At 43.9% G+C, this 144179-nt stretch overlaps 1 protein-coding gene across 1 annotated transcript; it reads left to right on the top strand.

Moving 5' to 3' along the window:
- The first annotated feature begins 33853 nt into the window (after positions 1 to 33853).
- LOC124782999 (leucine-rich repeat-containing protein 15) lies at positions 33854 to 143214 on the top strand. The gene is made up of 3 exons (XM_047253988.1): positions 33854 to 33950; positions 127597 to 127845; positions 140748 to 143214. Exons 2-3 carry the CDS (start codon positions 127597 to 127599, stop codon positions 142692 to 142694), a joined length of 2196 nt encoding a protein of 731 aa, XP_047109944.1. The 5' UTR covers positions 33854 to 33950; the 3' UTR covers positions 142695 to 143214.
- Positions 143215 to 144179: the final 965 nt, after the last annotated feature.

Raw genomic sequence — 144179 nt, 5'->3', positions numbered from 1 at the left:
AAAATGTTAAATAGAAATACTTCGTGTTTTGGCATAAGACAGTGTTTAAAAAACGTAAATTTAATTCGCAAATAGGGAAGAAATGTATTCCGAAGGGACTGATTAAGTGTTGAGTGCAGACGAATATAACGAATGTGTGGAAAGTGTAATACTTCGTTGGTGATTACGATTGAAGACAGTTTAGAAGTGGGCCTTTACCATCCAGTTTCGTTGCGTTGTTGATGAGGATTGTGGCAGACAAGGGGAAACTGTTTTGGGGCGTTGGTGCAGAAGCTGCAAAGGGTTACGTACCCTTATTTAGTGTTGTCATCCGACAGGCAGAGGGTTACAACACTCTCAGGATGAGTGTAATGTCCTTAGGTTAGTTAGGTTTAAGTAGTTCTAAGTTCTAGGGGAGATGACCACAGCAGTTCAGTCCCATAGTGCTCAGAGCCATTTGAACCATTTGCTGTTGTTCGGGAGTCAAGGAGTGCGAGGCAGACTTTGCACACACTTTTCTCTTCTTCGAAACATTCTGGAGAATGTCTTCAACACTTGATGTAGGAACGTTGTCCCACTGCGATTTGTGACCCAATGACGTCGATCCACTACAGGTCGCACGTCCAGTAGTGTAGGACAGACGTAGGGCAAAATGCATTCTTGTACTTAAACATACATCTTCAAAAATGATACAGCTAAAATAGTAAAACTTGAGACTACTATGTACAACATAATGCTTCGTATTATGTCTTATTTTTGTTTGAAAATGCGTATCGACGTACATTTTATAAGGATTTGAATTTTTAATTATCATTGTTTCTATAATGTACCTTTTTCTAGTAACCTAACCAAACAATAAAACTGGAATTTCGCAGTTTACATCGGCATAAGAGGGTAATAAAGCGTGTGGAACAGATCTTTGTTTAAGGTCATAGCTGCTTTTAAATTATTTTTTTAGTTTCCTCAGATTTTAAAGGAGATCTTTTCTCGGAGAAAAGATAACGAAAATGTACTGCACAGCATTATTCAGTAAGTAATCCCAAATTTCAGGATGTTAGCTTTCCTGAGAAAAGATACGTAATAGCTCAAAAACTCAGGTTACGGCAATTCTCATTTAAAGTTTTTATTTTCAATTTTTGACAATATCACTATACCTCTAGTGACTAATGCTGTCCACATCCATAATCTTTGATCTCTCTCCCCTCATTTTGGAGCAATCTCTTCCCCTTCCTCTTTTGCCTAGCCAGCTTTTGCATTTTTTTCTTCTGCTGTCTGATTTTTATTTTATTTATTCGTGTGGCTCACATGCAGTTTAAAAATACAGGTATATAAGATCAGTAATACTATGTGTAACAGGAATATGAAAATATAGTACTGCATATAAGACTAAATGTCAATATCTAAGTTCCTAAGCCAGGTAAGAGCCGTATCATCAGGTAGCTTCAACTCGCCTGGTAAGAACGCAAGGGGCAGTCATCTCTAACGTGCATGACTGCCTGGTGCGGAGCCCCAGAGTCACAAACCGGAGACTCTGTAGCACGCCATTTGTAAGGCGAGTCTGCACATCGTCCATGCGCAGTGTAAGCTCTGTTCAATGTGACCCTTAGTTTTCTGTCGAGTTCTGTGCCAGCAGTATCGTAGTTATAATTTATAACGTATAGGCAGCCAGACCAGATATTGCATTTCCTGGCTACAAAGATGCAGACAAATCAAAATCTAAAATTTTCTGCCTGAGCTTTGTCCAGTCGCGCTCCAGCGATGCTTCTGAGTATCTTCAGCGTGATTGCGCCCGGGTGGAAGCCTAATCTCTGCAAGCACTTAATCCTACCTACGTTTCCACCACTGAACACTAAACAGGCATCACATGCAGTTATCTTCGCAACAGTGACACGAATACTGTTTTGATCGACGCATTGTAGCTCTCATTTGTATTCTGTGTTTTCCCACTTACACAGTTTTTAAGCAGTTTGGGAGTGGCCTGGTGTCTGAAAGCTGGTTTCATAACACCTAAAATAGCAAGTGGTAAACCATGTTTGTGGCTTTATGGCTGCCACCACTGGCTTCTGCCTGTAGATGAGGTCAGTGACTTCGTCGAAAATAATTGTTCTTCACACTTAGGAGCAGCATCTGTAACACAGTTCTTTAAATTTCCTGTAGCTTTTACTCGCGGAATTTGAGACTTTCTCACGTTTTTGAATATCCGTCCACTGTTACGACCCAGTTCGAGCAAAACAGGTTGACATGTGCAAAACTAAACACTGAAATAAGTTTATAGCACGTGTCATTCAAACAAACGACGTTGTAAACAAAGGAGCAAGCGAAGGTAATCTTCCTCACAGCCTTCTAGACTCATCTGCAGTATGTTTAGACTGTGTGAACGAAAAATTAAAGCCGCGCGGGATTAGCCGAGCGTCTGAGGCGCTGCAGTCATGGACTGTGCGGCTGGTCCCGGCGGATGTTCGAGTCCTCCTTCGGGCATTGGTGTGTGTGTTTGTCCTTAGGATAATTTAGGGTAAGTAGTGTGTAAGCTTAGGGACTGATGACCGTGGCAGTTAAGTCCCATAAGATTTCGCACACATTCGAACATTTTTTGAAAAATTAAACCACAAAACATTTCTAGCGTAGAGAAGGTGTGGATCACAACGTAGGAAAGGGGGCGTGGCAGGCGCAGACGCCCAAACAGACTGTTTTAAAACATATTTCTAGCCGGAATCCGATTATGAAAGGTTGCGATCTTATTCTTAAACAATCAATCTAATAAATTATGCAAAAAATTCGATTATTTCGCAGTTTTGCCCTTCATCTGACCTTAACACTGCCTGGTCACAACTACCTGGTCGAATGCATTTCTCTTGCTCACTGTTGTTATTCGTAGTTCAACCTGCCACTGTAGTTACTGCGCTGACGTCGCTTGTACGCCAAAAGTAAAATCCACCTCGGAACTTTTTGGACGGACGGTGTAATAACATTGTTTACCCGCCAGGGTAGACGAGAGCGCTAACGCGCCACGTCCTGGACTCGGGTAGGTGCGTCGGCTCCGGATCGAATCCTCCTGGCGGATTAACGACGAGGGCCGGTGTGTTGGCCAGTCTGGATGTGGTTTTTAAGCGGTTTTCCACATCCCACTAGGTGAATACCGGTCTGGTCCCCACGTTCTGCCTCAGTTCCACACGTCGCAGACATTTGAAACAGTCCGCACTATTTCACGATTTACACTAGACGTAGACAGTTGTGGTACAATGATTCCGTCCTGGGGGGGTACGGGGTGGCGGCAGGAAGAGCATCCGGCCATCCCAACGACTAACATTGCCAAATCCGTTGTAACCACGCCGACCCTGCGATCGCAGCGGGACTGTGGCCTAAGTGAAAGAAAGAAAGAAAGGTGTAATAACATGATTTGATAATTAAGGCCGGTACGCTACCTTTTACTGCTCTCGAACACGGAAGCGCCTTTAGTGGAATACTTTTATAGCAGTTGCGTATCCAAAAGAGAGAAGTCAAGCGAATAATATGTCGTTATGTAAGCACAGAGTTGCGTAAGAAACGGTCAGACAATACGCGTTGCTGTAGCTGTCTGCGGTTTAATTTGTGGCCGAGCGTGCTGTGCAGTGTGTGCATGAGAAGAAGTGGCAGGAGGGGGCAAATGTCAACAGAGGCGAAACAAGCGAGGCGTCCCACGGCGACCTTTTGTTCTGCAGAGACGCGCGCGAACGCATTCAGGCCGCGCGGCGGTCGTTGCACGATAAGCGTGTGTGTTTTCGCCAATGGGGCGCTTAGGGAACGAAAAACCGACAGCGACTTGCGCAAGCGGGAACTCCCGCAATGCTAATAACAGTCTGTCACCTTGGCGTGGTTACACCTGCCGGTTACACCTGCACTCGTCCGTATTGCACCGAGAGCGAATCAGGTTGCACAGCAACGGAAGTGTAATGGTAAGAACACACGTGTATACAGAATAGAGCAATTTGCTACAGACATTGTAGAGCGACTGTCTGTAGACATGTAGCCAGACACTGTATAAAGACAGTCTAGAACTCTAGATACTTTGTATCGTGTACACTTTTGAATGCCTTGTTCCTTGATATTTGCGAAATATGGCCCACCTTGTTGGCATCGCGGCTTGTGCAGTGAGAATAGATAGCGAGATAAATCGAAAGAGTAGACGTTGGTGGAAATGTGAAATGTTTTGCGGAAGGGCCTCGTTTCGACAGTAATTTACGTCTACATCTGAGTGATTACTCTGCTATTCACAATAAAGTGCGTGGCAGAGGGTTCAGTGAACCACCTTCATGCTGTCTCTCTACCGTTCCACTCTCGAACGGCACGCGGGAAAGACGAACACTTAAACTTTTCTGTGCTAGTCTTGATTTCTCTTATTTTATCGTGATGTTCATTTCTCCCTATGTAGATGGGTGGGTATTGCTGTGACTTGAGCAATTTTCCAGTCTTTAGGTACGTATCTTTTCTGTGAGCGAGTGGTTGTATATAATTGCTAAATATGGAGCTATTTTATCAGCATACTCTGAGAGGAACCTGACTGGTGTACAATCTGGACCGGGGGCCTTGCCTTTATTAAGTGATTTAAGCTGCTTTGTTACACCGAGGATATATACTTCTATGTCTCTCATCTTGGGAGTTGTTCTTGATTGGAATTGAGGAATATTTATTTCTTCTTTGGTGAAACAGTTTCGGAAAACCGTGTTTAATAACTCTGCTTTAGTGGCACTGTCATCAGTGACTTCATCGTTGTTACGGAGCAGTGAAGGTATTGACTGCGTCTTGCGACTGCTTCATGTATGACCAGAATCTGTTTGGGTTTTCTGTCAGATTTAGAGACAGAAATTCGTTGTGGAAATTATTAAAAGCATCTCGCATTGAAGTACGCGCTATATTTCGAACTTCTGTAAAACTTTGCCAATCTTGGGGACTATCAAAGTAGAAGACATGTTTTTTTTCCAACGTCACTCACTGATACTTAATATTTTTGATCAGCTCTTTGTTTGTGAAAGGGCATCGTTTCGGGAGTAACTTATTTTCGACGCTGAAGACAGAATGTTTTTTGCCACCGGTACTGAACATTTTTTGGTCAGCTCTTTGATAAACAATTTCTTCTTGTTGCGATATTCATATTCGGAATTATTAACTACCCACAAATATGATGCCACATGAAAATCTACAGTCTGGTGCAACACCTTTTCCGTTGGCCACGTCTTGATAAGTGGTCGTTAACAATGACAGCCGGCCAGTGTGGCCGAGCGGTTCTAGGCGCTACAGTCTGGAACCGCGTGACCGCTACGGTCGCAGGTTCGAATCCTGCCTCGGGCATGGAAGTGTGTGATGTCCTTAGGTTAGTTAGGTGTAAGTAGTTCTAAGTTCTAGGGGACTGATGACCAAAGTAGTTAAGTCCCATAGTGCCCAGAGCCATTTGAACCATTTTTGAACAGTGACAAAAATAAAAGTAATAAAAAACAGACGATGCGTTTTACACGGTGCAAAGAGAATAAATAACTGGGGGCTATATATGCCAACATGTCCACACCACGAAATGTTGTGCAACTTAGTATAAGAATTGTCTCGTGTCTCCAATTTCGGACAGGAGTCAGAAGTACTGCGATTTTGTTGCAAAAACAGGAAGCGAATTGGATTCCGCAGAAATCGATCTTATGAAACTTAGTTCGTTCTCTTTTTGCATAAAATCACGACAGCCCGAGGGCAAACGGCAGTGCCAACAGTGGAAACACCCACATCTCCCATGCCAAAGAAATCCAAAGCTACTCAACACATCGTTCCGTCCTCCTTCGACTGCAGGACCCCTCGGGAGTGGAAGCAAAAAATTAATGCACAACGCTATGAACACTATTTGCAGAAACTGCGACGCGCCGTAAAGTGAAAATGCCCAATAATCCAGTGGGATAGAATTATGCTGTTGCACGTTAACGCCCGACCCCGCACAGCAAGTCGCAAGAAGGCTACGCTTCAGCGCTTTGGTTTGCAAACACGGCAGTTTCGTCCGAACAGCCCTGGTCGTTTACCGTGTGGTACTCACAGCTTTGGCGACCTGAAAGAGACATGCGTGGATCTCGGTTTCAGCTGGACGAGGAAGTGCAAGAGTTGGTGGTGTTGTGGATCCGTCAGCGGTCGACCGCGTTCTACGAAACGTGAGTTGGTCGTCTCGTCCCACAGTGGGATAAATGCCATAAGACGTGTGGTGGTTACTTTTGAATGGAACAATTCCACGGTCCCGTTGTGGCAGGTGTTCTGTTTTCATTTGTCTGTCTCTTGTATTTTCAAAGTGTGAGACCGTTTTCTAAATGTTTTCGAAATCCCAGTATTTACCTAGCTGGATGTGGGGAACCGCGTAAAATCCACATCCAATCTGGCTTGCTGGCTGGCTCACCAGTCCTCGTCGTTAATCTGCCAGGCGAATTCCATCCTGCATAGGCTTGGCTCCCCATATCCCAGAAGTGGCGCGTTAACGTCCTCGGCTATCCGGCCGGATGAAACAATGAGACGTGACGCATTGTTGTGATTCTGGACTGGCGGTCGGTAGAATGGCTGCCCCCCCCCCCTCCCCCTCCGGTGCGAACACCTAGACGTAAGTCTCCCGTGATTTCCCTACAACGCCAAAGGCGGATGCGGGACTGGCTCCTTTCAAACGACATGACCAGTTTCCTTCTCCCGTTTCGAGCTGGTACTCAGTCTTATAATGACTTCGTCGTCGATGGGACGTTAAACTCTGTGCACCCCTTTTTTTGGACGATATCCACAAGGCACTAGATAATAGCTTCAGGTTTGATGGTCTGTTCACTGATTTAAGGAGGCCGTCCGATTCAGTTCCGCGTCGTCACGTAGTGACCAGATCACGAACCCTCGAAGTATCGGGCCAGCTTAATGACTGGATTGCAGAGTTCCTCATCAAAAATGGTTCAAATGGCTCTGAGCACTATGGGACTTGACCTCTGAGGTCATCAGTCCCCTAGAACTTAAACCTAACTAACCTAAGGACATCACACACATCCATGACCAAGGCAGGATTCGAACCTGCGACCGTAGTGGTCGAGCGGTTCCCGACTGAAACGCCTAGAACCGCTCGGCCACACCGGCCGGCAGAAATCTGTCTTCTCTCGCACTTCTACCCCCGCCCCACCCTGTTACATCACCAGGACACAATTTTTTCCTTAATGCGGCTCTATTAGACATGGGACACACATTTATTTGTTTTTACGCACATCATTTAAAAGATAAACATTAATTTTATACCGTTAAAACAATATGATTAATAATCTGGGATTTTTCTATCCCTTGCAACGCGGAAACTATTACTCCTAGCGAAAAAAATGAATAGGATCTTCTTTTTTAGGAAATGATACTCCCACGTAGCACATTGCTAAAATTTGCGACTACACGATTATTACCCTTATTGTCCTTCGTTGATAGGACTATTGCTCGTGTAGCGCGATTGTCGTGGTGGTAAAGGTGTAAGTGTGAGAACACAGCAGTTATTATACACGCAAACTAAGTTGACGCTCGGCGCGGTGACTGTAAATATCTTTACGGCCGTTCCCAACAGAAGCCGCGCCGCTTCGTTTGCGCGTATACTACATGCACCAGCAGGTGACGCCATCCGCAGCGGCGAATCTGTATTCCGCCGAGACAACTTGATAGCGCTGGCGTGAAAGCCGCACTCTTTGTGACCGGCACGATACAATGACAAGCATTTCAACGACGCGGCTTGGTCGCCGCGTCACAATCCCACTGGCCTTGGGAGCCACTAATCGTAGACAAGACCACGTGCATTCGGAACTCGAGCGTCTAAATGTGGATAACCGTAAGACAATGCTTATAATAAAGGGAAAGAACGCGATAGTATCTGACTGCAAGATTAGTGGTGAAAATCTGGAGCTCTTCACATCGGTAATACCAAGAAGCTGCGGCCGCCTCAGGAGCTGAGTCGTCAGGGCCGCTTGTTACCATGCGGAAGATCCGCGTTAGATTCCCGGTACAGACAGCGATGTTTCCTTGGTGGGAAGACTGGAAGTAGTGCACCGAGCTTCGCGTTGCCTATTGGAGACCTACTTGACCGAGTAGTAGCGGCTGCACCTCACAAAAATTGACAACGGCCGGAAAAGCGGTGAGCTGACCTCACTGCCCTTCATACCACATCAAATGGCGCTACTTGTCTGCGACTATTTGCAAACAGTGGATGAATCGTAGCATTCATTATCGCGGCAGTTTGGTCGCTCTACGGAATATAATCATCAATGAGTGGCTCCAGTTGGAAGCGTCAAACACGAAGAAACTTGTCGATTTCTTCCTCGCCGATTGGAAGCGATTTTCAAAATAGAAAACAATGTTACACGGCATTAGTGTGATGTCTCGTGAGTGAGACTTATTTTTTTGTTCGGTGTATATTGGCTACATACACTTTAAGGAAGGAATAATCCGAGTGGGTCAGAAATCGGTAGAGGCATGTACACGTACAGACAAGCAAATGATCACAATTTCAGAAATATTGGGTATTTATTCAAGAGAGAGAGAGCTTCACAAACTGAACAAGTCAGTGATACGTTGGTCCACCTTTGGCCCATATACAAGCAGCTTGGCATTGACTGATATAGTTGTTTGATGCCCTTTTGAGGGGTATCATGCCAAAGTCTGCCCAATTGGCGCATTGGATCGTCAAATTCCTGAGCTAGTTGGAAGGCTTTGCCCATAATGCTCCAAACGTTCTCAGTTGGGTTGAGATCCGGTGACCTTGCTGGCCAAAGTAGGGTTCTGCCAGCACTAAGACAAGCGATGGAAACTCTCGCTGTGCGCGGGCGTACATTATCTTGCTGAAACGTAAGCCGAGGCTGGCTCGCCATGAAGGATAACAAAACTGAGCATAGAACGCCGTCGACATGCCGCTGTTCTGTAAGGGTGCCGCGAATGACAACCAGAGGGGGCGAAGATAATATTCAACTCCATCAATGATATCCCAGGCCGAAGACGTATCTGGAAACGCCCCGGACAGCGGTGGGGTACCAACCTCACTGTCCTGCGCCGTACGGCCCGACAAGCAGGGATGATGGTGTGGGGTGCCATTTCATTTCATAGCAGGACCCCTTAGGTTCTCATCCGTGCTACCCGTACAGCTCACCGGTACCTCGACGATATTCTATGCTCCGTTTTGTTAACCTTCATGGCTAGCCATCCTGGGCTAATATTTCAACAAGATAATGCCCGCCCTCACACGGCAAGAGTTTGTACTGCGTGTCTTCGTTCTTACCAAACCATACTTTGGCATCAAGGTCGCCGGACCTCTCCCCAGTAGATAACGTTTTGAGCATTAAGGGCAGGGCTGTCGAACGATCTAATGCGTCGATGGGACAAAATTTCGGAAGATGTCCCTCAGAAGGACATCCAACAGCTGGGGTACAGCCTCCCATTCTTGCACCAGTGCCTGTCGGAGCTCCTGAAGTGTCGTAGGGGTTTGAAGACGTACAGCGATACGTCGACCGAGAGCATCCCAGACGTGCTCGATGGGGTTTAGATCTGGAGAACAGGCAGGCCACTCCATTCGCCTGATATCTTCTGTTTCAAGGTACTCCTCCACGATGGCAGCTCGGTGGGGCCGTGGGTTATCATCCGTCAGGAGGAAGGTAAGACCCACTGCACCCCTGAAAAGGCGGACATACTGGTGCAAAATGACGTCCCGATACACCTGACCTGTTACAGTTCCTCTGTCAAAGGCATCAGGGGTGCACGTGCACCAATCATAATTCCACCCCACACCATCAAACCACGACCTCCATACAGGTCCCTTTCAAGGACATTAAGGGGTTTGGCATCTGGTTCCTAGTTCACGTCAGATGAAAACCCGGCGAGAATCACTGTTCAGACTATACCTGGACTCTTCCGTGAACATAACCTGGGACCACTGTTCCAATGACCATGTATTGTGTTCTTGACACCAGGCTTTACGGGATCTCCTGTGACCAGGGGTCAGTGGTATGCACCTTGCAGGTCTCCGGGCGAATAAACCATGTCTGTTTAGTCGTCTGTAGACTGTGTGTCTGGAGACAACTGTTCCAGCAGCTGCGGTAAGGTCCCGAGCAAGGCTACCTGCAGTACTCCGTAGCTGTCTGCGGGCAATGATGGTGAGACATCGGTCTTGTACACTGTGGACGTCCCGTACTGTAGCGCCTGGACACGTTTCCTGTCTGCTGGAATCTTTGCCATAATCTTGAGATCACACTTTGTGGCACACGGAGGGCCCGTGCTACGACCTGCTGTGTTTGACCTGCCTCCAGTAGCCTTAGTATTCTACCCCTCATAACGTCATCAAAATGTGTTCTTTGAGCTATTTTCAACACACAGTCACCATTAGCATGTCTGGAAACGTCTGCACACTTACTCGCTGCACCGTACTCTGACATGCACCAACACACCTTTGCGTATGTGGACTGGTGCCAGCGCCACCGCGCGACGACCGCAGGTCAAATGCACCGCATGGTCATACCCCGAGGTGATTTAAACCCGCAAACCGCCCATCAGAGCGTTGTTTTACTATGTATCTGCATTATCCTTAATTTATGAGCATAAGTGTACTTAAACCTAACTATCCTAAGGACATCACACACAACCATGCCCGAGCCAGGATTGGAACCTGTGACTGTAGCAGCAGCGCGGTTCCGGACTGAAGCGCCTAGAACCGCTCGGCCATAGCGGCCGGCCCGATTTGTTGTGGCGTAACAAGACAACCACGCCACTCGGAAGTAGCCGAAAGGCACGCGCTAAGCTCACGCAGATGGGCGTGAGGTCTGAAACAGGATACGTAATGAATGCTATAAAGAAAAGTACGTAGCTTCTGGAATACTTAACTTTAATCCATCCTTGTGGTACATCGCTCTTGACGATACAAGTGAGATTCTTTAGATACAAGCTATGTAAGGCTAATGGCGCCTTGCTAGGTCGTAGCCATTGACTTAGCTGAAGGCTATTCTATCTGCTCTGCAAATGAGCGAGGCTTCGTCAGTGTGCATCGCTAGCTACGTCGTCCGTACAAGTGGGGCGAGTGCTAGTACGTCTCTCTAGACCTGCCGTGTGGTGGCGCTCGGTCTGCTATCACTGAAAGTGGCGACACGCGGGTCCGACATGTACTAATGGACCGCGGCCGATTTAAAGCTACCACCTAGCAAGTGTGGTGTCTGGCGGTGACACCACATTCCTCCCCCGCAAATCGGCGAACGGTCGTGTTATAAGGCTTCCGCCCGCCGTGGGGAGGACCCCATGGTGACGTATGCGATGAGGTGGGGAGCCTAACAACAGGCGAGGCTGTGCCACCCGCACCCTGCCATTCGGTCCGAGGGAAGCTAGGAAACGCCTGAAAACCTAGTCCAGGGTGCACGCCAACATGCGGTGTATGCGCCCGTAGAGAGACAGGAGGGGCCGAAGGGTCGACCTCCATCGCGTCGGGGTACCCGACGCGCGAAGACGCCATGTGGTCCGGAGCGAGCAAGAGTTCCATGGCGGAGGACAGCTGGCCACGGGAAGCGATCGGCGGCGCTGACCCAGGGAGGCGCTTTGCGGCTGCAGCGAAGCGTCCACTGCGGTCGTCGCCGGCAGGAGAACAGGCGGCGGCGGCGGCGGCGCCTCGCCATGGGGCAAAATGGAAGGCATCGTCGGTAACACCTGGAGATGAGGCGAGCCAGTAGATGGGTCCCCAGGGCGCTGACCAGACGGCACCGTCGCTGAAAGCAGACGGGGAGCGACAGAACCCAGGCGACGACAGAGGCGCAGCTGATTGAGATGCCGACGCACCTCATCAGAGGCCCCCAAAACCAGATACATAGCGCGGCCGAGGCAGCGAAGAATGCGCCCTTCGAGCCAACGCCGTGAACCTCGATAGTTGCGATAGAATACAACGTCGCCTGGAGCAAAAGCAGGTGGCTGCCGCTGCACAGGAACCTGATGCGGCGGATGCAGCAAAGACATGAAGGTTCGATGAGGACGACCGTGGAGCAACTCAGTCGGCGAGCGACCATCTCGGGGCTAGGAGCGATACGAAGACAAGAAGAACAACAACGCGTCCTCCCGAGAATGCGACTCTTTCAACTTCAACATCTGTGACTTGAAAGTCCGGACCAATCTATCAGCGGCATCGTTTGACGGAGGCGAAAACGGCGCGGATGTCAGATGTTGAATACCATTGGCCTTGCAGAATGACTGAAATTCTGCGGACATGAATTGTGGGCCATTGTCGGAAACAATAGTCTGTGGAAGACCTTGAATGCAAAAAATAGCGGATAACGCTTGGATGGTGGCAGAAGACGTCGTGGAAGACATCCGGACAACAAAAGGAAGATTACTGAAAGAATCGACCACAACCAACCATCGAGCATTCCAGAATGGACCAGCAAAATCGATGTGCAAGCGTTGCCAAGGGGAAGTGGCTTTCGGCCATGCAAAGAATTTCCGCGGCGGTGCGGATTGTTGTTCGGCACACGCCATGCAAGAAGAGCACATATTCGTAATCGCAGCATCGATGCCGAACCAAGTACAGTGCTGACGAGCAAGTTGTTTCGTTCGCACTATACCCCAATGTCCTTGATAGAGAAGCCGTAAGACAGAGGACTGTAACGAACGTGGGACCATGACTCTGGACTGATCATTATCAGAACGTCCGCCCTGGTAGCTGAGTGGTCAGCGTGACAGACTGTCAATCCTAAGGGCCCGGGTTCGATTCCCGGCTGGGTCGGAAATTTTCTCCGCTCAGGGACTGGGTGTTGTGTTGTCCTAATCATCAACATTTCATCCCCATCGACGCGCAGGTCGCCGAAGTGGCGTCAAATCGAAAGACCTGCACCAGGCGAACAGTCTACCCGACGGGAGGCCCTAGCCACACGACATTTCCATTTCCATTATCAGAACGCAACAACAAAACACCACGTCGTACAAAAAGTCTCTCCTTGTGAGCAAAAAATCTGCGAACCAACGGATCCTCGATCCGTGACTTTGACAAGGGCCATTGCGTAGCAACAAAACGCAAAACGGTAGCAAGGACAGGGTCAGCAGCTGTGGCAGCAGCTACACGACGAAAATCAATCGGAATCGATTCGACCACGTCATCGGTTTCCGCATCAAGGAACATGCAAGCAAGTTCGGAAGAATCGAATGCTTTATCCTCAGCAACAGGCAAACGGGACAACGCATCAGCGTTGCCGTGCTTAGCAGTGGACCGATACAAGATATCGTAGCGGTACTGCGAGAGGAAAAGAGACCAGCGAATGAATTTCTGCGCTGTACGTGGAGGTACAGGCTTGTTCGGATGAAAAAGCGATGTCAAAGGTTTGTAGTCCGTGATGGTGGTAAAGTGACGACCATACAAGGAATCATGGAACTTAGTAACACCAAACACGAGAGCCAAAGCTTCTTTCTCTATCTGTGAATAATTTCTTTGCGCAAATGAGAGCAATTTGGACGCAAAGGCAATAGGGCGATCATGCGATCCATCTTTGTGCGCAAGCACAGCACCGATCCCGAAATCCGATGCATCTACCATCAACCAAAGGGGTTTCTGGGGATCGAATGGCGTAAGGCAAGTATTAGAAAGCAACGCCGATTTCAACTGGCGAAAGGCGCGTTCGCATTCCGTCGTCCAGACGAACGGAACACCTGTACGGCGTAAGCGATGAAGCGGAGCTGAAAGAGAAGAGGCATTGCGCACATTCAATCACACCTTGTGATCCCAAAGCGTGTAGTGTTCTTGCTACCTCATCACGCAATGCGAGGGGAACAATGCGCGCTCTGAAAAATTTCGGTTGCGCGTTGAGTTTCAGTTCCAAATATGTTGCAAGAAGGCTGCACTGTCCTAACACAGGGATATGCTGTCCTGAATATGTAGTGAGCTTAACATTTGCGGCACGCAACGGAGGTGTGCCCAGTTGTTTGTACGTGTCGTGATTGATTAGTGAAACGGCAGCTCCCGTATGGAGCTGAAATGGGATCACTTTGCCTTCAAGGTCCAAGTCTACAAAAAGTTTATTGTCCTGCTGACGACAAGAGCGACTGTTGTGTGCAACGTGAACAGACACTGGTACAGAATCACTCGCGACTTGACGTGATTTCCGGCGACGTCGACGCACACTTTTTGTGGGACGAACACAGTCACTGTTAGAGTGGAATTAACTACATGAACGTCCATGGGCGAAGGGTCACGAGCCTGATTATTCTTGGTTCGATTCCGGCGCGAAGCAAAGGGCCTGGAATGGTTGTGATTGTCTGATCTGAGCTTTTTCTGGCAAACACTTTGAACATGTCCTGTCTTATTACAGTAAAAGCAAATAGCTTGGCGTGACGGGCAATGTTCACGCGAATGTCTAGTCGCACACCGCACGCATGATTTCACTGCATTTGCTCGCTTACGCGGCACACGTGGAGAGCTAGGCGGCAGCTGCGTCGACGAGCGCGAGGGCTGTTTATCGGTCCGTGCAGAGCGCCCGGCGGGCCGGTTAATGTGACACACGGCTGGCGAAGTTTCAAATGAGTCCTGTGCAAAGTCAAGTGTGTCTTGCCTATCCAATATGTCTATCACTTGTTGAAGGGAGGGATTAACTAGTTTCAAAATCTGTTCCCGGATACGAACATCTGAAACGTTCTGTGCAATTGCATCACGCACCATAGTATCTGAATAAGGGAGTCCACATTCACACTCAAAAGCACAATCCCTAGTAAGGCCTTGCAATGTTGCAACCCACTCCCTATTAGTCTGACCGGCCATACGTTTTGTACGAAAGAACGTATACCTTTTTGAAACGACATTTACTGTTTCTTTGAAATAGGCATCTAACGCCGACAAAATTTCTTCGTAGGACAGAGGTGCTACGTCGCGGCGAGGAAACAATTTCACTATCACACGGTAGGTGGACACACCTAACAGGTCAATAAAAAAGGCTGCCGCTCGTTACCTTGAATTCTGTAAGCGGCGAGATGGAATCCAAATTGGCGTGACCACTCCGTCCAGCTTTCCACAGCTGGGTCAAATGGCCGGAACTGGGGTGCAACAGCATGTTGTGGCTGCGGTAGCGGTGGAGCGGCGGCTGCCGCATCGTTTTGCATTGCACGTTGACCCTGAACGAGCTGTCCAAGGGCATCCAATAACGCCTGCGTCTGCTGATTCTGCAAGCGATAAAATTCGGACAGTACATCTGGAGATTGTGGCGAAGCCATGACACAAGCAAATTGAAGCAAAGCAAGGATAAAGAAGAAGACCGCTTTTACTCTCGTCGCCAACTGTTGTGGCGTAACAAGACAACCACGCCACTCGGAAGTAGCCGAAAGGCACGCGCTAAGCTCACGCAGATGGGCGTGAGGTCTGAAACAGGATACGTAATGAATGCTATAAAGAAAAGTACGTAGCTTCTGGAATACTTAACTTTAATCCATCCTTGTGGTACATCGCTCTTGACGATACAAGTGAGATTCTTTAGATACAAGCTATGTAAGGCTAATGGCGCCTTGCTAGGTCGTAGCCATTGACTTAGCTGAAGGCTATTCTATCTGCTCTGCAAATGAGCGAGGCTTCGTCAGTGTGCATCGCTAGCTACGTCGTCCGTACAAGTGGGGCGAGTGCTAGTACGTCTCTCTAGACCTGCCGTGTGGTGGCGCTCGGTCTGCTATCACTGAAAGTGGCGACACGCGGGTCCGACATGTACTGATGGACCGCGGCCGATTTAAAGCTACCACCTAGCAAGTGTGGTGTCTGGCGGTGACACCACACGATTTCCGTTCCGTTCGCATTAATTCCCTCGTGTTGTGTTTTTTTTTTCTTAGATTGTATTCTGAGAATTGATATGCACGTTTTTTGTTTATTTTTTTTCTTCGATTGTATTCTGAGAATTGATATGCACGTTAAGAGGTGTTGACGGGTGGTAAGAGGAAGGATGCATACACAACCGTGTTGTCCGTGTTTGGAACTCAAGCGTTCTGCTTGGTTGTACAACGAACATAAGAACTAACTAAAGATGAATCATCCCGCAGCCCACGCGTGGTCTCCATGGCGCATTTGGTGTGGTGAACATTCGAATTTGCCTCCCAAATAGGCGGTGGTTACGGATGCTGTCGCTTTCTGCCCACGTTCTGTGTTAGCTGTCCCATACACGTGTGGTGGTGCCACGTTTTCCTGAGGATGCGCGCCTTGTCAGAGACAGAGCAAGTGGCTCGTGTGTGGCGTGACACAGCTCGGCCGTGATTGTCTGTGATGGGTACGATTCCTCCCGAGCGAAGGCAACTCGCCGTGTGGGCAGCCAAACGAGTTAGCGGCGCGCGCCTAATTGAGTCTAATGGCCGTGGCGAGCGACGTCAACAACAGGGCACGAGGCTGGAGCGACGCGCCGCTTCCAGCTTATGCCACGGGGGTGTTTATAACAACAGTCACCGCGTGGCTCAGTGGCCAGAGTACACAGGCAGCATGGGAGAAGCACGTGGCCGGGCGTGCTCGTTTTTCGAAGTACGACGCCACGTCTCTGGAAATCGTATTAGTACAATCAAAGCCGGTTGTAACGACGTCGAAGGGACCGACGGTTTACGGTCGTTACAGCCGATAGTCGTATATAAAGCGGGTTTTTGCATTGTTTCTTTGATAAAAATTTAGTATCTCCGGATTTTAGGCTGCCATAGGGTTAGCTCTTCAAGAAGTAGAAGAAATGCAGTACACCTGTAGTATTCACAATAGAGTATTTGTGGAGATGGATTGAAGAGGAATCCTCCCATTTCTATCTTCCTAATTAAAATGACATGAACAAGTGGCATCTTCCCTTTTGCATTTTTGGAATTTCCGCACATATTTACAAAAACTTTTGCTTTGCAAAGTCCGTTATTTTGCTGCTTTCACAGGTGTAATTCCTGTTTAGTTGGTCTAAAGCGCCATTTTATCAAACCGCGTAAGGACGGTAGTCAAGTAAGTGTCTTGTTGACATTAGGAAAGAAGATCACGGCGTTTTAACATATCAGTTGTCGTTTCAGCCATCAAAATATGAATGTCTTTTTCACATTCGACAAAGATCCTAAGTATTTTACCTTTTTTTTAAATAAAAAGCAGTCCACATCGCAGTAAGCTTTCATTTTTAATTGTGTTTACCGATTTCGGTCCATAAGACCATCCTCAGACCAGTGCTGCAGATGACTTGAGAAACCGGTGCATGGAGCCGCTGTGTAAATATACTATGAGACTTTGTTTTGGCATTTCGGAATTTGATTTATAAAGCCAAGGTAAATCTGCATGTGCCATTGCATGGAAGCGAACGAGTTCTGTGGAAGCAGCTGTGTTTTTATCGAGGACTATGCGCGTATGTTTGAAGGGCGCACGTGCGACTTTCCCCACTCGGTCTGATAAACTAAATACGTGATGTTACGCTGCAGTTTCTATCGACACTTAAAGAAAGGAGAAACAGCTGTTTTCACAAACACTGTTCTCTTGTATACAAAGAGACATACGTGTTTGAAATAGTTTCCATTCTAAAACGCTTAAAATTAGTATATGTTTAAATTTTAAAAAAATCTAGTCTGCGTCTTTGGAAATCAAAATAGGGCAAAACGTCTGACCGTTTAATGTCATAATTCCTCTCACTGCGATTCCTACTCTAAAGAAGTGAAATTCACGTCGTAAAACGTTTCCAAGTTGCTCGTAAAATAGGTGATAGTGGTGGTATATTGCTTTTCCCTAGGTATCCAGTAACTAAATTTCTACCTGCTATACATTCAAGTGTACTCCGGAAATATAAAATGCACCGAATAAAGACGCGCTCGCCGAGTAACGGACAAGCTTTGTTACTGAAATCAAGACTTCCTAGTAGATGGGAGCTAACTGCGTCCCGTTTAACGTAGCGAAACCGTCTTATGGAAACATAACTACGTATTTTCGGGAGTACGCTGACGGAGTATTGCAGGGGTCATTACTGTTCCTATACATAGTTGTTATGTTGCGGCCGGCCGCGGTGGTCTCGCGGTTCTAGGCGCGCAGTCCGGAACGGTGCGACTGCTACGGTCGCAGGTTCGAATCCTGCCTCGGGCATGGATGTGTGTGATGTCCTTAGGTTCGTTAGGTTTAAGTAGTTCTAAGTTCTAGGGGACTGATGACCACAGCAGTTGAGTCCCATAGCGCTCAGAGCCATTTGAACCATTTTTTGTTATGTTGCGGATAACGTCGCAAGTTCCGCGAGGCTGTTGGTGAATGCTCCAGAAAACCAGCGAAATACAGGATGTGCAGAGCACCGACGATTCGTACAGGGAACGCAGTTGACTCTCGAAGAAATGACCAAAAATTGAATGGCCGTAGAAAACCAGATCTAGGAAAACGAGGTGCCAGATTGAGAAAATCCTAAACGTGCGAAGTAAGTAGGATACCGAACCTTTATTTGACTGATTGTTTTGTTCGACAGTGTGATGCTGCTATCAGGTGGGGTAAATACATGAGACACAAAAGATCCAGAGAAGAAAGACGCATTTCCTGACAGGATCGTTTAGTACGCGTGAAAGTGGCACGGGTAGTATTGTAATTTCGATAGCGTACGTTCTAAGACAGCAGTTCCCAACCCTTCTTAGAACGTTACCCCTGAGTACAATCAAACATAAGCTAGTAATCACACCCTTACCCCCTGCTATCTGATGTCTTCTCCCCCCTCCCCCACATCATTACCAACTTTCGCACCAAACGAAACTATAGAATGAAAAACTTTCCTTGGAACACTTATTTTTAAAATGATGAAAGATGAGTTATATTTAATTTGTGTATCTCTCTCTCTCTCTTTCTGTGTGTGTGTGTGTGTGTGTGTGTGTGTGTGTGTGTGTGTGCGCGTGCGTGCGTGCGTGTTTGAGTGAATAGCGAAGGAATCCGTGGTGCATCGCAAGTGCTACCCACAACTCCTTCCCAGATAAGAAAGCTAAGTATCCACAGCGAGGGCAGACACTTGTTACAGAATATACTTCCCGTGCATTACTTCCCTTCATTGCGGCACTTGCTTGATCTTCAACTGCAACCCCACTTCGAATGAAGCAGGTTGAGATGTGTGCACTATGCTTACAGTTCATGAATAACTTGATTGCTGCATGCCTTATTTCTGAACTGCGAGAAATTTTATGAATTAAGGTTGTTAACGAAAAAATGGTTCAAATGGCTCTAAGCGCTATGGGACTTAACATCTTAGGTCATCATTCCCCTAGACTTAGAACTACTTAAACCTAACTAACCCTAAGGACATTACACACATCCATGCCCGAGGCAGGATTCGAACCTGCGACCGTGGCAGCAGCGCGGTCCCGGACTGAAGCGCCTAGAACCGCTCGGCCACAGCGGCCGTCGGTTGTTAACGCTTTGTGTGTAACCACTCAGTAATAATAATAATAACAATGTGTACAGCAGTATAGTAGCCCTTATGTAGTTACTGCTGTGTCGTGGTGTTAATTAATTCATTTCTCTGTTTCTAAGCGAGTAATGAAGCAATTTCTGGACTATAGCAGGTATTATCTACTACTTGGAGAAGACATTTTCTTGAGATATTTAATATTTGTTACATATATGTCTCACCTTTATCATCAGCGATGTACGGAACAAAGCATAACATATGTGTGCAATGGGTGGACTATGTGAGGAACCTGTAACCTCACCGCATTAATGTTACTAATTCAGAAAAAGTAATAATTGATAACTTACGCAACCATTACTAGAGTCTCACAAAATTTTAATAATAATAATGATCTTTTGAAAATAATTTAGACTCGTGATAAACAGAATCGAATCGTTTGGTTTTTACCACTCAGAAAATTTCATTTTAGTTCTCAGGGGGTAATTACCCCCAGGCTGGAAACCACTGTCCTACGAAGAGTCAGACAACATACTATGTCCTGAGAAATACTTTGTAGTATTTCTGGATCTCTACAGTAATTACAAGGCGACCGGCGTCAGCAGTTACGTGCAGTCATGCTTATCGCAGCAAATCGTCAAGTTGTCAGATCACCACTTAAGGTATGACAAGTGGTGATTAGACAACCATGACGGTTTGCTGTGATAAGCATTGTACGGCCTGAAGATGACCGCATATAATGGCTGAATCTGGCCTGCTTGTAACAGTTGAACAGATCTAGAAATACTAAAACGTTTTATGCATTGCACTGAGATTGCGTGCTCCTCAATTAATTACCATTCGTTATTATTAGTTACTGTCACATACGAGGGTTATTTGGGTGAAAATCTTAAAAGTTTAATAAAATTCCTATAAATTGTACGGTCAACTTGCAGTTCGCTGCGTTATCCTTGACTTTCGACAAATAACCAATAACTGGAAGTATGAATGTAGTCTTTCCCTGTGTATATTGATGATGAAATCTTTTCGGACTGCATCCAGGTGGCTGCGTTGCGATGAAACCCAGCCCCTCGGATGGAAGCGCAAGATTTCGTCAATTGGCAGCCTGTTTTACACACAGAAAAGGAAGCTGTGTCAGAGTAGAGATGGCTGACACATTGTCAATTTGCATCGCACAGGAGTAACCAGCTGTGATACATTTTTCTTTTTTAATAGTGAAGCCGGTAAAGTTGTGGAAACGCATCGCAGGACGAAAGCACAGTATGGTGATTCGTGTGTCTCTGGAGCAAGAGTATGAATGATGCGGAAAGTCTGAAAGAGGCGTAACTTCTTTGTAACAAGCTCCACACCCGCATCAGACACACCGCGTGGTGACGAAGTAAAACAAAGCCGCGGTGAAAGAGCTCGTGAAGGGAAACAAGCGTACTACTGTAAACGAAATAGCCACTATTTTGGATATTAGTGTTGGTTTTGAACTCAATATCCTCCGTGAAGTGCTGCAAGTGCCAATTTACTGTAGAGTTGATAGATCGTCGAATCTCTGCTCCTGAGGAACTTTTTCGTCGGGTCCGGGTCGTTTGTAATGGATTTTGGGACGGAATTTTTACAGAAGATGAAACCTGCACTCCTAGCTACCGCAGACTGACGACATAGCTCTACGATAAAGAGGTTGAAATAAAAGAATCCTTCTCGCGAGGATGCAATGCACCCCTCATACGTCACGGGGACTACGTCGAAAATCGATATATCTGCAAATGCTGTGTATCGTCTCATTAGAATTATAAAAAGTAGTTTTCAGTCAGTCATCCTCGAACATCTCGCGAAATGACTGTTACGGGAAAAATCGTACTAATTAGAGCTCATGTGCAGTTTAACCGACAGCTATTTTCCTCGTGCACAATTCACAAATAGAAGAAGAAAAAATGGAAATGTGTGTGATAACGGAAGTACCATCCACCACACACCGTAAAGAATTTTGCGGAGTAAATACAAATCGTAGCTAAGGATCACTTTCATTTGCTTGCCACGCTCAATAAGGAAAACGTCGCTCGCCTAAAATACGAGGGTTACTCCAAAAGAAATGCACACTGTTTTTTTTTAAAATCCATCTTTTATTCTACATGTTTGAAAGTTGTACAGTGTGTAGATACATCCTTTAGAAACAATATTTTCATTTCTCCACATAATTTCCATCCCTCGAAACTGCCTTACGCCATCTTGGAACCAGCGCCTGTATAGCCGCACGGTAGAATTCTGGACCAACATGTTAGAGCGACTGTTTGGCAGCGTGCACAAACGTTGTTCCACGAAGACAGTCTTTCAGTTTCCCAAAGAGATAATAGTCACATGGAGCCAGGTCAGGACTGTAAGGCGGGTTTTTCGGTGTTGTCCATTCGAATTTTGTGATCACTTCCATGGTTTTTAACTGACATGTGGCCGTGCATTGTCGTGCAACAGCAAAACATCCTGCTTTTGCCGATGTGGTCGAACACGACTCAGTCGAGCTTGAAGTTTCTTCAGTGTCGTCACATATGCATCAGAATTTATGGTGGTTCCACTTGGTATGATGTCCACAAGCAAGAGTCCTTCGGAATCGAAAAACACCGTAGCCATAACTTTTCCAACAGAAGGTGTGGTTCTGAATTTTTTTTTCTTGGGTGAATTTGCATGATGCCACTCCATTGATTGCCTCTTCGTCTCTGGTGAAAAATGATGGAGCCATGTTTCATCACCTGTCACAATTCTTCCAAGAACATCTCCACCATTCTCGTACTGTTCCAAAAGTTCTCTGCATACCGTTTTTCTTGTTTCTTTGTGAGCCTCTGTCAACATACTAGGAACCCACCTGGCACAAACCTTTTTTAACGCCAACACTGTGATGCCTCCGTCAGCAGTCAACAATTCATTAACTCTCTGCACATTGTCTGGAGTGTGTGCAGTACGAGGCCTGTCGCTGCGAGGACAATCCTCAATATTGCCGTGCCCGCTTTCATCACGTAACCTGCTTGCCCACCGACTAAGTCTACCGCGATCGACAGCAGCATCTCCATACACCGTTTTCAACCTCTTGTGGATGTTTCCCACTGTCTCGTTTTCACAGCACAGGAATTCTATGACAGCACGTTGCTTCTGACGAACGTCAAGTGTAGCAGCCATTTTGAAGACATGCTGTGACGGTTCCACTCACGGGAACAGGTTGAACTAAGTTTGAAAACAAGCGGGAAACATGTTTCTACACACTGTAAAACTATCACACGTGTAAAATGAAAACTGTATTTTCACAAAAGTAGTGTGCATTTCTTTTGGAGTGACCCTCGTGTGTTATACTCTATTCCTAAAGCGAAGCCGGCCGCGGTGGTCTAGCGGTTCTAGGCGCTCAGTCTCGAACCGCGCGACTGCTACGGTCGCAGGTTCGAATCCTGCCTCGGGCGTGGATGTTTGTGATGTCCTTCGGTTATTTAGGTTTAAGTAGTTCTAAGTTCTAGGGGACTGATGACCACAGATGTTAAGTCCCATAGTGCTCAGAGCCATTTGAACCTAAAGCGAAACACAAGGTTTACCAGCTACAACGCACCGCAAAACAGTGCACGTAATAACGACAGTGCCTTTTATGTGGACAGGTGACAAAAGCACTAGAGATGTTACGACACGAGGTCACGATGTGGAGTGACTCAGCGACCGAGGTGCGCAGTGGAGCACGCTGCCCTGTAACACACTGGCCGACTCATTCCTCCCGAAGCCCTTCCCCAGCGTTACGCGAGGGCAGCGGCACCGTTGCGTTCCGTTGCACTACGGGAATGCGCAGCGTACGAGCATGACGCACCTCGAAAGTATGTTCTGTGATACCAGACCTGCAACTCACAGAAGACAATGTGTCGTGAACCCGCTGCGGGAGAGCGTGAATAATGAGCCTCGAGGGTCGCGTGGAAGAAAAACTTTACATTCTTGTGCAGTTCCTTTTCTTCCTCTTCTCTCGTCGACAGTGGGCAACTGTGGACAACGTAAAACAGTAACTTAGAGGAACTGTTCTTCTGAACGACGTGCTTATTCCCATCTCCCCAACAAATTTTCATTTCCCTCATTGCTGTTGTTATTCTTCCTGAGTGAACATATATCCACTTCTCTTTTTCTTCAAACGCCTTGAAGTTTGTTGTTTATGTTCATTCCTCCTTCATATTTATTTGTAGAAAGATTATTAATCTTGTCATTAACATATTTAAGAGTAATCCTCCCATCCAAACAGAATTTGTTAAACCAGATTTTCATTGTATCTTTTGTAGTGCGCATATTTATTTTAAGTAACAGTGTTACCTCATTCTTGTCCCTAGTAGGCACAAATTTAAGGTCGTTAAATGAGTCCGCGATCATGTTATGGCACTTTGATTGTAAAGGTCAATCTCGATCACACAAATGTTACAATTCACGGTTATCAGTTTCGGATACTGCCATCTTCAGATCTGTTACAAATAGGAAAACAATGGTGTAACCAACTAAGTTCGGTTAGCTGAAGCAAAATCTATAACAGGTCTGGCTATACATAAGAAATATATAAAAAAAATATTTACGTGATTAACAGCAATACATGCCAGCTATACATACCATTAAGTTTTAAACATGTCTACTACTCAACAACAGTATGGTGTTTCAATATAGGATTAAACGCCAACCGGTTGCACATAACTGGTAGGTACATTGACGTAGATTTCGACATCTACTAGGGTGCCTTCATCAGACTGAAAATTTTGATAAATCGTAAAATTACATTGCTAAAAAAGCAATGGTCAGAATTTAGAGCAGCTATTTCACTTTTGACGTGAGCATAGGTGCTCTAAATTCTGACCATTGCTTTTCAGCAATGTAATTTTACGCTGTATCAAAATTTTCGTTCTGATTAAGACACCCCTAGTAGGTTTCGAAACCTAGGTCAATGACCCTACCAATTACGTGCAACCGGTTAGCTGTTTAATCCTATGTTGATACCATAAAGTATCCTGATTGAGGTATCAACGTTAAAATCTTATCTACGTAGGTACATAGTAAATGCTGGTGAAGGCCTGTATGCGTCCCGTATATACATTAATAACTGAGGCCAGTACAGCGCAGTATAGCCAGCCTATATGAGTAACCGGTATCATAAATTTACTTGTTAAAATGCAGTATGTGTTGTCGATAAGTCTCCTCCGTCTTTTCGAGTCTGATCGATTGACTCCTTTTTTTTCTTTTTTTTTTGTTCCTGAAATATTGCAAGAATTGTTTAGTTAGTCAATTATCCTCCATTATTTTACGTGTCCAAATGAACTGAATCGCCTCCTTCGGATTGTGTGTGAGCGTTTCGGAAGTTTTTTGATGTGCTCTTTGTTACTCCTTAATTTGTAGTTGCCAGTTACGTTTACGGTGGGTCTCACAATCTCTCGAAAGATTCTCTTCCCCTTTTTTCATGCACTCATCCGCATAGAGCGACTGCGGTTTTATAGCAGTTTCATAGAGTGTAATTTTCGCATTCATGAAGATCGATTTTTTACTCCAAATGTCCTTGCAGAGTTTAAACGGTACCTTATTCCCCGAAAGTTAGCTTAAAAATTTGGAACTCAGTGTATGAAGAAAAAAGCTTTTAGTAAAATGCTTTTTGGGAGGGGGCGGTGTCATTACGCTGCCCACCCTTCCCCCGCCCCACTTTTGTCAACAGTGTAGCCGTGCGTAGGAAACACATCGGAAGCGCTTGCGTGGTGTTAGTCGGGCAGCGGCAAGTGGGGAACTTCTGTTCTCTGTCATGGCTGGTTGTTTGTTAGCAAGGACAGTTGAGGCGTACACATCTGTTGTTGGGTGCCAAGACATTGTAGAATCCATGTCGCAACGTATTGCTGCCGTTTTCTTGCCCTTTCACTGGTGCCATGTCCCGGGCTGACGCTGGGTCGGCATTGTTAGGAACGGATTTGGCAAGGTTAGTGTTAAGGGGTGGCCGGATACCCTTCCTGACGCCACCCCGTATCCCGCGGGACGGAATTAGTGTACCCCAGCTGTCTGCGTCTAGTATAATTCATGGAATAGTACGAACGTGTTCAGACATCTGCGAGTCGTGTAACTGAGGCGGAACGTGGGGACCAGCCCGGTATTCACCTAGCGGGATGTGGAAAGCCGCCTAGAAACCACATCCAGGCTGGCCGGCACACCGTCCCACGTCGGTAATCCGCTGGACGGAATCGATCTGGGGCCGGCGCGCCTACCCCAGTCCAGGAAGCAGCGCATTAGCGCTCTCAGCTAACCTGGCGGGTAACGTATTGCTGCCATATATGGTATGAAAAACGTAAAGGTCTGGGTTTGGTGAATCCACGTCGTAACGTGTTGGTGCCGTTTATGGTACGAAGAGTATACAGTTTTGGTAATTCTTCCAAACCATATGTGGCATACAGCAAACCAGTGCTTGACAGTATTAGTGTTCGTATGTGATTCTAATATTCTGAGCCATCACTATAGCTCTGGCACGTGCAAACTAGGTTCGCTCCTGCTGAGGTGGGCTGCAGTTGGGTAGGGCTCTTGCCATGAGTCCCTTGAACCAGGTACGGAGGCTGGTGCACGCTGAGAGCCACAGAACCGGCCCGTGGCCGTGAGGCAGCTGGAGCACTCACTGGCTTCGGCCACGGCATCTAAGGCAATGCCCCGCCCACCTGTTGCCTCCCCCGGTGTGGGCCCCCGCGTCAGCTGTTTGTGTCCGTCACGCGCCACGCAGCAGCTGGCAGCCGAGCGACGCACGCCGGGGTGGAGACGTCCGCTCGTCTCTACCAATCCTCTCCCCCCTCCCCCCCCCCCCGCCCAATCCACACACACCCACATTCAAATGCAAAAATGTAAAGGAAAAAAATCTCGTTTCCTTACAAACTGGACACAAGATCAAAAAAAATGGTTCAAATGGCTCTGAGCACTATGGGACTTAACTTCTAAGGTCATCAGTCCCCTAGAACTTAGAACTACTTAAACCTAACTAACCTAAGGACATCACACACATCCATGCCCGAGGCAGGATTCGAACCTGCGACCGTAGCGGTCGCGCGGTTCCAGACTGTAGCGCCTAAACCGCTCGGCCACTCCGGCCGGCGACACAAGATCGAGACTGAATATCATTAATAATAGAAACTTGTATCTGTTGGGGTGAAACGGGAGAAAACATTACAGTTAAATTTCGCGGGTGGTAAATGTTGGAAATTTTTGTTCCTTAATTGCGTAAAGATGGTATCTGTTGAGTACTCATGTGGCCATTTTATCAGATTTCGTCGCTTTGTCGCAGCTTCTGAAAAAGTGAGTTAATGGCTTTTAATGGGAGGTTTAAGCGACAGTTGGGGTAGAATGGCTGCCCTATAAACCAGAATTCAAGAATTCACACCCGCTCTGCGACATGGGTGTGAATGTTAAATGAGGCATTTTTGTATGTCAATATTGACTTCTAAACAGCATGGCGCCGAGCTGGTATGACATGGGCATACAAAAACTGCCACAGCGTCTACAAAAATGCATCGACAGAAATGGTGAATATGTCGAAAAATAGCTAAATGTTCAAGCTGTAAACTGATGTAAACCATTGTACAAATAAACAGGTCTATGTACTTATAAAAAATAGGAGACCTTACTTTTGGGATTACCCTCGTACATGATTCTACTCGTAGGTAAAGGAGCTGTTCAAAGTGTCGTTCTTGTACCTGGATGCTGGCCTGTACCCTTCGCCGCTGTGAGTTTCTAGCCCTTTCAAACACGCCTGGATCATTTCTAAATTCTTGAAAGACACTGACAAGTCCCTTCAATTCTTAGCCGGAGTAGGGTACACTACACCGTGAAGGTGGCCCTCAAACACAGGAAACCATCCGGTTCAGTTCAGGTGATCTTCACACCACGCAAACAACTGACACGAGTGGCACTCTGGCCGTGTACTGTACTGTCGTGTGAATCGTGTTTCTAATGTAAACAAGGACGGACCACATTAAGGATCGGTAGGATCACGTCAGTGGTGGCTGATAACCACAAAGTCGCAGTCGAGACATGTTTGCTTATAGTACCTCGAACTTTCAACAGCACGCGTTTAAGCCATGAATTATAACACACCCTGTGGAAGTAGAACAGAGACGAATGGGAAATCATTCTGGCGACGATGCGGGCCTCATATGGGGAAATCCAGAGACGTAAGAGGACACACTGTTACAGTTCGGTGCCTGGGAACGAGCATCTCGGAAACGACGAAGCTGATTGGCTGTTCGCTTCCTGGTCTCTGGAAGCGCCTGTGGAAAGCGGTTGAAGGACGGTGAAATCGCCTGCAGGCGGCGAGATGTTGGGCGTCCACGCCTCATTACGGCTCAGGGCTTTGGCCGCTCTGTGAAGTATGATAGGCTCAGATCTGTGGCAGATCTTCATTCTTCGAGTAGAGAAAACAAAAGATTAATGAGAACCTGTCATTCCCTTGAGACATTAAAGCCGGCTGGAGTGGCCGAGCGGTTCTAGGCGCTACAGTCTGGAACCGCGCGACCGCTACGGTCGCAGGTTCGAATCCTGCCTCGGGCATGGATGTGTGTGATGTCCTTAGGTTAGTTAGGTTTAAGTAGTTCTAAGTTCTAGGGGACTGATGACCTCAGCAGTTAAGTCCCATAGTGCTCAGAGCCATTTGAACCATTTTTGAGACATTAAATCAACTACACGTGAGGTACAGTATTTCCCCATTACGTCTAACACTGGGGTGCTATCCAGTGCCGGAGAGCCTCGACAATAGTGACTACTGACTGGTCTGATGCGGCCCGCCACGAATTCCTTTCCTGTGCTAACCTCTTCATCTCAGAGTAGCACTTGCAACCTACGTCCTCAATTATTTGCTTGACGTATTCCAATCTCTGTCTTCCTCTACAGTTTTTGCCCTCTACAGCTCCCTCTAGTACCATGGAAGTCATTCCCTCATGTCTTAGTAGATGTCCTATCATCCTGTCCCTTCTCCTTATCAGTGTTTTCCACATATTCCTTTCCTCTCCGATTCTGCGTAGAACCTCCTCATTCCTTACCTTATCAGTCCACCTAATTTTCAACATTCGTCTATAGCACCACATCTCAAATGCTTCGATTCTCTTCTGTTCCGGTTTTCCCACAGTCCATGTTTCACTACCATACAATGCTGTACTCCAGACGTACATCCTCAGAAATTTCTTCCTCAAATTAAGGCCGGTATTTGATATTAGTAGACTTCTCTTGGCCAGAAATGCCTTTTTTGCCATAGCGAGCCTGCTTATGATGTCCTCCTTGCTCCGTCCGTCATTGGTTATTTTACTGCCTAGGTAGCAGAATTCCTTAACTTCATTGACTTCGTGACCATCAATCCTGATGTTAAGTTTCTCGCTGTTCTCATTTCTACTACTTCTCATTACCTTCGTCTTTCTCCGATTTACTCTCAAACCATACTGTGTACTCATTAGACTGTTCATTCCGTTCAGCAGATCATTTAATTCTTCTTCACTTTCACTCAGGATAGCAATGTCATCAGCGAATCGTATCATTGATATCCTTTCACCTTGTATTTTAATTCCACTCCTGAACCTTTCTTTTATTTCCATCATTGCTTCCTCGATGTACAGATTGAAGAGTAGGGGCGAAAGGCTACAGCCTTCTCTTACACCCTTCTTAATACGAGCACTTCGTTCTTGATCGTCCACTCTTATTATTCCCTCTTGGTTGTTGTACATATTGTATATGAGCCGTCTCTCCCTATAGCTTACCCCTACTTTTTGCAGAATCTCGAACAGCTTGCACCATTTTATATTGTCGAACGCTTTTTCCAGGTCGACAAAACATATGAAAGTGTCTTGATTTTTCTTTAGCCTTGCTTCCATTATTAGCCGTAACGTCAGATTTGCCTCTCTCGTCCCTTTACTTTTCCTAAAGGCAAACTGTTCGTCACCTAGCGCATTCTCAATTTTCTTTTCCATTCTTCTGTATATTATTCTTGTAAGCAGCTTCGATGCATGAGCTGTTAAGCTGATTGTGCGATAATTCTCGCACTTGTCAGCTCTTGCCGTCTTCGGAATTGTGTGGCTGATGCTTTTCCGAAAGTCAGATGGTATATCGCCAGACTCATATATTCTACACACCAACGTGAATAGTCGTTTTGTTGCCACTTCCCCCAATGATTTTAGAGATTCTGATGGAATGTTATCTATCCCTTCTGCCTTTTTTGACCGTAAGTCCTCCAAAGCCCTTTTAAATTCCGATTCCAATACTGGATCCCCTATCTCTTCTAAATCGACTCCTGTTTCTTCTTCTATCGCATCAGACAAATCTTCACCCTCATAGAGGCTTTCAATGTATTCTTTCCACCTATCTGCTCTCTCCTCTGCATTTAACAGTGGAATTCCCGTTGCACTCTTAATGTTACCACCGTTGCTTTTAATGTCACCAAAGGTTGTTTTGACTTTCCTGTATGCTGAGTCTGTCCTTCCGACAATCATATCTTTTTCGATGTCTTCACATTTTTCCTGCAGCCATTTCGTCTTAGCTTCCCTGCACTTCCTGTTTATTTCATTCCTCAGCGACTTGTATTTCTGTATTCCTGATTTTCCCGGAACATGTTTGTACTTCCTCCTTTCATCAATCAACTGAAGTATTTCTTCTGTTACCCATGGTTTCTTAGCAGCTACCTTCTTTGTACCTATGTTTTCCTTCCCAACTTCTGTGATGGCCCTTTTTAGAGATGTCCATTCCTCTTCAACTGTACTGCCTACTGCGCTATTCCTTATTGCTGTATCTATAGCGTTAGAGAACTTCAAACGTATCTCGTCATTCCTTAGTACTTCCGTATCCCACTTCTTTGCGTATTGATTCTTCTTGACTAATGTCTTGAACTTCAGCCTACTCTTCATCACTACTATATTGTGATCTGAGTCTGTATCTGCTCCTGGGTACGCCTTACAGTCCAGTATCTGATTTCGGAATCTCTGTCTGACCATGATGTAATCTAATTGAAATCTTCCTGTATCTCCCGGCCTTTTCCAAGTATACCTCCTCCTCATGTGATTCTTGAACAGGGTATTCGCTATTACTAGCTGAAACTTGTGACAGAACTCAATTAGTCTTTCTCCTCTTTCATTCCTAGTCCCAAGCCCATATTCTCCTGTAACCTTTTCTTCTACTCCTTCCCCTACAACTGCATTCCAGTCGCCCATGACTATTAGATTTTCGTCCCCCTTTACATACTGCATTACCCTTTCAAAATCCTCATACACTTTCTCTATCTGTTCAACTTCAGCTTGCGACGTCGGCATGTATACCTGAGCTATCGTTGTCGGTGTTGGTCTGCTGTTGATTCTGATTGGACGGGTTACAAAGGGGAAAATAAGCTGAAGATGTGAACTGATGTTTGTCTTAGAGAGGGCGTTGGACTTGCGTAGTCCTCGTTGTTTGATTTACTGCTGCAGTGGCGTAATGGCTAGCATTCCTGTCTAGTAAGCATGGAGACCTGGGTTCGAGTCCTGGGAATGGCACAAAATTTAATTTATTTTTTCAGTTTCCATCATTATTGTAGGTTGAACTATATTCAGATTTTACAGTAATGGAATATAGTTCGAAGCTGGATGACATTTAGGAAAAGAACGAAGTACCGACATTGTGGAATACGCACAGGACAGAGCAAAGTGGAGAGAGTCGAATCGACACGTATCGTAAAACGTATAAAGTTAGCTGGAAGTCGTTAAGTGGTCTGATTCTCAAATACTGAGCCAATATAGTCGGGTAATATGCGCGACTTGAGTTACACAGCTTCAAGACGTTACACAATTCCTAGCAATAATACTTTCCTGAGTTTCTTAAAACTGAAACTAAACTCCGGCTGAAGACGCCGTGAAGACCCAAAGGTACCGACCGGCCGCCGTATCATCCTCAGCCCACAGCCGTCATTGGATGCGGATATAGAGGGGCGTGTGGTCAGCACACTGCACTCCCGGCTGTACGTCAGTTTCCGAGACCGGAGCCGCTACTTCTCAATCAAGTAGTTCCTCAGTTTGCCTCACAAGGGCTGAGTGCACCCCGCTTGCCAATAACGCTCGGCGGACCGCATGGTCACCCACCCAAGTGCTAGCCCATCCTGGCAGCGCTTAACTTCGGTGATCTGACGGGAACCGGTATTACCATTGCGGCAAGACAGTTGGCTCTTACTTTCTTAAACTTTAAACATAATACACTGTAGAGCCAGAGAAACGGCCTGCCTAATATCGGTAGGGCCCCCGCGGGCACGCAGAAGCGCCGCAACAGGACGTGACATGGACTCGACTAATGTAGTACGGCTGCCCATAAATCCGTAAGAGTACGAGGGGTTGGCGATGTCTTCTGGACAGCACGTTGCAAGGCATCCCAGATACGCTCAATTTTGTTCATGTGTGGGAATTTTAGTGGCCAGCGGAAGTCTATAAACTCAGAAGAGTGTCCCTGGAGCCACTTTGTAGCAATTATGGACCTGTGGGGTGTCGCACTGTCCTGCTGGATTTGCCCAAGTCCGTAGTAATGCACAATGGACATTAATGGAAGCAGATGATCAGACAGGATGCTTATGTACGTGTCATCTGTCAAAGTCGTATCTAGACGGATTAGGGACCCCATATCACTCCCAACTGCACACGCCCCACATCATCACAGAGCCACCACCATCTTGAACAGCCCCTGCTGACATGCAGGGTTCCTGGGTTCATGAGGTTGTCCCCATACCTATACACGTCCAGTCGCTCGATATTATATGCAAAGAGACTCGTCCGACCAGGCAACATGTTTCCAGTCATCAACAGTCCATTGTTGGTGTCGGTGTTGACGGTCCCAGGCGAGGCGTAAACCTTTGTGTCGTGCAGTCATCAAGGGTACACGAGTGGGCCTTCCGCTCCGAAAGCCCCTATCGATGATGTTTCGTTGAATAGTTCTCACGCTGCCACTTGTTGATGGCCCAGCATCGACATCTGCACCAATTTGTGGAAGGATTGCACTTCTATCACACTGAACGATTCTCTTCAGTCGTCGTTGGTCCCGTTCTTGCAGGATCTTTTTCCGGCCGCAGCGATGTCGGAGATTTGACGTTTTACCGGATTCCTGATATTCACGGTACACTCGTAAAATGGTCGCACGGGAAAAAATCCCCACTTCGTCGCTACCTCGGATATGTTATGTCCCAACGCTCGTGCGCCGACTATGACACCACGCTCAGACTCACTTAAATCTTGATAACCTGCCATTGTACCAGCAGTAACCGATCTAACAACTGCGCCATACACGTTTAGTCTTATATATAGACATTGCCGACCTCAGCGCCGTATTCCGACCCCAGTGCCGTATTCTGCCTGTTTTCATACCTCCGTATTTGGATAAGGAAACCTATACCAGTTTCTTTGGCGCTTCAGTGTGTAATCGCTCGTGCGCGGACTATAACACTACGGTCAAACTCACTTAAATCGTGATAACCTACCATAGTAGCAGCAGTACGCGATCTAACAACTGCGCCAGACACTTTTTGTCGTATACAGTCACTGCCGACCGCAGCGCCGTATTCTACCTGTTTTCATATCTCTGTATTTGAATAAGCATACCTATAACAGTTTCTTTGACGCTTCATGATTAAAGTTGTGTAAGCAACTTTTTAAATAAAATAAAATACAGATTGAAAGTTAATTAACCTTCACATAACGACTGAAAATCTCCTTTCATTATTTCTCAGTTTCAGGAATAATCACTGAAATGCGAAATAAATAGTTCAAACTGATATTCGTGTAAATCGCCGGCTACCAGCTAACGAAAAACGTTGTTCTCAGCCTCAGCGCTGCATTTTCCCAAGCAGAAAACCTAAAATCTCGCTGTGGCCTCCTTCTGAAATTTGCAAACAAGACATTATTGTCTCTCTGTATTTCTCGTACCTCTGTTATGTAGATACTTCTATACCAACATTCGCTTTAGTGTTATCTTTTCCTGCCTCGTTTTCATCCAATAAATACAGCACAAGCTCGTAGGCAAAGACGGAGAACCATAGCAGGCTGCTCGCGCCTTGAGGCAACATGCGGAAACCAGGACGCACATGCGTACAAGCGTTCTTTCCACAATTTTTTGTCCATGCACTTTTATTACCGTGCGTCAGTAGACGTGGGAAGAGGCATCGTGTGGACATAGCTTTACTGTGCCGGAACTTCTGTGGCATGTGAATCCCCGACACTATGCAATAATGCGGCAGACGACTGCTCGAGGTGGAGGAGGAGTTTCTGAGGGGAGCGAGGAAAGCGGCTTCCCGCGTCACCCTTCGCAGCCGACCTGAGCTGCCGATTGCAGGTGTGTACACAGAACAAATGAAGGTTCCTGGGTATATCAGTATATGGGCTTCCTCCTCCGCTCCCTTGCGGACACCTGTTGCGGAGTAGCAGGCTCGCTGAGGACGCGCGGTTGCGCAGAGGCGCCTGGAGTGTTTTGCAAAGCAGCTGGAGGGGCGCCCCAAGGTGACGCGTCCGGACACAGCTGTTGGCGCCGCCATGTTGCCAGCCCTGACCGCCGCAACGCGAGTCCCCAGCCGGGCGGCGAGAGCCGGTTCTGTGCAGTGCAGTTGCCGGTGGGTGCCCGAGTGAGTTGCAGGTCTACCGTCCGCTGTCAGAGGTACGTGACCACGCCGCGTGTCTTTGTACTGCGGAGAACCGAGCCACTGTTCTCGAATCACCTCGAGGAAAACGGTCTCTTAACACATCTTCAGCACGGATTCATAAAATATCGTTCTTGTGAATCGCAACTAGCTCTTTATTCGCACATACTAATGAGTACAATTCCAGTTCCAGAGAAAGCGGGCGCTGACAGGTCTAAATATTACCGAACTTTCCGTTTAATAAGTCATGCTTCTAACATACTAATACAATTCTTTGTAGAAGCCGATCTCGGGGAAGAGCAGCTTGGATTTCGGAGAAATGTAGGACCACGCGAGGCAATACTGTCCCTACGACTTATTTGAGAAGATAGGTTAAGGAAAGGGAAACATCCGTTTATAGCGTTTGTAGACCTAGAGAAAGCTTTTGACAACTTTGACTAGAATACTGGCTTTGAAATTCTGAAGGTACCACGGGTAAAATACAGGGAGCGTAAGGCTATTTACAATTTGTACAGAAACCAGAGGGCAGTTATAAGAGTCGAGGGGCATGAAAGGGAAGCAGTGGTTGAGAAGGGAGTGAGACAGGGTTGTAGTCTACTCTGACATTATTCAGTCTGTACACTGAGCAAGCAGTACAGGAAACCACACAGAAATTTGGAATAGAAAGTAAATAAAGTTCAGGGAGAAGACAAAACTGAATGGTTTGCCGAAGTCAATGTAATTCTGTCAGAGACAGCAAAGTACTTGGAAGAGTAGTTGAACGGAATGGCCATTGTATTGAAAAGAGGGTATAAGATAAACATCAACAGAAACAAAATAAGGATAATGGAATTATGTCGACTTAAATCAGGTAGTATAGAGGGAATTAGATTAGGAAATGAGACACATTAAAGTAGTAGATGAGTTTTGTCATCTGGGCAGCAAAATAACTGCTGGTGGCCTAAGTAGAGAGGATGTAATATGTAAACTAGCTGTAGCAAATAAAGTGTTTGTGAAGAAGGATAACTGGTTAACATCGAATATACATTTAAATTGTTGGTAAGAGTTTTGTGGAAGTATTTATATGGCGTGTAGCCAGTTGTGGTAGTGAAACATTGACGATAAGCATTTTAGACAGGAAGAGAACAGAAGCATTTGAAATGTGGTGCTGCAGTAGAACGCTGAAGATCAGATGGGTAGATCACGTAACTAATGAGGAGGTACTGAATAGAATTGTGGAGAAAAGAAATTTGTGGCACAACCTGACTAAAAAGGGGTCGGTTGGTGGGACATGTGCTGAGACATCAAGGGCTCATCAGTTTGGTATTGGAGGGAATTGGGAGGGGGGGGGGGTCGATAAAAATCATAGAGGGAGACCAAGAGATGGATTGTTGTTGGAGGGTTGTAGGTTGCAGCAGTTATTCGGAGATGAAGAGGTGTGCACACGATAGAGTAGCATGGAGAGCTGCATAAAACCAGTTTTAGGGCTGAAGACCACAACAACAACAACGCAATGAGTGCGATCCACATCTCAAATTGAATCCGCATGTCTATATTTCCAAAAGGCCGTTCCTCACAAGAGACATCTGACTAAGTTGCGTGCCTATGCAACACTCGTATCGCTTCAACTGTGAGACTGTATTCGTGACTTCTGTCAGAGAGGTCAAGTTCGTAGCAGTCGACGGAAAATCATCGAAACGGACGTTCCACAAGGAAGTGTTATACGCCCTCTCCCGTTCGTCATCTATTTAAACGATTTAGGTGACAATGTGAGCAAGTCTCTTAGACTGTTTGCGGATGATCCTGTCATTTACCGTCTTGTCCAGTCGTCAGAAGAGCAAATCCAATTGCACATTGACTTAGACGCTATATCCGCATGGTGCGAAAAGTGGCAATTGTGTCTGAATAAGGAAAAGCATGAAGTCTTCCTCATGAGTACGAAAAGAAATCTTTTAAATTTTGGTCACATGATAATTCACAAATATTTAAAGGCTCTCGAAAAACTAAAGCCAGCCGCTGTGGCCTAACGGTTCTAGGCGCTTCAGTCCGGAACCGCGCTGCTGCTAGGGTCGCAGGTTCGAATCCTGCCTCGGTCATGGATGTGTGTGATGTCCTTAGGTTAGTTAGGATTAACTAGTTCTAAGGCTAGGGGACTGATGACCTTAGATGTAAGTCCCATAGAGCATAGAACCATTTGAACCATTTTTTGATTAAACTAAATACCTAGGAATTACAGTTTCGAACAGCTTAAATTGGAACGATCACATAGGTAATGTGGGGGAGGAAAACCGAAGACTGCGTTTTATTGACGCAATAGTTAGAAGATGCAACAGGTCTACTAAAGAGACTGCTTACACCAAACTTTTCCGTCCTCTGCTAAAGTACTCCTGTGCGCTATAGGATCCTTACCACGTGGGACTGACGGAGGACATAAAAGAAAGTCCAAAGAAGGTCAGCTCGTTTTTTACTATCGTGAAATAGGGAGAGAGTGTCGCGGATATTACACGTGCGTTGGGGTGGAATAATAATTGCAGCTAGATCTTTTCACGAAATTTCAATCACTACCTTTCTCCTCCGAAAGCGAAAATATGTTACTGTCGCCAAGCTACGTAAGGGAAAATGATCATCGTAATAAAATAGCGAAATCGGAGCCCACAAATAAAGATTTAGATGTTCGTTATTCCTACGCGATGTTAGAGAGTGGAGCGGTAGAGAAAAACTCTGAAAAGCTAATTCGAAGAATCCTCTGTCAGGCACTTAAGTGAGAATTGCAGAGTAGTCATACAGGTGTAGATGTTCAAAAATTTTGGAACAATTTTTTACGCTGCTGTGTAATGAAATAGCTTGAGACCGAAAATCTCCTCTGTAGGAATCAAGATGGACTGCGCAAACAACGAGCGTGTGTAACGTAGCTCGCTCTGTTGATCTGCGAGAGACAAAAGGAAGCAAATATGGATGACCACATTGTTGCAGTATTCCTTGACTCTCGAAAGGCGTTCGACACAGATCAGCTCTCTCGTTCGGCGATCAAAATACGTGCACACCGAATATCACACAAGCTTTGTGAATGGATGGAAGGTTTCCTCACAACGAAGAGAAAGCTTCAGAAGTAAAAATAGCTTTGGAGGAACACCAAGGTGGTACTATAAGACTACCTCTGTACCTGACATACGAGGTCTGTTCAAAAGATTTCGTAACATTCGTAATTTTTGCGCCAATAGTGTCCTGGAGCGAAATGCGGTGGGCATCTCTGCACACGCCAGTGTTTAATGTGTAATTGCCGGAAGTTTCATTGTTCTATGTCTGTCAGTTATTGTTCAGTGCTGTATTGAGTAGGTCTCCATTAAGTTTTGCGTGAAACTCGAGAGAATCTTTACAGAGAGGCACCAAACGATCAGGAATCCCACGGTGATTGAGTGCGTAAGCCGTACTCGGTGTTACAGATGGTTCACACTGCCTGAAAATGGCGAGACGGATGTTAGAGATGACCCTCGTTCAGGACGCCTTTTGATGTCTACCGACGACGCTCAAGCCAGGAACGTCAACGAAATAGTGCGCGCCAGTCGAAAACTGACTGTCCGCGAGATTTGCAGAAGAGTGTAACATGACGTGTTGCGACTCCTGCAAGAAAACGTGAGAAGGAAACGCCGTGAAATGTGGCGAGACATTTCATGGCTCTTGTATCACGATAACGCACCCGCACATTCATCCCTTTTGGCGCGTAACTGTTGCACAAATAATGACGTCACTGTGCGGCCTCATCCTCCGCAGTCTCCAGATCTGGCCCCATCGGACGCTTTTTTTTATTTCCAAAGTTGAAAACCCATTTGAAAGGACGAAGATTTGCAACGATAGGCAAGCTAAAAGAAAATTCGCAGACGGCGCTTCGCGCGATCCAGCAAGAGGCGTACCAAGACTGCTTCCGGAAGTGAAAACGGCGTTGGGAGCGTTGTATCAATCGTGGAATAGAGTATTTCAGTATTTAGAAGGAGACCACGCACAATAAGTGGAAGGTAATTGTAGAAAAATTTTTTGGACAAAGTTCCGGAATTTTTTGAACAGATCTCCTATATATAGATGACCTAGTCCTAGTGGATAACGTCGTAACCTCCATCACGTTCTTCGGGTAATACGTCCGTACACAGAGAAGTCACAAGGCAAGAAAACTGTAGCGAAATGTAGGAAGACCTGCAGAGATCGACGCTTCGTGCTAGGATTGACAGTTGACCCTCGACAAATGTAACTCAATGCGCACAAATATTGTTTGATTACATGCATCCCAAAGAATCACTCGAAACAGGAACAACCATTGAATATATGGTTGGCCTTCTATATAAACAGATGCAACGTATTGCCGATTAGCAGGCTGAAAAACTCGACCATTGGCTCGAAAGTCCAACATCTGTTAAATATTTGGGCGTATGCGCAAGGAGCAACTTAAAATCAAAACTGATCGCAGGAAAGGCAGACGCCGCCAGTCTGATATTCATTTGAAGAATCTTCGGGACTGCTAATTGGGCATTGCTCTGGAGTCTGGGACTCTTTCGAGGCAAAATTGACAGAGGAAATGCGTTGTTGTTGTCTTCAGTTCTAAGATTGGTTTGATGCAGCCTTCCATGCTACTCTATCCTGTGTGAGTCTCTTCGTCTCCGAATAACTATTGCAACCTACATCTTTCTGAACCTGCTTACTGTGTTCATCTCTTGGTCTCCCCCCACTCTTCCCTCAAATACTAAATTGGTGATCCCTTGATGTCTCAGAATGTGTCCTATCAAACGATCCCTTCTTTTGATCGTGGCACCAATATCTTGTCTCCGCAATTCTATTCAGTATTTTCTCATTAGTTACGTGATCGACCCATCTAATCTTCAGCATTGTTCTGTAGCAGCACATTTCGAAAGCTTCTATCCTCTTTTCATCGAAACTGTTTATCGTCAATGTTTCCCTTCCATTCATGGCTACACTCAAGACAAATTCCTTAAGGAAAAACTTCGTAACACTTAAATTTATATTGGATGTTAACAGATTTCTCTTCTTCAGAAATGCTTTTCTTGCCATTGCCAGTCTACATTTTATATCCTCTATATTTCAGCCATCATCAGTTATTATCCTGCCCAAATAGCAAAACTCATCTACTACTTTAAGTGTATCGTTCTCTGATGATTCCCTAATTTAATTCTACTACATTTCATTATCTTTGTTTTGCTTTTGTAGACGTTCATGTGTTATCCTCCTTTCAAAATACTTTTCCTTCCGTGCAATTGCTGTTCCAAGTCCTTTGCTGTGTCTGACAGAATTATAACGTCACCGGCAAACCTCACATTTTTTTGTTTCTTTTCCCTCAGTTTTAATTCCTACTCCAACTTTTTGTTTGGTTTCCTTTACTGCTTGTTCAATGTACATGTTGAATAGCATCGGAGATAGGCTGCAACCCTGTCTCACTTTCACCGGCCGCGGTGGACGAGCGGTTCTAGGCGCTTCAGTCCGGAACCACGCGACTGCTACGGTCGCAGGTTCGAATCCTGCCTCGGGCATGGATGTGTGTGATGTCCTTAGGTTAGTTAGGTTTAAGTAATTCCAAGTTCTAGGGGACTGATGACCTCAGATGTTAAGTCCCATAGTGCTCAAAGCCATTTGCTTTTTGTCTCAATCTCTTTTTCAGCCACTGCTAGGCTACAACCCTGCCTCACTCTCTTTTCAACCACTGCTAGGCTACAACCCTGTCTCACTCTCTTTTCAACCAGTGCTTCCCTTTCAAGCCCGACTCTTATAACTGCCGTTTGGTTTCTGTACAAGTTGTAGATAGCCTTTCTCTCCCTGTATTTTACCGCTTCTACCTTAATAATTTCGAAGAGTATTCCAGCCAACATTGTCAAAAGCTGTGTCTATGTCTACAAATGCTATAAATGTAGGTTTGCCTTTCCTTAGCCTATCTTCTAAGATAATTAACAGCGTCCAAACTGATCTTCCTCGGATTCTACAATATACCATAATTTCCAAAGTAGGGGAGCACTTTCGGTCACAGATTCGTTTAGAAGGAGCGGGAGTGTCACGAAGATGCCGATGCAACTCCTTCCAGCGGCGGACGCTAAAGAATGGTGTTGTTTATCACGGTGTGGTTTAGTATTAAAGTTGCGGGAGCGTCATTTGCGAGAAGAGCGCAACAAGTGCTCGACGTGGGGGAGGAAGTCAAAGCTGCTTTTCGGGACAGTTATCCTGTGATGCCCACACTGGAATCAATATTTTATAGTCAAATGCGTACCAAAAAGGGGTTGCTTATCTCATAAATCCGATTGTAAAGTTGTGCAGTGCCTTGATTTGAATTTACGCTGGCTTGTGTACAGCGATGTCATCGTCATTAAGTGGTCGTCCGAGTTCACCAAAACGGAGGGATGTAACAGCAGACGGGGCAGCCCATATTTGCAATCGCGCTGCTGCCTGCTGATAGGCCCCACAATGGCGCATTGTGAGTCATAGGCGACCCGTTCAGCGCCGACGGCCAGTGCATTGTGATCGCTTCGTGACCGTCGCGTGGACACGTGCCGTCTGCGGCCGTATGGCGCCGTTCCACTTCCATTGTTTCCGGCTTCTGAGAAAACCACTCGAAATGTAGTCGCGGCCGAGCAATGGAAAAAAAAGAAAGAAATGCATAGCGTAGACCAGCAATGGCCGAAGTGCTAAAGGACGAACCAAGTAAAACTACAAATTACTAAATAATACACTACTGGCCATTAAAATTGCTACACAGAGAAGAAACGCAGATGATAAACGGGTATTCATTGGACAAATATATTACACCAGAACTGACAAGTCATTACATTTTCACGCAGTTTAGGTGCATAAATCCTGAGAAATCAGTACCCAGAACAACCACCTCTGGCCGTAATAACGGCCTTGATACGCCTGGGCATTGAGTCAAACAGAGCTTGGATGGCGTGTACAGGTACAGCTGCCCATGCAGCTTCAACACTATACCACAGTTCATCAAGAGTAGTGACTGATGTATTGTGACGAGCCAGTTGCTCGGCCACCATTGACCAGACGTTTTCAATTGGTGAGAGATCTGGAGAATGAGCTGGGGAGAGCAGCAGTCGAACATTTTCTGTATCCAGAAAGGCCCGTACAGGACCTGCAACATGCGGTCGTGCATTATCCTGTTGAAGTGTAGGGTTTCGCAGGGATCGGATGAGGGGTAGAGCCACGGTTCGTAACACATCTGAAATGTTCTGTTCAAAGTGCCGACAATGCGAACAAGAGGTGACCGAGACGTGTAAGGAACTGCACCCATACCATCACGCCAGGTGATACGCCAGTATGGCGATGACGAATACACGCTTCCAATGTGCGACCACCGCGATGTCGCCAAACACGGATGCGACCATCATGATGCTGTAAACAGAACCAGGATTCATCCGGAAAAATGACGTTTTGCCATTCGTGCAGCCAGGTTCGTCGTTGAGTACACCATCGCAGGCGCTCGTGTCTGTGATGCAGCGTCGAGGGTAACCGCAGCCATGGTCTCCGAGCTGATAGTCCATGCTGCTGCAAGCATCGTCGAACTGTTCGTGCAGATGGTTGTTGTCTTGCAAACGTCTCCATCTGTTGACTCAGGGATCGAGACGTGGCTGCACGATCCGTTTCAGCCATGCGGATGAGATGCCTGTCATCTCGACTTGTAGTGATACGAGGCCGTTGGGATCCAGCAGGGCGTTCCGTATTATCCTCCTGAACCCACCGATTCGGTATTCTGCCAACAGTCATTGGATCTCGACCAACGCGATCAGCAATGTCGCGATACGATAAACCACAATTGCGATAGGCTACAATCCGACCTTTATCAAAGTCGGAAACGTGATGGTACGCATTTCTCCTCCTTACACGAGGCATCACAACAACGTTTCACCAGGCAACGCCGGTCAACTGCTGTTTGTGTAGGAGAAATCGGTTGGAAACTTTCTTCATGGCAGCACGTTGTAGGTGTCGCCATCGCGGCAACCTTGTGTGAATGCTCTGAAAAGCTAGTCATTTGTATATCATAGCATCTTCTTCCTGTCGATTAAATTTCGCGTGTGTAGCATGTCATCCTCGTGGTGTAGCAATTTTAATGGCCAGTAGTGTATATCCCGGGATGCGAACGCTGTCCCAAGAGTTCTATGCTTCAGGCTTTTAACTTCTTGCCGAACGGTGAGGTTAAGTGATTAAGTTTACAAGGGAAGTATTCTCAAAGGAAATAGTGTTACGAGATGTTATTGCAGTTATCTGGAAAAGAAGGCTGCATTGCTTACATAAGTCTGAGAAATCATGGGGTGAAAATGGCCCAAAAACAATAATTATTGTTCCTCGAGAGGCACCAAGATGTCCACCTGAAGAACGGGTTCTTAGCAATATTGCTCTGCTCACCCAGTACGTAAAACTATTCACAGGTGGAAAATGTTATGAAGGACGTAGGTGCGTCGTCTTCTTACCGACTACAGTACTCTACGCCAGATGCTTCTCACAGGTTGTCTAAAATCCGGTGATAGCAATTCTTCAACCAGTTCTGTTGGAACTGGTTGTTATTTCGTTTCCGCTTTGCACGTCACCAAGACTGACAAGCATAGTAATGCAAGTCCGTAGTACTTCACCGCCGCGGAATGTTCAAACTATAACTGATTACGAGAACAGGCACTCTAAAGAATTACTCAGTGTTATCGAATATCGGTGTTCTGATTCTTTTGCACTTCAAAGTCTAGGCACCTGTGCCTGTTCCGCCTTCATTTCTCACTGCCCCCTCGTTCTGGGTCTTCGTAGGTCCCTTCTCTCTCCGCTGGTGAAGCATGGCGTGACGTGGAACTCTGCACTCATTCTTTGTAGCTGATGTTATCATAATGTTTTATTCTCTTCAATCTTTCCATTAATATTATAAATATCTATTTAAGTCTCCATATCATCGTTTCCTTTACGGTCTTCCTTGGCAGCATCTCTGACTCTCATGAAAAATGTCATTTCTGATGCTTGTAATTTACTTTGATAGCAATACAGATGTAGCCATGGTTTAAGAAAATTTTTAATTTTGCTTATTTCCGTATTTTGTTTTGGAATGCTTTGTTGATTAAACCGCATATTAATTGATATTAACCTTGTCCATGTCATAGCTTATATCGCATCCTAGAAATTTAAAGCTGGAGACCTGCTCAAGTGGAGCATTATCTATTATTATTTTTGAGCAGGTGTGGTATTTCTCACGATTTTACTTTTCTTTATTGAGAAGGCTGAGAAGGTTATATTCTCTTTTCCTAATTGACGTCGTTGATACTCAGCTTTTGTAACTCATCTTCACTTTTTCCAAAATTGTTACATCGTCTACACACATGATGAAATTAACACGTTTATCTCGAGTAATCTATATGCCCAGACTTGCTTCCTGTCTCCAGCTGTAAATAAAATCATTTGTCTTACACATTACACAAGGTTGGTGACAAGCCACAGCCATTTCCATGTCCCTTATTGGATGTTTTGTTATTGTCAACGTTTATTATTTTCTGTGTCCTTGGATAGGCTTTCTATAGACTCAGATTAAATGCCGTAATTTCTTTCCGTTCACACTGTCGACAAATTTTCCGATGTCAGTGAAAGGTATATGTGCCTCTAAACCGGCTGTTTATCGTTTCTCTGAAATTATTATTATGGTACAATGTGACAGCATCACTGCATATCCACATTATATGCAGGGTGTACATAAAGTTGGGGAACGCTTTCAATTATTTATTGCACAAGAACTAAGCATTGTACAAACGTCATACATATTGCATTTTAAAGAGAAACTCTGAAATTTATTTTAACAAATATTCGATATGCGAACCATGAGTGATGCGGCAGACGTCAATACAGTAATCGAATTCTTGCCATACCCGTCCCAACATGGCATCGTCGGCAGTGGCAGTCGCTTCCGGTATTCTCTCCCGGTGCTCTGCTACATAACGTGGTAGAGGCGGTACATACACCAGATCTTTAATGTGTCCCCACAGAAAAAAGTCACACGGAGTGAGATCTGTTGATCGGGGAGGCCATTTAATGAAACAGGTGTCCCCTTCTGTAGCATGGCCGATCCGTCAATGTGGCAGCTCCGTGTTCAGGTACCCACGAACTTCACGATGAAAATGGGGTCCAGTGCATTCGTGTGGATGCTTTGTACCCAAGATTCGACAATTATGCCTGTTCACTTTTCCCATTAGTGTGAAAAGTGGCTTCGACGCTAAAAGTTAAGCGATCAGTTGTTGCAACTGTGAACAAAACTCAAACGCTTGTTTTTGTCGTCGCAGTTGAGCTTCTGCACTACCTCCAGTTTGAATGGTTTCATAGACAGCTTCTGTCGCAGGACTTTCCACACTGTCACTGGAGCCATTTCGAGTTCACTCGATGCACGAAACACCGATTTCTTTGGACTCCTTATGAATGTCTCTCGTACGCGCTCCACATTCCAACACACAGAAAGCTCGCTCCGCACCTGAGCTCATCATGTCTGTGCCTAGCGCTGACTATCGGCAAATTACCAAACTACGCTGTGGCGGGATACATGAAAGAAGAAAAAAAAAAAAACTTTCAGGGTTTCTCTTCTAAATGACATGTGTATGATATATGTACAATTTTTGGTTCTTGTGCAATTAATATATGAAAGTGTTCCCAGACTTTATGTACCCTGTATATTGATTCTTTTTAATGCTATTTGAACCGAAGTACATAAGTGTTTGCCTGTCCAAGGCCTTGATGTATAAGCTGCACTGTGACAACAGCAAAACTTAAGTCGGTGACAGAAACAATATCCTCCTTAAAATTGGGGTGCTAAACCACAAGTGACGAAAACAACAACATTGAAAGTTGGATACTCCGCTGACGAATAGTTCCTCCCGTGTGGCAGAAATACGCCACGCCAAGCAAGCTGAGGCAGCACTCAAAGAAACGTGCAGACTGGCCACCGTCTGTCTGAAACCATGTTCCACACATAAAGTGCAGAACATGGCTAGAACTGTAACCCTACAGTTCGAGGGAAACAACTTCCTACAAAGAGGGAATGAAGCCACTTGACTGCAGACCTATTATTTGGTATTTGGCCAGCTACTCAAAAGGCTGAAATTAAGAACCAACTGAAGACTATGAATACCAAACTCAGCCTCCAGTGGAGATAATGATCAAAAGACTGTGTCCGGATGAAACCGTCACAAGAAGTAGCGTCTTGACAAGTGTCGGCATTGCAGCCGGAGACAAAGAGGACAGGAAAGTTTCCATATTGCACCGAGTAACGCCGTGTACTGTAGCGGCCTACTTGAAAATGCCAGGAAGTCTGTGCTCTGACCAGTGGCGTATGTGTGTGTGTGTGTCACACGAGCCGGCCTTCTAACGTTACGCGAGGTGTCTACCTGGGAACAACTCCGTCTTGGGTTACCATTAGCGAAACACCTGCGTAATCGGTTATCCCGCCCCCACCGCAAGGCTAGCGCCGGCATTTAAATTCACTGTCCGCCTTGTGGCGAGGCGCCAGGACGCGTACCGCCATACTTACAGTGTGTAAACTTTTAGATGGCAGACCTCTCACTAGTCCTGAATCGGTAGAAGTCGGTAAACGTCGGGAGGCTTCGGTAGGGTGCGTGTTTTTATCGTGCAGTTGTGCAAAACATTATCAAAATGAGTGAAGAGGTAGTTGCTGGCCCACCTGCTGTGCGCCCGTGCTTGGCAACGGAAGAAATCTCGGAAAGTTGGTGACCGATTGATTTAAAATTTTGGCACAACGGTTTTTAGGAATACGCCCGTGGTTTTATATACTTTAACACGTTTGCGAACCGTGTTGCGAATAGTGTTAGTAGTGAAGAAATAATAGAACAAAACGCCATGCCTGACGCGGCACTTTTTCACGCATCTCGATGTTTACCGCGTCATATCCCCTGAATTATATGTCGTAAAGAGACATAAATTTGCCGGCGCATTTACTGATATATGGGGATACTGTATGCAAAATATGTTGGGATTAGAGTTAATGGTAACGAAATAATACATTAAAACGTCATGCATACTGCGGCAGATTTACGGTATGTACTGAGAAAATGTAGTAAGCGACAACCTTTTTTCCTTTCATTATTTTGTGGGGGGTGTCAGCGAGAAAAATGTTCTTAAAGGTTTTAAACTGTATGTAACGTTGGTTGCTAGTCGCTAAGTGCTCTCATTCTCAAATAGTGGATGCATAAATCTGGGTATTTTCCCGCGGTGGCATCTCATTGTTTATGACGTCATATCTCCTCAAGAATGTCTCTTATTTCTTTTTTTTCGGCTAGGAACCTTCGTGGGCGTACAGAGAACAAATCACCAAAATTTCATCGCAATCGGATGAATGGTTTGGGAACGCCCAGAGGGCAGACATACATACATTCATTTTTATACGTAGAGATTGACAGTTAACGTTATACTATACGACCTGTTGAAGTATATTTAAATTTTATAATTAATAGTTTAACATTGCGGGGAATGATATAAAAAAAAAGGTTACGAACAGTGGTAATCGAACCCAGGTCCACTGCATGACAAGCCTGTGCCTAATCAATTGCGCTACGCATGCTACAGTAACCCAACTGTTGAAACATTGTCCATTACTCTTTTCGGGCGTTCAGAGAACAACTCACTAAAGTTTCATTGCAATTAGATGAATGGTTTGTGAGCGCATAGTAGACAAACATACATACATTCATTTATATATAGATTTTAATGTACATAACGATTTCAGTTTCGTTTACGAACAACATTTACAGCGAGTTTTACTTCCAAGCATTTCGTCTTCTTTCGTGTAAGCATGACGCGCAATTTGCAGTGCCAGCACTGCAACTGGTAGGCGTGCCTTGTCTCCCTCCAACGGCTTCTCTCCCTTCGCCAGCCAATGCATGCTTCCTCCTCTCCCCGCACTCCCCTCACAACTCTGTCTTACAGTTAACACACTGTACTGACGTCAGAATGCGACTGCGTTGCCCTCATTGCCGCACCACCATCAGTCGATTGTACTTTCTTCCTGTCACGTGGTCCAACAGGCAGAGAAAAGAGCAGATTCTGAAATAAGGCAAATCGATTACTGCGCACTTCTCCAAATGATCAACTACACGGAAGTAACGTTTCGTTTGAGTATGATCGTTTTCCGATTATAGTATTTAGCAGTATCCGTATGAAACAAATGTGATTCATGTCACTATCTGGGAAATTCAAGCAGACCACAGGGAGCGGATAAAAATATACAAACACCACAAACACAACACATTATCAAGCCTAACACTGTGTACGAAAACCGTTTGCATTCAAAACAACTTCTAGTTGTCTACATCTACGTCTGCGTGATTACTCTACTATTCACAATAAGGTGCCTGCCAGAGGGTTCAATGAACCACCTTCAAGCTGTCTCACTAACGTTCCATTCTCGAATTGCGCGCGGTATAAATTAGCACTTCAATTTTTCTGTGCGAGCCCTGATTTCTATTATTTTATCGTGATATTCATTCCTCCCTATGTAAGTGGGTGCCAACAGAATGTTTTCGCAATCGGAGGAGGAAATTGGCGATTGAAATTTCATGAAAAAATGCCGTCGCAACGAAAAACGCCTTTGTTTTAATGGTTGACACTTCAATTCACGTATCATGTCCTTGGCACTATCTCCCCTATTTCGCGATAATACAAAACGAACTGCCCTTCTTTGAACTATTTCGATGTCATCCGTCAGTCCCACGTGATGCGAATCCCACACCGCAGAACAGTACTTCAGAATTGGGCGAACAAGCGTGGTGTAAGCACTCTCTTTAGTAGACCTGTTGCACCTTCTATGTGTTGTGCCAGTGAATCGCAGTCTTTGGTTTGCTCTACCCGCAACATCATGACTGCTCCAATTTAGGTTATTTGTAATTGTAATCCCGAAGTATTTAGTTGAATTTACAGCCTTCAGATTTGTCTGACTTATCGTGTGATCGAAATTTAGCGGTTTTCTATTATACTCATGTGAATAACTTCACACCTTTCTTTATTCAGTGTCGATTTCGACTTTTCGCACCATACAGATATCTTATTTAAGGGGCTCCGGAACGCCCTATACTTGCAATGTTAAAATAACGCTTATAAATTACATCTTTCCTCACAAAGTATTTGAGGTAGGAAGTTGAACTTTTTACAGATTATTTATTGGAATATGGGCTACAACTTAACACAAAGTTTGAAACAAATATGTTTGGAAGATACTTAGAAAACATGTAATTAGTATGAGAAAATAAAAGTTTTGGGAATCGAGCGACAAAGATTGGATTAACTTTTTAGTGCATTCCAGGTCCATAGGATGGATTATCTTCATCCTTTGCAAACTCCTCCTCCAGCTTCCTCTTGTTCCTCCTCCTGTTTACTCTTGCTTGTATTTCTAGACTCTTTACAGCCCTGTCTGCAGCCCGAAGGCGTTCCTTGTCTAAAGCAAGCATCGCTCGTTGTTGTGTTCGTAGATTTTGCTACCATTTTCTTCAGTTGCAGTTACTGCAACACTGTTCCAAAAGGTGGTCATGTATGAACACTTATCACATTTCAGTTGTATTTCACGAGCAAGTCCTACGTGCTTTATTATGGAGAGTTCCAGACCAACTTCACTACAATGAATACATCTTACACAGTTTGAAAAAATTCCTTTGAGAACCGACATATCAAATATTTCATTCACATCCGATTCGCCCATAAAACATTCATAGTTTTCACTCATTGAACCAAGCTTCTTCTGTGAAGTATTTTCTTTCCCACTTTGACTGCTATGGGCAAGTGTACTTGAGAGGTTAGGTTCACTCACTTGGTTATCGTCTTTATTGTTTACAGTAAGAACACATACCTTTGGCTTTCCAACATTTCTCCTTTTCTTAAAGGCCTTCAGAGGATTTCTAATAACTTTACTTTTACTCATTATTATACTTCAACAAAACAGAGACTCAAGAAACAGAATTAATTACGAATATTTTCGAGATAACGACAGAGTAAATAAACATGAAACAATCGACAATCACACCAGCGATATATATTGAACCATCACAGGTTAGCCACAACACATACTTTATCTCACATCACTAAAATGTACCTGATGAACACGGACGTTAATAATAACACCATTTGACAGCAGTTTAACAGCGCCACAGTGGGTCACGCCCATGTAGAACACATTTCAAAAAAAATTTAAAAATAGTTGTAGTCTTCGGAATTGAATAAATTATATATCTATTAAAAGGTAATAGTCTGCAGATTCAGAAAACGCAAAAAAGTAAAAATTGATCTTTTCATGATTTTGAGCCTTTCCGGAGCCCCTTAAATCCTTTTGCGATTCCTTTCGGTCATCTGATGACTTTACAAGACGGTAAATGACAGTATCATCTGCAAACAATCTAAGAGGGCTACTCAGATTGTCTCCTATGTCGTTAATATAGATCAGGAACAATAGAGGGCCTGTAACACTTCCTTGGGGAACGCCGGATATTACTTCTGGCCGGCCGGTGTGGCCGTGCGGTCTAGGCGCTTCAGTCTGGAACCGCGTGACCGCTACGGTCGCAGGTTCGAATCCTACCTCGGGAATGGATGTGTGTGATTTCCTCAGGTTAGTTAGGTTTAAGTAGTTCTAAGTTCTAGAGGACTGATGACCACAGATGTTAAGTCCCATAGTGCTCAGAGCCACTTGAACCATATTACTTCTGTTTTACTCGATGACTTCCCGTCTATTACTACGACCTTTTTGACAGGAAATCACGAATCCAGTCGCACAACTAAGGCGATATCCTGTAGGCACACAGTTTGGTTAGAAGACGCTTGTGAGGAACGGTGTCGAAAACCTTCTGGAAATCTAAAAATATGGAATCAATTTGACATCCCCTGTCGATAGCACTCTTTACTTCATGAGTATAAAGAGCTAGTTGTGTTTCACAAGAACGACATTTTCTGAATCAGTGCTGACTATGTGTGAGTAAATTGTTTTCTTCGAGGTAATTGATAATGTTCGAACACAGTACATGTTCCAAAACCCTAGTGCAAATCGACGTTAGTGATTTGGGCCTGTAATTCAGCAGATTACCCTTATTTCCCTTTTTGGGTATTTGTGTGACATGAGCAATTTTCCAGTACTTAGGTACAGATCTTTCTGTGAGCGAGCGGTTGTATATAATTGGTAAATATGGAACTATTGTATCAGCATACTCTGAAAGGAACCTGACTGGTATACAATCTGGACCGGAGGCTTTGCCTTTATTAAGTGATTTAAGCTGCTTTGATATGCCGAGGATATCTACTTCTATGTTTCTCATCTTGGCAGTTTTTCTTGATTGGAATTCAGGAATATTTACTTCGTCTTCTTTGGTGAAGGAGTTTCGGAAAACTATGTTTTATAACTCTGATTTAGTGGGACTGTGATCAGTGACTTCACTGTTGTTATCGCGCGGAATGGATAAACTCAAGTTCTGTACGGTTTTCAAGGGGATCGTGTACCATTCTTTCTTCAAAATAGTGGCAAGTTCAAGTTAAGATGATGGAGGTTGTCTTCAAAGTAGAACACAAAGACTCGATAATATTGAGACCTGTAGACTGTGATGCTCAAGAGAGACGTGACAGTTCACCCTCGTTCACCAATCCTAGACGATGCGAGCTTGGTGACCGGAGGCACTGTCGTCTTGGAAAAAACCCGTCACCATTGGGGAACAAATACTATACAGCGGAATCGACCTGCTAAGCCAGAATGGTCGAATAATCATCGGCAGTAATGCGACGTTGCAGAGTAGCCATTGGGGGCCGAGGAATACCACGATATGGCTGCCAAAATCATTACCGAATATCCGCCACTTTTCAGTCTTAGGGAGTTGGAAACACTGTGCAGCAAGACTTTCTTCCTTTGCCCCAAAGTCCAGGTTTTATGGCTGCGGCACAGCCTTTTTCCTGTTACGAGTACTTGCATCACTAACGAGTGGTTTTGGATGTCCAACACGACCTGCAATTCCGTGCTTATGAAGCCCCCTTTGTGTTGTTTAGATGCTCATAGGGTTCGCGAGTGCGACTTTTACTTCTGCAATGACTTTTGTAGGTGTCGTCCCCTATTTTTTGTCACAATTCTGTTCAGTGACGGACGGTCGCTCAACACACACTTTGGTCCGCGTTGTGGCTTAGCGGATGATGTTTCGGCTTTCCGTGCATGCGGCATAAATCTTCAATACAGTGCCTCTTTGAAACAGCAAACGTTTTGCCTTCCTTGGCTACGGAAGCAGCCGCAGCATGAGCGCAATCAATTATCCCACTTTCAACTTCACTTGGTTCTGAAGTAATGCTCTCAACTATATAAAACATAGTTGCGCCCACCGTCAGCAGGTACTTGTTGCGCTGTGAGTATATTGGACAGGTGCTGTTCGTGGTCAAATACAACAGCGCAATCTGAAGATTTGGCTAGCACCTGCATTTATGTTAAAGTATGCATTTATGGCGGTGTTTCCATATTTTTATCGAGTCCCCGTGTGATTAACACCGACAGTTTTGGGATCAAACAGTAAAAGTACTGCCGTTATAGCGACGCAGTTTCGATTTGGTCGTACACAAATGAGTAGAAACGCAGGATAACTTGGAACTTCGTGCTGATCAGGGAAACAGGATAACTTGACATTGTGACCAGTAGGTGGCCACATAAGAGAATGCTAAGTAACCTTGCCATAAGCCCTTCAGCTGTCTCGAGACAACACGACTTGGCTTAATACTATATGCGGGTCAGCAAGAAGCAACACCTGCCTGGAAATGATAGTTTGACCAAAATAGGATAAATGTGGCCTTAAAAAACCTTCCACAAAAATTCTTTTACATGCGAAAAGTAGCGGTTCAAGATGGTTCAAATGGCTCTGAGCACTATGGGACTTAACATCTGAGGTCAACAGTCCCCTAGACTTAGAACTACTTAAGCCTAACTAACGTAAGCGCAATACACACATCCATGCCCGAGGCAGGATTCGAACCTGCGACTGTAGCAGCAGCGCGGTTCCGGACTGAAGCGCCTCGAACTGGTCGGCCACAGCGGCTGGCTCGAAAAGTAGTCAACACCATATGTTGAACATTGTGCTAATACAGAAAGGAAAATACTTTAAATTCCACTGCTTGTTGAATTTCTTGAACATAATGAGGTGACAGGCTCCTGCGAAATTGTGGAGTACTTGGGCACATATGAGAATAACCACGTATTATTGAAACTGTTTAAAGTGATCAACACACGGTCTACGTATGGATAGAAGCAGTGGCGGATACAGAAAAACCTCGGGGAGGGAGGGGGGGGAGGGGGGAGGGCGCTAAACATTACGGTGACTCTGCACCTTCGATTAGAACAGTTCATAAGTGGTTTCAAAATATTCTGAGTGGGCACAAGTTATGCTGAACGTCCTGGACGCCCTGTGGAAATCATTGATAAAATCCATCATATGGTGATGGATGACAGAAGAGTTAAGGTGCGTGAGATTGCTAGTGCTGTGGACATCTCCAGTCAAAGGGTACGTAATATTTTGCATAAACATTTGGACAGCAGAAAGCTATCCGCAAGATGGGTTCCGCGATTGCTCACGCTTGACCGAAAACGGAATCGTGTGAAGTGTTGCAAGGATGGTTTGCATCTGTTCAGGAAGAATCCGCAGGACTTTAAGCGTCGTTTCGTCACTGTGGATGAAACATGGATACATTACTATACTGCTGAGACCAAAGAACAATCTAAACATTGGGTTACCAAGGGAGAATCTGCACCAAAAAAGGCGAAGACCATTCCTTCGGCCGGAAAGGTTACGGCGACTGTCTTTTGGGATTCCCAAGGGATAATCCTTATCGACTATCTGGAAAGGGGCAAAACTGTTACAGGTGCATATTATTCATCGTTATCGGACCGTTTGAAAACCGAGCTGCAAGAAAAACGCCGGCGATTGAACCGCAAAGAAGTCGTTTTCCATCATGACAATGCACCAGCACACACCTCAGCAGTTGTGATCGCAAAATTGATGGAAATAGGTTTCCAACTCATTTCACATCCCGCCTATCCTCCAGACATGGCTCCCTCGGACTACTATTTGTTCCCCAATTCGAAGAAATGGCTGACGGGACAAAGATTTTATTCAAAAGAGGAGGTGATTGCAGCAACTAATAGCTATTTTGCAGACTTGGACAGTTCCTATTATTCGGAAGAGATCAACAAATTGGAACAACGTTGGACAAAGTGTATAAATCTAAAAGGAGACTATGTCGAAAAATAAAAAAAGGTTCACCCCCAAACACGTAAGTAGTTTTTATTTTTGCACGGACTTTTCAAACGCCCCTCGTATTCTCTTCTTGTTGAGGCCGCTCCTGCCGTGGTGCGGTCCTAGTCAGCGGACTATTGACTGACGTCGTCTCACTGCCTTCTCTGCTGTTGCGTTCTTCGTCTTCGTGCCGGCGGTTTCATTACGCTGGAACAAAGTCTTAATTATCATCTCGAATAAATCTAACTGCGATCACTTGGTGATGGAGCTAGTAATCCTCTACACATTCTCTTGGCAGAGACCTTGGTTGTAGAAGTCTGCATTTTGGTCGGTCAGGAAACGTTCCACCTGGAAAGCATTCTGGAAATGCCTACAACACAATGGTTTCTTCATCCGAGGAACGATTGTAACTCTCTAGGTTTATACTTCTTTTATTGCTGTGTAGACGGTGCACCATAACGTTTGTGTAACCTCTCTTAAACTTGTAATTGTGTAATATTACAGAGTAATATTGTCCGCCTCCGTAGACGAGTGGTCAGCACGGGTGACTGCCAAGTGGAGGATCAGGTCTCGGTTCCCGCTAGTACCAGAGATTTTTCCTTGATGCCAGGGGTGGTTGGTAGCGGTTTCAAATCCAAGAAATTCATCAACGACCGAGAGAGCGGTGTGCTGACCAAATGCCTCTCCATACCAAATCGGATGACGCCAGTGGCAGAGGTTAACACGGCAGTCGATCGGGCCAGATTGGTCCGTGTAGGGTGAGAACTCGGAATTTTGTCTTACCCTTTACAGCGTAATATTCCGATGTAAAAGGAAGGTTCTAACTGTGAATGCTGTGCAGCCTGCATACTGTGACGTGAACACGATATGACTGTGGAGCTCTCTTAATATGATGATGAAGTTTTTTTGGTGGGCGCTCAACTGCGCGGTCATCAGTGCCCGTAGAAATTTTCTTTTCACAATCCAACCTAGTCACTCCGACAAATCATGAGGACAAAACAAACACCCAGTCCCAGGGCAGAGAAAATTCCGAACCAGGCCGGGAATCGAACCCGGACCCCGTGATCCAGAGGCAGCAGCGCTAGCCCCTAGATCACGAGCTACGGACTCTCTCTTAATATGAGACGCGTCTCTGCGACAGTTTGAATGTGACTTAGTACAGAATTTTCTAGACGCAATATTTTAATTGTTGTTACAGAGTAATATTAATATCTGTTTAGTATAATGTGTAATGCACATGACTTAATATCTGTGACAACTTATCAACAATAAATATTTTGGTACTGACTGATATATAGAACAACCATGTACAGTTACCGATATTAATCTGAATCTGTATAGATATATGTAACTGATTACTGTTTCCTAAGCTCACAGAACAATGTTTTTGTCCTGGCCCTGATAATATCTGCTACCTGTGCAACAAGAGTAACGAACCTCATCTCTGCTGTTCCGCCCTACCTGACCTAAAGTAAATCACACCGCTTTTGCTAGAACGGTGTTAATCAATCCTTATTAAATAAATCACGCAAGGCGCAATGCGTGTGACCGTCCCAGTATTTGTTGGTTTTCAGTCATCAGACGAAAATGTGAATGTCCAGAATTAAGTATATCAAAAGGCTATTTCAGTTCGTACCCTGTATTTTAATTGAGAATCCATGGACGGTTAAAACATTAGCCTTTGATAGTATAAACATATCTCGATTAAACCCTCTTGAACTAACAATCACTTGGACACAAGCGCTCTAACATAAAACTGTGTTTGTACATCAAGCAATTTTAACTAGATATAGTTTCTGCATAAAGTGCATTTTAAAGGGCGAAGAGTTGTGTAATGTTTTCCTGAGTACGTGCATGTAAATCATGAGATAGGTACCCAGACAATGTACTGCTCACCAACAATTTCTACATTATGACTCGCAAAGTAAAAAATCTACCCCAGATGCATTGGCGGATATTACCTCGTTTAGCGTACCCCGAGTTGGAGTAAACGGCAACGAGAGTAAAAACCTTCACACTATTACTGATAACAGTACAAACCAAAGTAAGGTGCGCGCGGGCACGGCAAGAAAGTAGACAGACAGTCAGCCAGCAGAAGACAGCCATTAAGTGACGTCATCTACCCGTAACATTAACACTATTAGCCCGGAGAGATCTCTTCCATCCATGTGCTGAGGAACAAAGCTCCCTGTGACAGATTGCAAAAACTACTGCCAATTCTCCTCAGGCACCTTACAAGACGAACAAGACACTGGGTGCCATTTTCACGAAACTTCGTAAGGAGTGGTGGGGGAGGGGGGGGGGCGTTAGGAGGGGACGACGAGACATAGCCCAAAGAAGCAGCATGTTGCTTGTGTATTGTGTAGAATGAGCTAAGTCGTTGTCAAGGACACCTTTCCGCAACGCTTCGTCTTGACCGTCTCCTAGCATCGTCAGGAGATTTCGGAAGCACGATTAAATGGTTCAAATCGCTCTAAGCACTATGGGACTTTACATTTGAGGTCATCAGTCCCCTAGACTTAGAACGACTTAAACCTAACTGACCTAAGGACATCACACACATCCATGCCAGAGGCTAGATTCGAACCTGCACCCGCAGCAGAAGCGCGGTTCCGGAGTGAAGCGCCTGGAACTGCTCGGCCAGACGGGCCGGCCTGAAACCATGATCCTCTATTTCTACGTTCCTCCAGAACCAAAACTGATCTTCCCCGACGTCGACTTCTGCCAGGTTTTCCATTCTCCTGTATATAATCCTTATCAATATTTCGCAACCACGACTTCTCACTGATATTCTAGTAATATTCACACCTATCAGCACCTGCCCTTTTTGAAATTGTAGTTACCACACTATGTTTGATGTCTGAGGTTATTTAACCATTGTTTGTTACTGTTTGTTTTTACTTTGTTTGTTACTATTTTCTAATGCATTACTATACGAAGGCCTTGTTGGCCGATAGCTCACTTTCTGACAGTCTTTCCGTTGTGCCTATCTGCGACACAGCTTCTCCGCTATATGATGATTAGCTACTATCCTTTTCATAATATTGCTACATTCCATCCTGGATTTTTCATTGTTTGATTTTGGAATTCAACCATTTTCAATTATCTTTTATACCACGTCAAATAGTTTTGTCTTCGCTGGCTCTCCGAAGTACCTTAATAATTATGATGTGACATCGTCTTCTCCGGGGACATTTATTGTTTCCACTTACGGCTGTCAGTGCTCCGTCAGAGTCTTCTCTCAGTATGATAGCTCCTGTCTATCTTCTCCTTCTATACCATTATCTTGAAGTTCATTTCCTTCACGTAGCACATGCCTTATGTTTTTATGGTTCCGTATCTCAATTGGTAAAAACGGAACCGTTATGGGACCACTTTGCCCGTTAAGGGGCTTTTTTTCTCAGGAACAGGTAGACACATAAAAGTGAAATTTAGCTCTACTGTCCCTTCACGGTGAAAAAATTTAAGCTTCTAAGTCAGTACAATCAAAAGATATGACCATGAATTTCACATACTTTGATACCCGCAAACTGACTCATCAAAACCTGATGAAATATCTATATGCGTAATTAAGTTTGTACGGAACCTACAGAAGGAGAGATCTACTCGCACTTGTCCAGTGTTTTTTATTATTTTTAATCAGTTGTAGATGCGCCTTCGATCAGCACAAAATATTGAATGATTCTGAAATGTTTCTGTGGCAAATGGCTTTCAATTCCGAGGCCGCTGTGAAGATCGTTTAGGTGTGGCGTCAGTAGGAGCTGTCACAATCTTTCTGCAGAGGTGCCCAAGCATACGCGGAAAGAGTTTCTCTTCACGAATCCGACTGTGGCTTGTAGCATGGCTGGGTGGTCCGGGGTGAGTGGTTGGGGGTAGAGGGGGGGGGGGGGGGGTACTTGGGAAGGGGGGAAGCGAGGCGGGGTCCAGCGTTGCACAAAGCTGACCTTGTTGGATGCAGAGGCCCGCGTCTTCTGCACAGTCGCAACACGCCTGCGGGCGCGGTACGCTATGATTTTTAATATTGATGTTGCAGTAGTGTGAAGTTCGTCTCGCGAGACAAAATCGAGCGATATTTTACATCAGCAGCATTGTACGCTACTGGCCGTTAAAATTGCTACACCACGAAGATGGCGTGCTACAGGCGCGAAATTTAACCGACAGGAAGAAGATCCTGTGATATGCAAAGGATTAGCATTTCAGAGCAATCACACAAGGCTGGCGCCGGTGGCGGCACCTACAACGTGCTGACATGAGGAAAGTTTCCAACCGATTTCTCATACGCAAACAGCAGTTGATTGGCGTCGCCTGATGAAACGTGATTATGATGCCCCGTGTAAGGAGGAGAAATGCGTGCCATCACGTTTCCAACTTTGATAAAGGTCGGATTATAGCCTTTCGCGATTGCGGTTCATCTTATCGCGACATTGCTGCTCGCATTGGTCGAGATCCAATGACTGTTAGCAGAATACCGAATCGGTGGGTTCGAGAGGGTAATACGGAACGTCGTGCTGGATCCCAACGGCCTCGTATCACTAGTAGTCGAGATGACAGGCATCTTATCCGCATGGCTATAACGGATCGTGCAGCCACGTCTCGATCCCTGAGTCAACAGATGGGGACATTTGCAAGACAACAACCATCTGCACTAACAGTTCGACGATGTTTGCAGCAGCATGGACTATCAGCTCGGAGACCATGGCTGCGGTTACCCTTGACGCTGCATCACAGACAGGAGCGCATGCGATGGTGTACTCGACGACGAACATGGGTGCACGAATGGCAAAACGTCATTTTTTCGGATGAATCCAGGTTCTGTTTACAGCATCATGATGGTCGCATCCGTGTTTGGCGACATCGCGTTGAACGCACATTGGAAGCGTGTATTCGTCATCAGCATACTGGCGTATCACCCAGCATGATGGTATGGCGTGTCATTGGTTACACGTCTTGATCACCTCATGTTCGCATTGACGGCACTTTGAACAGTGGACGTTAAATTTCAGATGTTTTAAGACCCGTGGTTCTACCCTTCATTCGATCCCTGCGAAACCCTACATCTCAACAGGATAATGCGCGATCGCATATTGCAGGTCCTATACGGGCCTTTCTGGATACAGAAAATATTCGACCGCTGCCCTGGCCAGCACATTCTCCAGATCTCTCACCAATTGAAAACGTGTGGTCAATGGTGGCCGATCAACTGGCTCGTCACAATACGCCAGTCACTACTCTTGATGAGCTGTGGTATCGTGTTGAAGCTGCATGGGCAGCTGTACCTGTACACGGCATCCAAGCTCTGTAGTGTAGTGGCCAGTAGTGTAGTTTATCCAGGACTGCCAATACATGATCCAGTCTGATCGCTCCCTCACGCCGCACGTGGTGGGTGCTGGAATTCTCGACACGGGCGCGACGCCGCGGGAACTTCAAGGACGGACGAAAGGAGTTTTTCGGTGTGGGTGATGATATATGTGCTGAGTTACCGAACTGCTTGGTAACAAAGTCCCTGTACGAGGCTTGTTAAAAAATATCCGGAACTTTCTTCACAAAATTTTTCTACGCTCACCTTTTACTTATTGTGCATGGTCTCCTTCGAAATGCTCTTCTCCACGATTGATACACCGCTCCCAACGCCGTTTCCACTTCCGGAAGCTGTCTCAGTACGCTTCTTGCTGGATCGCGCGTAGCGATCTTTTATTTCGTCAATCGTTGCAAATTTTCGTCTTTTCAACGGGGTTTTCAAGTTTGTAAATAAAAAGTGTTTTGTATAAGACCTGTTGTGAGTGCAGTTAAATATCAACATAGAAATGCGAGTACAATCTTTTTTATCATCCCATTTTTAAAGATATATTTTGTCTTTTAACATTTACTCTGTTCTCTTCCACGCGCTACATCCCTCCTTGCTTTACATTCTGTTGCCATCTTAGCTTCTCTTTTCTTTAGTTATACCCCTCCCCCCTAATGTAAAATAAAACGGGCTGTTCTTCCTGAATATACTACTTTGTATGTGTGTTTAGCATCTCCACAGTGTTAAGTTTTGTATTTATTTCTGTCGTATGACATGTAATTTATGTTTAACTGATCCTAGATACGTCTCACCAATAACTGTTATGTTCAACGTTAACAAAAGTGTAGTTGAAGGATATATTTCGTTTAAAAAAAAAACAGTGTACGACAGCATTATTGGGCAGATGAAAATTCAATAAAAAATACTTCTAGACCGGGAATCGAACTCTAATATTATAATGTAAAAATCTACACACTGCACCACCTTCTTTTTATGGGTGGCGGGGTTGGGGGTGGGGGAGGTACTACTTCCTTCTCTTGAGCCCTTCCATTCACTCGACCATGACGCCTTCTTTGGGCTGGCTTCATCGTTGTTTACGTTAGATGTGGAACGTGCATAGAAAATCCTCCTAACTGAAGATCCTCTGCTGATACTTCGTTGAAACGTGACAAGAAACGATATGCACAGTGTAATGTAATGCACATAAAAGCATCTTTTTGGAATACAATTGGGTATCTACTGAAGAAAAGTAAAATATAATGAATTTCCAGAATGAGATTTTCACTCTGCAGCGGAGTGTGCGCTGATATGAAACTTCCTGGCAGATTAAAACTGTGTGCCCGACCGAGACTCGAACTCGGGACCTTTGCCTTTCGCGGGCAATTGCTCTACCATCTGAGCTACCGAAGTACGACTCACGGCCGGTACTCACAGCTTTACTTCTGCCAGTATCTCGTCTCCTACCTTCCAAAGGAGACAAGATACTGGCAGAAGTAAAGCTGTGAGTACCGGGCGTGAGTCGTGCTTCGGTAGCTCTGATGGTAGAGCACTTGCCCGCAAAAGGCAAAGCTCCCGAGTTCGAGTCTCGGTCGGGCACACAGTTTTAATCTGCCAGGAAGTTTCATAATGAATTTAGTTTAAGTCTGCCGGTGCCTAAAACCAGCGCCTTAAAAGTTTTTGTTCTGTTTTATTGATGAAAGAGATGAACAAAGCCAGGTTCGTGAAATACAGTGTTCCCATCTTCCGCAGATGTAAACAGCTTCCCTCGCTTTTCTTAGCCGTAACCTACAGTGAAATTAAACAGATCAGTAAAGGAAATCCACTTGAAATGAGAGTCATCGTCTCGTCACACTTGCATTCTCGTCATGACTGTAGAATAAGTATAAACTTCCTTTTGTACATCAATTCAAAATCCCGTTTCCTTTCATGCATGTCAGAGGACCGTTGTTTTTCAGAGGTCCACTGAAACACAGTGCTCTAAATAAATTTTGCCTATCGCTGAACCTTTTAATATTGAAAGTTGTGGTCTAGAAATAAGTTATGATATGGATACACCGGTTTGTTTGTAATGTAATTCTAGCGCGAAACAGTCCATATCTGTACCGCGAGGGGGCAGTATTTGTAGTCTGTGGTAAAAGTGTGACCTGGGGTATAGGGGATGTGTGTGATGACGAGCGTTGTGTTGCTTCAGGATGGTTCAGACAACGGTAACGTGTGATCGGAGGCTCTGTATAGTCAATCATAGCAGGGAGTGAGACAAGTGGACGTCGCGGCGAATGTCACCACGAGTTAAAGTGATATCTCTAGAATCTGGAACAAGTTTCCAGCTACGGGATCAGTTGAGAATCGTCACAAAAGTGGCCGCGGAAGAAAAACAATACGTATGCGGAACAGATATCAGCGTGTAACAGAAATCAGAAACCCTCAATACAGTGCCACACGTCTACGGCGGCAGTTCCAAACAACTGTAGGAGTGGAGATGTCAACAAATGGCTCTGAGCACTATACGACTTAACTTCTGAGGTCATCAGTCCCCTAGAACTTAGAACTAATTAAACCTAACTAACCTAAGGACATCACACACATCCATGCCCGAGGCAGGATTCGAACCTGCGACCGTAGCGGTCACGCGGTTCCAGACTGAAGCGCCTTCAACCGCACGGCCAGGAGATGTCAACAGAAACGACGCGAAAAAGGCTGCATGAGCTGGGATTACATGCCGGAAGACTTCTCAAGGATCCTCCTCTAAATCGGGTTCGCAGAGGGGCTCGTGTCGCATTTGCACGAACCCGCTCTTTGTGGACTACGCAGCAGTGGGACACAACGCTCTTTTTTAATGAGACCCGAATTAGTCTGCACCCTGACAATACTGATGTATGTGAAGGCACCGAGGACGACGTTTACACACTGTTTTCGTAGACCGCCAACCTTATCAAGGTGGTTCAGTCATGTTTTGGACCGGAATTATGTACGGCCGCAGGACACATTTTGTGCCAATACATGGGAGGATGGCTGTTGTAAAATATAGGGACAACATCCTTGCACACATTCTGGCTCCGTTTGGTGAACACTGGACCGGGATTCATGCTGATAGACGACAATGAACGCTTTTGTGATCACAAACTTATGAATAACTTCCTAGTGGGGCGTGGAATCAGTCAGATCGAATGGTCTGCGTATCTCCAGATCCCACCTGCACTGAGAGTGTTAAAACGAGGGATTTTCAATCGTCCTTCGGAGGAACGGAACAGTATCCCACAGGAATATCCGAACGATTTGGTAAAGACTATGCCTAACCGCATTCAAGAGTGTCTCCAATTACGAGGAGGTGGTGGTGGTGGTTAGTGTTTAACGTCCCGTCGACAACGAGGTCATTAGAGACGGAGCGCAAGCTCGGGTTAGGGAAGGATGGGGAAGGAAATCGGCCGTGCCCTTTCAAAGGAACCATCCCGGCAGTTGCCTGAAACGATTTAGGGCGATGTACTTGAGGACAATATTATGGAAATGGAAGAGGATGTAGATGAAGATGAAATGGGAGATAAGATACTGCGTGAAGAGTTTGACAGAGCACTGAAAGACCTGAGTCGAAACAAGGCCCCGGGAGTAGACAACATTCCATTAGAACTACTGATGGCCTTGGGAGAGCCAGTCATGACAAAACTCTACCATCTGGTGAGCACGATGTATGAGACAGGCGAAATACCCACAGACTTCAAGAAGAATATAATAATTCCAATCCCAAAGAAAGCAGGTGTTGACAGATGTGAAAATTACCGAACAATCAGTTTAATAAGTCGCAGCTGCAAAATACTAACGCGAATTCTTTACAGATGAATGGAAAAATTGGTAGAAGCGGACGTCGGGGAGGATCAGTTTGGATTCCGTAGAAATGTTGAAACACGTGAGGCAATACTAACCTTACGACTTATCTTAGAAGAAAGATTAAGAAAAGGCAAACCTACGTTTCTAGCATTTGTAGACTTAGAGAAAGCTTTTGACAACGTTAACTGGAATACTCTCTTTCAAATTCTGAAGGTGGCAGGGGTAAAATACAGGGAGCGAAAGGCTATTTACAATTTGTACAGAAACCAGATGGCAGTTATAAGAGTCGAGGGGCATGAAAGGGAAGCAGTGGTTGGGAAAGGAGTGAGACAGTGTTGTAGCCTCTCCCCGATGTTATTCAATCTGTATATTGAGCAAGCAGTAAAGGAAACAAAAGAAAAATTCGGAGTAGGTATTAAAATTCATGGAGAAGAAATAAAAACTTTGAGGTTCGCCGATGACATTGTAATTCTGTCAGAGACAGCAAAGGACTTGGAAGAGCAGTTGAACGGAATGGACAGTGTCTTGAAAGGAGGATATAAGATGAACATCAACAAGAGCAAAACGAGGATAATGGAATGTAGTCAAATTAAATCGGGTGATGCTGAGGGGATTAGATTAGGAAATGAGACACTTAAAGTAGTAAAGGAGTTTTGCTATTTAGGGAGTAAAATAACTGATGATGGTCGAAGTAGAGATGATATAAAATGTAGACTGGCAATGGCAAGGAAAGCGTTTCTGAAGAAGAGAAATTTGTTAACATCGAGTATAGATTTAAGTGTCAGGAAGTCGCTTCTGAAAGTATTTGTATGGAGTGTAGCCATGTATGGAAGTGAAACATGGACGATAACCAGTTTGGACAAGAAGAGAATAGAAGCTTTCGAAATGTGGTGCTACAGAAGAATGCTGAAGATGAGGTGGGTAGATCACGTAACTAATGAGGAGGTATTGAATAGGATTGGGGAGAAGAGAAGTTTGTGGCGCAACTTGACTAGAAGAAGGGATCGGTTGGTAGGACATGTTTTGAGGCATCAAGGGATCACAAATTTAGCATTGGAGGGCAGCGTGGAGGGTAAAAATCGTAGAGGGAGACCGAGAGATGAATACACTAAGCAGATTCAGAAGGATGTAGGTTGCAGTAGGTACTGGGAGATGAAGATGCTTGCACAGGATAGAGTAGCATGGAGAGCTGCATCAAACCAGTCTCAGGACTGAAGACAACAACAACGGAAAACCTAAATCAGGATGGCTGAAGACGGGATTGAACCGTCGTCCTCCCGAATGCGAGTCCAGTGTGCTAACCACTGCGCCACCTCGCTCGGTTTACGAGGAGGTTCAAGTGATTTTGTAAACAGTGTTATGCACGATGGTAGTGAGAGGGAACAGTAGTGTGTGCTGTGGATTCTTTTGTGAGGTTTTATTTTTGTCTTTTGTTTCTGTTTATTTTCGTTTTCTTGTGAATATACCCGACAGAACAAAATCAGTCTCATCTCTTTGTCCAGTATGTCCAATTATGTCCAGTATTTATAGCGAAGCAGTGCGGCATTTATTTTTACTAGTGTTGTAATAGTCGGTTTTCTGCTGCTTTTCCGTAATATGAGTTACGCATTCCTGTAGAGTGGCTGCTTTGTTTGCTGTGACGAAGGGCACAAAATGTTCCGTTAGGCAACTTTTTTGTGTTTTGCATGTGGTTTATAGGGATGAAGGGCGTCATTCCCTGATACGTGGCTCTCAGCGCTTTCGTTCAGCAAGTGGGCACCACACTAATGGAGTATTAAATGATGATACTTGCGGAAGGTACTTGACAGGCATCTGATTACGGTTTCACCAAGTTTTCTCACTGTTGTGTAAATTTTCTAACGAAAATATGCACAGTACGAAATTTTCTTTGAGGCGTTTTTGTCCTGTTGGTGTGCATGAAATCCAGTTGTGCCGTCAGAGTGTTTTGTTCACTCTGTATGTCGCCGACCGACCGATAGATTAGTGGTAAGTTCCTATGGGACCAAACTGCTGAAGTCATCGGTCCCTAGGCTTACACACTACTTAATCTAACTTACGTGAAGGACAGTACACGCACCCATGCGCGAGGGAGGACTCGAATCTCCGACGGGGGGAGCCGCGCGAATCGTGACAAGGCGCCCCAGACGGCGCGGCTAGACCGATAGATTTCGAGTTCAGTCAGAGCATTACCAACAGTCGTTCCTCCCGCATAACAACCGCTACCGCAACCGGAAAAGGAAGGGGGGGGGGGAAGGTTACATAGCAGTACACGAAGTGGCCTATTCCACACACGGTTAAGGTGGCTTTCGGAGTGTAGGTGCAGGTGCAGGTGCCCGCACTCGGGAGGAGCCAGTGTGTGTGTCGCTGCCGACAAGGTACCTGGCGGCCGTTAGCAGGTGGACAGGACGCGGGCCTGGCTAATGGCAGCCGGCAGGTGTGGTCCGGCCAGTGACTCGGCATCCCCGGGCACAAAGGACAGGAAGCGGCGGCGCCCGGCGCTGCCCACAGGCCTGTGTTGTGTGATCCTAGCCGTGCTGCCGCGTCGCGCGCTACAACTAGCAGACACAAGGAACGGCATGCCGGGATCAAAACGCTGCGTGCACAGTCTGACATCGACAAACATTATCTGAATTCTACATCGAAATAATCACTTTTCAGTATACTCTCTAGTGTTCCGGCACAGGGTTCATCAAACCACCTACAAACTAATTCTCGACCTTACCTCTCTCGAATAGCGCGCAGGAAAGATGAACACCTTAATTTTTGCGTACGAACTGTGATGTCACCTATTTTATCATGATGGTTATTTCTCCCTTAGAAGGTGGGCTCCGCAAAATACATTCTTAAAACTAAAAAAAAAGAACGCTGCACCACGAAGAAATTAGCCGAATGAGACGGAAATTGGTAGGTGTGATGCACATGTACAGACAGACAAATCATTACAATTTCAGAAAATTTCATGATTTAATCAAGAGAAAGAAATTCACTGGTTGAGCAAGTCAAAAACGTCATGCTTCCCCTCTGGCCCTTATGCAAGCATTTATTCGACTTGGTACTGATTGATGGGTTGTTGGATGTCCTCCTGAGGGATATCGTGTCACATTCTGTACAATTGGAGCGTTAGATCGCGAAAATTACGAGCTGGTTGGAGGCCCCACGCCATAATGCTCCAGAAGTTCTCAATTGGGCACAAGTCTGGCGGCGTTGCTGGCCAGGACAGGGTTTGGTAAGCACAAAGGCAAGCAGTTGAAACTCTCGCCGTGTGCAGGCGGGCAGTATCTTGCCGAAATGAAATGTAAGCCTAGAACGGCTTGTCATAAATGACAACAAAGTGGGGCGCACAATACTGTCCACGTGCTGCTGTGATGTAACGCTGTGCAGATGACAACCAACGGGGTCCTGATATGAAATTAAATGGCACCCCAGATCATCGCTTCTGCTTGTAGGGCCTTTTGGCGGGGTACAGTTACGTAGGTATCCAAGGTCCGGGCGTTTCCAGACATGTCTTCGGCCTGGGATCTCACAAGGGGCGGCCACGACGTTTGGAACGCGGATTTACTACAAACTTCGTGCACTCGTAGTACTCCATGAGGACAACAAAACGTGTAAGCAGTAGCGCGTACTTCTCAAGCGTTATTGAGAAAATCGCAAGATAATTTCGGCCGTCAAATATATACCTGTGCGTGGCCATTTTTACCATGAAGTGGCGGCAGCCAAGTGGTTAGCGTTCAAGCCCCGTAATCACTGGATCGAGTCCCGTTCGTCTGTTTTTTCTTTTTGTTTTAATTTCAACACAGCCATTTTCATTACTGTTTGTATTACATTTGATATAATGGGGAAAATACGTGTAATCGGATGAACTTTTATTAAATTTACGATGTTATTTGGCAGTCTATTAATTTTTGTTATCACAAATAATGTAATATTCATAACTATCGACTAGTAAACGACCAAACGCATAAAGTGATACTGAAAATGTATGCTTGTCCGTGATTTGAGAAATCCCTTATATCTGGAAGGAGCCCGAAACGACTTGTTACCTCCAAGTTTTGACCGGTACAGACGGCTTTCGAAAGATGTACAATTAATCGTCGCTTTCGCCGTTACGAGTACAAGTTGCAGGATGGTATTTTTCGTAAAAACATGGAAACATGGAAACGGCACCAGCTGCATTGAATAAATGCTATGTTTTCGCAAACGCAAGGTCTTTTGACGTTTTCCGTGGAAAAACAAATCTCGTTAACATTTGCAAAAACCTCTCTTTCAGACGATAATTTGGAAGCAAACCATGCATAACGCAGTATTTCCTTAAAAATCGGCGCTGATATTTGGTTATTCAGTATCGAGTGTATTTTAATAGCGTCTTCCGAGAAGCAATTTCTCGTTCTCTTTCGATTAAACAAGAACAGTTTTGAAGACACGGACAAGTATACATTTTCAGTATCACTTCATGCGTTTGGTCGTTTACTAGTCGATAGTTATGAATATTATATTATTTGTGATAATAAAAATTAGTAGACTGCCAAATAACATTGTAAATTTAATAAAGTCAACCCGATTACACGTATTTTTCCCATTATATCAATTGTTATATATATAGCAAAGAAAACGACTGTGTTGAAAATAAAAAGAAACTGACGAACGGAACTCGATCCAGCGGCTTGAACGCCAACCACTTTTTTTTATTTAAAAAAAAAATTGTGCTAGATTGTTCGTTGAATTTGTTCAGGGCGGACGTCCAATGACACCCGTTCAGTTTGTTTGTTAATCCGCATTTTATTTTATTAGGAAAGGCAGCAAACGCTATGGCCGAACACGCTGAGCTACTGTGCCGGCACTACTCGGCTGCAGCCTCTTCATGGTAAAAATGACCACGCACAGATATATATTTGACGACGAAATTATCTTGCGATTTTCTCAGTAACGCTTGAGAAGTACGTGCTACTGCTTACACATTTTGTTGTCCTCATTGAGTATTACGAGTGTACGAACTTTACAGTAAATCCGCGTTCCAAACATTGTGGCCTCCCCTTGTCAGTGACTGGAGTGGAATTTTCTTCAGTGATGAGTCCCGCTTCGAACTGAGCCCCGATGAGTAGCGAAGACATGTCTGGAGACGTCCCGGAGAGTGCCTGCCATGTGGTCCGACGACCAGGAGTGTTGGTATCAGGTGTCATTTCATTTCACATTAGAACCCCTTTAGTTGTCATCCACACCACCCTTACAACACAGCGGTAATTCGGCGATATTCTACGCCCCGTTTCGTCGCATTTCATGGCGAACCATCCTGGGCTTAAGTTTCAGCAGGATAACGCCTACCCGCACACGACGAGATTTTGTACTGCTTGTCCTCTTGCTTGCCGGGCCCTACCTTTGCCAGCATGGTCGCCAGATCTCTCGTCAATTGAGAACATTTAGAGCATTATGGACAGGTCCCTCCAACCACCTCGGGATTTTGACAATCTAGCTCCCCAATTAGACAGAATTTAGCACGAAGGAAGGACGTCCAACAACTCTGTCAATCAGTGAAAAGCCGAATAACTGCTTGCATAAGAGCCAGATGTGGACCGACGGGTTACTGGCTTGCTCATTTTGTGAAGCTCTTTGTCTCGAATAAATAATCGAATTTCTCTGAACTTGTGATCATATGCATTTTTTCTCTTAAGGTACAGTTTACCATTCGGAGAAGAAAGCTGATGATTGTAATTTCGGGAAAAGATCTCACCGCAGTGAAAAGCGTCTTTGTTTTAGTGATTGCCACCCAACTCGCGTATCACGACAGTGACTCTGTCTTTCCTGTTTTGCGATAATACTAAACGAATGCCCTTCTTTGAACTTTTTCGAAGTCCCCCGTCAATTCTATCTGGTAAGGGTCCCGTACCATTTAGCAGTACTCCAGAACAGGATGGACAACCGTAGTGCAGACTGCCACTTTCGTAGATTTCGTCCACGTAGTTGGAGATGCTAAATTGTTTTGATAGTCTACACCAGAAAATTACATTTACAGTGGAACACGAACAAAACAACAGCATCAGTTTACTTAGACCGCCGGCCGGTGTGGCCAAGATTTCACACAAATTTGAACATTTTTTTATAGATACTGTGATCATTGGTAGCTTAATGTTTACCAAAGTCAGTGCCTTAAGTTCTTTTTTCTCTGTGTCTAGCAGTCTTCCTGCCAACACATCGCTTAATGTACTACCTGATGTTTTCTGCACGGTCATAACCGCTTGTCAGTATAGACTATCAGTGTCGTAGATCTTTCGGAGATCCATCAAACCAATGTTCTGACTGAAAACTACTTTACTTTATTAAAGTAGATGGTTTAGTCATCGGTGGCAGGTACGGAACAATGCTAGTTACAGTCGCCGATGCAAAACCGTGATATTCAGGTAGGATGACTTTGGATGGAGATCTCGCTTTTGGAGATGAAGCAAGTCAAAGCAATGTAGCTTGCCTTTTGGGCAAGCGTGAAAGGCATGGCGGTAATGAAACTTATCACGGAAATGCAGCTCACTCATTTACCCTTATTCCAAAACATTGCACAGTAGACAATATTTCCTGCTTTGTCACTGCAACTGAGGAGAGAATCGCAAAGCAGAACTGATGACAACAACAGAATTACTCGTCGGCAGTCTTTCTGACATGGTTGATGAGTCCTGCTGAGATGTCTTTTGCGGCGACCTCTTCATTTCCTCTCCGCGCTCACGATTATTTGTTGGACGTATTCTAATCTATATCTTTCTCTGCAATCGGTTTTGTTCTGTGGCTCATTTTTGTACCATGGAAGTTACTCCCTGATGTCTAACATGCTGTTCCTTCTTGTAGTCAATGTTCTTAATATAATCCTTTCTTCGCTTATTCTGCAGAGGACCTCGCTCATTTCTTACACTTTACCAGTTCACCAAATTTTCAGGATCCTTCCGTGATTCACTTATTGTTCTGTTTTCGAGCAATATCAGCTGAAAAACGAAGCTAGTATCTGCGACCCCGTTCGAAGCAACTGCACGGAGCTATACTAGTCTTCAGTAGGCATACTTGTTTCGCACTTGACCTACTGCCACCCTGGTGTTTTTGCCTTGTAATTTCCTAGAATTGCGCACTATTTTCGAGACATGTAAAAAAAATGTTCAAATGTGTATGAAATCTTATGGGCCTTAACTGCTGAGGTCATCAGTCCCTAAATTTACACACTACTTAACCTAAATTATCCTAAGGACAAACACACACACACACACATGCCCGAGGGAGGACTCGAACCTCCGCCGGGACCAGCCGCACAGACTATGACTGCAGGGCCTGAGACCGCTCGGCTAATCCCGCGCGGCTCGAGACATGTAGTTTTCATCATCATTTATTCTTCGAAAACGAGCTCTGAAATTCGGAAGTTTAAATATGTAAAAATATAAACCCTTCGCCTATTTTGGAGGGGTGGGGGGGGGGAGGAGGGCACGACATGACCCCACCTTGTTGGACCGGCGCCTGGTGTCTTGCGTGAAGAGAACGAGTGATGTTTCACACGACGGATGATTCCCGAATTCGTGCAGCCACTGAGAGAGAATGTTCCACTTGGATAAGGAACTCCAGCCATTAAAAAAAAAAAAAAAAAATCGATGGTTCTGCAGTAGGCAGACTTTCTGACTACACCGGCGGTTGAGTTAACGTTGCCTGTAGGCGAGAGAGGGAGCTGTCGCTGGCGACGCCTGTGCGGTGTACGCACGTACGCGGCACGCATATGGGGCGCGGTGAACGACCCTAGCATACAGGGGCCCGCTGCATACTCAGCAGAGGTCTGCCCGCCACTCGCAAGTCAGCAACGCGCGATCGCTCAGCATTCAGGTACCGCAGTGGAAAGGCGCGTTTCCGCAGGCGTGAAACAACTTTTACGTGCATCCCTCCACCCCGACTCGCGTTAAGTCAACTTACATGTTGAAACGCCCTACTTGCACGCTGTCCTGTCAACTTACGCTTAAGTTGCTTTTTTTTTTTTTTTTTTTTTTTTTTTCCATCAGTCTACTGACTGGTTTGATGCGGCCCGCCACGAATTCCTTTCCTGTGCTAACCTCTTCATCTCAGAGTAGCACTTGCAACCTACGTCCTCAATTATTTGCTTGACGTATTCCAATCTCTGTCTTCCTCTACATTTTTTGCCCTCTACAGCTCCCTCTAGTACCATGGAAGTCATTCCCTCATGTCTTAGCAGATGTCCTATCATCCTGTCCCTTCTCCTTATCAGTGTTTTCCACATATTCCTTACCTCTCCGATTCTGCGTAGAACCTCCTCATTCCTTACCTTATCAGTCCACCAAATTTTCTACATTCGTCTGTAGCACCACATCTCAAATGCTTCGATTCTCTTCTGTTCCGGTTTTCCCACAGTCCATGTTTCACTACCATACAATGCTGCACTCCAGACGTTCATCCTCAGAAATTTCTTCCTCAAATTAAGGCCGATATTTGATATTAGTAGACTTCTCTTGGCCAGAAATGCCTTTTTTGACATAACGAGTCTGCTTTTGATGCCCTTCTTGCTCCGTCCGTCATTGGTTATTTTACTGCCTAGGTAGCAGAATTCCTTAACTTCATTGACTTCGTGACCATCAATCCTGATGTTAAGTTTCTCGCTGTTCTCATTTCTACTACTTCTCATTACCTTTGTCTTTCTCCGATTTACTCTCAAACCATACTGTGTACTCATTAGACTGTTCATTCCGTTCAGCAGATCATTTAATTCTTCTTCACTTTCACTCAGAATAGCAATGTCATCAGCGAATCCTATCATTGATATCCTTTCACCTTGTATTTTAATTCCACTCCTGAACCTTTCTTTTATTTCCATCATTGCTTCCTCGATGTACAGATTGAAGAGTAGGGGAGAAAGGCTACAGCCTTGTCTTACACCCTTCTTAATACGAGCACTTCGTTCTTGACCGTCCACTCTTATTATCCCTCTTGGTTGTTGTACATATTGTATATGACCCGTCTCTCCCTATAGCTTACCCCTACTTTTTTCAGAATCTCGAACAGCTTGCACCATTTTATATTGTCGAACGCTTTTTCGAGGTCAACAAATCCTACGAAAGTGTCTTGATTTTTCTTTAGCCTTGCTTCCATTATTTGCCGTAACGTCAGAATTGCCTCTCTCGTCCCTTTACTTTTCCTAAAGCCAAACTGATCGTCACCTAGCGCATTCTCAATTTTCTTTTCCATTCTTAAGTTACGAAAATGAAAAGGTGTTGAACTTTCTTGCAAGAAGTAGTGCCTCCCGCCCCCACCACCACCACCACCACACCACCACCACCAATCGCCTATGAGGTTCAGTAAATGCTTCTAGGTGGATCCGCCCTCATTCTGCTTTCTTTCATTCGACAGCAAAGGTCTTGGATTGTTTATTTATGCACGTGAATACACAGAGGTGACAAAAGTCATGGGATACTTTCTTTTGTCCGGCATAGTGCGGCAACTCGACGTGGTATGGACTCAACAAGTCGTTGGAAGTCCCCTGCACAAATATTGAGCCATGCTGCCTTAATAGCCGTCCATTATTGCGACAGGGTTCCCGGTGCAGGATTATGTGCCACGTCCGGCGATCTGCGTGGCCAAATCATTCATTCCAACTGTTCAGAATACTTTTCAAACTATTCGCGAATAATTGTGGCCCAGTGACAAGGCGCATTGCCATCCGTAAAAATTTCGACATAGTTCAGTAACTTGGGAGTCCATGAATGGCTGCAGATGGTCTCCAAGTAGCCGAACAGTTTAGTTGGACCAGAGGACCCCATCCATTGCATGTAAATGCAGCCCACACTATAAGGGACCCATCACCAGCTTGCACAGCGCCTCGTTGACAACCTGGTTCAATGACTTCGTCGAGTCTGCGCAACACTCGAAGCCTGCCGTCAGCTCTTGCCAACTGAAATCGGGACTCATCTGACCAGCCTATGGTTTTCCAGTCGTATAGGGCCGAGCAGATACGGTGACGAGCCCAGGAGAGGCGCTGCAGGCGTTCTCGCGCTTTTGGCAAAGACACATCGGTTGTCTGCTGCCATAACGCGTTATTGCCATCCGCACTGTCCTAACTGATATATTCGTCATACGTCCCTCATTGATTTCAGTGATTACTTCAAGCAGTGTTGCACTGTTGTTTACATTGACAACTGTGCCCAAACGCCGCTGCTCTCTTTCGGTAGCTGACGGCCGTCGGCCAGCCTGTTGTCCGTGGCGAGAGGTAAAGCCTCAAATCTGGTATTCTCGGCACACTCTTGACACTGTCGACCTCGGAATACCGAATTCCTTGACGATTTCCGAAATGGAATGTGCCATGCGTCAGATAATTCCCGTCGTGCGGCTATGATCACGTCGGAAACCTCTTCACGTGAAACACCTGAATACAAATGACAGCTCCGCCATGCACCGCCTTTATATACCTTACGTAAGGTGATACCACCGCCATCAGTATATGTGCATATCGCTATCCCATGATTTTTGTTACCTCAAAGTAGTTAGCATTATGCCAAATGACGAGATTAGTCGTCAACTAAGTAAACAAATGCTTTGTAAAGTGGCAAAGTATTCTTTCTGGAACGCAGAAATTCCTTTTAGTCATTTATTTGTGATAAAGTAAAACAGCATTGTTTGAAGTGATAAAACGTATTCGAAAATTATTGTCGGTGAGGCTATGGCCTTGTGGGGTTCGTATTACTCCAATACAGACGATTTCTACATTTACATCTATACTCCGCAAGCCATCTGACGGTGTGTGGCGGAGGGTACCTTGAGTACCTCTATCGGTTCTCCCTTCTATTCCAGTCTCATATTGTTCGTGGAAAGAAGGATTGTCGGTATGCTTCTGTGTAGGCTCTAATCTCTGATTTTATCCTCATGGTCTCTTCGCGAGATATACGTAGGAGGGAGCAGTATACTGCTTGACTCTTCGGTGAAGGTATGTTCTCGAAACTTCAACAAAAGGCCGTACCGAGCTACTGAGCGTCTCTCCTGCAGACTCTTCCACTGGAGTTTATCTATCATCTCCGTAACGCTTTCGCGATTACTAAATGATCCCGTAACGAAGCGCGCTGCTCTCCGTTGGATCTTCTCTATCTCTTCTATCAACCCTATCTGGTACGGATCCCACACTGCTGAGCAGTATTCAAGCAGTGGGCGAACAAGCGTACTGTAACCTACTGCCTTTGTTTTCGAATTGAATTTCCTTAGGATTCTTCCAATGAATCTCAGTCTAGCATCTGCTTTACCGACGATTAACTTTATATGACCATTCCATTTTAAATCACTCCTAATGCGTACTCCCAGATAATTTATGGAATTAACTGCTTCCAGTTGCTGACCTGCTATTTTGTAGCTAAATGATAAGGGATCTATCTTTCTATGTATTCGCAGCACATTACACTTGACTACATTGAGATTCAATTGCCATTCCCTGCACCATGCGTCAATTCGCTGCAGATCCTCCTGCATTTCAGTACAATTTTCCATTGTTACAACCTCTCGATATACCACAGCATCATCCGCGAAAAGCCTCAGTGAACTTTCGATGTCATCCACAAGGTCATTTATGTATATTGTGAATAGCAACGGTCCTACGACACTCCCCTGCGGCACACCTGAAATCACTCTTACTTCGGAAGACTACTCTCCATTGAGAATGACATGCTGCGTTCTGTTATGTAGGAACTCTTCAATCCAATCACACAGCGTTACGAAGTTATTTTTTTATTTTATTATAATGATAATAATTTTTTGCTTTAAAGATTTAATGTAAATATTTCGGTAAAGTGGAAAAGCAAAATGTACCTTTAGAGATTGAAAGCTACTCTGGACCCTAATTAAAACACTATGCAATTACAACAGTGATTGTCTTGGCACAGTTACTCACAGTAATGACTGTTCTGCACGGTAGTTCGGTTACAAAACTATGTACTGTACCGTTAAAGGAAACATTACATAGGGTGCCTCAAGAGGAATGGTCAGTATTCAGGGATATGACAGGAACGACCAGTCGAAGCAAAAAATTGCAGTAAACATCGGCTCTAAAATACATACCTCAAGAGCTATGAGCACTTCTTCATCTTTCACAGTGTGAAACAAATCTCTTCTCTGTAAGCTCTTTGCTTTCTATATATTTGTGAGAAGGTAGTATTGACCAAAAGGAGAAAAAACCGTCTTGTAAAGATGGGTTCTAAAATGCATACCTTAAAAGCTATGAGCCCTTCTTCAGTAGAAGAGATGTGTTTCGCAGCAGTTAAGAGAAGCAAGTCCTAATCTCTTACGGTATGCGTTTTGGAGCCCATGTTTACTAGAAGTTTTTACTTCTAATGGTCCATCCTGTCATATCCTTCAGTGTCCTGAGACACCCTTTATTTACTATTCCTGTGACTCATCGAACCTTGACGAACTGTTAAAATAAAACCAAACCAGAACTCCTAACACGAACTCTTATTTACCGGTGTACCTTCAGTGTATTGTAGGTAGCATCCATTTCTTCACATAAAAATTTAGAAATAGTGCTCTTGCCAATGTGATACGTATATCGCAGTGATGAGAAAGCGCCTCCACTTGCCAGATATCGCGATGTTACTCGCAATTTAATGCGCGCTGGCTGGCTCGGCATCTCTCATTTGTGTACTATACTTAGATTGCGCTATTGGATGTGACGTTGCTATTGTTTTAAAATTTAAAACAGAACGGTATTGTGGGAAAGAATTGAATTTACGGATGAACTATTTTGCTGGATGAGTTTTTGATACTTTCGTAAAGCCTTTACTTTACAATAATGCCTCAAATTGCTTCTTTCAACTTTAGGTAATCAGCCACTGCTTAAAACTGAAAAACGTCATGATCGCCGCCAAGATCTGCTGATAAAAACTTCTTTATTATACAGTACAATAAGTTTCGGTCCTCGAACCGTCATCAGATATCATAAAATATTTACAACAGTTTACAATGCTATATAAATCAACGGTGTCGAATAACACAAAATTCAAGATTTCTTCCTGCTGTCAGATGGTAATATAAATTAAATCGTCAGTCGTAAAAGTGTGCCAGATACTGGCTCTTCCCTGTTAAACAGTCGGCTTACCCCGTTACGAGAGGAGGCACTTCACGTACTTTCGTAATGCGGTGTATGCTGGTGTAAATACTCGTATTTTCTGTTTCCTGATGATGGTGTGTGGACGGAAACTGGCTGTAGAGTAAATATTTATCCGCAACTCGTGGCAGTGAGTCGTTACGTTTTTCAAATATTTACAAGCTGTGGGACATCACGTACTTAAAATTTATTACTTGCGATTGGTTTGCAGAATTTCGCATTGGTAGTGATTCAGTAGACGATGATCTAGCTGAAGGTCGACCAAAACCGGCTGCTGTTCCATAAAACATTCAGTAGGCGATGATCTAGGTGAAGGTCGACCAAAACCGGCTGCTGTTCCATGAAACATAAGCTCTGTACGCAATGTGAGTGAAAAGAACGAGTGTGTGCCTCGCCGTGAGATAGCGCCATCTTTGGGCTTTCCGAAGGCTGCTGTACACCGATCTTGCACAAACATGTAGCTACGAAAAGATCTGTACCCGATAGATTGCGCAGAATCTGACCGAAGCTCAAAAACAGGCGCGCTTCAATAGCTGTGCGGAAGTGCTCAAAAATTTCGACCGATAATGCAAAATCCGTTTACAGCATCGTAACAGCAGGTGAAGGCGAAGCACTTACAAGGAAAATGGTCGCTTGTTTCTCTGGTTACATTGTACATGTCGTGACTATTGTCACCCACCACCCACTTTTGTATCTCTGGTAGTTTTAAATTTTATAACCGCCCGCCAGTTCAACAGTACTGGTGATATATAAAGGGCGTTACAAAATTTATAAAACAGAGTTGCAGCAGTTTAAAGCATAATAATAATAATTACTTACCAAATACTTTATGTCAAAACTTTACAAAAACCTAATGAAAATATCTTTTACCGCCCACTGCCTGAAATGATAACTGTAAATACCCACTAATGATCTACAGGGACCAGGTTGACTACCATTGCTTTAGATGGTGGAACAACTGTTAATTTGATTGATATATAGAGATTTATTTCACAAAGGTCGCCGATGAAATCAGTAAAAATACCCTAAACGTCGCATCATTCATCATCATGTCAGTGCCCAGTGTCACACTGCACGTGAAACAGTTGACTCTTCGAACGATGGAAATGGGAAGGGTTTTAAGTGCCAATCCCACAATCGCCAGCAGAATAAAAAAAAAAGAACGTATCTATTTTCGTGCGTAATTTATTTGTATCCGAAAAACTGAAGGTATTATGGTACCACAGAATTATGCCGCCGACATCATCACTGCAGAAAATATTGAGACAGATCAGAAAATAAATACTGTATTAAGAAGATTCTAAGCACCGATAAGGAAATTTTTGTTTAAAGTGCCATTAATATAGGAGCACTTCGTTTTATTTGTGATGATACAGCAGCAATTTTATCTAGTAGTCAACAAAAAACATCAGTCCTTCCCTTTAGTTTTTTAAAATGACAATTACAAAGCTAAATTCAGGAAAAGAAGTTCCCACTTCTGGCTTCTTCCACAACTGCATTCTTGAAGTCAGATGTTACCACGTTTACTGTGAAACTCATTGTGCTTTTGAGAAAGAAGTAGTAACATCGTCAACTGGTTTTTCTGTTTTGTAACTGCTAATCACGGCTTGTCTTTCAGATGAAGGACGGCACGCCATACACCCGCTAACGTCTTTCCTGCTTTGAATACAGTGACATTTTTCCTATCTCCTCTTTCAGAGTGAGAATTTTTAATAGCTATTTGAGATGGCCGAGTACGAGACACTTCGATCATACTGCATTTGAAGAGCCTACACGCCGGCATTCACAAGTGTTTGAGAAGCATCCTTAAAATGAAAGAAGTCCGTTGTATACATTGGAATTACAGGAATATGTTCACAGCTCTAATTGAGTCGACAGTCTTGTGTGAATCTTACAGAAAAAGCGACTTGTTTACCTTTTTACGTTTTTCTGTAATTGCAAAATCTTTGTCGGTGCTCAAACAGCTGTGCCCACCACCAAAAAATTGTCTCTTGTCCCAAGGGAAATGGAGGAGGCATTGACGTATGGCGCTTGGAACTCCAAAGTGAAGCACCGCTAATCACAAAGAGCATGCAAAACAATCTAGTAATGAATATTTGATACTTTTTCTCCGTGATTTGATACTACGTACACCTCTGGGCACATGAAACAGAGTACTGAGGTTGGTTGGTTGTTTTGGGGGAACAGACCAAACTGCGAGGTCATCGGTCTCGTCGGTTTACGTACGGATAGGGAATGAGGTCGGCCGTGCCCTTTCAAAGGAACCCTCCCAGCATTTACCTGGAGCGATTTAGGGAAATCACGGAAAACCTAAATCAGGGCCGGCCGAAGTGGCCGTGCGGTTCTAGGCGCTACAGTCTGGAACCGCAAGACCGCTACGGTCGCAGGTTCGAATCCTGCTTCGGGCATGGATGTTTGTGATGCCCTTAGGTTAGTTAGGTTTAACTAGTTCTAAGTTCTAGGGGACTAATGACCTCAGCAGTTGAGTCCCATAGTGCTCAGAGCCATTTGAACCAACCTAAATCAGGATGGCTGCACGCGGGATTGAACCGTCGTCCTCCCGAATGCGAGTACTGAGAACGCAACAGCACTGAAAACGTGGCACTTGGATCGTTTTCCATTCCACTCTTCATTTGACAGAGGAAGGCGTCGAATTAGTGTCTCCTTTCCCCTGTTCACCTGACTTGTTGGTTTTTGTTGCTGTGTGTCGAAACAAAACATTCGCGGACAGCGATTTTCCTTATCTCACGAAGTTGTTAAATCGTCCCAAAACCGTTTTTTGAGGTACCAATATGAGAGTGGTAAAAATTTTTCCAGAACTGGTTCGATCTCATGCAAAAGTGTGTAAATATTGAAGACCAATATTTTATGACGCAAGAAAACGTTTCGTACCATTAAATACAGGGTTATTACAAATGATTGAAGCGATTTCACAGCTCTACAATAACTTTATTGTTTGAGATATTTTCACAGTGGTTTGCACACACATACAAAAACTCAAAAAGTTTTTTTAGGCATTCACAAATGTTCGATATGTGCCCCTTTAGTGATTCGGCAGACATCAAGCCGATAATCAAGTTCCTCCCACTCTCGGCGCAGCATGTCCCCATCAATGAGTTCGAAAGCATCGTTGATGCGAGCTCGCAGTTCTGGCACGTTTCTTGGTAGAGGAGGTTTAAACACTGAGTCTTTCACACAACCCCACAGAAAGAAATCGCATGGGGTTAAGTCGGGAGAGCGTGGAGGCCATGACATGAATTGCTGATCATGATCTCCACCACGACCGATCCATCGGTTTTCCAATCTCCTGTTTGAGAAATACCGAACATCATGATGGAAGTGCGGTGGAGCACCATCCTGTTGAAAGATGAAGTCGGCGCTGTCGGTCTCCAGTTGTGGCATGAGCCAATTTTCCAGCATGTCCAGATACACGTGTCCTATAACGTTTTTTTCGCAGAAGAAAAAGGGACCGTAAACTTTAAACCGTGAGATTGCACAAAACACGGTAACTTTTGGTGAATTGCGAATTTGCTGCACGAATGCGTGAGGATTCTCTACCGCCCAGATTCGCACATTGTGTCTGTTCACTTCACCATTAAGAAAAAATGTTGCTTCATCACTGAAAACAAGTTTCGCACTGAACGCATCCTCTTCCATGAGCTGTTGCAACCGCGCCGAAAATTCAAAGCGTTTGACTTTGTCATCGTGTGTCAGGGCTTGTAGAAATTGTAAATGGTAAGGCTTCTGCTTTAGCCTTTTCCGTAAGATTTTCCAAACTGTCGGCTGTGGTACGTTTAGCTCCCTGCTTTCTTTATTCGTCGACTTCCGCGGGCTACGCGTGAAACTTGCCCGCACGCGTTCAACCGTTTCTTCGCTCACTGCAGGCCGACCCGTTGATTTCCCCTTACAGAGGCATCCAGAAGCTTTAAACTGCGCATACCATCGCCGAATGGAGTTAGCAGTTGGTGGATCTTTGTTGAACTTCGTCCTAAAGTGTCGTTGCACTGTTATGACTGACTGATGTGAGTGCATTTCAAGCACGACATACGCTTTCTCGGCTCCTGTCGCCATTTTGTCTCACTGCGCTCTCGAGCACTCTGGCGGCAGAAACCTGAAGTGCGGCTTCAGCCGAACAAAACTTTATGAGTTTTTCTACGTATCTGCAGTGTGTCGTGACCATATGTCAATGAATGGAGCTACAGTGAATTTATGAAATCGCTTCAATCATTTGTAATAGCCCTGTATTTGTTACTGTTTTTGTAAAAACCTACAAGATGTCCATTGTACGCACTAGCGTTTGTAAAAACTGCAACATGGCAGACGATTAAGTTGGTTTGAAATGAACTTAAAACCACGGTTAGGTACATGTCTTCACACAAATCACTAGGATTACAGAATTGTACATGATCTCCAACTTTGAGAGTTCACCGTGCTTTGAAACCCCCCCACCCCCATATGTTCAAATCTGCCACCACTGTATGGAATCACAAAGGACCTTCATAGGAGCCTAGGGGTGGAAGATCTTCCTCCACTGGTTTGTCAGAGTGTTCACGCGGTGTCAGCTGTGGCTGCCGCAGGTCTGTGACGAATAAGAGGCCGACCAACTGGATCTTGCACATCTTCTATGGACAACGTGCCGCCGATGCCGATGCGTGCGGGTCATAACGAAAAGGAACGAAGTGGAGTAGTACGCCAAATCGTCCCACAGTGAAACTCCCTGTGGGTTAAAACTGTGTGCCACTAGGGACTTGGAGCTGGGACCTTTCGCAACCAACTCCTATACCGACTGAGGTGTTCACGCAGCTTTACTTCCACCAGTACATCATCTTATAGGTCTGGAAATTGAACAGAAATTCTCCTCCATATCTTGCGGAGCCTAATACTGCCGGAAGAAAGGATACAGTGCAGGAAATGGCTTTGTAACAGCCCAGGGAGTGTGTCGGAAGTGAGCCTGTGAGAGTGGATTGTGAGTAGTGCTTCGATAGCTCAGAGTAGAGCACCAGCTCGCGAAAAGGGAAGGTCACAGATGCAAGTCTCGGTCCGGCACACAGTTGTAATCTACCAGGAAATTTTAGATCAGCGTACGCATCGCTGCAGAGTGTAAATTAATTCTGGCATCTCACAATGCAATACAAATGCCGAAATTTGCACAAACCGTCAATGCAAGGGAATCGAATGTTCGAAAGTGACTCTCGGGAAGAAAGTTTTGACGGCGATGGCATCTGCTAGCATCGGAAGTAAGGTAGTCATACTGCACTGTCACTCGTGTTCGAGTGGCCATTATAGGAGTCGGATTTGTGTTCCTGTGTCTGATTTTTTGCTTTGTTTTCGTGACGTATTACCAACGTTTCGTGGAGGCTTGATACTTTTCCTTTAAGTGTTAACAGAGACCCAATATGTGACAACTAAAAATAATTCATATTTTGCTATTCCTGGACAAGTCGACTGTTCAAAATAAGAAGGTAAAATCTTTTTTTAAAAAGTAGAAATGGCGTCAACAGTGAAACAGCTCCATCGAGGTAGAAAAATACAGTTGTTGGGACATTCGAAAGAAAAAACGACTACTCCAAAGAATAAAGCAAAAAATATGATGTTTTGTGAAGAATACACTTATCAGCCGGGAGATTATGACCACCTACGTAATAGCCGGTATGTCTACTTTGGCACTGATAGCAGCGGCTACGCGTCGTGGCATGAAAGCAGCGAGGCCTTGGCAGGTCGCTGAAGGGAGTTGGCACCACATCTGCACACACAAGTTACCAAATTCCCGTAAATTTTGGGGAGGGGGCGATGAGCTCTGACGCCACATCGAATCACAGCCCAGATGTGTTCAATACGGTTCAGATCTGGCGGGTCGGGCGGCCAGCACATCAGTTGGAACTTGCCGCTGTGTCCCTCGAACCATTCCATCACACTCCTGGCCTTTTAACGTGGCGCATTGTCTTGCTGAAAAATACCACGGCATCGGGAAACAGGGATCATCATGAAGGGTTCTACATGGTCTACAACCATTGTACGAAACTAGTTTGGAAGGTAGGAGACGAGGTACTGGCGGAAGTAAAATTGTGAGGACGGGTCGTGAGTCGTGCTTGGGTAGCTCAGTTGGTGGAGCACTTTCCCGCGAAAGGCAAAGCTCCCGAGTTCGTGTCTCGATCCAGCACACAGTTTTAATCTGCCAGGAAGTTTCAGTGTACGAATCTCCTTGGCCAGTCTTGGTGCTTTGCACTAACTCCACTGGACCCATGCATGCCCAGGAGAACGTTCCTCAGAGCATAATGGAAGCGCCACCAGCTTGCCTCCGTCCCGCATTACGGGTGTCGAGGAGCTGTTCCCCTGGAAGACGATGGATTCGCGCCCTCCCATGAGCATGGTGACTAAGGTATCGGGATTCATCAGGCCATGCAACACTCTGCCACTGCCCCAACGTCCAGTGTCGATGGTCATGTGCCCATTTCAGTCGTAGTTGCCGATGTGGTATTAACATTGGCACGTGCACGGGTCGTCAGGTGCGGAGGCGCGTCTTTGGGAGTGTTCAGTGGACTGTGTGTTCAGACACAGTGGCACCTTGCCTAGCATTAAAGTCTGATCTTAGTTCCGCCACAATTCGCCGCCTGTCCTGTTTCACCAGCCTGCCCAGCCTTCGACATCCGACATCTGTAATGAGGGGTGACCGCCCAACGCCACGACGTCTCGACGCGGTTTCACCTTGGTTTCTCCACGTTTTGAAGACACTCACCACAGCACTCGTCGAACACCCGGCAAGTCGACCCGGCCGGAGTGGCCGAGCGGTTCTAGGGACTCCAGTCTGGAACCGCGCGACCGCTACGGTCGCAGGTTCGAATCCGGCCTCGGGCATGGATGTGTGTGATGTCCTTAGGTTAGTTAGGTTTAAGTAGTTCTAAGTTCTAGAGGACTGATGACCTCATATGTTAAGTCCCATAGTGCTCAGAGCCATTTTTGAAAAGTCGTCCAGTTTCCGAAATGCTCGTGCCGAGCGTCTGGGCCGTCACAATCTGCCCTCGCTCAAACTCAGATAGATGAGGCGCCTTCCCCATTCTACACACGCACAGCGCGCTCACCGATATTACATGCACCATGCGTGTCTGGCTAGCAGTCATTCCTCACCAGGTGACGCTGTGAATGCGTGGAAAGGTTTATATTGATAGTAGGTCAGTGATTATAATGTTCTGGCTGATCAATGTATGCAGCGTAAGTTTCGATTCGCCACGGATAAACTCTACTACCATTACTAGTCCCTTAATGCTGGTGCTGTATTACCAACTCCCGTACTGTGGACTTATCCTCATAACTTCACTGTTAATTACCTAATGTTCTGTTAACATTCCCCTCTGATCATGCAGTTTCTTTTCGTTGGCGTCCAGTCAGTATCAAGACTAGGTTTCCACATGAAGTGAAACCTGCACATACAGGCGCCCGTAGCCGTTGCCGTTCGTATTAGTCAGTTTGCGCGTCTAAGAGCCATACTGGCACAATGGTACGCAAGAGGGAAGTCGGCCATTGACTGGCGGACACGTCGGCCCGAGCTGTCGGCCATTCGCATCCCACCCTATTGTGTGTGGGAGTGACTCACTGCTCGGGTTTTCCTCTACCTGCTGCAGACCTTGTTATTATACCTGCGCTCCCACTTTGTAGAGTATCTGGGCAGACCGGTCCACGTCTAAATGGAGACCTTTTTGTGTGTAAGCAAGCAAACCACAGCTGTGTCATGACGCTCGCCGAAACTGACGAAATTTACCTCTTAAAAGATAGTTTTCGACCACTTTTAGAGAGAAGCCTGCGCGGGCAAGACAAATACTGTCCGCAAGCCCCTTATTTTCTTCTGCTAGTCTTTTTTGCCGGCATCCGAGGATATTAACATTTTCTAAACCACTTAAATCCGTTCGATACACAGTAGGCTTGCGCCTGACTTGAATTTTCGTCTGCTGTAACTGGACCTCGTAATTTACGTTCCATTGATTTAAGTAAGTAGAATCTGAGCATGAACACATTTTAATACACTATAGCTTTTCATATTCTTCATACTTACAGTTTATTGAAATAAATTTTGTGTGTATTTCAGTCGAACGTTTTCCCGATACTGGGAAGTAAAATAAAGTCGCTACAAGTTCCCTTCACCTTTAATATATAATTAACAGAAATGTCGAGAGATTCACTAAGGATAGTACCACAGCTGGTTCAAATGGCTCTGAGCACTATGGGACTTAACTGCTGAGGTCATCAGTCCCATAGAACTTAGAACTACTTAAACCTAACTAACCTAAGGACAACACACATCCATGCCCGAGGCAGGATTCGAACCTGCGACCGTAGCGGTCGCGCGGCTCCAGACTGTAGCGCCTAGAACCGCTCGGCCACTCCGGCCGGCCCCCACAGCTGTATTTACTGGTTTTGTTCATACGCAGCTATTGTCGGTATTATAGTGTTCAGGCCCCTCTGACCCGCGGTGATCATGTTGATATCGGGAATCATTATCAAACTTTGTATAGCTGAAGCTTTTTGCCGCCTGTGGTATGAATGGTGGTAGTACGCGCCTGAAGATGGTCTACTGTAACACGGAAACCGGTTGCGTATGAATGTAACCAGTAAATACACTTAATGGTGTCTTCCTTGCTACGTATAAGACACAATAACAGTTGTTTCCCAATATTCACCCAAGGATGGATGCACGGAGATATCGGTGACTTTATGTTGTTGCTGTCTTCAGTCCGCAAACTGGTGTGATGTAACTTTCCAAGCCTCATTCCGCAACCCACCTTATGGTGTGTGCTAAAGAGTCCTTTGGGTACGCGTGCCACTTTCCCCTTTTCCTGTTCCAGCCGCTTATGATTCACGGGAAGGGCGATTCCTTGTAAGCCCGCATCTCTCTTATTTTATCTTCATGGACATTTTGCGATATATACGTAACAGGAAGCAATATATTGGTTCACTCTTCTAGGAACATACGTTCTCGGAACTTAAACAGTAATCTCACCTTGATGTATAACGTCTCTTATACCGTCTGCCACTGGAGGTGACAGAGCATCTCCCTGGCGCTTTCGTGCTTACTAAGTGAACCAGTAACGAAACCTGCTGCTCTTCTTCGGTTCGTCTCTATTTCCTCTATCAATCCTATCTAGTACTGATCCCAGACTGACGAGCAATATTCAAGTATTAGTCGAACGAGTGTCTTGTAAGCTACTTCTTTTATTAATTTAATTTTAATGGGTCTGAGCACTATGGGACTGAACATCTGAGGTCAGTCCCTAGAACTCAGAACTACTAAAACCTAACTAACCTAAGGACATCACACACATCCATGCCCGAGGCAGGATTCGAACCTGCGACCGTAGCAGTCGCGCGGTTCCGGACTGAAGCGCCGAGAAGCGCTTGGCCACTTCTTTTATTGATGGGCGATATCTCCTGAGGATTCTACAATGAACCTCAATGTGGCATCAGCCTTACCAGCGATTAATTTTATGTGATCATTCCACACCCACGTCCCGTACGCATACTCCTAGATATTTTAGGAAGTAACTGCAATCATGCAGTCATACAATAATGTGTCTTTTTTTGTCTGCGTAGGCTGTACGGAATACTTTACATTTGTATACGCTGAGGGTCGATTGCCATCAAGAGTCGATCCTCAGCAGGTCCTCTTGCATTTCGCTACAATTTTATAGCACCGCGGCCGGCCGTTGTGGTCGAGCGGTTCTAGGCGCTTCAGTCCGGAACCGCGCTGCTGCTACGGTCGCAGGTTCGAATCCTGCCTCGGGCATGGATGTGTGTAATGTCCTTAGGTCGGTTAGGTTTAAGTAGTTCTAAGTCTATGGGACTGATGACGTCAGATGTTAAGTCCCATAGTGCTTAGAGCCATTTGAACCATTTTTCTAGCACCGCGTCTGCTCTGTATACAATAACATCGTCCGCGAAAAGCCTTATGGAAGTTCGACGCTATCTACCAAGTCATTACTATATGCGTATTGTGAAAAGTTATGGTGGTGTAAAATAGTCGCCGGCCGCGGTGCCCGAGCGGTTCTAGGCGCTACAGTCTGGAACCGCGCGACCGCTACGGTCGCAGGTTCGAATCCTGCCTCGGGCATGGATGTGTGTGATGTCCTTAGGTCAGTTAGGTTTAAGTAGTTCTGAGTCTATGGGACTGATGACCTTAGAAGTTAAGTCCCATAGTGCTCAGAGCCATTTGACCCTTTTTTTTTTTTTTTTTTTTTTTTTTTTTTTTTTTTTTTTTTTTTTTTTTGTAAAATAGTCATGTAATACTCCCTTAAATCACGCCCGAAAGTACTCTTACGTCTGAAGGTTTCTCCCCGTTGAAAACATGTTCTGTTTGCTAGAAACTTTTCAGTCCAATCTCACACATGGTCTGATATTCTGCACGCTTGTATTTCGTTCATTAGGCGGCGAAGCGGGACTGTACCGAATGCCTCTCGGAAGTCAAGGAACACGGCAGAAACCTGGACCCCTGTATCTGCTGATTTCTGGGTCTCGTCACGAAGAGAGCAAGCTGGGTTTCACACGATAGCTGTTTGTGAAACTCATGTTGATTCCTAAAAAGGAGATCTTCTGTCTACAGGAATGTTTTAAATCGTGAGCCTAATAGATGTTCCAAAATTCTACAACAGACCGACGTCAGAAATATAGGTCTACAGTTTTGTGCGCCTGTTCGACGCCCCTTCTTGAAAACGAAAATAACCTGGCTTTTTTTTCCAATCATTAGGGACGCTTCGCTCTTCCAGAGACCTACGGTACGCAGCTGCTAAAAGACGGCCGAGTTCTTTCACATTCTCTGTGTAGAATCGAATTTGGTGTTCCGTCAGGACCAGTGGCTTTTCCTCTGAAGAGCGATTTCAGTTGCTTTTGTATATCTTGGTCACTTATTTAGATATCTGTCATTTTGTCGTTCATGCGACGTTTTAAAGGAGAAACTATAATGCAGTCTTCCTCTGTGAAACAATTTTAGAAAAAGGCGTTCAGTATTTCATCCTTTTCTGCGACAACCTCTGTTTTAAAGTCATTATGGTCGCAGTGTGTCTGGGCAGATGGTCTTGGTCCGGTTTTAAATGACAAAAGTTTTTTCCAGCATAACGATGAAATTAATGTCAGCATCTACTCTTTGGCAATAGAAATAACAACATATCCTCAATATTGTGTGTTTCTAAGTCTACCTTGAGTTATGGCTTGGTTAATATTCACACCAATGAACCAGGAGCGAAAAAATTATACATGGTAACTCCAATGGTACTTAGTGGGTTAACGTAAGCAAAATTTCTTAGGATTTTGTGTAGACTCTGTAAACAAAATTGTACTTTCGAACCAAACTCACCATTCCTTGATGCATCAGTATGTATCCTTTTAACAGGTCACTTATTTTAATCAATTTCGGCAATAAATATCTTTTTTTCCGCATTTCTATTCAATACCTCTAGATACCTGGTGTATTCGTTCTAATGTTCAACATTCTTTCGCAGCTCCACAGTTCAGAAGCTCACACAGTATTTTCTTCTTGTTTATACTACTCGTCGCCCACGTTTTAATCCCGTACAAGGTCATCATCAGTTATTTTCTCGGCAAGAAGCAGAACTCGTCGAATACTTTAGCGTGTCATTTCCTAATCCCATTCCCTAAACACCGCCCGATTTGATTTGACTACTTGTCATTGTTATAGTTACCGGTATACTTTCTTTGCTGTTCGTCTTGTAACCCCTTTTCGAGACACTATCTATTCCGTTGAACTGCACTAAACTGTTACAAAATTATGATGTCATCGACAAACCTGATTTCATCTCCCATTCCCTTTCCAAATTTCTCCTTTGTTTCCATTGCTGCTTTCGCAACATACACGATGAATAACATGTTTTCCTTTCATGTCCTTCCACTCACACAACTGCTGTCTCGTTCTTAATTGCAAAGAATGAAATCCACAGAACACAGCCAAAACCGTTCACGAGATCTGCAAATGCTATTAGTGTAACTTTGCCTCTCTTTAACCTGTCGTCTAAAAGGAGTTGTTGGGTCAGTGTAACCTCGCGTGTTCCATCATTTGTCCATCTTACTCGAGGTCGGCTTCCACCAATTTTTTCATTCTTCTGTAAATAATCTGTAACATTATATTGCAACCATGAGTTAAAGTGGGGGTTCGGTAGTGTTCACACCAGTCAGCACCTGCCTTGTTTGATTGTATACCGTGCATTATTTATTCCGCGTGTGAAACACAGAAAGGTGTCAGAACATGGAGTGAGAGTTACAAACGATGGAGTGTCCTGTAGTAACCTTTATGTCGCTTTGTAGCACGTTGCGGTAGTTCCACCAATGACAACTGTTAATGCAAGCGCAGCGGGAATGACTCCGACGTAAGGCAGCTGCTTTTAGACGAAAATAGGGTTTACAGTCGCCAGCTGAGGAGTAAGCTTATGAGGGTGAGCTAGGGTAGCGGGAAAAACGACCTACCCTTGGCTCCTCCCACCCCATCTGCACCTGTGTCACAGTTACTGTGTTGGCGTAATTGCATTCAGGGATATGTTAACAGAATGGCGCGCGTACTCTTCCGCTATAGAAGACGTCACAAATGCACTTCCACGACTCGCTGCCGCGTTGCAGCCGCGCGCTTTCTCCTCTGCTGCGCACAGTGGGTGTAGTCGTGCGGAAAACCAGCAAGAGATGCAGGTCACCATCTCCAGTCTTTGCAGGTATCAACAACCACTCTACGCCCTCGAGAACACTGCGCATTTAAGCCAATGTGGTACCACTCCAGTATAATAGTAGTGACTTCAAACAATAATAATTATAGCTATTGATCGTATATAAGCCAGATAGACTTTTTAACCGCAAAGTACGAGGATGTGCTGAAGAGTAATGCCTCCGATTACTTTTGTGTGTGAAAATTCTTGAAGCTTTTTTAAGTAACCCAAACTTCGTTGACATTCTACCTCTTTATTCTTCATGTCTACACATTTCTCAACATAGTCACCCTGGCGTCGAACACATGTCTCCCAACGAGAGATCAGTTTGTTGATACCGTCACTATGGACCGTTTGATTTCGTTGACAGAGGCATAACCTCACCTCTGCTTGTACCACTTCGTAACTACGAAAGTGAAGTTTTGCAAACAGATGAAGACCGGATGGGGTCAAGTCGGCAATGTATGGAAGATGATCGACAGCGAACCGAAGGCGTGGGATTACTGCAGATTGCACACGCTCGTGTGTAGTCTGGCACTTGTCATGCTGAAGGTGAGGTTGCTCCATGTGTTGTCGATGGTTGCTCCATGTGTTGTCGATATCTTCGAAATTAGATTAGAGCACGCTCTTTCTCACGCACCGACACACCGTCACGTTACAGTAGAGTGTTGCAACTTGTGTCAGAGAAGTTCGAGACAGAGTAAAAAAATTCGGAGACATTACTTTTCAGCACGCCCTCGAAGTTATCATTACGGCTATCCAAAAATATAAACGCGAATATCGGAAACAGGGTGGGCTTTTATCAGCAACCGCGTAAGCCTCTAATTGGAGTGTTTTGCCGGTATTTGATGATATTGTTCGAGACATTGTAGTATCAAAAATTATCGCGACATAAGAGGGGGTACCCAAAAAAGACCGGAATTATTTTTTTAAAAGCTATGTATTTTCAAATTGTTTACAAAACAACATTACCCCCTTCAAAATACTCTCCATTACAACTAATATATTTGCTCCACATACTTCCACTGTTCGAAACATTTTTTGTAGTCATCTTTAGAAATGGTTGACTGCTTCTCCCTAGTTTTGCTCTTGACTTCTTCAGTGTTGTCATATCAGTGTCCTGTCATGCCCATTTTCAAGAGTGGAAATAGAAAAAAATCGCATGGAGGCAGGTCAGAAGAGTAAGACGCGCGAGCAGCGGAACCATGACACTTTCAGCCAAAAGTGTCTGTCTAACAGGTATGGCTGTGCGTGCTGGTGCGTTGTCGTGGTGGAAGAACCAGTCTCCTGTCTGTCACAATCTTCTGTTAAAACTCGCTCACTCGAAATTCAAGATGAGCCGCTAATCTCTGACAGTTGATCAATTGTCTATCAAAGGTCCGTGGGCACAAGCTCTCGAATTTCTTCAGTATTTTCTTCGGTTCGGGCTGGTGGTGGACGTCTAGAACGGGGTTTGTCATCAATCGACATGTCACCGTTTTTAAATCGAGCAAACCACTCGTACACTTGTTTTTCCCATTGCGTCATCTTTGTAAGCTGTTTTCAACATAAAAATCGTTACTGTAGTATTTTTAACGAGTAGAAAACAAAATTTCGCAGCTGTTCGTTGTTCACTTAAACTTGCCATCATAAAAAAAATTTAACAAGAACAACACAGCGCTAGCAAATACAATCACTGCAGATCAACGGAACAAGCCAGGTGGACAACACAGGTGACACAGAACTGCCAATGAGTTGTGTCATGCACGCCTAGCGGCAGAAATACGTACTACTCAAGCTCCGCCCACGCGAATGTTATTTTAAGATTATCGTTATGGCTTTTTATTATTTTTTCGTTCATATATTCTGCAAATCGATTAGGTGCTTTGAGCAAAATATTTCTCTACTGCTAACTCTTTTTCACTTATATCTGACGAAAATTGAAAATAAATAAAAAGATTACTCTCTCTCTCTCTCTCTCTCTCTCTCTTTCTCTTTCCCTTTCTCTTGTTGAGAAGCACATCAAGCGGTCGCAAACTGAAAATGTGCTCGCATTATCAATTGATATATTGTATTAAACGGCGAGTGACAAAAATACTTGTATTCTCCACATTACGTCAAGTATCATCTGATATTCAATGATGTTATATATTATAGCATATTAGCAGCAACCAGTCCAGTAGCCCAGAAGCAATAAAAGGGAAGAAGGAAAGAGATTTTATGTTTTAAGATCCTTGACGAGAACTCTGCGAAAAACTGGACTTCCTCCCACAACACCGAGGGTTGCTCACACACGTGACACCACTCACATTAATTGGTTTCAGACGCCTGAGGGGAGATTATAAGGTATTAAAAGTTGCTGGGAGCCGAGAAAAGAAACTTTATCGCTACTTTGTGAGCACAATAGTTGCAATTCAGAGATATCAGTCAAGTATTGGCAGCGTGGAAAACGCCTCTCGATACGGTACTTTTAACTTTGTAAAGACCGAGTTTCGCAAGTAATGAGTCGTTATCAGTCTCTAAAAGGACTTTCAAGAAAAAGTTTCCCACTTAGCACAGTCAGGAGAGGTTTCGCGTATCTGCGTTGCGACGAGAGACCTCTTGAACAGCACATATTGTGTGACAGTCGCTGGAATTCTGCTGCGGTTGGCGTGTTACACGAAAATGTACCAGCCTGCAGAATTCACAAGAAAATGCGCGTAGCGTATCGAATACTTCCTCACGCGCCTGTACGCAGATACTAGCAGGCCATTGTAGCCTTTAGTTCCATCTTTCAAACAGTGGATTTTTTTTATCCTTAAAACGGTGTCCTGTTCACTGCGGCCATTGAAATTTGCGCCCAGAAAAGGTTGACCACGTCCGATTACGCAACTATCTGCTGATTTAATTTTTTTTTTAATAAATACTCTGTGGATTGTTAGTTTTCGATAAGATACCACATAATTAAGAAGACTGTAGCGTAGCAGGACAGTTTTGTGCAGCTGTTAGCAGCAGGAAAAAAGTGGTTGTTTCCTGTTGACATGAGTATTATGAGTTCTGGGTAAAAGTGTGCGATTTTCAGTGTATTCTCGTGTCATCATAAAGGTGCATAATACACTACTGGCCATTAAAATTACTACACCACGAAGATGACGTGCTACAGACGCGAAATTTAACCGACAGGAAGAAGATGCTGTGATATGCAAGTGACTAGCTTTTCAGAGCATTCACACAAGGTGCTGACATGAGTAAAGTTTCCAAGCGATTTCTCATACATAAACAGTAATTGACCGGCATTGCGTGGTAAAACGTTGTTGTGATGCCTCGTTTAAAAAGGAGAAATGCGTACCATCGCCTTTCCGACTTTGGCCACGTCTCGATCCCTGAGTCAACAGATGGGGACGTTCGCAAGGCAACAACCATCTGCACGAACAGTTCGACGACGACGACGATGACATTTCCAGCAGCATGGACTGTCAGCTCGGGGACCATGGCTGCGGTTACCCTTGACGCTGCATCACAGACACGAGCGCCTGCGATGGTCTACTCAACGACGAACCTAGGTGCATGAATGGCAAAACGTCATTTTTGCGGATGAATCCAGGTTCTGTTTACAGCATCACGAGGGTCGCATCCGTGTTTGGCGACATCGCGGTGAACGCACATTGGAAGCGTATATTCGTCATTGCCATACTGGCATATCACCCGGCGTGATGGTGTGGGGTGCCATTGGTTACACGTCTCGGTCACCTCTTGTTCGCATTAACGGCACTTTGAACAGTGGATGTTACATTTCAGATGTGTTACGACCCGTGGCTCTACCCTTCATTCGATTCCTGCGAAACCCTACATTTCAGCAGGATAATGCACGACCGCATGTTGCAGGTCCTGTACGGGCCTTTCTGGATACAGAAAATGTTCGACTGCTGCCCTGGCCAGCACATTCTCCAGATCTCTCACCAATTGGAAACGTGTGGTCAATGGTGGCCGAGCAACTGACTCGTCACAATACGCCAGTCACTACTCTTGATGAACTGTGGTATCGTGTTGAAGCTGCATGGGCAGCTGTACCTGTACACGCCATCCAAGCTCTGTTTGACTGAATGCCCAGGCGTATCAAGGCCGTTATTACGGCCAGATGTGGTTGTTCTGGGTACTGATTTCTCCGGATCTATGCACCCAAATTGCGTGAAAACGTAATGACACGTCAGTTGTAGTATAATATATTTGTCCAATGAATACACGTTTATCATGTGCATTTCTTCTTGGTGTAGCAATTTTAATTGTCAGTAGTGTACTTAATTTTTTTCTTCTATAATGGAAACTAATGCCACCTTCAACAAATCAGAGCTATGTCCAAGCTATTAGGAACGATAAAAAAATAAAATTGATGTAATCAGAAAAGCCAATACAGTCAACATATCATTACAAAACTTATACGTATCATCATCCTCTTCACATCTTGAAAAACTGACAGCATATACTCAAAATGTCAGCGGTTATAAGGGCAGGTATTTGTATCTGTGGTGTCGTAATATGTACACACGTAAGTGGTTTTCTTTTTTCTAACAGTCTTCCAAAACACACGTCACAAACTTCACGACCTGATTTTTTGTGCGCAGTCGTAACTGCACCACTAAGTGGACTACGCCTGTTAATGTGGACTAACCATTTTGCATTCACACTTCAGCACCTAACTTTTCGCTCAAGGGAAAATTAGGCATCAATGGCTTGCTGTTGTTACACATGACTCATAAAAGCATTAATGGCTTGCTGTTGTTACACATGACTCAAAAGCTACAATTACTAGTCTGCAAATAAAGAAAATACTGACGTAATGTAGTTCATTACGCTGTCCTCAGCCACCAATAAAAATACGTGCTCTTATATCCATTAGGGCCTACACCCTGTATATTGTAAATCAATCTACATTAGTCAAGCCTGGGATAGATGATGCTATTGTCAAGTTAACTGATGGAAGCTATGTGTGAAGGCTGGCTGTAATACAGTAAAATTTTGCTTGAGGACTGAGACAATCACTGAATAACAAGAACAGAGCTACAAACTAAAAATGTGACTTACGAGGCATTATACCGAGTAGGCTAGAAAAGTAAATTTGGACAGCACAGAAGGTGAGAAGAATTGTGCTGTGTTTGTGGTCGTTGTAACAACATTTTTTATTCACTTCTTGCGGTTGCTGCTTGTGGAAAAATCTTTATTTTTGTGATAAATTACTGGTTTTCTAGAGAGCTGTTTGCGCTAGACACTTGAACTTTTTAGTGTATGTTCATAACATTATTGCGATACTGTAGGCGTAGAATACTAATTATATTTGATATGCCTGTAGGCCTTGTTCTTCTCCCTTCAGCTGTAATTTGTCTATTTATAAATCTTTTTTGTTACCCTGCGGATAAGGGTCAATTTTTCTAATAGTGTTTAACGTGGCGAATCTGTGCGCCAGCAACAACAACGCTCAGTTACAGGCAACGACACACTGCTCTGATGTGGCAGCCACACCTAGTCTCTGACTTGCTTCATCTACTTGCAGTTAGCGCACTAAGAGCTTGGTGCTAACGCAGTTTCTGTTAGCATGCGTTTGGCGACATCACTGGCTGGCACAGCTTCCTGCCACCGCATGACGAATGCTTTTATCGTGCACTGTTGTTAATAGCCAAGTATAAACAAGCAACAAGGTGATGCGATGATTAGTCATGCATTTCTTACGTCAGTATGAATGTGTATTTTAGAGACCCCTAATGAGCGAAATAGTGCACAAGGCAGAAAGTAATTCAGCTCAAAATACGTACATTCATACATGTTATAAAAATGTATGGACGTACGAGGGTTGCCCAGAAACTAATGCACCGCATTTTTTTCCTTAACAATTCTTCATTGAACATAATGAGAATTACACACACGAAAGAATGGTGTTTTATCTACACATCCTGTTTTTCCACGTAATCTCCGTCCCGTTTTATGGCCTCCCTCCACATACAAGTGTATGTATGTCCTGGGGGTACCAATCCTTGTCCTGGTGGAGGAGCCATTGCTTCACTGTGTGAAGCCGCGTGGTCTCAGGCGCCTTGTCACGGTTCTCGCGGCCTCCTCCATTGGAGGTTCAAGTCCTTCCTCGGGCATGGGTGTGTGTCCTTAGCGTAAGTTAATTTAAGTCAGATTACGTAGTGTGTAAGCCTAGGGACCGATGACCTCAGCCGTTTGGTCCCATAGGAATTTGCTACCACCACTGTGTGAATCACCTTCTCATCGTCCTCAACATGTCTTCCACGAATGGCATCCTTTAATGGCCCAAACAAGTGGATGTCGAGGGGGATAGACCAGGTGTGAAAGCCGTGGATGGTCTCCCCGGTCGCTGTAAATCGTGAAGCTCCGCGGAACCGCCTTCTGATGACCTCACCCTCCGTGTACAGCGACTAACTGTACTTCTGTCGACAGCAGATGCTCCGTAGACTTTACACAAACGTTTGTGAATATTCCCCTCAGTTTTTTTCTCTGCAGTGAGAAATTCAATGACGGCACGTTACTTGCAACGTACATCACCTACAGACGCCATTTTGAAACTCTCCTGCAGCTACGCTATCTGTCGGAAGTGACGGAAACTTGGCGCGTTCACTGAGGAGACTTCAAATAATACATACGTAACATTTCGGATTCGTAGCATAGTTTTCGGTTGAGAAAAAAATGCCGTGCATTACTTTCCGGGCAACCCTCGTATGTATGTATGTACGTATGTATGGTTCACATCTCCTAAATCACTGGATCGATTTCAGCCAAACTTGGTACACATATCCCTTACTGTCAGCAAGTCAGGCAACAATCGCTGTGTACGTAAGAACTACTACATATCGTAGTTCAGGAGCAATGACATTATAAACAATGAGACGCTTGGAAATGTGCCGCATTGTGCATGACGTTTAAATTTATTGCTTATTTGCTACTAACCATATTCGCAGCACATTTTGCAGACCATATGCACATATGTACCTACAAAATTAGATCATTGTATGACACAGAGATCACGAGAGATGACGTCACAAAAACTGAGATTCCAGAAAAACTGCCGCGTCAAGAATGCGTTTAAATTTATTACTTCTTCGCTGCTCACTCTATTCGCAACTTATTTCGCAGGTAGCATCCACATATGTCACTGAATGTACCTACACAAATACATCATTGACACATAGTTCAAGAGATATGATGTTATAAACACTGACACGGGTGAAAAAATGCCGCATCGTGTATGAAGTTGTAATACATTTTTACTCTCTACTACTAAGACACGCCTACAGTCGAGTCAACTTACGGAATTTCCTCATGCCTGACAGCGCTAACCGAACATAATAGCCGCCTATAGAGCTACTTATACATTCATATATTATGCACTTTTCTTTGTACGATTGTTCTACAATGTCAAATGTTATTTCACAAATACACGGAAATGATTTTTTTTCTCGATATTAAACTATAAACACAGTTCATTTTTTTTTTGCTCTCGTTTCTAATGGAAAATTGACAAAATGAATGCCCGGGCAGTGCCAGGTTCTTAAATAATTAATTAACAAAAATTGCGGAGGGATGTCCCAATGCTTTTGATCAGATAGTGTAATACCACAGTCAGAGGACTCACAACCAGAAGGAAATCAACAGTGAACGTCAAGAGGAAGACAGCCTACTACACCAGTGAGTACTGACGATTCTCCACACGAGTAAAATGGCCCACATCTCAAGCAGTATTTGTTACCGATCATTTGTTTGTATACCTTTCTTTCTAATTTTAATCAGTACTAACCTCTTGTAAGAATACGAAGTTTTTGAAATAGGTTGTATAGGATGGAGTTGGGTTTTCCTCGTGGAGAATCTATTTCTTTTCTGCTATTTTCGCACATTCGTTCAAAATGTCCATGATGAACCGGGTTATTATTATTGTGTGGTATTTGTGTTGACATTATGCCAGGCAGCGACATCCAATAATGTTCAAATGTATATCAAAACTAGACATGATTGTCTTAATGGGAATTCCGCGATCGTTCATTAAATAAAATATGGCGTTTCAGTCTTCGATCGCTATTCTTTATTTTCAGTTACCGGTTTCGGGCTATCTGCCCATCTTCAGATCTGTTAGACAAAGTTAAAAATATAATTAATAAGAGAGATACAGTTAGTGATAGAAATATCTTAGTTTACAAAAAGAAATTTTGGAACGTATTAAATGCCAACATACCATATATTGCAGTTACAGAGTAACTTGTCCGTACAGAACAATCGGTTCGCTGTCATAAGTAAAGTAAATTTTAATATGTTAAAACCTTATATCGGAGTTTTTAAGAGTAACCTGATTGGTAACAGTAAAAAGTGCCGTCTCTTATTAATTATATTTTTAACTTTGTCTAACAGATCTGAAGATGGGCAGCTAGCCCGAAACCGGCAATTGAAAATAAAGAATAGCGATCGAAGACTGAAACGCCATATTTTATTTAATGTTCAAATGTGTGCGAATTCCTAAGGGACCAAACTGCTGAGGTCATCGGTCCCTAGACGTAGACACTGCTTAACCTTACTCATGCTAAGAACAACACACGCACCCATGCCCGAGGGAGGACTCGAACCTCCGGTGGGAGGGGCCGCGCAGTACGTGACATAGCGCCTCATACCGCGCGGCAGCGACAGTCATTAACGTGTTCACACACGAAGAAATGTTGTGGTATCGTGTTTATCACGCAACAAGGTCGTGCTCCGTCTATGCAGTGCTTCACGCAGAGGGTGTTCTGGGCGCTGTTCCTGCTTCCCAGACGAATACGTTTATCGTGCAGACAATCTTCAAACTGTCCAATACTGTGAGTACACAAAGGAGTACGGTTACTTTGAATGAAAGGCGAAGTCTGCGAGACGTATAGCTACTTTCGGCTCGTCCTACGTATAGCGAGGGAGGAAAGAGTGGTATTTTGGACTTCACATCCAAGAGTCCTCTCCTGGCCGTGGGAGTGCGTCTTATACCACGCATCCGGCCGTGTGGCATTCTTAGGGTGCCACAGCCGTTTGCCCGTCCTCCATTTCCTGTCGACGATAGGGTTAGCGTCGTAAACCGCAGCACCATAAAGATAACCATGATTACACACCGCGGGCCTGCGTAGTGTGCGGTCGGGGCGGTGGGGGGGGGGGGGGGGGGAGGCGGCGGGAAGACCTTGGCTCACAGCTGGTCTGCGCCGTTTTGATGTATACACACTCGGCTGCAGCCGGACGCCTAATTATGGCAGGCATGAATCTACTACAATTGCAAAATGGGTCAAATGGCTTTGAGCACTATAGGACTTAACATCTGTGGTCATCAGTCGCCTAGAACTTAGTACTACTTAAACCTAACCAACCTAAGGACATCACACACATCCATGCCCGAGGCAGGATTCGAACCTGCGACCGTAGCGGTCACGCGGCTCCAGACTGAAGCGCCTAGAACCGCACGGCCACACCGGCCGGCTACTAAAATTGCAGCAAAACTCTGCAAACCACTGTGTGAAGTGCATGGCAAGGGGTAATTCACTCTGGCGGTATTAAGTCCCCTTTACTCCGAATCGAGCGCAAGCGAAATTGCAACAGTGAACGACAATTGTCTCTGCTGTAATCGCTAGTTGCAAGTGAGCAAACAGCTTTCGCACGAGTTCGGTTCGCACTGACTTGTGTTCGCTCGCGTTCCTCTGGTTGTCGGTCTTTTAGCAGACAACCTAAGGAAACCGGCGCTAGCAGGAGAGGTAACTTTAGTCTGCTTTTGTTGTTTTTCATGTGAGTTGTGTTAGCCGTGGAGTGATCCAAAGAGAATGTAATGTTTATGATTGAAGATATAGATATCATACGTGCTTTTAGGATTCAAAATAGCCACAGCACAATGCGGAAAGAAAGGAAGTACGATTGGTAGAAAATAGCCGAAGTACTCAACGATGCATCTGGGAAGATGAGAAGGACAATAGTGTCATTAGATCCTTTCATCTGGCGGGAACAGAGTGAATGGCAAATGAATCTCAGTGTAGACAAGTATAATGTGCTGCGAATACATAGAAAGAAAGATCCTTTATCATTTAGCTACAATATAGCAGGTCAGCAACTGGAAGCAGTTAATTCCATAAATTATCTGGCAGTAGGCATTCGGAGTGATTTAAAATGGAATGACCATATAAAATTAATTGTCGGTAAAGCAGATGCCAGACTGGGATTCATTGGAAGAATCCTAAGGAAATGCAGTCCGAAAACAAAGGAAGTAGCTTACAGTACACTTGTTCACCCACTGCTTGAATACTACTCACCTGTGTGGGATCAGTACCGGATAGGGTTGATAGAAGAGATGGAGAAGATCCAACGGAGAGCACCGCGCTTCGTTACAGGATCATTTAGTAATCGCGAAAGCGTTACGGAGATGATAGATAAACTCCAGTGGAAGACTCTGCAGGAGAGACGCTCAGTAGCTCAGTATGGGCTTTTGTTAAAGTTTCGAGATCATGCCTTCACCGAAAAGTCAAGAAGTATATTGCTCCCTCCTACGTATATCTCGCGAAGAGACCATGAGTATGAAATCAGAGAGATTAGAGCCCACACAGAGGCATACCGAGAATCTTTCTTTCCCCAATACGAGACTGGAATAGAAGGGAGAACCGATAGAGGTACTCAAGGTACCCTCCGCCACCCACCGTCAGGTGTCTTGCGGGGTATGGATGTAGATGTAGATGCAGAACGAGCACAAGCTTTGTATCAATTTTTATGGAAATGCAAAACCACAATGAAATTCCTTGAAACTAAGAAAGTGCGAATATGTACTTATTATGCTAATTAGAATTAAATGCAAAGGACGTGATCATTCCTATTCCTTACGTTCATGGTAACTAAAATTACACAACTGATGTCTCACTGTTGTGGAGGTTTTTGACGATAAATAAAAATAGTTTACCCGGGAGCACGCTATCTGCCCCCTTACAAACTATCTGATTTTTATCAGGTATCCTATCTAATAGGTCATATGTATATATTTCACAGTTCATTAATCATATTTTATTGGTATTTCTTACCTGCATGTATTTCAATCAAATCTTTGCAGTACTTCGCATATGTCACAGCAGACATGAGAAACTATCTGATATATAGGAGGTATTGAAATTTGAAATTGTTACTAAAGTAAAAGTCCTCGGTTGCTAAAAGCTAGACTGTAAATGTTAGCCTTTCATCAGCGTATGTTAGTCGTCGGTAACTAATGTTCTGCTTTTTATTTTCCTACTCAGTTGTAATAAGAAGTCAGCGAAAGGCGTTACCGGACATACGCGCAAAGTTGTGGAGTATTGCTAAGAAAAGCTGGAGCTTGGGAAAAAGGAACGATAAGGTGGCAATAAAATATCTTTACCTAGTAACCGGCGACTTTTATACCATTTTGAACTATTTATTTCGCAGTAACCAAAAAAAAGGCCTTTCACTCATTTTTCCTGAAACTGAGAAATACTTAAATGACGTTCTTACTCGTTACGAGAAAGTTCATTAACTTTCAATGCATCATATGTATTTAATTTTACAAAAAAGTTGTTTACACAAATTTAATCATTAAAGATTATATGTGCCTTAACATCCCTGGAGTCGGCGAATATGTGAGTTTCATAGATGCCAGAATCCACTAGAACGGGGGTTGTGTTTTCGAATATTTTTTTTTTTTTTTTTTTTTTTTTTTTTTTTTTTTTAAAAGCATCATCGCTGTCCGTCATTTCTACGTCTAGTAGTTTGTCGAGGAGCCACACATACCCCACCATTTCTTTTGTTGAGATGTCAGACACCTCAGCTGCTGTGTTATTAAGTCGTCATAGCATGAATCTTCGTCCACAGTTTTCATGTTCACTTTTTATTAATTTCTGGCTTATTCTCATCGGCACTTATTCTTTACAGTAATGTGACCAGAGACTTTTTTTACTAATGTTTGATGCTCAGAGCAACATATCTGACATTTTTATGCGAATGATCTTCAGAAGCAGGATTCCATACGACTTTTCTTCGTCTGTAATCCATACGTTCTAATCAGTGCGATGCGTGAAAATCCGCTGCATCATGCGTGGCGTTTAAATTTATTACTTCGGTGCTATTAACTCTATTCGCAGTGAGTTTCGCAGACAATATACACATATACCGCTAAATGGACTTACAAAATTGTATCATGGTACCACAGGACCACAAGAGATATGACGTCATAAATACTGAGATGCGTGAATAACTGCTGCATTGTGCACGACGTGTAAATTTCTTACTTCTTTGCTGCAAACTCTTACTCGCAGTAAATTTCGCAGGCGGTATCCACGTACGCTGGTGATTGTATCTACACAAATATTATCATTGTACGACACATAGTTCAAGAGATGACGTCATAAACATTGAACTGCGTGAAAAATGCCGCGTTCTTTATTAATAAGACACTCCTACAACTGGGTCAACTTAAGAAATCCCCTGACAGCTGGCTCGCTTTTGAAAGCTTTCAACTGTGAGGCGCAAATCGCTGTAGGCGAAAACAAACAGCCGACTGTAGAGCTATGACGATGCGTTGCCAGGGAAACGTTTACAAAATAGCGTTTTAGACAAACGAAGCGGCTGCGTCCAGCGTACAAAAACTGTCGGGGATACTGTACTTCTGCATTCGCGTCCGCAGCTCGTGATGTTAGCGGCTAGCGTTGCTGCCTCTGCATCACGAGGTCCCGGGTTCGATTCCCAGCCGGGTTGGGGATTTTCTCGGCCCGGAGTCTGGCTGTTTGCATTGTCCTCATCATTCATCGAAATGGCGACATTGGACTGAGTAAAGATTGGGAATTCGTACGGGCGCTGATAACCGCATAGTTGAACGCCCCACAAACCAAACATCATCATCTACATTCGTAGATTATGCATGTTTCTTTGTTCGACTGTTTCATAATTTAAAAGGTGTTTTCACTTACACATGGAAATGTAATTTCTTCGCACAGTTCATTTTTCATGCTATGAGCAACACACACACACACACACACACACACACACACACACACACACACACCCATGCCCGAGGGAGGACTTGTACCTCATGTGGGAATTTAATTAGAGTCAATTGCACATGAATCGCTTCACAGCATAACATCAGCACACTACACAATGAAACATTGACCCTAGCTGCTTGAAGTGTACTACATAGGACAAGCAATGCGCTTTACGCGCGTTCTCAATTTCAAGGACAAATGCTCATGCGTAGTTACGCTATTGGAAATTTATGCGCATGCTCGAAGTTGATCAGAAAAAGGCATTGAGTGGACGCACCTCTATTTTGTTTCCGCCCCAGGCGATGTTCTACATTCGTTGGTTCCTCACTTGCTACTGGTTCTTGAATCTTTGATAGCGGGCTTTCGCGGGGTGGTGACATCTGCTTTCGAGAGTCCGCCAGTTCAAGTCTTCCAGCATTGCGTGACGAGCTTTGCCGTGAGTGAAATAAATCTGTGACTATTTGTGCTGCCCTTCTTTCTATACGTTCAATATCTCCTATTAGACCGTCCTGATACCGGTCCTGCACACTTGATTAATATTCTAGGATGGGTCGCATGAATGTTTTGTAAGCAATGCCCTTTGTACAGCAACTACGTTTTCCCCTGTGTTCTACCACTGAACTCAAGTGCGCCACCTGCTTTACATATGAAAAAAGTAAGTTATCATTTTATTTTACACAAAAGCATTCTACCTGCACTGTTTGGTTTTAATACAGCTGTTTTATTTCTGTCTTTTGGCTTTTGACTTCCTTTCAGTCCAATTTGAAAAACTCTCCAGATGTAGCTTGTGAGAAGGGAAGATTGGAAACGGACTAAACATAGCAAGATATATTCCCAGCATTTTGTGGAAGATGGTATAGTCATCAGTCGGCATTAATGAAAACATTACGAAAGCACTCTTTTGTATGACGTACTTCACTTCTTCGTTACTCGAAAATTATAACAAAAACAAGGTTACGTTAACGAGTCGTAATGCGTTGTATTGCTGCTTCAAACATGCATTAAAGACACATAAATGTCTGGAAGTGCCATCTTGACGCTGTGTTAGTTAAGAACTAGAAGCAATCATGAACAATAGTCTGCTAATCTTTTGGGGCATCTAACATGGCCGCGCCATCTTCAGGAGTAATGTATAGCCTAAGTCCGTAGCGCCATCTTCCCTTATTATACATTCATACTTTCAGGTCATTAAAATACAATATGAACAGTAAGACTCCAAACACATTTCTCTGTGGCACACTGGAAATCACATAAAAATAAAACAGAATGATAATAAGATAATTAAGCTGAACCTCTTATATGGATCATGTTGGAAGTGGTGGAGGACGAGTCGAAGGAGCGTTTCACGTTGATGCTCCCCGTTATTTTGTAGTGTACGTCATGCCTGATTCTGGTTATCAATTATTAATTCTGTAGTGAAACGCAACTACAGTTTTCCTTTTTGCGAAGTGCCCGGTTTTACATTCCCCTATATTGTAAAGTGCTTGGTTAGTCTGCACGGTGTTACTGTTTTGTGCAGAACGTCCTAAAAATCATATCGGGCAAATGCCGAGATAGTGCTCTGAATACGATGCAGTCTGTTTCCGTCTCTCAGAGACTCTCAGTCTGTGACACCCACGCCGTCGACGGGACGTCTCTGAAGCGTCACTGAGACCGAGGGTGACGTCACAGGATGCCACGCGTTTGCACCATTACAAAGGTTGTAGGCAACTTAGAGCCATATTTTAAACTTCTGCGTCGCATTAGGAGACAGTGACCGGGATCATCCTATTTTGGTTGTGACTGGGCTTAGGACAGGAAAGACAGTCGGCATAAAAACCCTGTAACAAGTCTATGTTGTTGGCTTTGAGGGTAGGCTGTGTGCAACTCAGTAAATGCTACGTACTTATGACTGTCACAGGCATTTCACTTCTATTCATTGAAACTTTTCTGTGGCATGAAATACGTACACATTCTTACTTGAACGCAACACTTTCAATTTATGTTTTAAATTACATTAATTTAGTTGCACACAGACGTAATCGAGAAATAATTATGCTCTTACCTTGTAAGCTATCCAGACATGACTCGCGGACCCGATCTCACAAATTCTCGTCTGAAAGTTCCTGGCAGATTAAAACTGTGTGCCAGACCGAGACTCGAACTCGGGACCTTTGCCTTTCGCGGAGAAATGCTCTGCTTGTCCGCCAAAAGGCAAAGGTCCCGAGGTCGAGTCTCGGTCCGGCACACAGTTTTAATCTGCCGGGAAGTTTCATATCAGTGCACACTCCACTGCAGAGTGAAAATCTCATTCTAGATTCCCTTCTGTCAGTACCAAGCTGAATCATTTCTCCGCGATATCCCCTCTTCCAGGAGTGCAAGTAGCACCCGACATGGACGAGTTCGGAAATCTGGGGACAGATACCGCCAGAAGCAAAGCTGTGAAGTCGCGTCGTGAATCGCACCAGGATAGCTCACAAGGTAGGAGCACTGCAAGGCTCCTGGTTGGGCTCCCGGCCCAGGACACAGTTTTAGACTGCTAGGAAGTTTCGAAGTGTGTAGACCCCATCGCAGAGCGAAAGATCAATTATGTAACACTGAAAACTGAACCAAGTCGTGGGAGGAGGAATGGCGTAATAAAAACTTATGAGCCCGTAATAAACTGATGACGCCGAGGACGAAACAGAAGAACAAACACGAGGTAAAAAAAAGAGGCAGTTTGCTTTGTAAAGTGAAAATAAAAGCTGGGTTATGACGGTGGAATGTCGTGTTAGGAGATAGGACGGAGAGAGGCTAGGTGTTCAATGTCAGGCAGGTGAACGACGAAGCTGGCAACCGCGCGCGGTCGCCATTGAGAATGCATTTCGGCTTCCGTCGTGAATCACTTAATAAAGACAATGGAAGCTACACCTGCTGTTTGACGTGACACTCGTTCACTCCGTGCGGTTGGAGAGTCGAAGCACGGCAGCACGAGAGTTACGCGAAAGGCATCAAGTACCGTATACAACACACGGAGGAAACAGTCGAAGCAGAACTTGAAGGTTGGGTTTTTTTCTGCGGATGGCCATTCATAGTGCGAAACGAAAGGCGTGGCGTGTTTTCGGTCGTGCAGTTTCATCACGCAATGCACGCTGCCTGTTTCTGTCGCTCTTTTCTATTTGCTTTCATGCGGCCCCTCACGACTTCCTCTCATATGCCAGTCCCTTCGTTTCAAAGTAGCACTTACACCCAACAACGCCCTGAATTATTTATTTTGTACATTACCATCTCTGTCTTCCCCTACAATTTTTGGCCCTACGCTCACCCTACTACCACTCAAGTTATTCAAATGGTTCAAAGCACTATGGCACTTAACATCTGAGGTCATCAGTCCCCTAGAACTTCTACATCTACTTCAACATTTATACTCCGCAAGCCACCCAACGGTGTGTGGCGGAGGGCACTTTACGTGCCACTGTCATTACCTCCCTTTCCTGTTCCAGTCGCGTATGGTTCGCCGGAAGAACGACTGTCGGAAAGCCTCCGTGCGCGCTCGAATCTCTCTAATTTTACATTCGTGATCTCCTCGGGAGGTATAAGTAGGGGGAAGCAATATATGCGATACCTCATCCAGAAACGCACCCTCTCGAAACCTGGACAGCAAGCTACACCGCGATGCAGAGCGCCTCTCTTGCAGAGTCCGCCACTTGAATTTGCTAAACATCTCCGTTACGCTATCACGCTTCCCAAATAACTCTGTGACGAAACGCGCCGCTCTTCTTTGGATCTTCTCTATCTCCTCCGTCAACCCGACCTAGTACAGATCCGACACTGATGAGCAAGACTCAAGTATAGGTCGAACGAGTGTTTTGTTAGCCACCTCCTTTGTTGATGGACTACATTTTCTAAGGACTCTCCCAATGAATCTCAACCTATTACCCGCCTTACCAACAATTAATTTTATATGATCATTCCACTTCAAATCGTTCTGCACGCATACTCCCAGATATTTTACAGAAGTAACTGCTACCAGTGTTAGTTCCGCTATCATATAATCATACAGTAAAGGATCCTTCTTTCTATGTATTCGCAATACATTACATTTGTCTATGTCAAGGGTCACTTGACACTCCCTGCACCAAGTGCCTATCCTCTGCAGATCTTCCTGCATTTCGCTGCAATTTTCTAATGCTGCAACTTCTCTGTATACTACAGCATCATCCTCGAAAAGCCGCATGGAACTTCCGACTACTTAAACCTAACTAACCTAAGGACATCACACACATCCATGCCCGAGGCAGGATTAGAAGCTGCGACCGTAGCAGCAGGGCGGTTCCGGACTGAAGCGCCTAGAACCGCTTGGCCACAGCGGCCGGGACTCAAGTTATTCCACGTTGTCTTATCTTAACACACGCTGTCGCTTCCTCTAGTTAGCGATTTCTCGCTTATTCCTTTCCTTGCTGATTTTTCGGGGAAATCTCCTCATTTCTTATCTTATCATTCAGTCTATTTGATTTTTAGCACCTTCCTGAAACGATTCGGTTTTCTGTCAGCCCATGATTCACTTTTGTACAATTCTGTGTTCCAGGCGTTAGTTCTCAGAAGTTTCTCAGAGGATGGGCTGTGTTTGATAGTAGATTTCTTTCGGCGAGGAGTGCCCTCTTTGCCAGAGCTAACCTGTTTTGCATCTCCTGCTTGCCTCGCCCCTCATGCATTACTTTACTTCCAAGGTGGCAGAATTATTTCACTTCATCTACGGCTCATTCCCCATCTGTGATGTTAAGTTTATCGCTAATATCGTTTCTGCTACTGCTCTGGTTTACTCTCTGTCCATATTCTGTGCTCATTGAACAGGTCATGTAATTCTTCCTCCCTTCTCCACCGGACAGCTACGTCATCAAAAAATATGCTATTCGTATCCTTTCACCCTGGATTTTAAACGCACTTCATTACTTCTTCGGCTTATATGATGAACAGTAGAGGAGGAAGCCTGCATCCGCGCCTTGTGCTAATTTTGATACGTCAGAACTTTTCTGTTCCACTCCTGTGGTTCCCTCCACCATCTATGCCAAAGCAAACAAAACCTGATCAAGGATAGGTGGAAAGTTTGATTTCATACGTCTTCCACAGTTGTCATACGCAGGTAATTCTAACGTGAACTTGTATTGCGCAGCAAGTTTCCCATATCAGTAATATCTTTCCGTTTTGTCCGGTTTGTAAGTTCACGAATGTAACTATTTCTTTTTTGTTTAGTTTTTTTTCTGTTAATAAATGTTTCAACTCCTATGAAGCATTGTGTTAGTGAAATATTCCAAATCTTCCCAATCTTGCTATGCTTCACATACCATTAAATTGTGGAATCCCATGTTACTGTCGGAAAGCCACCATCCTGCAAATGGCCCACGCCCCTTTTTTTCTGGTTTGATGCGGTACGCCACGAGTTCCTCCACGGATCCATCCTTTTCATGTCAGAGTAGCACGTGCGACTTGGCTCCTCGATTATTTGCTGGATATATTCCAATCTCTGTCTTCCTCTAGAGTTTTACCGTGCCTGAAGGACTATAATGATCAAATAACCATAATTAATAAATTATGCCATTGTTTAGTTTTACCAGTCTTTCGGGGCAGTGGTACATCCTCAGCGTAGCCTGAGGGTTGATTATGAGCAGATTATTGCTGCAGGTAATGAATAATCTCCTCAAGAAAGCACTTGAGTGTTTGAGTTTGTTTGCTGCTGTTCTGGACTCGTGACGCTGTCATCCCTCACTGTGTAATTATCATTTTTATCCTAATTTCCCATCTCTCTCTCTCTCTCTCTCTCACACACACACACACACTCACTCTCTCTTTCTCTCTCTCTCTCTCTCTCTCTCTCACACACACACACACACACACACACACACTCACTCTCTCTCTCTCTCTCTCTCTCTCTCTCTCTCTCTCTCACACACACACACACACACACACACACTCTCTCTCTCCCTCTCTCTCTCTCTCTCTCTCTCTCTCACACACACACACACACACACACACACACACACACACACACACACACACACACACACACGGAGACAGAGGCGTGTTGCGAGCTTTATTACAGGCAGAGTCGATCAACGTGTGACTGAACTGAAATGGCAATCCCTGCAGAAAAGACGACGTTCTTTTCGCGAAAAAAATATTGAGAAAGTTTGGAGAAACGACATTTGTGACAGATTGCAGAGTGATTCTACCAGCACAAACTTACACCCCGCGTAATGACCGCGAAGACAAGATAAATTCAGATGTCGCACGGAAGCATATGGTGGACAGACGATTTTCCTTCGCTCTGTTTGCAAGGGGAACGGGAAAGGGAATGTCAAGTAATGGTACAAGGTACCCTACGCCATGCACCATATGGTGGCTTGTGGAGTATGAATGTGTGAATGTGATCAGAGAACATAAAGAATCGCGTGGCAGTGTTGGCTGGAAGTCAAGTTCAGCCTCCAAATCGAAAATGTTTTTCTCCCTCCGCACACAGTGTTTCCTTTCCACATGGTGTCTGAGAATTTTGTCTGTAGAGTATGTTTTGAAGAAAGGAATGAAGAGTGGGGTTTAGCGTTACGTCGACGAAGAGGTCGTTATAGATGGAGCTCAGGTTCGGTTTGTGGAAGAACAGAGAAGGAAATGGGCCGTCCTCTTTCAAAGAAACCATCTCGGAACTCTGCTTAAGCGACTGAGAGAAGTCGCGGAAAACCTAAATTTTGATGTCGGGACGGAGAGTTGAACCACCATCCACCGAACTGCACCATTTCGCTCGGTGTGTAAACTGGATGGCGGCAAGACGCAGCAAGGGTTTTCCCAGCTGAAGATGTGCCGTATACGACGGAAGAGTGTTGCGGCGAGATGTTACGTATGGAGCGAGTGTAAACACGATGCCTGAGCAGTCCGTCGCTGATAGGTGTGTAGTCAACACGGCATCACGTCGTGGCTGAACCAGAGGTGTATAAATTCACATTCCAACCTACCTGTCCCTTTCTCCGCCACAACCATTGAAGCAGCTCAGCCTGCAGCAACGGAGACACGAAACTACATGTGTACTGAGGCGCGGCAGTTAAAGCAGGCCACTTGGGTTTCCACAAGCCTGACAAGTTTTCACCGGACCCGTTCAGCCTGATGCGCCAGACAACGCTTTGCGCTGTAAATTCAACGTGACTAGCCAGATATGTTTGCGTAGATAGTTTCTCTGCAGCTCGATGGGAGCAGTAAAATGAACAAATTAAAGGAGACTGAGCAGAAATTAAAAACTGGGAAATATACAGTAGTCACGAAACAGAGCTCAAGTCAATCAGGGGAAAGTTGTCGTGTGTTTATGAGGCAGCTTCAAATAAACCGGTAAGTGTCTCGAAATTCAAACTGTTTAAAAGGTTACTAAACACTCATTTGAGAACCTCGAGTACGCTATAACATGCCTGCAAGTTTGACCAGCAATTTCTCCACTGCAGAAATATGTTGAAAGAGTACAAAGACAAGTGTGTAGAAATGTGTGCTAAGGAAGTGAGGCCATTTAGCAGTATATAACCTTTCTAAATTTAGGGCATAAAGTGGTCAAAATAGGGAAAAAATATGACTTCGTGGATGTTCAAAACCACAGTCTTGTGGTATACAACGTAGTATGAAGGAAGCTTAGTATGAAAGACACGTACTTTTCAGACTAACGTAATATGAAAAACGATCTACGTGTTTGCGAAAATGAGTTTAGGCAATTTAGAATCAACTACTTTGGCCACTGAATGAATTCAGTGAACCTGCAATATATATCCCGGAAAATGTAATTAAAACTGGTATAACTGGGTTCATATACGGCTTGAAGACGCTGAGGCTACAGAAACTAGACTTTCAAAAATTACTTCAGTTGGCGTTGCATTGTAATAGGCAACTTCAGGTTCTGAGAGGCAAAGGATCTAGACTTTCAGAGATGAGTGTATACCAATTTGTGTGTGTGTGTGTGTGTGTGTGTGTGTTTTGACGTATCACAACCAACACTTGTGCTCCGTACGTGTGACAGTCCTGAGAGGTTTCAAATTTATCGACGACATTGGCGCAAAACCTAAGTCAGAAACTTTACGCGTCCACCTCTCCTCCCCTTGCCGATGAAATACTGGTTGTGAAAATTTTATCCACTGCCAAGATTCGAACCAGCTACCTCCGTGTCGAGCACCAGCGCAGACTGGTTTGACGCAACTCTTCAACTACAAGTATTTGAACTGTTTTCATCCCTCGGTCTCCTCCCACAATTTTTAGTCTGCACATTTCACTCCATTACCAAACTGACGATTTCTGGATGCCTCAGATCCAATCGCTTCTTTTAGTCAAGTTGTCCCATAGAATTCTTTTTCCCCCACTTAGTTCAGTAAGCCTACCTCCTCGTTAAATCTTCGCTGTATCCATCGAGTCTTCATCATTCGTCTGTAGCAACACATTTCAGAAATTTGTATTCTGTTCTTGTCGGAACTGCTTGCCGTCCAGGTTTCACTTCCGTACAAGACTGCATTTCAGATACCTTCAGAAAAGAGTTCCTAAAATTTAAATGTATATTAGATGTGCTATAGCTAATCTACATTTTATATGCTCTGTCATTAGGCCACCGTCTGTTATTTTGCTGGTCAGATTACTTTTAGTGCCTCATTTGCCGATCTGATTTCCTCAGCTTCGCCTGATTTAATACGACTATATTCCATTACCCTTGCTTTACTTTTGTTGATATTCATCTTATAACCTCCTTACAAGAGACTATCCATTCCGTTCAACTGCTCTTCAAATTCTTTCAGTCACTGATACAATTACAGCGTCATCGACAAACTTAGAAATTTTTGTTTCTTCTCGCTGAACTTGAATTCCCTTTCCAAATATAGCCACAGACTCCTTTACTGCTTGGTCAGTATACACATAGAATAACGCCAGAGAGAGACTATAACCCTTAATCACTTCCTTGTCAATCACAGCTACAGTTTCATGTCCTTCGACTCTTTACATCTGCAGTCTGATTTCTGTGCTTGTTGCAAATAACTTTTCGCTCCCCTTATTTTATCCCTGATAGCTTCAAAATGTCAATACATTGTCAAAAGCTTTCTCTGAACTTAGCAGTGTATAAACGTTGATCTGCCTTTCTTCAACATACAGGGTGACAATTATTCAACCATATGAAAAAAAATGTAAATTAGCTACAAATTATGGAGTGCACACACTTTATGCAACATGTAAACGTCACTACAGATATTCTGAATTAGGTTATGATATGTTCGATATGCCTGCCATCATTGGCGATGATGGGGCGCAGACGAATAGCGAAATTCTGCATGACCCGCTGAAGTGTCGGAACATCGATGCTGTCGATGACCTCCCAGTGGCTGTCTTCAGCTCAGCAATGGTTTTTGGGTTATTCCTGTACATCTTGTCTTTATTATAACCCCACAAAAGAAGTCGCATGTGTTCAGATCCGGAGAATAGGGCGGTCAATCGAGGTCCATGCCAGTGACCTTGGGTTCCTCAGAGCCAGAATGTGGTCCCCAGCGTGCTCCTCAAGGACACCAAACACTCGTACTTCGATGGCATCGAACTCCGTCTTGCGTGAAACACGTCTTGCCGAAATCAGGGTCACTTTGGATAATTGGGATGAAATTATGTTGCAAAACCTTCACGTACCGTTCGGTAGTGACCGTGCCATCAAGAAATGTCGCACCGATTATTCCGTGACTGGATGTTGTACACTATTGAGGGCGAAGAGACTTCTCGATCGTGAAATGCGGATTCTCAGTCCCCCCAAATGCGCCAGTTTTGCTTATTGACCAACTCATCCAAATGAAAGTGGTCTTCGTCGCTAACCGAAACCATATTCACATCAAAGTCCTGTTCGTTAATTCTGTGGACAATAGTGATGGCGAAACGCAACCGCTACTCCCTGGCCCTGGGGTTTAATGGCTGATGGGTTTGAATTTTGTATGGGAGGAGATGCAGGTCTTTGTGGCAGTGTCTCCCAATTGATTTACACCGGTTGTGCACCTCGTCTGATCGATTTCCTGGAGCGCGTGTCTTCTCGGTGTTTTCAGGTGTTTTCACCCTTTTTGGGCGACCGACGTTGCCAACAAAAAAATGGTTCAAATGGCTCTGAGCACTATGGGACTTAACATCTATGGTCATCAGTCCCCTAGAACTTAGAACTACTTAAACCTAACTAACCTAAGGACAGCACACAACACCCAGCCATCACGAGGCAGAGAAAATCCCTGACCCCGCCGGGAATCGAACCCGGGAACCCGGGCGTGGGAAGCGAGAACGCTACCGCACGACCACGAGATGCGGGCTGACGTTGCCAACACCATCATCACGAACACTACCCATTCTTTCAAACTTGGGAATCAAATTCTTGATTGTTTGCACACTTGGACCCGTTGTCTTCAGCTAGAACTCGGTATCAGTCTTCTTTTGAGCCGCAGTCAGCCGGCCCTGGTGGCCGAGCGGTTCTAGGCGCTTCAGGCCGGAACCGCGCGACTGCTACGGTTGCAGGTTCGAATCCTGCCTCGGGCACGGAAGTGTGTGACGTCCTTAGGTTAGTTAGGTTGAAGTAGGGGACTGATAACCTCAGATGTTAAGTCCCATAGTGCTCAGAGCCATTTGAAGCCGCAGTTGGGCTGTTATTACGCACATAGTAGGCCTTCGCAAGTGACATTTTCACGTGAAATGGCTGACAACAACAAGGCGCGTGCGCATATGCATATTGATTCCCATCATGGCACGCGGCCAACTGTCCAGTTTGAACGTCCTAACGCAAACCGTTCACAATCTATTTCACATAGTTCAGTAATTGTCACCCTGTATCTTCTAAAATAAATGGTGTGGTGAATGTTGCCTCGCGTGTTCCTGCATTTCTGCAGAACCCAAAGTGATCCTCGCCGAGGTCGGCTTGTACCAGTTTCCCCAGTCTTGTGTAATTTCGTGTCAGAGTTTCGCTGTTCTTCGTATACCGGTGCAGAGCCTGCACTTCTCTCTGACGTTCGTGCCGTGCGAGTTCGTGGTGTCGGTGCTCACGGTTCCTCCACAGTAGTCGGACGGCTTGGGAGCGGCAGGAGGCGGACAGGCGGCCCTGCCTGTGCCACTGCAGGCTTTCCCAAAACCACGCGGTTAGCCACTTGTCGCTCCCGCCGCTCTTCCCGAGAACGCGGTCACTTCACGAGTTTGGTGCCGCGCCCACCTCTGCTGCGAAATCGAGGCTCCGATAAGATAGGCGGTGTATAGCGGCGGACCTTTGCGCCGCCAGATGACTCAGACCGCGTCGCGATACCGTTACCAGGTGCGCCCGCCCTGGCGTCCTTCTGTTTCACACGCATTTCGTGTACGTACCATCTGGCACTGTTGCTATTTTTCAAAATATCGGGAATCCGATGTATCGATATTAAATATCAATACTGCATCATGCATATCGAGGAAAGGTATCGATATATCGAAAGACACTATCGACACACCTGCCTATAAAAACATCGGCTACACAGTATAAATGTACTGCTGGTTTTAGAGCTGCCTATGTAAGTACTGATTATTATTAGATATTCGGGTACATCAACAAGCTTGCAGCCTGGCTATCCACCTTACAGGAAGAATTGAAAGGAAAACGATGCACGTTCACGCTTGGCGATAACCACTTTGCTAACAATAGTAACTGTGTGTAAGTGGCACAATAAAATGTTTCCGATGGGTCCGTCGTTCGGCTCCGTCATATATCGCATTTGTCCGAAACACTTCATGTCGACTGACCTATTTTCTCATTTCTGACAACACCAGAGAACTAGCAGTTGGAGTGTTAGAATTACGTAGTGAAGCTAAACTTTGCAGTTTCTGCTGGTAGCGCGAGCACCGATTACGTCAGCATTACCCCTTTTCAAAAAGTGATTCAAATGGCTCTGAGCACCATGGGACTTAACATCTGTGGTCATCAGTCCCCTAGAACTTAGAACTAATTAAACCTAACTAACCTAAGGACATCACACACATCCATGCCCAAGGCAGGATTCGAACCTGCGACCGTAACGGTCGCGCGGCTCCAGACTGAAGCGCCTAGAACCGCTCGGCCACATCGGCCGGCTACCCCTTTTCTCTCGTACGTCTCCGCACACAGGAAAGACCAGTGTTTTCATTCAGATTTTTGTTCCTCTTTTTCAGCGACTGTTTTCGAAGACGCCGATGTGAATAAACTGTTTTTCAACGCAAGTGGTGTGCTATTTCTTCACGTCGGAAATCTTGTTATTCCATTCACATTGACACGAGCCCCCCCCCCCCCTCTCCCCCCTCCAGTGCAATCGGACTACTTCTTTTGTACCACACTTGCTTGCTTCACACAGTCGAAGAGAAAGATTGGACGTGATGAAAGCTCAAAAAGCTAATACGACTCGTTCACACAGTGAAAGTAAAATTATGTTCTAATACAATTTCAAAAGAACAACTTCAAATATTTACCGAAAATTGTGGAAAAAATATTATCTAAAAAGGTTTGGTAGTCGGTATTACCATTTCCTTGTCGATTCATCTTTGTGAGTTGACATATATCGATATTCTTCTGAATGATATCGATATGCCTGTATACCGGTATTTTATCAACAGACCTACTACCATCCAATCAGTTGCCTATTTAATATTTTAAAAACAACGCTGGACGGCGCTGCAGGGATCTGCGTGTACATTATGAAGCGCAAGCCATCTAACGGTATGTGGCAGAGGGTACCACTAACTGATTGCCTTTCTCTGTTCCATCGCGAATGGCGGCTGGGAAAAGCCCCTGTATAGGCTCTAATATCTCGAATTTTCTCGTCGTTGTCATTTCGCAAGATGTGTGTTGGAGGAAGTAATATTGTGTCCGACTATTCCCGGAAAGTGTGCACTCTCCAGATTTCAAAAAAATGGTTCAAATGGCTCTGAGCACTATGGGACTTAACATCTATGGTCATCAGTCCCCTAGAACTTAGAACTACTTAAACCTAACTAACCTAAGGACATCACACATATCCATGCCCGAGGCAGGATTCGAATCTGCGACCGTAGCAGTTGTGCGGCTCCGGACTGAGCGCCTCGAACCGCTAGACCACCGCGGCCGGCTCCAGATTTCAGTAGTAAGCCTCTACGTGGTACGCAACGCCTCCCTTGCAACGTCTGTCACTGTAACGCTATCGCGCCGACTAAATCATCCCGCGACGAAACGCGCCGCTCTTCTTTGAATCTTCATCTCTTCTATCAGTCCTGCCTGGTAGGGATCCGAAATTGACGAATAATACTCAAGAAGCGGTCGAACGCTTCCTTTGTGGATGTATTACATTTGCTTAACATTTTTCCCATGAATCTTAGTCTAGCATCTGCTTTTCCTACCATTTGCCTATTTCGTCATTCTACCTAATGTCGCTCTGGATAGTTACTCCTAGATATTTTACGGGAGATACTGTTTCCAGCAATTTGTCATCAATAGTGTAGTTGTACAGTAGTGGATTTCTTTTTCTGTATATGCGCAATACGTTATATCTATTTACATTCGAGGTCGACTGCATCAGCTTGCACAATTCTTCAGTCCGCTGTAAATGGATACTGTTTTCTGGCATTGCTACCTTCTTATAGAGGACTGCATCATCTGCGAACAGTCTTAAAGATCTTCCGACGCGTTGTACTGGATAAAAGTATGTCCAGACATGAGCTATGTATAACAAGAAACATTAATTCGACCAGACGACATTTCTCTTGTCGCCATGTTACAGTTCGCTTCTTTTACCAAAACAGTGGAGCTACGGACGCAACTGAGAGAGAAATCTGAGACAGTGGTTTATTAAGTGAGTAACTGATGACAAGTGAGGCCAATAGCTTCTGAAAAAGCACATCCTCATCACAAAAATAAACGTTAATCTCTTCACTTTTGTTGTTCCAAAATCTACAGCATTTCTCATTTCACCAGCTATCAATGGCTCTTTAAATCTAGTCTTTCATCGTTAAAGTCTGTAGTTAGAGGAACAAGACAGTAGGTAATGAAATTTTGTGTAATAATCATGTAGCAAAATACTCTCCTCTTTTTGTACTATCATTTGCCAAAATTTGATTTCGATATCTCAAATCGTTTATGAAATATGAGGAATATTTCATTCTGGCTTTATCACTGTCACCCGCGATCACAAATGTGTATGCTACATCAGATCAATTTTCTCGAGAGTGGTGACAGATAGAGATCTCCACCAAAGTCTAAAGAAAAGTTTCAGTATGTTAGCTAAATTTCATACGCAGCAAACAATGAACACGTCCAGGGCTCTGGACGGAAATTGGTCACTGCGCATCAGGCAAGGAATTGCTGTGACATTCGTGTATTTCCGACGTGTATGCTGAAAATTCGGAAGCGTGATCTATGGCGATGTTATTACCAAATGCATCCAAACAGGACCAACATGTTGTTACTACTTTCTTGGCAGCCGAAGCACAAACATCGGAAAATATCCGTCGGAGAATGGAGAATGTCTGTAGGGCCGTACGCCTGCCGAAAACCACCGTTGTGGTAAGATGCACCAACTCCCGTGCTGGTCGGTATTCGCCACAAGATCTGAAAGGGCAGCATCACCTGGCAGACTGTAGTGGGACGCACTCGAGCACCCGCCCTTATAGTCCTGACCTCTCTCCATGCGAATATCACACCTTCGGTCCCTTGAAAAAGGCATTGAAGGTTTTGTGGCGGTGTTCGTAGCGACAAGCAATTCGCTGTAGGAACGGCTTACGAAGTCACCGCCACACTTTTAATAGCGGGCCGACCGGTCCGCTGGAACAGTGAACAGAAAGATGAAAACCCAAACACTCTGATTAAATGAAAGTCGGTACTTATCTTTATTAACGAAGATACAGAACACAGTAGTGAACGCCGTGTCTACAGAGATCTGTCTAGTTCGAGTCGGAGCGGCTAGGTCAGCGTCGGCTGACGACAAACAACAACTCTGCTGCGATGAACACACAACTGACTAGCAAGTACACAATTCGGTGGCGAGTATACAACTGAGCGGCGAATACAGAACTGTCCTAGCGCTCGCGACTCCAGCGCCAAGAAGCCAGAAGCCAGCTGTGGCGCGCGCAGACTTGCGGCGATTTCCTGTCTCGCTGGCGCTGCTTATGCGGACGGCGTCCGGACTTTGATGCTGCCAACCTTTTGGCAGCGGGCTCGGGTGGCATTACTGGCTAGGATATAACAGAAGGGTCGACGATTCCTGTCGGACGAGGATGTGCAACAGGCAGTTAAGGACTTGTTGCCGCGGCAGGACGAGGTGTTCTACCAGGTCTTCAGCCTGGTGCGTCAGCGGTATGATTGTCTCAGTGCTTATGTCGTTTTTTCCTGACTGAAATATCGATCCTGGACAGCGCGGTCTTCAAACGCAAACTTTCTGATCGCCCATTATAGTTAGTTTATTTTTGCGATGCGCATAATGAAGCAATTTCCCGTCTATCGCGGGAACTACTTAGAACTCGAGAAAGTATTTAAACGATACATTCAGCATATGTGACGGATATGTTTCAGTTGTACTGTCATAGATGCATCGTACAAAGTATAGTAGTGTAGTGAATGGACAGTGTTCACGCATTCCTTTCACAAGCTTCAGCCTCCAACACATTGTGGCCGAGCGGTTCTAGGCACTTCAGTCTGGATCCGCGCGACCGCTACGGTCGCAGGTTCAACTCCTGCCTCGAGTATGGATGTGTGTGGTGTTTTTAGGTTAGTTAGGTTAAAGTAGCTCTAAGTTCTAGGGGACTGATGACCTCAGATGTTAAGTCCCATAGTGCTCAGAGCCATTTCCAACACATTGTGTCGCATGTTAGTGTAAGTATCTGAAAAAAAATTAAAATTATTGGTAACCTTTGTAATCAATAACGCAATCGTACGAAGTAATGGTAATGGTAATGATCTCTCAAAAATAATTTTGTTTCGAGGTGTAAATAATTACCCCCCTGACCGGGAACCACTGCCATAGATACGGCAGTAACACTTGAGCAGCCGAGTACATTAGCTCTTCTTTCGAGATGCTCTGTCCAAGGCCGCAAGAGTCTTGTCATTTGCCAGAGGCGATTATCCCAGTGGATTCTCCTGTTTCTGTACCACCATCACTAGAATGATTCCCCATTTTCGACCTTTACGGTCAGTGGAATGATTCCCCATTCGTCCGTGCTCCGCCCTATATACGGTACTTTCTTACCGCGTCTCGTTCCCGCAGCCCAAGCAGTGGGCATCCAAACTCACGGTGGGCAATCTGGAAAGTAGAGAGAGGAGTGCAGCATATCAGAATATGACGATACGGGTCGGGGGTAGCTGCTCACTTGATTAATGGATCCTCCTCAATTTCTGTGATAAAAGGTAAGTAGCTCCGACCTCGGTTTCGGTCTATTCTTCTAACGAAAGGGGACACTGGCATTGCTGCTTCATGCAGATCCCCTTGTCCAGTACTTCCGCATGTACTCGCAAGCCGATGGTGACGTAAATACAGCTGTTGTTCCCCCTTCCGCTGACGCAAGCGCAGCACCGATAGCGAACGCAGTACGTGTGAGGCGTCCAAATGCAGCTCCTAGTGCCCATTTGCAAGCAAACGGACACCACTCCGAAAAGCAAAGAGCCCGTCACACAACGCAGTGGCTGCCGCGCAGGGCTGAATTAATTTTCCGAAAATAAATCGTAAAACACACAGACTCAGACCAAGTAACAAAATTCAAAAGTATACAAACAATTCATCGAATGTATAAAACAAAACACAGAATACTAAACCAGTTGTTGTTGTTCTGGTCTTCAGTCCTGAGACTGGTTTGATGCAGCTCTCCATGCTACTCTATCCTGTGCAAGCTTCTTCATCTCCCAGTACCTACTGCAACCTACATCCTTCTGAATCTGCTTAGTGTATTCATCTCTTGGTCTCCCTCTACGATTCTTACCCTCCACGCTGCCCTCCAATGCTAAATTTGTAATCCCTTGATGCCTCAAAACATGTCCTACCAACCGATCCCTTCTTCTAGTCAAGTTGTGCCACAAACTTCTCTTCTCCCCAATCCTATTCAATACCTCCTCATTAGTTACGTGATCTACCCACCTTATTTTCAGCATTCTTCTGTAGCACCACATTTCGAAAGCTTCTACTCTCTTCTTGTCCAAACTATTTATCGTCCATGTTTCACTTCCATACACGGCTACACTCCATACAAATACTTTCAGAAACGACTTCCTGACACTTAAATCTATACTCGATGTTAACAAATTTCTCTTCTTCAGAAACGATTTCCTTGCCATTGCCAGTCTACATTTTATATCCTCTCTACTTCGACCATCATCAGTTATTTTACTCCCTAAATAGCAAAACTCCTTTACTACTATAAGTGTCTCATTTCCTAATCTAATCCCCTCAGCATCACCCGATTTAATTTGTCTACATTCCATTATCCTCGTTTTGCTTTTGTTGATGTTCATCTTATATCCTCCTTTCAAGACACTGTCCATTCCGTTCAACTGCTCTTCCAAGTCCTTTGCTGTCTCTGACAGAATTACAATGTCATCGGCGAACCTCAAAGTTTTTACTTCTTCTCCATGAATTTTAATACCTACTCAGAATTTTTCTTTTGTTTCCTTTACTGCTTGCTCAATATACAGATTGAATAACATCGGGGAGAGGCTACAACCCTGTCTCACTCCTTTCCCAACCACTGCTTCCCTTTCATGCCCCTCGTCTCTTATAACTGCCATCTGGTTTCTGTACAAATTGTAAATAGTCTTTCGCTCCTTGTATAAACCAGGGAAACAGCAAATTTAACTGGACATATTGTGGACGTTTACTAAATTTTCAGAAAAACTAATACTGAAACAGTAAAACAGATCACAGTTCTAAAAGGACATCTGTAAGAAATACTACGGTTACACTTAACAGAAAGTACAAGATAGTGTAGGTAGTGGGGAGCAGGCGTGGTAATTACGACGATAAATAATTACTCGCACTACCGTCACTTCCTATGAATACCTTTATTCTCACAGCGGAAACACAATGCGTTTAGCATAGGGCGCCTACAGTGATCTACAACCAGGATGTAGAAGTCTGGTTTCTGAGTATAGAACTGCAGCGTGTCTGCAGATACACGTCGTCCGCCATATTGTAATTTGGCAAACAAATTTCCATCGTTCTGCATGCGACAAAGAATTGCAGGCTGATTTCTTGTTTTCAACTTTATGTCAACATATGATGTAATAGGCTGATTAGGAAGCGGAATTGAAAAGTATTTTCTTTGCGTGTTCTAGTGACATTTCCTAGCAGCCATGTTGTAGTTTGGCAAGAAACGAAATATTTACATATATGGCTGGCACGTTTAGATAGATGAAGTTCAACATCCAGGTAGTATAGAGATCACTGGGCGCGTACTACAGAGAACTGATCTGCCAAAGATACAGTTGTTCTGTGATTTATTGAGGGGTAGAGCCAGTGGTTCTGCGTCCTCACAATAGAAAAAAGTTTTGACAGAAAATTAACGACTTGAAGGTTGACCAGGTAGAAAAATCAAGAAACTTGGTACTTCTTGGTTGGATCATAGGGAAAGAATCAGTTCTGGAGAATGAAAGTAATATGGGCGCCAAAGAAGAGTAAAAGGAAATTCTGAAATGCAATTCGTTGTATGTTTCGTAGTTCAGAAAGGCAGAACAACAACAATTATAATACAACTTAAGAATAAGTTTGTTCATTAGAATTTGCGTGGTAGGATAGAAGAGGTGGTGATGGCCAAATTGCATGTCATTGTTTCATTCTGAATCTGCAGTGTCTTTACATTACAAAAGCAAACTATTCATGTTTCGTCTGGAGGTTGAGGACGATAAATATAGGCAACATTTTTGGTCTTAGCACAAGTGGGTTACATATTCCCACTATAAACTATACAGCACTCACAGCTCTCCAAGGGGATATACTTATAACAAAAACTTTCATTTTGACTCCAAGAAATATATCCTCAAGCGACCTTTGTCAAAACATCATTAAGGTGTTCTTTGAAATTTTCAGTTTTTTTGATTCATCTGATGTGAATCACAGACAGAAAAACAGTGCTGATACTTGAGAGTGGGGAACATAAGCAGTTCGTTAAGCTTAAGCTTTCTCAGAGTCTCTCAGATGAATCACAGTTCACAGATAGCTGCTGGTGATGCACGATTTGTGTTTTCCCATTATCTATGAGGGGTGATCAAAGAGTCCAGAATCGGTATGTCAGTCTCACAAAATGACCATGAGCAGTGAGGTAATCATCCCACCAGTGCACCAGGTTGAAGGTACCTTTTTGGTAAAACATCGTGTCATACTTGTAAAGAAGTCCATAAATGCCTCCTGCATGTCCTCATCCAACAGAAATCGCTGACCCTTCAAGGCTCTTTTTAAGGGACTGAAGGTATAATGTCACATGGGGAGAGGTCAGGACCATAGGGCAGGTTCATGAGTGTCTTCCGCTTGAGGCTGGCCTCCCGAATAGACCAGCATCTTGTGTTGAATTGCAACCAACACATAACTTGGCATACCATTCCACAGTGGTAGTTTTTGACGCTCATGCTGCCCCACACACATTCTTCATTCTCCAATGGATGTTCATTTCTACTTCAGCAGCCAAGAAAAGGATAACAGTACATTGGTCCTGTTGAGATGCATTTGATAATAATATCACCAAAGTTCACTTTCCCACTTGTACCACATACACGTCGGAAAGACTTCAATGCCCAACTAATCCATTGCATACATGTGGGTATTTACATATATGCACATCAGAGTCATACTACGTTGCATGTATGCGGCAGCAATGAGCTCAAACGGAAACTTTTTGATCACCCCTTACACTATTCTAAATAAGTACAAAAGACAAAAGATTTGTCTCCACCATGAAACATCACACTGTTGCTATGTAAAACACCTGTAGCCTTGGTAATGGCATCAGTCTGGCGAGGAGAGTTCACAAGTGTTTCTCCAGGTTTGTATGTCCAGTTGAACATGCTCATTGATGATTAGATCCTGTAGGACTACTAAACTGTAGGGATGTTCATTGCTACTTTCCACATACTTTCCACATACATGTTCCAGATACTCCTTGAAATGTTCTGTAGGATTAAGATTGGGCATTTAGCGAGCTGTTTGTGGTGTGATAGGGAGCTTAGGTGTTCATGGAAACCAGGAACGTATGTCTACAGCTTATCAGAAGACAGGAGTGTCTGCAGCATAGTCATCATGAAGAAGGAGAACAAATGGAAACACTTGATTACTAAGTACATTACCTTCATTAATATTCACAGTAAGTTGAATGAGGGGCTCAAGGCATATTAGTACAAAAAAAAAGACACCCACAAAACATCATAGATCTACCACCAGGCTGAACTACACCGTCCTCACACTTCAGATTAAATGGCTAATGGGGCTGTGGTTCACTTGAAGTTTTATTTTATTTGTTTATTTACGCGTCAAGTTCCATAGAACCAAATTGAGGAGCAAATATCTAAAGTTATAGAATGTGTCAGTACATGAAATTACAAGGTAAAAGTAATAACAGATTAAAATAAAATGTTTATGAACCCAAAAAATTCAAGCCATAAGTTTAAGTAAACACAATCAACAATACAGCATAAGAATCAGCTTAATTTTTCAAGGAACTTATTGACAGAATAGAAGGAGTGACCCATGAGGAAACTCTTCAGTTTCAATTTGAAAGTGCATGGATTATTGCTAAGATTTTTTGAATTCTTGTGGTAGCTTATTGAAAATGGATGCAACAGTATACTGCACACCTTTCTGCACAAGAGTTAAGGAAGTCCGATCCAAATGTAGGTTTGATTTCTGCCGAGTATTAACTGAATGAAAGCTGCTTATTCTTGGGAATGAGCTGATATGTGTTAACAAGAAATGACAGTAAAGAATATATATATTGAGATGCCAATGTCAAAATACCCAGACCCTTGAACAGGGATCGACTAGAGGTTTGCGAACTTACACCACTTACTGCCCGAACCACCCATATCTGAGCCAAAAATTTCCTTTTAGAGTGGGAAGAGTTACCCCAAAATATAATACCATATGATATAAGTGAATGAAAATAATCAAAGGGGTTGACTAGAGGTTCACGAACTTACACCGCTTATTGCCTGAACCACCCATATCTGAGCCAAAAATTTCCTTTTAGAATGGGAAGAGTTACCCCAAAATATAATACCATGTGATATAAGCGAATGAAAATAATCAGACTAATTTTCATGTTGAACGATCACTTACTTCAGACACCATTTGAATAGTAAAAATGGGAGCATTAACTCTTTGAACTAGATCCTGAACTTGCGCTTCCCACAACAGTTTACTATCTATCTGAACACCTAGAAATTTGAACTGTTCAGTTTCACTAATCATATGCCCATTCTGTGAAATTAAAATGTCAGATTTTGTTGAATTGTGTGTTAGAAACTCTAAAAATTGAGTATTTTTGTGGTTTAGCAGTAGTTTATTTTGTACAAGCCATGAACTTCTGTCATGAACTGCACTATTTGAAACCGAGCCAATGTAACTCACAACATCCTTTACTACCAAGCTAATGTCATCAGTAAACAGAAATATTTTAGCGTTACCCGTAATACTAGAGGTGTGCCCCGCTCAGACCCCACAATGCAGCCATTTCCAACACTGTGAATAATGACCTTTTGCTTTATGTTGCTAAAGTAAGAGGTGAACCAATTGTGAGCTACTCCCCATATTCCATAATGGTCCAACTTCTGGAGCAATATTTTGTGATCAACATAAATGAATGCCTTAGTTTAATAAAAAAATATGCCTAGCATTCGAAACCTTATGTTTAACCCATCCAGTACCTCACAGAGAAAAGAAAATGTAGCATTTTCAGTTGTTAAACGACTTCTAAAGTCAAACTGTACATTTGACAGCAAATTGTATGATACAAAATCATCACTTATCCTTTTCGCTTTTAGCAAACACTGATGGAATAGAAATAGGTCTATAATTGTCTACATTAGTTTACTACTGAGTACTTTAATCATTCAGGGGACTGAACAGGGCCAACATGTGCAGCACAGTACTTTAATATTCAGCTAGGCACTCCATCACATCCATGAGAGTCCTTAGTCTTTAGTTATTTAATTATTGACTCAGTCTCCCCCTTGTCTGTATCACAGAGGAGTATTTCAGATATCGGTCTTCGAAAGGCATTTGCTAAGGGAGTTATATGATTCCCTGCAGAAACTAAAATTTTATTTAACCCACCAACAATGCTCAGAAAATGATTGTTAAATATTGTACATATATCTGATTTTTCAGTAACAGAAATATTTTTAATATGAGCTGATTTTATGTTGTTGACCTTGTGCTGCTGACCACACACTTCCTTCACAAATCACCATATGTTTTTAACTTTATCCTGTGAATTAGCTATTCTATTTGCTTACCACATACTCTTTGCCTTCCTAATAACATTTTTAAGCACCTTACAATACTATTTGTAATGGGCAACTGTAGCTTGATTGTGACTACTTCTAATATTTTGATTTAATTCCTGCTTCGTTTTTCATGATATCCTTATCCCACTAGTCAGCCACCAAGGCTGCCTTTTACTGCTAGTACCCCGTTTAGAATGTTCTAATGGAAAGTAACTCCCAAAGAGAATGAGAAATGTGTTAAGGAAAGAATTATATTTGTCATCTATGTTATTGGCACTATAAACATCCTGCCACTCTTGTTCCTTGATGAGGTTTTAAAAACTCTCTATTTCCAATGGATTAATTTTCTTACATAGTTTGTAATTATATGTGACATTTGTTTGAGTACAAAAACCTTTCATTGTTAAAATTTGTGCATCATGGACTGAAAGGCCATTCACCCTTTTACTAACAGAATGCCCATATAGTAATGAAAAATGAATAAAAATATTGTCTATGGCTGTGCTACATTCCCCTGCACCCTAGTTGGAAAAAACACAGTCATATGAATTTAGGAGATCTACCAACATCCTTTTTCTTGCACAGTCATATACGAAGTTAATATTGAAGTCACCACATATATCTAATTTCTGGTACTTTCTATAAAGTGAATCAAGAACCCTCTCTTGTTAGAGCAGAAATGCTCCGAAGTCAGAGGTATGGGACCTATAAACAACAAAAATTAGTTTAGTTTCACTAAATTCAACTTCCCCTCCACAACTTTCAAGTATCTGTTCAGTGCAGTAAATGAAATGTCGTGTGGCTAGGGCCTCCCGTTGGGTAGACCGTTCGCCTGGTGCAAGTCTTTCGATTTGACGCCACTTCGGCAACTTGCGTGTCGATGGGGATGATTAGGACAACAGAACACCCAGTCCCTGAGCGGAGAAAATCTCCGACCCAGCCGGGAATCGAACCCGGGCCCTTAGGATTGATAGTCCGTCGCGCTGACCACTCAGCTACCGGGGGCGGACTTCAGCGCAGTGCCATGATATATCTATGGACTCAAATGGAATACTGTTTTTTACATACATGGCCACTCCCCCACTCCTCAAGGAACTCCTTGAAAAACATCCAGCTGATCCGTATCCTGATAAAGGAAGCCTCTGAATTGTCAAATTATTTAAGTGGTCCTCTGATATACCAATAATTTCAGAGTCAACATCTATAAGCAGTTCACTAATCTTATCTCTAATACCTCTTATATTTTGATGAAATGTGCTAATTCCTTCTCTACTTGAAAACATAAATTGCACCACTGCAATGTGACCCTTGCCCTCTGCCATCAGTGTCTTCTCCAGCTCCATGTTAACATGCCTAACAGCTGCATTAAGATGAGGCCGATCATGACACTGAAACAGCTACATGAAATGCACATGAGTGCCACCAGTTTGAGTAGCTATCTTTACCAAGCCACCACCTATATTATATTCTCCATCCCTATCAAGACTGTTCCCAGCTCCACCCACTATCACTACCTGATCCTTCTTCATAAAATTCTTACATATCTCCCCAATGTTGTCAGTCACCTGAGCCAACCCTGCACTAGGCTTCACTATGCTGGTGACCTGGTACTCACTCCTAACACTTCCTGCAACTGCTGGCCTACACCTCGACCATGCGAACTTACCTAACAGAGGCCTTCTAACTGCTGAGAACTGCTGCATGTTTCTGACACCTACAGCTGCAAGAAGCTCCTCTCCACTCAGCTCTGACAATAGGTCAAATCTATTGCACATACACAAAGTACAACTGTCTGAACACCTCTATCTCCTACCTGCTTTCTTGTCAATTGCCAGTTCCCATTCCCCAGCACTCTTCACCCTCCTCAACCTATCTAGTTCCTTGTTTGCGTATTGTAACTGCACCTGAAGGGCACAGATCTTAGGCTCCTGCTCCTTCATCAACTTAATTCTACTACAAATTCTGAATTCTCAGGAGGGGATCTCGCTAGAATGCCCACTGGCTTCCCCACTGCATCCCCCCAATGAAAATACTTTGAACAAATCCCACACCATAACCCACTACTCACAAACCTATGACAGAGCCCACACTTCTCACTCATGGTAAAATGTTACAGTTACTGAAAAAAAACTAAACATCTACGTTACCTAAGTTCAGTTACAACAGTAGTCTTGCATCATTTGAAAAGAGGCGAACTTGTGACTGGTTGGACCACACTAAGTACCCATTTAAGATGTGCAGTCATATGTACAGCTGTGATCAGTGGCCTTTTGAAAGGTACCAGACTCCAGTCCCTGTCAGGTAAGATATTTTTATTATCACTTTCTTACGATATGTTACATGTTTGCAAATGGCACACCATTTCTTGTAGACAAGTTCAACATTCCATATTTGTACATCAATAAATTGGACAACTACATTCACAGTGTGTTCATGGACATGTCCAAACACATTAGCTCCATTTTGCCATTCCGTCTCATCTCCATGTTGACCCAACTCACTGTTGCTGATTGGCACTTAACTTCACTACCATGAAATATGTCAAAAGTGGAGGGTCTCATCATGGCATGCTACTAGTTGTACACCACATAGTATTCCAAACTAATAAACTTATCTACAAAAATAATTAATTTTTGATAATGCAGGATAATTGGATAGATAAAAGAATCCACTCACCAGGCAGCAGTAGGAGAAATGGAAATGTGCAAGCTTTCAGAACCAATGGTCCCCTTCTTCTGGCAAAAGGGTTGAAAGGAAAGAAAGAGGGATCAAGGAAAGTGACTAATGCAGTTTCAGCAGTTTTATTCCAAATTATTTACTAAATGCAAATTTTATGACATCAGCTGCAATACGTATAGATGTTTTACACAGTTGCGACACATGAAAATTTGTGCCGGACTGGGACTTGAACCTATATTTCTCATTTACCATGACCTGTCTTAACCATTTCGGCTATCCATGCACACTCCTGGCTCGATCCAAACCTCCTTATGTTGCTGTCCACGGCTGTTATTGTAATCTTATGTACTTCTCCCTTTAAGGTCATAAAGTTCATAACAATACTTGATTCCCGCTCGGGGAGAATGACACTCCCACAAGGAACTGTGACCATTTTTATCATTCAAGTGTATGAAATATTATTCCAAATTATTCACTGAATGTGAATTTTATTATATCATTGGGTAACACATCTATATCTATTGCAGTTAATGTCATGAAATTTGTATTCAGCAAATAATCTGGAATAATATTATTCACCTGCTGATCATCAAATCATATGAGGGTGTGCCAAATTTTTATGTGAAAACTCTTAAAGCTTTTAAATGAAACAAATGTTATTAACATTCTAAATATTTATTCTTTATGTCTACATATTTATTTATGAGAGGGTGTTCTGTATGGACAAATTCATTGAATTCAAAACTTAATGAAAGCACTCTATTCCTCATGCACTGACATAGTTAGGCTACATACCTCCATGTTAAATGCTACAATATGGAGCCCTCTGGTGACAGAGTGCTGCAAATATGTAGACATGTGGAATGTTGATAAAGTTTGTTGTATTTAATAAGCTTTAAGAGCTTTTCTATAAAAATTTGGAACCATTATTTTCTAGCATGCCCATGTGTCAAAGCTCAGAAGTTTATTGAGCTTGCTTTTGCTACAAGTCATAACTTTCTTCTGTTTGTTGTTATCACTTGTTCTGCATATCATAACTTTTTTCTCATGTTAAGAAAGTGTCTTAATTAGGTCATTCGCATGGGTTGTTTGTGTAACTGGTATTAGGTCTGAAATGGCATCAAAAGATGATCCAGTAAAATGTAGTTTAGATTACAAATCTGGAGTATTTTTCTAATCTAGTTTTTTTACTGATATTCATGATTCATAGCACTGTTTTGTTCCTACAAAATGGCTGTACAGCTTCAGCAACATTATCAGTGGAACAGATGTTTAAAATATTAAAAACATCAGCTGTTATCACTATGTATTTTTAAGTGAAGTGTTTTAGTTTCCTGTTGATGAAGGTGAATTACTATTACATAGCATTACTATATTGGTAGCATTTCCTCTGTTGCAAAACTTAATTGTACTCGGTATTTTCCTTTGCAGATGCGGCAGTTGTATCTGCTGCTGTTGGTAGGGTTGGCGCTGGCGGCAGACCCACTGTCGTCATGCCCAGAGGATTGTGTGTGCACGCGGCGAGCTGGACTCTCCGAGATGGTGGCACGCTGCACCAAGTTAGACCCAGCAAGGCAAGTGTTTGCTGCTGAGGTGCGCCATCTTCACGTCAGTGGCGTCCCCAAGGAACATGGCATAGTGCTCGACCATGACACCTTCAAGAGGATGGGACTGCAGCAGGTGACTGAATTTTCTCATGTTGAGACTACTGAAGGGTGATCTGTTTTAATTGATAAAAATGATTCAATAGCCAATACTGCATAAAATATTTCTTTATTTAAGACAACCAGTTTCAACAGACTTTGATGTAATCTTCAGGTCTGTAAGAAAGTGTATACACATGTAATATGCCTCATAAGTTAAGATGTAACATTTGATATAACAGTTTTAGTTTGGCATTACAAAAGCAGGAAGTGGACCTGTACATTTACATACCTTAAAAATCATTTGTTGTAAAATGTGTTTATTTTATGCTGAACCTCACACCAAAATGCCAAGTTAATAAAAGTCAGCACATCATAAAAGGTTTATTTAAACCTTAAATATTTAAAAACGTAATGCATCTTGGCAAAAGTCCATGTCCATATACATATTGCTCACAGATGTTTGTTACATCACATGAAGATGGTTCACAATTGCACATCTGTTTACAAATGTTGGACATATTCTAAACAGTGCAGATCCACTTTAAATGGCATATAAGGTACAACTGACAAGCATTATAGCAAGGATAACATTTGTATAATATGTTGCAGCCACTAGATGGCTCTTAGATCCAAACCATGTAACAGAGCATAAATAAGTCACTTTTCATATTTAAAATCAACTGCTTTTGTGAGTGGCCTTTAAGAACAGTAAAGATTACAAAACTGTACTTTCTTAAAAACTAAAACATGTATTTAATTCTCACAATCCTCTTTATACATGCTTATTATTGCATGCATAATAGGAAAATTAAGATAGTTATTACTTTGTTGTTGTTGTGGCACTTCGCACTACAGGTTGGATCCCCGAAAGTGTGTTTCTGTGTCGTATCATTGTACTTTTCACCGTATATCACCATTGTTTACCTGCCTTTTCAGCATTGGTAGTTCATAGTTTTTTGCCCCAGATTAGTTGGGAAGTTTGTGGTGTGCATAGTTCTCCCTTGCTGGACCCCTGGCTACATCAGGCTGATCCCTGTCTACCATGGATGAGCCTGAAGAGCATCCTTTGTGGCTCTCCAACACTTCCACTGCCACCCCTTGTGGTGAATCATTTTGGAAATGCTGCTCACCCTGGCTTCCAGTCACGCCTGATGTTCCGCCCAACTCGCAGTAGGCAAAGGATCGTTTGAATCACGCCAACTGCCACAAATTGTCTGCGGATATCACCGGCACTGAAACCTATCACCATGATGACTGTCCACCATCCCATCACAGGGACCGTTCATCCATGACATCATTGTCTGACTACTCACCTGACTGCTTAGTAATTGATCTTTCTCATAGTGAGGCGGCGACTGCCTCAGCTGTGTCTGGCAACCACCTGGCTGTACCTATGAGTGCACCTCTTCCTACATTGTCCCACCACTGTGGCGAGTCTTCTGGGCACCCTGACCCACTTGGAAAGTTGTCTGGCCGTCGCTCAAGATGCTCCTCTGCCCACGCGGGCCATGGTGACAGCGGATCAAGGTCCAATATCTCCCTCCCAGGGGACGTTGCACTGGATGGTCCTGTGGGTCAGGAAATGGCTCCTGCTCCCAACCCTGCTTTTCAAGAGACCCCGTCAAGCCCTCTGAAAAAAGATACCCCTATTGTGGTGTATAAAGTCACTATTTATACAAAACTGAACACTGAGCTCCAGCGGCTCATCTTCGGCCAATTGTGGGCTGTTTACCAAAAAGATCATGTGAAATACCTGCACAAAAGTAGGGACGACTATCTTATCATTCTTAAATTTGTCAAATCGAGGTCAATGCCTTACTTTACCCATCAGACATTGGGAAATTGCCAAACCAAAATCGTCACCAAGTAGTTGCCACCACAGGTTACTGCAGAGGAGGCCAAGTAGGAACTGCTTCGGCTCCGTTTCAAGGACCCTTTGGTCCACTAGTATAGCTAGAGAGATCCTGAGACCCGGGTGTTGATCCCCTGCAGTACCCATGTCGTCTCCCTTTCCTGGAGGGAGGACATAGAGCGGCTTTATCAAACCCGGTACCTTCTGTACTCAAAGGTCTGGATTGTATCAAATGAGTGTCAAAACAGGCTCGTCATCTGTGGCAAATGCCAACATCTATGACATATTGGAAATTACTGCTCCCTGCCATTGCGGTGTGTTAAGTGGGCCAGCCCACATTTCGGGGAGAACTGCATGCTCCCCTCCTCGGAGAAGCCTACATGTGCCCTGTGTTTGGGCATGACCCATGATCCCCATCACATAGCATCCTGGAGGGGGTGCCCTGTTTACCAGAAGGCACTGAAGTCTTCATATCATCCCAAAAGGAAGCCAAGGACAAATCAACCTCCCCCACCGCAACGGGACACCATCAACTTTCCTGTTTTGCGGGGTCAGCTTGGTGCACCTTCTCAGCAGCTACTGTGGTACCAGGCTCTCAGGCACCAGTCGTTTTGAGGCATATGTGCCCCCTTCTGCCCAGACTCCCACGACATCCTTTGCTGCTGCAGCCCAGTCTCCTTCTCATTGTCCATCTTCCATGATGGCTTCCACTGCTCACCGACTACAGGAGCCAGCTGCAGCCCCTTCCAGTCCACCTGTGGCTGTATCCCAGCTGTCTCACCCCACCCCCACTCTGCCTCCTACTACACTGGCCCCCCTCCAGATCATCTCCTCCTTCATGAAACCCCACATCCAGGCTGTTATTCGTGACACTGCACACAAAATCAGTCAGAGTACGGTCTCTCCAACGTTGTTGCCCTAGTGGAAGGGCTTAGTCACATATTGTTGTAATGGTGAATCAACCACGACAACCCCGCCAGCCCCCTCAGAATCTTGTCACTCGCATTTTTAATGCCAGTGGCATTAAACGGATGAAGATGGAACTGAACGCCTTCCTCGATGACCGTTGTGTGGATATTTTACTGGTCACAGAAACACACCTCAAACTGGTAGACAATTTTTGCCTTCGCAGCATGGTGTATTACCACTCTGACTGCCTTGACTGCCGTGGTGGAGGCACAGCTGTGTTCCTCAACAAAGTTCTTGTCCATACCTAAGAGACTCTCCAACCAATGGAACACATAGACGCCACAGCAGTTACTATCTCCATATGCCTTGGTGCCATTACCTTTCCAGCAGTGTACTTGAGCCCAAACAAGCCACTGCTTGAAGTGGACCTTTGCACATTGACAAGGCCGACTCCTCCTTGACCTGGAGGATGCTTTAGCATTGTCAGTCTATGGCCCCTGTGAACCTACCCATATACCAGTATATTCCAACTGCCAGCCAGATGTTCTGGATGTGGCCCTGTTCAAGAACATCACCACTCAGTTTTTTCACTGTCAGATCTCCATGAACTGGCCTCTGACTGTGACCCAGTACTCCTGCACCTTACCGATGCTGCTCTTTCATTTGATGTTCATTCCACTGTGACCCTCACTGATTGGGACAGTTTGCCATGGTACTTAATAACACCACTTGGCATGACGTCGACTTACCAACACCGGCCAACATAGTCCATGCTGTGGATTACCTTCCCGCCAAAATACAGAAAGCAGTGAAGCTCTCCACCTTCACTGTCCCTTGGGCCTTAACCCCCCTGAATGATTTTCCTCCCCTGCTACGGGAGCTGAAGGTGGAAAACAACTGCTACCACCGGCAGTGGAAGCAGTTCCATGATCCTTGGGACAAATGTGAAATGAGGCGCCTCCAGAGCGAATTCTGCCACCGGCTCACCGACTGGAGGTCCAAACAATGGGAGGATAGGATGTCCACTTTCCTCCTGCACCATAAGTCTGGCTGGGCTATCATTCGCACCCTGTGATGTTCTGTGCCACCAACTGCCCATCCTATTCGTACAGCAGCAGGCTTGTCGTATGATAACCTCCAAATTGTGGAAATGCTGGCAGATGCGTTCAAGGCCCAAAACCACCCCCTTGTTCAGGAAATTTCTCCAGACGAACTACAAGATGAACACAATGTCCTGACAGCTGTTGCCACTTTTCACAACCATCCACCTCTGTCTGCCTCCCCACCTGATGTCCACGGCAGAAGTTCAGAAACGTGGCCAGTCAGCCACTGTTTTGGACAGAATTTTAAATGAACTTCTTTGCCACCTACCATGCATGTCTCTAATCTTGTTCACTGAGATTTTAAATAGTTGTCTTATGTCTGGCCTTTTCCCCCCTCAGTGGAAGCAAGTGAAGCTCATTGCGATCCCCAAGCGGTTCAAGGGCCCTACTGTTCCCACCAACAGGCCCATCAGCCTGTTAAATACCATGGCGAAGGTCCTTGAATCTGTGACCCTCCAATGACTTTCTCAACCTCTGGCTGCAACGATCTGACCTGAACAGTTTGGATTTACTTCGCATGTCTCTGCCGAACTTCAGGTTCTTCAAATCACTGAATACTTCAGCAAAGGCTTCAACACCGCCAAGTTGACAGCTGCCATTTTTCTGGACTTGCAGAATGCCTATGATAAGATCTGGCATAACAACCTAGTGCACAAGATGCTGACACAGGCCCCTATACCAGATATCTATGTCAAGAATGTGGATGACTTCCACTGTGGTAGGACTTTCCTAGTGGCTCAGTGGGGAATGCGTTCCGGCATTTGCCCATTGTCAGCGGGCTCTCCACAAGGATCGGTGCTGTCTCCAAATGGTTCAAATGGCTCTAAGCACTATGGGACTTAACATCTGAGGTCATCAGTCCCCTAGAACTTATTACTACTTAAACCTAACTAACCTAAGGACATCACACACATCCGTGCCCGAGGCAGGATTCGAAGCTGTGACTGTAATGGTCGCGCGGTTCCAGACTGAAGTGCATAGAACCACTCAGCCACACCGGCCGGCGGTGCTGTCTCCCATTCTTTTTAATATCTATGTGACCAATATTCTCAACATCCCCGAGTGCCACCTGGCACAATATGCTGATGACACAGCACTGTATACCACTGGTCATATCACGGGTGCTATTGTCATCCACCTCCTGCGATAGGTGGACGCCAACATCACTTGTCACTAGACAAACAAAATAGCTCTTAATGCCACCGAAACTTTGGCTGTCTATTTCATGAAACAGCACCTAATCCTCTGCCGCAATATTTTGATTGCAAGCATGCAGGTGCCATGGCCCCGGACGACCACCTATTTCAGGGTCCGGATGGACCACAAGCTGCTATTCCACTGTCATATGGAGTATGTCACCAACAAGGGGCAAAAGCTGACCAGGGCTTTGTATCCCCTCTTCCGCGGTAGGTAACTTAACCTGCATACCAAGCTTCGCATCTACTGAGCAATTATCCTGCCTGCTCTCACATATGGCTCCACTGCATGGGTCACAATTAGTGTCACCAGGATGCGGACATTGCAGCGCCTGCAGAACAAGGTTCTCAGGTGGAATCTGCACGTCCCGCCACTCACAAGCATTGTGACTCTCTGTGAGTAAGCAGATATCATCTCCCTCAAGATGACCATACGCAAGAATGCGCGGCGGCTCTATGAGAAAGTGGCTGCCCTGCGCGACACTGTCCATGGGCTATACTTCCACGCTGCTGGCATCAACATCCGGTTCCTCTAACCATCCTAGAGGAATTGGATTCCAACCATGGCTAACGATAGGCCTGGTACACCAACCGCGGATGCATCCTTTGGCAGCACCAGTCCCCCATTCTACGTCCATTACTTTCCCACCCTACCTGCCCATGTCAGACTAAGTTTTTATGCTTGACTGATGTAGTACTGTCACTGTTGGAGGGTGGTATGGGACTCCCAAGTATATTGCAGTGACGCAGCATCACTGCCTCACCAACACAGTTAGAGACAATGAAAGACCAGTAATGCTGTATTGTACCGTATCACATGAAAAAAAAGATAAATAAATAAATAGAAATGTGGCACTTACCTGCTGCAAACATGACAGGGGCACAAGCACACTGCTGCAGGTAGGACGGAGACACTGGGAACATGCCCCCCAGACACTGAAAAAGCAAAATTCACATGTAATCAGTCACACCTAATCAATTACTTGCAGAAGTGGTCACAAAAATTGTATATTTCTGGACATAGGTTCCATTTCAAAATATTATCTACTCACTTCTCTCTACAGGTCCTTGAAGTTTATGATAGGAATTTCTAAACCCCTTATATATTCATAGACAATAATTACACTGATTACATTATGTTGATTGCCTGAACATTACAAAAGATGGGCCATGGTTCTTAGTAGAGAGTGTGATCCTCATTGATAGCAATACGTGTTGTACAACATTACTGTCCTCAAGACTGGTAAGAAGTTGTTGTTGTAGGGCATTCCATTCCTCCACCAGAGTGGTTGACAGATGCTGAATGGTTGTTGGTGCATGTGTATGGTCTACAGCATGTCTCCCCAATGCATTCCACATGTGCTCAGTCCAGTTTAATTGATGGGAATGGGCAGGTCAGTCCATTCACAAAATAGCCTCTTGTTCCAAGAGCTCAAATGGCTCTGAGCACTATGGGATTTAACTTCTGTGGTCATCAGTCCCCTAGAACTTAGAACTACTTAAACCTAACTAACCTAAGGACATCACACACATCCATGCCCGAAGCAGGATTTGAACCTGCGACCGTAGCGGTCACGCGGTTCCAGACTGAAGCGCCTTTAACGGCACGCCCACACCGGCCGGCTCCAAGAGCTCCTCAATCTGCACTGTTCCGTGCAGTCCTGCACTGACATCCATAAAAATGAATTCAGGACCAAATGAGCCCCTGAAAAGGTGCACACCACTATTCAACTTAATGAGCAATTATCTGAGAAGAGCACCTGACTCCACTATTAGCTGGTCCAGTCCCCATGCTTTGGACACCACTGCATATCTTTGAACATGGTACGCTCACCTGTTAGTATTATTGTGGAGCTGTACTCCTTCCCCGTGTGTGTCTTTCCAGGTATGCAGTCCACCCTAGCGTAATTTTTATAGATGACAATGTGTGACCGCATCAAACAGAGCAGGTGGAGCAGCACTTAGAATGAGAGGATATTTGGCAAATGGATTGGCATGCCTGTTCCCCTGACTTAAATCCCATGCATTGAGGAGACATATTGCAGCATGGCCACATGCACTAATGACTACCAAATGCACCAATGGACTGTCCTGCATTAGTCAGCCACAATGGTGGAGGAATGGAATGCCCTACCACAAGAACTCCTTACCGACCTTGCAGCCAGCATGGGAGCAAGTTGCACAGCATGCATTGCTGTCAGTGAGGTTCACACACCTTATTAAGGTCCATGCCCCACCTTTTATAAAGACCAGGGGACCATCATAACTTGTGGTGACCTCAGTGTAATTACTATCTTTGAATAAAAGTGTCATTTCTGTTAATTTCATTGTATATTTCTTTCAGCTATCTTCTGCACTGTACTGTGATAGTTCTTTCTATGCATGGCACACGTTTCATCACTCTGTTGCCTCGCAGTGACACGTGATGTGAAAGTTACTTTCATCCTTAAGTTTTGCGCACCAGTGTATTTACTTATGTCTGTAAATACTGAGTCCTATTTACAGTACTTCACTACTTATTGTGCAGCTTTACAGTGAATACTGCTATTTGCCATGTAGCTGATAGAACTTTTCAGTCCCTGAATCCAGCTATTCACATATTTTGTGAAATGAGTGGCTAATGAGGCATGTTTTTAATTTTCTTCTGAACTGATAGGAACTCCCATTTTCTTGCTTTTTGTTGGACAGGAGTCTGTTGAATACTTTTCCTTCAGAGTATGTAAACTCCATTTTGAATCATAGACAAGGAGACAAAATTTACATGAAAATTATTTTTTGTATTGTCTTATTATGTGAAGGCAAAGTCTTTACTAATTTAAGTATAAGAGATAGTGTGCACATTGATTTTTGGATCATGATCTGAGAAATATAATCAACATTACTCAAGGTACAAATCATTCTTGACTCTCATCAACCTCACTCGCACAGTAAGAAAAAAGTTACCAGTTACAAATAACATGTCCCTCTGCCATAAAACTGAAATATGGTATTTCATCCACCAAGTACTTTGGTAGCATATACACTCAAACTGGCAAAGTTACTAGGGAGTTCTTACTCTTGTTTTCACTAAGATGTTTACCATTACTCGAATTAGTGGCAACAGAACTTGCATTTGCCTGCCAATGCAGGTTTTCATTTGTCTTGAAACCATATTCTTTATTGCACCTCACATTAAAAAATAATGTGTATGTTGTGAAGAAAACGATTCCCAGGGGTTGTGTTTTGTGAGATTACAGACCGTGTGTTTATACAAAGTCTTGTGAAAATAACGCTATTGAGAATGTATCTAATTATATCACCCCAAAAGAACCCATTTTACTTCTGAATTGTGTGGAACAAAACATCCCTCAATGAACTAGTCTCCTAAATGTGTAAATCCCACACAACTCTATTAATAATCCCATAAATGCTGAAGGTTTAGGCTTTACATCTCTACACTTATCCCTTATGATCATCAAAAATTGATGTTTCTACTCATGATAGTATGGTAACATGACTGAGTATGAAGCAAACATAGCCTGTGTTGTCTGACAGCTGTCACATTCAAATTTACCCTCAGCGCTAAGCTTGCACCAATAGTGAAGAAGTAGCTTTAATCCTATTGGTCGGTGCCCACAAATTCATGGCGGACACTGCGATTTATGTGCGTGAACGTATCACACAATGAACTTTGCCTACTCACTTTGGATTAATACTACACTCTCTTTTATAACACTTCCCTCCAAAAGGCACACAAACATACATCCAAATGCAGCAGCATTAACTAAAAATGAAATGCAGTTTCAGTGAAAGAAAACTGCTTATAAATAATGGCAGGTCAACAGTACCTACAATGAAAGCTAACAGTTCAATGAAAGTTGTTTTACTACCATAAGCAAAGTTAAACAAATTTATGGTTTTGAATGGAAACAAATGAATTTACAAGTTCATCTGCTGAACTACTGTTTAGTTTTTCAATAGGGAGAGCGCAAAGCATTGCATCTTATCTTTTCATTGCTGATATGTTGAGATGATGGTAGTATGTTATGATGCTGAAGATGATGTTACAGCAGCTCGTCAGTAGAGGCAGCGTGTTGGATCAGCTCTGTTGATTGAATGAAGACTGCTGATAATCTTCTCATGTGGCAAATGAACTCCATGCAGCCGAGTTGATGTCAGTGGTGTATTATAGGCCACTGGCAAACTGTATGTCATTGTTGTTGTTACCTACACTCAGACTGGCGTGTGCACGTGATTTCACGATATTTGCAGTAACACTGTCCATTACACAGTTTTAAAGTTTTCTGATCATGTAATTATAGTTCATTAGTTACATGAAATCACCACGCTCAGCAGGAATCAGCACGTTCATGATACACAGTTTCTAACATACCTGTGGCACAGTTAATAATTATTTACTCTGTTCTCAGCCACAATGCGAACACACATTGAAGTTCTGAAACTTGCAAAGTGCATGCGATACAGTCAAAGCGAACACAGTTCACCTCAAAACCTGTAACTACAATGTCATCCATACTCGGTTGTATTGTCATCGTTACACGACCCAGTTCAGTTGGCAGTTTTACACAGACCAACTTCTCTATCCACAATAAAGATTTTCAGAATCCAGTACAGAAAGAACAGCAACATATATCATCATTAACGAGTTCTGTTTGCACCATTTTGCAAGAAAACAAACACAGACATCAAATCATACGTGTTCACACCACCTCCTTCTAACACAGACTCTCTCTACACACTGTTCGACCATCACTGTCGGTACTCCCAGATCACTCTCACTCTATGTATATAGTATCTCAACATATTTTTCATTGTACAAACTATTTTAATCACAATAAACATTTTCAGCGAAGGATGGGCAAAGAACCAAAACATTTTATCTGCTCAATAAACAAGAGAAATGTATTTACTCATGAAAAAAAAAACATTAATTTCAAAAACATATTATCTCTAACAAACAAAGGACAAATATACATATACATATACATATGAAATAGAAAGAAAGAAAGAAAGGAGGGAAAAAAAATTTTTATGTCCTGCAAATAGTCTAATGTTTAGAGATTTGGATATGACAGACTTCAGCACCGTACTACATAGTTCCACATGAAGCAGTAAAATTTCAGCATTTGATGTGATGGTCTATCAATAAATGATTTTAGGTGAGCTTTCTGAATAATATATAGCAAATAATTGCTGTTGACAGTACTGTGGCACAAGTTTGGAATAATGCACAGCAGGGTACAGGGGAACAGAACATGCAAATAAATCTCTCATGCTGATTGTTAGTATGCAAAATTTGGTTTAATAAGATTGAATTGTGTTGAATGTATCTTTCAGTCATTTAGTAACACGCCCAAATTTATGGCAGTGAGCTGTTATTTTGAGTGTTTTGTAATTACTGGAGTATCATTCACACGCAATATCAAACAGTGTTACTACTTTCAGTCGAAAATTATTAATGGTTCATTCCCTCCCAAAGATAATAGGCAGTATGATGTGGGATTCCTGATAGCACAGGGCCCATAGCATTTTATATATATATATATATATATATATATATATATATATATAAAACACACATCCTTTCGTCTTTCCCTCTCCTTCTTTCTTTCCTGATGAGGCAACAGTTTGTTGCGAAAACTTGAATTTTGTGTGTATGTTTGTGTTTGTTTGTGTGTCTGTCGACCTGCCAGCACTTTCATTTGGTGAGTCACATCATCTTTGTTTTTATATATATATATATATATATATATATATATATATATATAAAAAGAAAGATGATGAAACTTACCAAACAAAAGCGCTGGCAGGTCGATAGACACACAAACAAACACAAACATACACACAAAATTCTAGCTTTCGCAACCAATGGTTGCCTCGTCAGGAAAGAGGGAAGGAGAAGGAAAGACAAAAGGATATGGGTTTTAAGGGAGAGGGTAAGGAGTCATTCCAATCCCGGGAGCGGAAAGACTTACCTTAGGGGGAAAAAAGGACAGGTATACACTCGCACACACACACATATCCATCCACACATACACAGACACAAGCAGACATTCGTAAAGGCCTTTACAAATGTCTGCTTGTGTCTGTGTATGTGTGGATGGATATGTGTGTGTGTGCGAGTGTATACCTGTCCTTTTTTCCCCCTAAGGTAAGTCTTTCCGCTCCCGGGATTGGAATGACTCCTTACCCTCTCCCTTAAAACCCATATCCTTTTGTCTTTCCTTCTCCTTCCCTCTTTCCTGACGAGGCAACCATTGGTTGCGAAAGCTAGAATTTTGTGTGTATGTTTGTGTTTGTTTGTGTGTCTATCGACCTGCCAACGCTTTTGTTTGGTAAGTTTCATCATATTTCTTTTTAGATATATTTTTCCCACGTGGAATGTTTCCCTCTATTATATATATATATATATATATATATATATATATATATATATATATAAAAACAAAGATGAGGTGACTTACCGAACGAAAGCGCTGGCAGGTCGATAGACACACAAACAAACACAAACATACACACAAAATTCAAGCTTTCGCAACAAACTGTTGCCTCATCAGGAAAGAGGGAAAGAGAGGGAAAGACGAAAGGAAGTGGGTTTTAAGGGAGAGGGTAAGGAGTCATTCCAATCCCGGGAGCGGAAAGACTTACCTTAGGGGGGAAAAAGGACAGCTATACACTCGCACACACACACATATCCATCCACACATCGGGTAAGCCACCTATGACTGTAGCATGACGTCCTAAACTACTCTGAGAAGGACAAACTTGCTATATGAGCGAAACACTGTGCTATATATTTAAATAAAGTGGACATTAAAATCATGAAGGAGGGTTGGACTAGTCTATAGCATGGTCTTATTGCTCTAGTAGTTTTTTCATCATAACTTGGTAACAAAAATCTTGTGTGCCTGACTTTACTTTTATAATATTTTCAAAAAATGTGTGCAGTTAGTACAACATGTGAGTCTAAAACTGCAATTACCTCACCATTAAGGAGGAAGGTCAGATATGAATCTGAAATGGGCGAGGTGGCGAGATGGAAATAGAAAATATTGATCTATGGTAGATGAAATCAATGATGTAGTCAGTCACTGAGGTAGGACGAAATACCATTACGCAGGCTTTGCATTGGAGGCGTCCCTATGACACATGATTTCTTCTGGTGAGAAGACTTCATAGTGTGTTTTAATTGTAATAGCTACTTACTGGTGCTACACATTTAATTAGACCATGGTCTGTACACTGAGAAGAAAATATTGCTAGAATTTTCTAATCCTCTGCTTCTGAAGTTTGGTAACAATGAAAAAGAGGGAAAGACTCAATTATTGACAGGTCTTAGATTTTAATGTCTAAATTATTGAAAAGTCTTAGATTTTAATCTGTATCAAAGTGATTGATCCATACATCATTTACTTAACAGTCAGCCAGATATTGGTTGTCATTTATTGTTTCAGTCCTTATATTAAAGTAAATAATTACATAAAACTTAACTGTTTGCCAAAAACTGAAATTACACTTACTTTTATCTGCCTTTATTGTATTGGAAAATGTCACAGAAGTGTGAATAAATATTCACCAACCACAAACTGTGGCAAAACAAGAAATAAGTGTGTTGTAGGCAAACACTGCCTTAAATTCCAATTTATGGATTATTTAAAGCTGAAACTGAATAGTTGCATCATGCTGTAAATGTGGACACCTGCATGCTTGGTGTCTATTTTCTTTATTCTCCATAGCTGATGCTTTTGTTTTCAATACAATTATTACATTAGCCAGTTCACATATCTATTATTTTTATTCCTTACATTAATAAAGTAGTTCATAAGTGAGGATGTAATTGATGTGTGCTTCATTCATTCCCATCTCATTGTTACAGGTTACGAATCTTCGCATCATTGACAGCTCATTCCGACGAGTGCATGAGAATGCATTCTCAAACCTACCAGGTCTGATGCACCTCAACTTAAGTGGAAGTGACCTAATACTCTTGCATCCTGACATGTTCGCCAACAACACACAGCTGGAAGTTCTTTCACTAAGATACAACCAGCTACGTCTGATGGAAAGTGAAAAGTCTCCTTTTGCAAATTACTTTCTGAATATAGATTCTCTCAGAGAACTTGATCTCTATGGCTGTAGTCTCGGTAATCTTCTCCCTACTATGTTTACTCGCATGCCAAATCTTGATTACATTAATCTGGGGTCCAATGGGATCAAAGTTTTGCATAAAGATATTTTAAAACCTATCTATTCACTAAGTGAGCTTGATTTATCTGAAAATCTAATTGGAGAGCTGGACCCTGAAGTTTTCAGTGAGAGTGAACTGGTCTCACTAAACATCAGAAAAAATCCTTTGAGATCATTACGTAATATCTCAATACCAGAATTGGAAACTCTTGATTTATCTGAATGTAAGTTCAGTGAAATCACAGGAGACATGTTTTCTGGCTTCCCAGATTTAACGAAATTAAGTCTTGAAGGAAATGCCATAAATAGGATTGAAGGAAATGCATTTGCCCCTCTAACCCATCTTCAAATTTTGGATCTTTCACACAATTCTCTTGAGGGACCACTTCCAGAAAATTTATTTGTAAACAATGTAGAACTGCTTCATCTTGATTTATCAAACAATCCTACAATGAAATTATTACCACCAGGTGGATTTGAAGGTGAATTTTCAACTCTAGAAACTTTGGATCTTTCTCACTGTGGACTAGAAAAATTAGAGGTGTTCAGTCTCAGAAATATGAATCGTCTCACAATTCTGAAATTGGCAGGCAACAATTTGAAGGTCCTACCACATGGTGCAATTGGAAGCAATGTGAAAATACTGGATTTGTCTGACAACCAGCTGTCATTCATAGAAAAATACAATTTCCCTGCTGACTCAAGGATTACAAAACTATATTTAAAAGGCAATCCTCTCCTTGCTGTCTCACCTTTCGCCTTCTCAAACCTCCATGCTCTCATGGATTTGGACTTAAGTTCCTGTGACCTGACAACATTCCCATCTCTGATGGATACCAGTGTATCAGTTTTCAAAAGCTTGCGCCATCTGTACCTTTCTGGAAATAGGATCACTTCCCTAAACAAAAATGATCTTGAACATATGCCAGCACTGGAAATCATCGATGTCTCCAAGAACCCTCTAGATTGCCACGTGATGAAAAATCTTGTAAATTACTTGGCTCGAGCTGATATTAAGCCACTGCTGTCTGTTGAGCTAACAGATCCATCCGTGCAACTGTTTGATGATGACATCATAACCTTTGGCGGAAATACACGACATGCCTGGGACTTCTTCCTCAAACAACTTTGTGGAGAAGAAGTTGCCACCATAAACTATGAAACAGTTGATGATGTTAAAGACAATTGGTCATTTAGTGATAATGATGAGAAAATTGATAGTTACATCGAAGATACATCAGCAGGAGAAATCCACATCAGTTCTAATCAGATTTCTGATGAACCAAGTACGTGGACCATAGTTGTGGCAACTACGACTTCATTTGCTATCATCTTTATTATAATAATTCTTTTTGCTGTCATTGTTCTGTGTATTCGCCAAGAGAATGCTACAAAAAAGGCTGTCAGGAAAGTGAAAGCATACAAAACACCCATTTTACGGCATGGGTACTTGGGTGACTATAAGAAACTCCAGGAACAGCACAGTATTCCATCAACACCAATAATGAAAGACAGAAACATACAGCTACATAATGAACTGGTTGCTAGTAAGGAAGGCAGCACAGGAAAGAGCAAGATAGAACAGATGGTATACATGGGCAAAGGGGATAATGCCGTAATGCCAGAGGCTGTATAATTGCATTGTTAAGGATTCATAACAATTTTGGACAGCTAATATTTTAACAGTTATTTGTGTAAGTGTTACTTCATCATTAGGGAGAAAAAACTAGGTTATCAGCCTAGTGCCTATACTTTGGTGCAGTTTTGCCAAATTTGTGGGAGTTGATTTAAGAAAATGTGGGATGATCGTGTGAATAATTGTGTAGTGATTTTGTACAGACTATGTTTAATGTAATTGTATAATATTTAAAGAGCTGTGCTGTGAAAGGCTGTAATAATCAATTATGTGAAACACTGTGTAGTAATGATTGGTCAGTCACAACTCTTCCCTTCAGATGGAGTACTGTGCATAACATATACTTTTGACTGTAAAATGCTCTGAGCAAAGCAGAATGTGAAGCTATTTTTCAATTTTTAGAAGAAAGTATGCTAACTTTATGATGAAATAGTTGAATGTGAGACAAAAGACATGAAGTAATTAATGTATAAGAATTGTAATTGCACATGCAGTATGTATTAAAGTTGTTTTTGGAGAATAAATGTTTTTATTTAGATCATTTAGTTTCTCCTCCTGCAGACTATTACTTCTTTCAAAGCAAATCTGTCTGTTTCCAGGAAAGAGAAGGAAAAAATTTGAAAAGTGACTTCCAGTTATCTTACCTTTAAAAGCATTTAGAATTACATAAAAAATAGTTTGTTTACAAATTTTAAATTGATTATTAGTATTTGCATTTTTGTTATTTAAATATGAGTCATTCAGATTGCCACTAAGGTCATGCCATTTAACCAATATACAAAAAAATTAAAATGTACAGTTCATCATAATGTATTAATATATCCAACTGAAGTTATTATATTGTAACTATTACCTAACACAGCTGGCAGGTATGTTACTTTGACACTACATACAAATTTTTAATTGAATTAAGGAATACATATATCACCTCTAAGGGATAGCATATTTTCTTAATTTTCTTATTTTATTTATTTTTTTTTTTTCATTTATTTATTTACATTAAGTCGTCTCAAGTGTAACTGCATGTATTGTATGCAGTGTTCGATATCTTGTACAAGAAAAGAATGACAAATGCACTACAATACACAGAAAGATTACTACACCTTGGGGGTTTATTGGGACAAGTTTATAAAAGAATTTTCTTGCACAATTCTCTGTGTTAAAAGTTTATAAATGTGTCTCTTGAAGTCTGAGACCAGAAATAGTGCTATGAAGTTAAATAAAACTATTTCAGATTTCCCCTCATGCCCCCAATCCTCACATCACCACCAGAGTTGGCCACAAAGGAGTGTCCCCTCCATCACCAAGTATCACCCAAGACTGGAACATCTGAATCACAACGTTCACCAGGGCTTTAATTACGTATCATCATGCCCTAAAATGTGGGATATCCTACCCAAGATACTTCTCACCCCTTCTAATATAGTGTTCTATTGCCCATCCAACCTCCACAACATCTTAGTCAATCACTATGCCACTCCTAAT

Source organism: Schistocerca piceifrons, chromosome 1, assembly GCF_021461385.2.
Source record: "Schistocerca piceifrons isolate TAMUIC-IGC-003096 chromosome 1, iqSchPice1.1, whole genome shotgun sequence".
NCBI lineage: Eukaryota > Metazoa > Arthropoda > Insecta > Orthoptera > Acrididae > Schistocerca > Schistocerca piceifrons.
The sequence above is the reverse complement of the archived record's forward strand: the minus strand, read 5'-3'. Positions and strand labels throughout refer to the sequence as shown.

What these genes read in the sequence shown, in the direction of transcription:
- LOC124782999 (XM_047253988.1), top strand. Translation starts at nt 127,597, where the DNA reads ATGCGGCAGTTGTATCTGCTGCTGTTGGTAGGGTTGGCGCTGGCGGCA. An exon ending in AGAGGATGGGACTGCAGCAG is followed by an intron (nt 127,846 to 140,747) that starts GTGACTGAATTT and finishes TCATTGTTACAG; the next exon opens with GTTACGAATCTTCGCATCAT.